This window comes from Erythrolamprus reginae, chromosome 4 (genome assembly GCF_031021105.1).
Source record: "Erythrolamprus reginae isolate rEryReg1 chromosome 4, rEryReg1.hap1, whole genome shotgun sequence".
NCBI lineage: Eukaryota > Metazoa > Chordata > Lepidosauria > Squamata > Dipsadidae > Erythrolamprus > Erythrolamprus reginae.
Genome location: NC_091953.1, coordinates 75365923 through 75510101, shown reverse-complemented (window position 1 = coordinate 75510101; position 144179 = coordinate 75365923).

Sequence of the window (144179 nt, the reverse complement as noted above, 5' to 3'; positions counted from 1 at the left end):
AATAGCAACATACTTATAACAAATATGTTAGAGATTTTTAATAATATAATTCTAGACGGTAAAATTCCTAAAACGTGGTCAGAAGCCCTAATAACTTTAATACGCAAACCTGATACTGAAAAAGAAAAAATTCAAAACTACAGACCAATTTCATTATTGAATGTAGATTACAAAATCTTCATTTCAATATATGCTTATAGATTAAAAAATATAATGATTGGAATAATACATGAAGACCAAAATGGATTCTTACCAGATAGTCAGATTAAAAATAATTTGAGGACAATTATAGACACATTAGAATACTATGAACAACATCCAAAAAAACAAATGGCATTAATATTTTTAGACGCAAAAAAAGCATTTATAATGTCGATTGGTCTTTTATGAAATTACAACTTAATAAAATGAATTTTGGAACCACATTTTTCAATATAATTGATGCAATATACTCCACCCAAATAGCTAAAATTATTCTTAATAATGATCAAACAGAAGAGTTTGCGATACAAAGAGGAGTTAGACAAGGCTGCCCTATTTCCCCCCCCCCCTATTATTTATCTTAACATTAGAAACTTTATTGATAAAGGTAAGGAAAGATAAAAACATAAAAGGTTTACAAATCAAAAAAGAAATATATAAATTACAGGCCTTTACGGGCGATGTTGTTTTTATATTAGAAGACCCAATAATTTTTATCTCAAAGTTAATAGAGTTATTAGAAGAATACGGAAGAATGGCTGGCCTAAAAGTCAATAAAAATAAGACACAAATATTAACTAAAAATATGACAGATCTTCAGACAAAGCAACTAGAAATAAAATCAAATATGAAAATAACTAAAAAGGTAAAATACTTAGATATTTGGATATCAGCAAAATCTATTACATTAAAAGAAGATAATTATACTAAACTTTTAAAGCAGATTAAAAAAGATTTAGTAATTTGGAATAATCTGAAATTATCACTGCTAGGCAGGATTTCCACAATCAAGGTGAATATTTTACCTAAAGTTTTGTTTTTATTTCAAGTAATCCTGCTAAACCCAGGAAAAGATTTCTTTAAAGAATGAAAAAAAATAACAAAAAAATTTATATGGCAAGGCCAGAAACCTAGAATAAAGCAATGTGCATTAGAGGATATAAAAGAAAGAGGAGGCCTTGCCTGCCCAAATTGGAAGTTATATTACCAAGCTGCAACCTTAACTTGGACTAAGGAATGGCTTACCTTACAAAATAGAAGACTATTGAATTTAGAAGGACATGAATAAATGCTGGGATGGCATGCCTTCATATGGTACAAAAAGTACAAAACACATTCTTATTTTAAGAGACATATAATCAGAAAGGCATTTATAGACGTTTGGAACGATATAAGGAAAGACCATTTTTTGGTCCTGCCCGAATGGATATCTCTGATCGAGGCCATAAGTTCCCCAAGCTTAGTACAAGAAGGTAGGATTTGGAAATATAAGGACTTAGTAGAAAAACCAGTGGAATTTTTTTAAAAATCAGGACCTGTTGGAGGTGGGTATTGTTATAGACTGGTGGCAATATACACAGATCAAGTCTAGCTTTTACAAAGATAAAATAACATATATACTTAGAAAGGATAATAATATTTTAGGTAAATTATTAACAACAAACCAAAGAAAATTGATTGGAAAAACATATAAATTTTTAATTAACTGCAAGAATATAGAATGTATATTAAAAGACAACATGATTAGTTGGTGTAGAAACTTAAATAAAGAGATAGATTTAAATACTTGGGAAAAGGTATGGACACATAACTGGAAAATAACAAAGTCAACTTCTTTCAAAGAAAATCAGATTAAGTTGTTTTATAGATGGCACCTACCACCAAATAGAATTTCAAAAATGTTCCAAACTAACTCACCCAATTGCTGGAAATGCAAAACAGAAATAGGTACCTATTACCATACTTGGTGGACTTGTCCAAAAGCAAAATAATATTGGAACTTAATAGAAAAATGGATGAGAGAAATAACACAGCAAGAAATTAAGAAAACGCCAGAATTCTTCTTACTAGGTATATCAAATAGCAAATATAAAAAAAGATATATATTATTTAATGGTTCATATATTAGTAGCAGCTAGGATAGCCTTTGCGCAAAAATGGAAAAATACTGAGATTCCAAAAGAAATGGATATTCTCAAGAAAGTTTTAGATTGTGCTGAGCTTGATATGATGACGAGACGGTTAAATAACCAAGAAGAATCAGAATATTATGATATTTGGCAGAAGGTATATACTTGGTGGGAAACAAAGAAAAAGAAATAAGTGTGTTGTTATACTATTTTGAATATTTGAATTTAGTAGTTAAATTGTATTAGATGGTGACTATTTACAATATAAATGTAAATTCTTCCTTCTTCTCTTAAAAATTTTCATATATATTCTCATAAACTCTTATATAGGTTTATATTTACTATTTTAAAATTGATACTTTCACATATTTCGTAGACAATGTTAAATAACAAAATGAATGTTTCTTCTTTTTTCTTTTTTCTTAAAATGATGACTTCCACCTTGAGCGGAGCGACTGTAGTTCCACTAAATGTTGTATGTCATGTTTGTCATGTTTGTTTTTGAAAATTAATTTAAAAAAAATTTTTTTTAAAGAGGGGGCAGAAGTTTATCTATGAGTGTATAACAAAAGACAATGTACACCTCTTGAAGAGCAGTGAGGACTCTGGCAGTGGCAAAAATGTCCCTGCCACAGGAGCTTAAAACATAGCCCACTTTGCGAGAGCTGGATAATTCTGTCAAGTTAGCAGCCCTAAGTAACTCATTCAAAACGGATCAGGTAATCATCATCCCAAGTCTCAGTGGCTGGTTCAAAAGAAGAAGAAGAAGAAAATGAAGGCAAAGCAGTCATTCTAAAAAAACAGGAAAATAGCAGCAACTTTGATAGCAATGTCTAATCAACCCTAAAAGCTGGAGTAGTAATTTTAGCTTGGTGTGAAAACAGCTCAGAACAAACAGTAGTCTGGCAGAGAGAAAAGAGGGAAAAAAGATACATAAAAATCTTGCAGCAGTAATGGTCAAAAAAGGCTCATTTCTCTTCCTCAGTCACCAATGTTAAAGCTGGATGTCAGATAACTCTATGAAGAAGGCAGGAGACAGCTTGCATAAAATATAGCTGTTTATTCAGGAACTAAGGTTAAAACAGTAACAACGAAACTTTCTTATTTATGAGAAAACACTGCGAGTGGAGACCAATAAATGATCCAAATCCCCCGCATGCTGGCTGATTAAGTTCAACCAATCATTTATTTATTTTATTTTTATTTATTTATTTTTTGTCCAATATACAATACATATGAAGGAGAATATACATTAAGTAATATATATAATGATAGAAAGTAAGAAAGAAGAGAGGTTGGAGGAAAGGAGAGAAAATGTATGAGATATGAGATAAGGAGAGAAGATTGGACAGGGGACGATAGGCACATCAGTGCACTTATGTACGCCCCTTACTGGCCTCTTAGGAACTTGGAGAGGTCAATCGTGGAGAGTCTTAGGGAGAAATGTTTGGGGCTGGGGGATGACACCACTGAGTCTGGCAATGAGTTCCACGCTTCGACAACTCGATTGTTAAAGTCATATTTTTTACAGTCAAGTTTGGAGCGGTTGATGTTAAGTTTGAATCTGTTGCGTGCTCTTGTGTTGTTGCTGTTGAAGCTGAAGTAGTCATTGACCGGAAGGACGTTGCAGCATATGATCTTGTGGGCAATACTTAGATCGTGTTTTAGGCGTCGCAGTTCTAAGCTTTCAAGATCCAGGATAGTTAGTCTATTTTCGTAAGGAATTCTGTTGCGAGTGGAGGAGTGAAGGGCTCTTCTGGTGAAGTACCTTTGGATGTTTTCGAGAGTGTTGATGTCTGAGATGTGGTGTGGGTTCCAGACAGATGAGCTGTATTCGAGAATGGGTCTGGCATAGGTTTTGTGGCTCTAGTAAGTAGTGAGAGATTGCCAGAGCAGAAGCTACGTAGGATCAGGTTAACAACTCTGGAAGCCTTCTTGGCAATATTGTTGCAGTGGGCTTTAGCACTTAGGTCGTTTGATATTAGTATTCCAAGGTCTTTTACTGAGTGTGGGTTTGCTGTGAGAATTTGTTTATTCAGTTCATAAGTGTGGTTTGGATTCTTTTTGCCTATGTGGAGGGTAGAGCATTTGTTGGTTGATATTTGAAGTTGCCAGGTGTTAGACCAATCTGAGACAAAGTTGAGGTCTTTTTGGAGAGTGGGTGTGTTATCGGTGGTGTTGAAAAGTTTCACATCGTCAGCAAAAAGCACACAGTTGCTTGCGATATTATCACAGAGATCATTGATGTGTAGGATGAAAAGAGTAGGATCTAGTATGCTGCCTTGGGGAACGCCGCTTTTGACAGGGACGGGGGAGGAGATGGCGCTTCCGATTTTGACAACTTGTTGCCTGTTTGACAGGAAAGCAGTAATCCAGTTGTGGAGGAGTCCTGAGATGCCATAGGATTTGAGTTTTAGGAGAAGTTTGTCGTGAACCACTGAGTCAAAGGTTTTGCAGAAGTCGATGTAGATTGCATCGATGGATTTTCCTTGATCAAGGTGGGTAGTCCAGATGTTTTTGCAGTGAAGTAGTTGAAGGTTGCAGGATAGTTTCTTTCTGAATCCAAATTGTTTTTTTGATAGTAGGTTATTAGATTCTAAATAAAGGGTGATTGATCTATTTATTATTGATTCCATGATTTTACAAGGGACGCAGCATAGTGATATTGGTCTGTAGTTGTCAACTAGTGATGGGTCTCCTTTTTTGAAAATGGGGATGACTACTGCTTTTGACCACAACTTGGGGAGAGTGCTGGTCCTGAAGGATTTTTGGAAGATAATGCTTAGGGGTTCAGCTATGGTAGAAGAAAGTTTTCTTAGGAAGTATGCACAGAGACCGTCTGGTCCAATGGATAGGGAAGGTTTGAGATCACGGATTGCTTTTTCAACGTAGTCTATAGTGAAGATGATTTCGGTTAGGTTTTTTAATGAGTTTGGAGTGCGATTTGCGAAGAGGGGGGATGAGCCATTACTGTTAACAAAAACGGAGCCAAAAAAGGAGTTGAAGAGGTTAGCTTTGGATGGGTCATCGTGGTATTCTTTGTTGTTGGGATATACGAGAGGTGGGATAGGTCTGGAGTTGTTAAGTTTGTTGTTGACGAAGTTGTAGAAGGCACGGTTAGATTTGGTGCGTAGGAGGTTTTCCTCTTGTTCACTGTGAAAGTTGAGACATTCTACTTTTATTTGTTGGCATATGCTTCTGTAGCGGCTTTTGAAGTTGGTTACTGGGCCTTTTTTGTTTCTACGCCAGAGGGATCTTTTTTTGGTTTGTAGTTTCTTTATCGATACAGGTACGTTATTTTTTCGTTTTCTTCTGGGAGAGGTGATTGGAACATGTAGATCTATAAGTTTATTAATTTGGTGTAAGAATGTGTTGTAGAGGTCATCAATTGTGATGCAGTTAGAGAACAAGGATTGCCAATTAATAAATGAGAGGTTGACGTCTATGAGTTCGTAGTTGGCATTTCTGAAATTGTACTTAGGTGCTGCGTTGCTCTGTTGAGTGTTATGATGGCATAGGTTGAGGTTGAAGTTGATCATACTATGGTCGCTGTTGGAGAAGGGTTCTATGATATGCAGTCCATAAATAGCACTTTTGCTATTACAGAATATGAGGTCGAGACAGTTGTTGAGTCTGGTATTGTTTGAGACTAATTGTTCCAGTCCTAGGCTGGTGACAGTGTTGTAAATGGTAGTATGTATAGGTTCGGTGGAGCATTCATTTAGTGTCCAGTTGATGTGTGGTAGATTGAGGTCACCTAGGAAGATAAAGGGATGGGGGCAGGAGGATGCCCATGTAAGTAGGGAGGTTAATTTTGATGCATGGGTAGTGTCGTAGTTTGGAGCTCTGTAGCACAGTAAAAAGCAGAGAGTAGTGTTGAGAGAAAGATCGCAGATTAAGGTTTCAGGAAGGAATAAATCTTGTGCAACTTGAATGTTTTTTCGATTGAGTGAGCTTTTATAGAATATGGCTATACCACCTCCTCTGCGGGGTTCGCGGTCAGACCGGAAAACCAGGTAGTTATTTTGTGTGATGATGGAGTCAGGATAGGAACAATTCAGCCATGTTTCACAAACAAAGATTATATCAAATGAGTTGGTGTCAAGAAGAAGAAGGAATTCTGATAACTTGTTTATTAAACTTCTTGCATTGATTAGTTTACATTTGAGGTTGAATTTGTGTACAGGAAGGGGACTGGGATGGGTTGAGTTGAAGTAGGATTGAGGCGAGGTAGTAAGGGGCACATATTCCTATTCATTGCTGGAGGTGCTGGGGAGGTCAGATTGTTGATGAGGGATGGTGGGTGCCCAGGCAGCAGCCAGGGCAGTTAAGCCAGGATTCAACAATACTAGTTCCAAGAAAGCTCTTTCTTCATATAACATTTGTAAAATAACTTATTTAGAAGATTCATTTATAAAGGAAGGTCAATAGCAGGAAACACTTTCTTTCTTTCAGAGAAGGAAAGAAGGAAGGAAACATAGAAACATAGAAACATAGAAACATAGAAACATAGAAACATAGAAACATAGAAGACTGACGGCAGAAAAAGACCTCATGGTCCATCTAGTCTGTCCTTATACTATTTTCTGTATTTTATCTTAGGATGGATATATGTTTATCCCAGGCATGTTTAAATTCAGTTACTGTGGATTTACCAACCACGTCTGCTGGAAGTTTGTTCCAAGGATCTACTACTCTTTCAGTGAAATAATATTTCCTTACGTTGCTTTTGATCTTTCCCCCAACTAACTCCAGATTGTGTCCCCTTGTTCTTTTGTTCACTTTCCTATTAAAAACACTTCCCTCCTGAACCTTATTTAACCCTTTAACATATTTAAATGTTTCGATCATGTCCCCCATTTTCCTTCTGTCCTCCAGACTATACAGATTGAGTTCATTAAGTCTTTCCTGATACGTTTTATGCTTAAGACCTTCCACCATTCTTGTAGCCCGTCTTTGGACCTGTTCAATTTTGTCAATATCTTTTTGTAGGTGAGGTCTCCAGAACTGAACACAGTATTCCAAATGTGGTCTCACCAGCGCTCTATATAAGGGGATCACAATCTCCCTCTTCCTGCTTGTTATACCTCTAGCTATGCAGCCAAGCATCCTACTTGCTTTTCCTACCGCCCGACCACACTGCTCACCCATTTTGAGGCTGTCAGAAATCACTACCCCTAAATCCTTCTCTTCTAAAGTTTTTGCTAACACAGAACTGCCAATGCAATACTCAGATTGAGGATTCCTTTTCCCCAAGTGCATTATTTTACATTTGGAAACATTAAACTGCAGTTTCCATTGCTTTGACCATTTATCTAGTAAAGCTAAATCATTTACCATATTACAGACCTCTCCAGGAATATCAACCCTATTGCACACTTTAGAGTCATCGGCAAATAGGCAAACCTTCCCTACCAAACCTTCCCCTATGTCACTCACAAACATATTAAAAAGAATAGGACCCAGAACAGACCCTTGTGGCACACCGCTTGTAACCTGTCTCTGCTCAGAATACTCGCCATTAACAATAACTCTCTGATGCCTATGCTTCAGCCAGCTTGAAATCCACTGAACTATCCAGGGATTAAGTCCAATCTTCACTAATTTATCTATCAGCTCTTTATGTGGAACTGTATCAAAGGCTTTGCTGAAGTCCAGATAGGCAATATCCACGGCACCACCTTGATCCAACACCTTTGTGACATAGTCAAAGAAATCAATGAGATTAGTCTGACATGATTTGCCTTCAGTAAAGCCATGCTGATTTGGGTCCAATAAGTTATTGTTTTTTAGGTGCTGATTTATCCTCTTTTTGAGTAGAGTCTCCATCATTTTAACTACAACTGATGTCAAGCTAACTGGCCTGTAGTTACCAGCTTCTTCTCTACTGCCCTTCTTGTGGATAGGCACAACACTGGCCATTCTCCAATCCTCAGGAACATCTCCTGTTAACAGGGATTGGTTAAACAAATCAGTCAGGGGGGTAGCAATGACAGATCTGAGTTCTTTAAGAACTCTGGGGTGGATGCCATCTGGACCCATTGCCTTATTTATCTTTAATCGTTCAAGTTCTTCTAAGACATCGGCTTCTAAGATCACTGGAGCTGAATCCGTACAGCTGGAAGCAATGCTATATCCCTCTATAAGGTGTCTTTTGAGAAAACTGAACAGAAGTAGCTATTGAAATGGTCAGTGATCTCCTTATTCCCATCAATGCATGTATTATTCCCGGTACCAAGCTTCGTGATGCTGCAGTTTTTCTTCTTCCTATCACTAATATATCTGAAGAAGGTTTTATCCCCCTTCTTTACAGATTTGGCAATTTCTTCCTCTTTTGAGGCTTTAGCAGCATATATTATCTGTTTCGCCTCCTTCTGTCTCATTTTATACACCTCTCTATCAGCTATACTTTCAGACTCTTTATACCTCCTATAGGCAGCCTTTTTTTCATTGACTATAGCCCTTACATCATTGCTAAACCATAGCGGTTTCTTCTTCCTTTTACCTTTAGTTATTTGCCTTACATACAATCCTGTGGCTTTTAAGATGGCCTTTTTAAATACAGTCCACTGGGTGCTCGCTCCTGCCATTTTATCCCTCCCCTTTAATTCATTATTTAAATATTCCCCCATTGCATTAAAATTTGTTTTTCTGAAATCCAATACTTTGGTTGCAGCATAGGATTGCTCACAATGAGTTTTTACATCAAACCACAAACATAGATGGTCACTGCAACCTAAATTTTCTCCCACCTTGACCTCTGAAACCCAATTCCCATTCGTAAAAACTAAATCTAGAATATTCTCCCCTCTAGTTGGTGTCTTAACCAGCTGTGCCAGAGCTGCTCCTGTAAAGGCCTCTACTATATTCTTACTTTTGCATGTAAGGGCACTGGGGATATTCCAGTCAACATCAGGCATGTTGAAATCACCCATAACCACAATATTTCCCTTTACTGCCATTTGGGTAATTTCATCCACCATCTTGTTGTCATATTCCTCAGATTGCCCTGGAGGCCTATAGATCACCCCAATTCTAATGACAGAACCGTCTTTATTTTGCATGCAAATCCTGAGAGTCTTCAGATCTTTACACGTATTTTGAATTAGTATTGTTTTTAGACTTTCTTTAACATAAATGGCTACTCCACTTCCCTTTCTCTCTATTCTATCCTTCCTATACAGTGTATATCCTGGTATGGATATTTCCCATTCATTAGAATCCTTAAACCATGTCTCAGTTATGGCAACCAGATCCAAATTATCTCTAGATATTATGGCCATTAACTCACAGAGCTTGTTGCTCAAGCTTCGAGCATTCGTGCACATTACCCGAAGAACATTATTTTCATTATTAGTTTGCCCCTTATCATCAACAACTACATCTATTCTATTTACAGCTCCCTTTTCATAAACTTCCAGAAACTGATTTATCCTCATTGGTCGGGGACAGAAATCATCCACATCAGTTACATCTCTGTCCCCTTTGCCTAGTTTAAATGCCTGTCCCAAAAAGTTCTGAATTCCTCACCGAGCACCTGGGTACCTCTGTATGATGGATGCAAACCATCCCTCTTAAACAACTCCCTATTAGACCACCTACTGACATAATGACTTACATAGCCAAAACCTTCAGCTTTACACCACTGCCTTAACCACACATTAAACTCTCTGATACAAGTTGTTTTATCCTCCTGGCCACAAACAGGAAGGAAGGAAGGAAGGAAGGAAGGAAGGAAGGAAGGAAGGAAGGAAGGAAGGAAGGAAGGAAGGAAGGAAGGAAATTTTCATATAATCAAGAAAGGTTAAAGCTTTTATTCTAAACATCTTGATAATTTCTGAACAATCCATGTTAATGTCGTAACTTTTTTCCTAACAGATACCTTGTATTTTCTTGCTTTATCTTAATATAATAAGTAAAAACTTGTCGTTAATTTTGAGAAAAGCTTTATTTTTGTAGCTGTTACATAATGGACCAACCTCATGAAGAGTTTATGAAAACCTATATGCATGAAGCAAAAGCTGCACCAGTTCAATCACTACATTTCAAGCCCTGGCATTTAGCATAGGAACCGATTGCAAAAAATAAGAATAGAAAAGGAAAGCATGCTGATCGGAAGATGGAAAATCACTGAGGAATTCTTCTAATTTAATTATAATTGTTTCCCAGAATTTCCTTTGATTTTTATTATTACACTAAATCAGTAAGCTTAAACCTGTAGTTTTCCCCTTTTTTTCCTTTATGTCTACCTCCCACTCATATTTACTCATGTAGAAAGCATCCTGGCTTTTCTATCTATATCTAGATATCGAGGGTGGAGGATAGAGAGGAGTGTGTGAATTTTCAAGTGTAAAATTTAGCAGAACAATTTAACTTTCTAAACATCTGCAAATGAGTATATTTTGGTGAAGTAATTAAAATCCTTAATTATTTACGCCTTTGCAGCTTCTGAACATCTTCATTGGCAATAGTACAGCAAGAGTTTATTACCTGCTTTTAGAATTTGTAAAAGGGGTAGGAGAAAGAAGGGGAGCTAGATTTAAAAAGAGAATAAAGAAGGAAAGAACCGTTTTTAAATTAAAAAAAAACCCCTTTGCTCCCACACTGTTCAGAGAGTTCATACAAAGATGATCCCATGGCAACAGCAAGTCCCAGTTTGCTTTATACAGAAATACACAAATCCAAGAATAGATAATGCATCATCGCTTTTTAAAACAACCCTTCACTAGAGAAATTTCTGGAGGAAGGCAGCTTGGCTCATCAACGTCGAACTTCAATATCAAGCGTTTCCTTCTGACGATTTATCTGTTCATTTCCATGTGATGGGATAGGGTGGGGCGTAGGACAAAGGACATGTTATGATGAACTGTCCCCGAAACAAGTGGGTAGTAACGATTCTTTCTTTACTGTCTCTTTTCTCAACCACCTTGCCTCTTTGAAGGCTTTGCAGAGGCAATCTGGAATGGATTGGTTAGGACTGAACTATCCATTGGGTGGCAGTAACAGTTTCTTTATGACTTGCAGCAAAGCGGAGAATGCATTCAGTCAAATGAGCCGATTTTGTAGAAACACTGGAATCATTTAGGCACTGCATTGCATACATGTTCGTCCTCTTTCGTCCTCTCCTGCTCCCTCTTTTTATTCCTCCTTTGTCATTTTCACCGAAGATTATAATCGTTCAAGGCAAACTGACAACTGTGGTGTTCCTTCCGCTTTCCTTTTTTTTTTGAGGGGGGGGGGGAGGAAGGTGCCTTAAGCTGTTCGAGTGTTTTAGGACCCAGGAGACATCCTCTGAAACAGCAGTAGATGTGTGCTTTCCACATAGCGGTACAGTACAAGGAAAACCCCGTCGGATTCGTTATTGCAGGATACTTGGAATATACCCGGGCTTCGGGCTTCTTATGGCTGTGCGATGGCTTTGAAATTTTTACATGTTCCGAGAAATTTTTGAAAAGGCTTCATGCTCATAACTCAGGACTACCTTTCATGTCCTACAGCTCATGTACTTTATAGCTCATCGCTTTTTTTTCATCCTCTTCACCTGCTTCTAGCAAGCTTTTCGGCCTTCTTTTGCCTTTCATCTTCTCGACTAATTTTAATTTGGGCTTCTCACCTGGATTATACCATCGTTGAACAACCTGGGCACTTTAAGGACAAGCAGGAAGCAAATCTTGCAAGGGATCCCTATATGGAATTATCTGCTTGGACGGTGAATTTGGCGCTTGCAAATGGACATCGCTTTTCCCCTCTTAATTGTTAGCATTAAGAAAAAAGAATCAGAGGAGTTCTTATACACCGATGGTTCCCTGATTACGTATTGTAATTATCAGTACTAATATTACTCACTGATACCGGGAGAAGAATTATTACAAGACTGTGGTGGGTAAGATAACCTCTTTTTCTTCTCTCCTTCCCCACTTTTACCCAACATGTAAAAACTAATCAGAAATATTGCTAAACTTGGCAGCTTGTGATTGAATTGCTACTTCCATGATTGCTGCATTTTACTTGCTTGCGTATGTCTCTGTGTGTTTATGTGTGTCACAGAAAGAAAGCTATATTATTCAGTAAAAACTGCAGTAGGTTTTTTGGAGAGTGCATTTTGTGATAAATCAAAGCATGAGCAAGCCATCTCACCACCTGAGATGGAAAATCATCCTGTTTGAAATCTGGATAGACATTCTTCCAAATCTTTTCCATCTTCTCTGTGTGACGTATTTTGGAATAGAACAGAATGTATATCAGTCAGAAGAGCACTCTGTGATGAACCCTTTTTAATGTAAAATTGATTATTTTATTTCCCTCCAAAGCTCTGTGCAATATTATCTTAGAGCTGCGCTAGATATTGACAGCTACCGCTTTGATCAAGTTACAGAAGTTTAAAGTGCCTAATCTGTATTCATTGGCATTATGAGAGAGTGGGAATTAATACTGCTTATGGAGCCTGACATTGCTGGGAAATTTGACCAATGAGCACTTTTTCTTGAAAAAAGGACACATGATGTTCTGATGGTTCTCTACTGCTTTGTATTCCATCTTTCTGGGAAAACACTGTCATTTTTTTGTCCAAATAGTTATGTCTTGATACCCTGACACCCAGCCCACGTGCAGGAAAGCTGAAGATCATTAAAAAGTGATATGACCTCAGCAGTTTTGCCCAAAGCTTATTGAGGCAAATGTATTCAGGTCCTTGGTAGATCAGAAAGACATCCTAACTAATATTCCCTTGGTGCAAAGCAATATTCATTGGTCAACCTTTTTCTGTATATTCATTTAATCAGAGGAAGAAAGGAAGGACTGTGGGAATCAATAGTGATGACGTGGTACAATACACTGCACTGCAATGCTAAACTTACACAGTGTGTGCTAGAATGTAGACTCCCATGTATGTTCACTCTTAATGGATATGGTGTAACATATATGCTGCTTGAAAAGCTGAGCAGAATGAACTATTATGCAACTTAAATGCATCCAATGACATCTTTATTACAGCTATTAGTTGGGTTAACTTTGGAAGATTACTGATAAAGACAAACACTGATATTGAGGGAAGTAAATAACTTGCATCCTTCTACCAGAGTTCCATCCGGAATAATGCTGTAAAAAACATTACATTTATAACTCAATTACACTTGCTTCCAGGTCAATACCAATATTGCGGCTTGATTTTAAGGCTCAAATCCTTCCCCGCAGGGAGGTGGAACTGATTAGGAGGTTCCACCCCAGACGCTTGATGGATCCAGAAGGTTTTCAAAGGACGTTTGGGGTTTTGCCAGATTCACGTGTACACAGTTTATTTTTATTGATTTTGTCCAATACACAATGAGGGTTTTAGTGGGTATACACATAGTAAAATACATGATGAAGGTTATAGAGGATATACTCATAGTAAAATATATCTAAGAAATAATAGAAGAGAAATTATAGGAATAGAACATATCAATGAAAGAATAGAAGAAGAGATATAGGAATAGAAGAAAAGTATAGGAGATATAGGAGAGCAATAAGACAGGGGACGGAAGGCACTCTAGTGCATTTGTACTCGCCCCTTACTGACCTCTTAGGAATCTGGATAGGTCAACCGTGGATAATCCAAGGGTAAAGTGTTTGGAGTTTGGGGATGACACTATGGAGTCCGGTAATGAGTTCCACGCTTCAACAACTCGGTTACTGGAGTCATATTTTTACAGTCAAGTTTGGAGCAGTTAATATTAAGTTTAAATCTGTTGTGTGCTCTTGGGCTCTTGCTGTAGCCTGGAATACGGCTGCGACGGAGGCTCTAGACCGAATTGCGCCTTTGTGACCTCTTTGTGGCAACAGACCATGGAGATTTCCTTGGTTTACTGAGGAGCTCTGGGGAAACAAACGGCAGAAGAGAAGTCTGGAGAAGCACTGGAGAAAGACCAGATCTGAATCTGACTGAACACTTGTAAAAGCTCATATTAAGATTTAAAAAGTGGTGATCAGGTCGACAAGACATGCTTACAATGTCGGCCTAATTGCATCTGCGGAATCCCGCCCGGCCGCCCTGTTTAGGGTGACTCGCTCCCTTTTCAATCAGGGAGGAGTTGGGGAGACCTTGCAGGGTAGTGCTGCGGCCTTTAACAAGTTTTTCACAGATAAAATCGCTCAGATCCGGACTGATCTTGACTTCAATTGGAGTGCAGAGTTGACTGACAATGAGTCAGTCAAGGTGACAAGGGGCTCATCTTAGTCCACCTATTTGGAGCAAGTTTGACCTGGTGACACCTGATGAAGTGGACAAGGCCAATGGAGCTGTGAGTTCCGCCACCTATTTGTTGGACCCGTGCCCCTCCTGGCCAGCAAGGAGGTGATGCGGAGCTAGGTCCAGGAGATTACCAATGCTTCTTTGGGGGAGGGGTCCTTCTCGGCTCCCTACAAGGAGGCACTTGTATATCCCTCCTCAAAAAGCCTTCCCTGGACCCGGCCGTATTTAACAACTATTGTCCTGTCTCCAACCTTCCCTTTATGGGGAAGGTTGTTGAGAAGGTGGTGTTGCTCCAGCGGTCCTTGGAAGAAGCTGATTATCTAGGCCCTTGGCAGTCAGGATTCAGACCTGGCTACAGTACGGAAACTGCTTTGGTCTCGTTGATGGATGATCTCTGGCGGGCCTTTGACAGGGGTTCATCCTCTGTCCTGGTGCTCTCAGTGGCTTTCAATACCATCGATCATGGTATCCTTCTGCGCTGACTGGAGGGGTTGGGAGTGGGAGGCACTGTTTTATGATGGTTCTCCTCGTACCTCTCTGGTCGATCGCAGTCAGTGTTAGTGGGGTATCAGAGGTCGACTCCTAGGTCCCTACCTTGTGGGGTTCCTCAGGGGTTGGTCTTCTCCCCTCTGCTGTTTAATATCTACATGAAACCATTGGGTGAGATCATCCAAGGGCATGGGGTGAGTTACCATCAGTACGCTGACGACACTCAGCTGTACATCTCCACCCCATGGAGGTTATGTGCCAGTGTCTGGAGGCTGAGACTCGGACTCAATGCAGACAAGAGGGAGTGGCTGTGGGTACTGTCTCCCAAGGATATGTCCATCTGTCCGTCCATTACCCTGGGGGGGAATTGCTGACCCCCTCAGAGGGTTCACAACTTGGGCGTCCTCCTCAATCCACAGTTAACTTTAGAGCACTATCTTTTGGCTGTGGTGAGGGGGGCGTTTGCCGGGTCCGCCTGGTGCACCAGTTGCAGCCCTATTTGGACAGGGAGTTTTTGCTCACGGTCACTCATGCCCTTATCACCTCGAGGTTTGACTACTGCAATGCTCTCTACATGAGGCTACCTTTGAAGAGTGTTTGGAAACTTCAGATCATCCAAAATGCAGCCGTGCGAGTGGTACTGGACCTTCCAAGACATGCCCATATCTCGTCATCACTCTGTGGACTGCATTGGCTGCCAATCTGTTTCCAGACACAATTCAAAGTGTTGGTTATGACCTATAAAGCCCTACATGGCATAGGACCAGACTACCTTTGAGACCGCCTTCTGCCGCACGAATCCCAGTGACCAGTGAGGTCCCACAGAATTGGTCTCCTTAGGGTCCCGTCGACCAAACAATGTCAGCTAGAGGGACCTAGGCGAAGAGCCTTCTCTGTGGGGCCCCTGGCCGTCTAGAATCAGCTCTCTGAGATTCGCACTGCCCCCATTCTTTCGAAACAGTTTAAAAACTCATCTTTGCCGCCAGGCCTGGGGTTATTAGATCTTCCCCATGACCAATGAATGTTTCTTAGTATGTTTGTTGAATGAATTGTTAATGGAATTTTTTTAAATTAGAATTTTAAAGATTGTTTTTATGTATATTAATTGGATTGTTTATTACTGTCTCTTTTATATGCTGTGTGCTGCCCCGAGTCCTCGGAGAGGGGCGGCATACAAATCCAATTAAACTCAAACTCAATACATAAAAATGTTCAATCACACACTGAGAAACATATAAACTGATCCATCAGCACTGCACATTTCAACAGACTTGACTGTTGACTGAAACTGAATAATTGGTGTAACCTTTTTTGTTGTTGTTGTTGTTGTTGTTGTTGTTAAAGGTTCCTCCCCTCCCCAAGTAAGACTCTAATTAAGAAAAGTGTCCTACAATTATTTGATGTGGTGGCATACAAATTTGATAACTAATACACACACAGAGAGAAAAAGCGAGACAGAGAGAATTAACTCTTGTTTCCATCCTTCAGGAGTCAGAATAACACTATGGCAAATATTAAAGATTAGTATGCAATTTTGCAGGAATGTTCCTAGCATCAGAATATTTTCTCCTTCTGTACAGGACTTTTTAGAAGCCAGTATATTGAAATGAAGAAGGATTCAAGAAAGCAGTTGTGTAGATGGGGCTAGAATGAATCTATATACAGTATCGTATATTTGAATCATAAGCTGATTTCATTGGACTTGATAAACTAACTAGATATAAAAGTGGATTAAACTACCTTTAAATGATAATATCCATTTTTTTCCTTACATTTATAATCAGAATCCAATATACTATAATACAATATTTGTGTTTCTACCTGCTACAAGCGGTTAGTATAAAATGTAAATTATTGTTCTGATCACCAAATGTTTATATGAGATCTTAGTTGCTCAGGCTTACAAGCACACATCTTGAACCTTCTATTCATTGAGAGAAAACTCAAGGCCAAGTAAACTGGTAATTTTTTTAAAAAAAATAAGCACATTTATTTCTGTAATGTATAATTAATTTGAACTATGATTAATAAAGTTTGATCTATAAATCACAGCCACCTGATTCATATAAAATTTCCTTGAATAAATTTTTGATTAGACTTATGGAGAAGAATCAGTTACTTTATATTGAACATAATACCAATGCAAGGGTAACATATTTGTGATATGTACAGTAATCTACTTCTATACCTGGTTAATTCATCAAGTCCAATGAAATCAGCTTATGATTCATATATATTGTATATAGATTCACCTTAGCCCCACCTACACATATGGTCTCTTGAATCCTTCATCTCAATATACTGGCTTCTAAAAGGTTCTGTACAGAACTGTGGTTTTGTTGAAATAGTGCAGGAAAAATTGACACTATTATAAAATACAGCTAATTATTGAGAATATGTCTGATTTTTAAATCTGCTTTGCAATAAAATGCTTTCTCTTTCAAACTGTTTTTTGTAACCAAAACAATCTCAGCACTTTTTTATGATAAAGGACATAACTTGGATCATTATGTCTTTTTTTTTCTTAAAAAATTGGTAGGTGAGACTCACTTTATGAAAACCATAAATAAGGGTTGTGTCAGGATTTTTATTCCTCTATAGCTCTGGATTGGACTGCTATTTCTCATGTTAAGGATCAGAGTAAAGACAAATAAAATTTTAGTAAATCAAATTAGTAGATTATGGCTACACATGTAATCTAGCAGTTCTGCCATGTATATTGGGGTGTTATGTCTCTGTGTGGGAATAAATCAATATAGTCACCAATTATGTATGCATTTGATTTTTGCAGTGCAATACATTTTGATTAGAAATAGATCACATGTGATACAATAGTATAATCAATGTCTTTATTGATTGGATTTGTTTTGATAAACAATGATTAAAGGACCATTTCCATGTTTGAATGTTCAGATGAAAAATAAATATAGCCTTTCTGAGTACAGTTTAATAATACAGTACCTTCTGATTTAGAAAAAACAGCAATTGTCCAGAATTTTAAACACCTGATGCTTTATGTTGCCTTGCTTGTCTTGGTTTTCTGCTTAATTATCTACAATATAATTGTAAAATCTGGCTAATGAGTGTTGTAATACATTCATACATTTTAATATGTGTGAATAATGTTGTATACACTGAATTGACACCCATCATCTTGTAATTTATTTCAAGTAGGAGTTTAATACTACAGTCACAGAAAGCTTTGTCATAGATAACATAATTATTATATTTTACAAGAAATATATGAATAGTTTACTGGTTACTTCAGAATTCACACACTCTCAGTGACAAAGAAATATTAATGTGAAAACATTGATTATTATTGGCTAGGACACCACCATTGAAAAATGTATGTTTTTCTTTTTGTTCTCTGGATTTTACTAATAATAAGCCTGATTACCTGAAAAATATTCACTTATCACATTATATCAATTTTCTAAACTTGATGCCTTCTTAATGCCTTAGGCTAAAATTCCAAAATTCTTTGACAGCACTAACTCAATATTGGCTAGAATTCTGGAAGCTGTAATTACAATGGTGAAGCTTCATTAAATCACACTGCCCATGCTGATAAATAGTTTTGCTTGTAACTTGCAGGAACCTATGAATTGGCTGCAGATATTCCAGTGGTAGTAAATACACATAAAAGAGAGATCAGAATTATCATAGAGCTGTGATATATCTTTTGTGAAGAGGAATTACAATGTCTAAGGTTTTTTAGCTTTGGGGAAAAGATGAGTAAGGGGAGATATGATAGATCATGTGTGGAGAGGGAAATGTGATGTTATAAAGCAAGGTAATTCATTAAAATAAAATATTTAGGACAGGGATGTCAAACTCAATTTCATTGAGGGCTGCATCAGGGTTGTGTTTGACCTTGGGGGTCTGGGGGGCATCGCCAGGGTGTGTATGTGGCTGTGGGGGCATTGCCAGGGTGGATGTGGTCAGCTCGACATCACTCATGTTGGGGGCACATGTGCTGGCCTGGGCAGGACTGGGGAGATCCATTGTATCCAGTGGAAGGTGAGACTAGAGAAAGTGCTGAACCCTTGCTATCCAGAGGGGCCTTGCGGTCCCTTTCAGGACATACAAAGGACCCCCAGACAGTAATGGGCAGCCAAAAGTTTTACTGCCACACTGTGGGTGTGGCTTATTTTGTTGGTGCAGCTTAATGGTCATATGAATTATCATCATCGTTCAAGTGAACTGTTAAGTCCTCAACTTACAACCTTACCAGTGTCACTCGCTGGGGTGACAATTTGCTTTGTCTTTCCCGCGCTCTCCTTCCTGGGTCGCCCCCCCACCTCAGGCTGAGTAGCTAAGCGAATGGGTGCTGAAAGAAGCATAAATGCTGCCACACCGCTTCCACCCACACCTTCTGCTTGCACCTCAGGCCGGAGGTGGCCATATGATGTTGGAGGAGAGCCAGGCAGGAAAGAGGGAAGCTCATCCAAGGACAGGAAGGAGGAAAGAGGAAAAAAGCAAGGAGGACAGACGCAGCAGCAGCAGAGGAAAAAAGGAGAGCCGAGCGAGACCAGTAATCCAGGAAGTGACAGCTGCCGATCAGCTGGAGCTGTGCACACATCTTCATTTCCGCCAGTGGAACTGCATTCCACCCCGTCCGGCCTGCTGCCCACCCCTACCCCCAGATGGTGGTGCAGGCTGTCCAAAGCCCTAGACAGTGGGGAGCAAGCACTTAGCCCAGCCCTCAAGCTCTCAGGGCACCAGGACCACACAGCCCAGCCCAGCCCAGCCCTGCTTCCCCAAAGGGGTGCCCAGCTGAGCTTTCTTCAAGGTTGCTGCTGCTGTTCTCATTCTCCTTGGCTAGGTTGTTCATGGTGTGTGTAGGAGGCAAAGTATGTGGGTCAGAGGGAGGCCCACTCCCTCTCCATGCAAGGAGATCTGGTAAAGCAACCTCAACTATAGGATGCAAGACCATCAGGAGAAGGAGACAGGATGGCAAAAGGGGAACAGGGCTGCTGGTGGCCAAGTGCAAGGTAGGACTTCCTTTCCTTCCTTTCTTCTTGTCTGCCTGCCTTTTCTTTTTCCTTCCCTCTTCCTTCTCTTTTCTTCTTCTTTTCCTGCTTTCCTTCTTTTTCCTTTCTTGTTCTCTCCATCTTTTCTCTTTTTTCCCCCTTTCCTCTTTCCCTTTCTCCTTTCCTGTCTCTTCTCGGATACTCAAATGAAAAAGGGGAAACATTCCTCTTTTTGTTTTGTTTTGCTAGTTCTCTGCCAGCAAAAATGGAGCCTGGGGGTGCATGTGTCCCCACCCCTGGGCACTGTTTTAGCCCTGGACGGCCTCCTGCAGCCCTCTGCCAGTGAAAACATGTTGCAGGAGGCTGTCCAGGCCCCATCAAGCTCTCTTTTCACTGGCAGGTTCAACATCTTCAGCTTACAGGTAGCAGAATGTTTTCAAATGATTCACCTATACTAACAGCTTACTCTTATGGATGATAATGAATCCATAAATAGGAAAGCACTATGTGATCATTTAGCAAATGTAAATTCTGTAGTTGTTATGAAGGTATTCATAAGCAAAAATCATAAAAGTTAAAATGTTTTGACCATTTAGTATGTGACATATATAAAAGAAGTATATCATAATAAAATTGATGAAAATGGGCCTCAAAATGATTTATGTTACTGCTGTTAAAAGTACATAGCGAACCTTGAACTGAAAGATAAGATCGTGCTTTTTACACAGTACCTTTGACAAGAGTTATCCATTAGCATAACACTAGTGACGGCCAGATCTGTTGAAGGTAACTATTAGCCTTCAGAGCTAAGAAGCAGCCGTGCTGTTTCTTCAGAGCTCACCTGTCCAACACAGAGTCAATAGCTCCCAGGAATTGATACCTGAAATTGATGCTTAAGATCTGTTCGTAGCATGGGAGCTATGAGTATAACACATTAAGTGAAATCTGCATTTTTGAGCAGTACCAAAACTGAATTATTTGATTTAAAATATATTTTATTAAGTATTTTTCAGTAATAAAAAAGAAAGATAAGAAAAAAAGAAAAAACAAAGCAAATAACCAGAAAAAATTCCAATTATCATAAAATTGCATAAAATTGTTCTTTTCTTTTAAAAAAATTGTTTATTGAGGTCCTTCTTGGCCAATGGCTTTATTTCCTCAACTCCCCTGTTTCCGCCCCAGCCAGGAAGGAGTCTCCGTGACATCAAAGCCCCGCCCCCGGAATCCCATCGTGGGTGGCAAGCAAATGGGATTCCCCACCTCCTTTTGCTTGCAGCGCCATTCCCGAGGCGGGGAAATTTTGGGCTTGGAGGTGGTGCGGCTCTCCCCCCATGTTGCGCCCATTGCCCAGGGCAGCCTTAGCTCACCCTGGCACTCTTTGGAAAGGGGAGGGGGGCGGTGGCAGGCAGAGGGGAATCCCTCTCCCACTCTGCCAGCCTCTGTGCCGCTGCCCGGCTGTCATCTTCTGAGAAGAGAAGGAGGAGCCAGGCGCCAGTGGTGGCAGAGGAAGGCGAACGCCGGGAGCTGTTAGCCGGTCGGGAGGTTGGTAGGAAGGTGGGAGACGGGAGGAGGAGGAGGAGGGACCATTGGAGCACAAAGAAGGAGGGGAGGCATGGATTTCCAGCTGGTGGCTTTCAAAGGGGTGTGTTTGTGTGTGTGAGAGTGTGTGTGTGTGAGAGAGTGTTGTGTAAATATATTCCTTATTCCCTATTGAATAACATTGAAGACACTGCGCCCCTAGTGGATGACTTTATAACACAGCAGTCTTAAAGAAGGATTTACTAAAGACATTATTATCACCCTGACCTGGATTGATTGATTGACTGATGAGTTTTGAATTACTTACTTAAGAACTGATCTTACATTAATTGATCCTAATTTATATTATTGTCTCAGTTTAATTTTATAATTGACCGATTGACCTTTTAAAACCTTTTTTAATTAATTAATTAATTTTAACCTTTAAATACTTTTTAGCTAACTTATTGGAAGGTAATTTTAGCGATGGATATTTGGGATCAGATGGAAGGTATATATTAAATGAATGGAATGAATGATTGGATTAACTTGCGGAATGGATGGGATGGGTCGGACTATGGTATGGATGAGGTAAATGGTAACTGTAATTTATATGATATGAATGAGCGGGGTGGGTGGAATGTTATGTATGGGTACAATGGGGATAGTCTGAATGCAGAATTTAGCCTACTTGGCGGCAATGTTCCCTCTAATTTTTTTTCCGGTGTGGGCGGAAAAGTATAGTGTCTGAGCAGCACATTAGCTGAGTCCTTCGGGACTGGGCGGTATAGAAGTCTAAATGAATGAATGAATGAATGAATAAATGAATGAATAAATAAATAACATACATGGGGGCAATTCTAATCTCAGGGGGGAGCTGGTTCCAGAGGGTCAGGGCCGCCACAGAGAAGGCTCTTCCACTGGGACCCACCAGATGACATTGTTTACATACATACATACATACATACATACATACATACATACATACATACATACATACATAATAAATAGATAGAAGACCTCCAAGGTCCCCTCCAAGTCTGTTATTATTATTACACAAGGCAGTTAGGAAATATTGCACATTTTAAAATATCTGAACAAGCCACAAGAGAAAACTGAAAATATGGCATCTGTACAATACATTTATTGGATTGCATTGGATTTTTTATTGGCCAAGTGTGATTGGACACACAAGGAATTTGTCTTGGTGCCTATGTTCTCAGTGTACATAAAAGGAAACATACGTTTCAATCATGAGGTACAACACAATTTAAAACAGACTTTCCCTAAATTAATACTATTTATTTATATACAGCCACATGTTCATAACATTGTGCAATAAATGAGACTCAGGAGAAGAGTGGCCTAGAAACCGAATAAATAAATAAATAAATAATACAGAAATAATTCCAGAAACTATCTTTAAAACTGTCCAATCCTTTTTAGAATATACAAAAAAAAACCCCACCCAAAACGCACCCCACACCAATGTAATAGGCATGACTGTTCTTAACTCAATGCTAGTCATTTCAAGTGTTTTTTCCAAGTGTCAGATGCGTAAATTTCTTGTGAAAGGTTGTTGAGCTGCCAAGAAGCAACAATGAACTTGCTTTCCCTAAATTAGGATCACATAATACAAGGGGAGTTTTAAATTTAAAAAAGTGATTGTTTCCCAGCAGTTGATAAGACAAAATTATTTAACTATTGGTTAGTTTATATAAGAAATTATTAAATTTCAAAGTGATGCTATCAAGACAGATACTATAGAATGCTTGCTAGGCATAGCATTGTACACATATTTTAAAATGCACACTGTTGCCAACCTTAAGGTTACTGTAAGGATAAAAAATGCTATCACTGATCTTCAGCCTGAGTTTACAGATGCAGATGGTTACTGAACCATTCATTCTTTATTCCTGACCTTTGAAGTATATTATGAAGAAGCAGAAAGTAATCTCACCATAGGCTTCTGATAAAAGCCGTCGTATCAGATGTTTCCCGGGGGAAGGGGCGGGGCGGCGGGCTGGGAGCCTGGAGAAGCCGCTGAGAGGACAAGGAGTCCGGAGAAGGAAAAGGAGGCCAGGGAGAGAACCGAGAGGGAGATGGAAGGAAGAGAGGGGAGGGGAAGACCCCCAATCCCCTCCCTCCCTGGGTGCCTTCCAAAGGTTTCTGGAACAAGGCAGGAGGGTTGACGTCTGTGCTTCCCTCTTTAGAATGGTAGCAACGAGGCGCGAGGACAAGCAGGCAGCTTGACGGAGGGGAAGCGCTGAGAGGCTCTCCTCCTTCCCCACCCCCGCACTTCTCTCCTGCCCTGGCTTTTGCTGCAGTTCAAAAGCAGTTCAAAAGGAGGCAAGAGGCGGCCTGGATGAAATTGCGGGGAAATCGTGGGGCAAATTGAAAGCCAGGACAGACTCGCAAAGGCAGGCTTGGGCTGCATGAGGAGAAAGAGGCGGAGGGAAAGAAGGCAACGGCGGCGGGACCCGCAGCTCGGTGGGCATCTCCTCGCGGGACGGAACCCTCTCTCTTTCTCATGGTGCCACCCCATTCAGTGGCTGCTCCCACCATGGCTGCGCGGTCCGGCACCCCTGGCTGAGTGTCGTCCTTTGACTGGTCTTGGGCTTCACGGTTGCTTCCTGGTTCCCTCTCCTCCCACCGACCGTGTCTACCGGCAGCGCCTCCTTCCTCAGGCCGGAGCTGCAGCTTCCCTCCGGGCTGCCCAGCCACACGGCCATAGAAAGCGCAGTTATTGCCGCCGCCTCTGCCTCCACTCAGGGAGCCAATGTGGTTGAGCTGAGCGAGAGGAAAAGGCGCGGTGACCACGGTGGCTCCCTGAGTGGAGGCAGAAGCAGTGGCAATAACCTCTGCGCTTTCTATGGCAACGTGGCTGGGCTGGCCGGAGGGAAGCGGCAGCTCCCACTCGAACCCACGGCAATGGCCGCCGGCTTGGTGGGAGGCGACGGCGGGAGACACAGGCGGTGGGAGGAGAGGGAACCAAGAAGCGACTGTGAAGCCCAAGACCAGCCACAGGACGACACTCAGGCAGGGGCGCCGGGACACAGGCGATGGGACTGCTCAGACGAGGAGCACAGCAGGACGGCGGCCGGAGGAGGAGGAGGAATAGGTGAAGTTGCAGACTCCGCCGCAGCTGCAGCCACCTCCGCGGTAGGAGCCAAGCCGGGCTCCAATGTTTGTAAAAGTTTCCGTGCTTCCTCTGTGGCCTTGATGCTTGGCAGGGAAGGAGGCCATGTTTTGCCTTCTTCTAAGGTCACAGGGGAGGTAGGCGCACGCGACTGCAGCCTACTAGAGCCGGAGAAGTCGGGGGTTTCTCCCCCGCCCACAGCTTGGGAGGGGCAGATCAGTTGTTGGGCGGGGAAGGCGGGCTCCTGTGTGCTAGCTTAAAAAAGGGTGTGCCATGCTTGGAATTTGCCCGTGCCCCAGCTCACAGCGCAGCTTACAGGGATCTATGCCTGGCAGTAGAGGGACAGGAGGGATGGGGGCATCTTTCTCCGGGGTGACAGAGGGCCAGAATATTCTGGTCCTGCTGGAGAGAGGTAGATATGGTGGGAGTCACGGGGCTAGCCGTTCTAGAGGAAAAAGAGATCGCTGCTTAATAGCAATCTCTTATTCCAGTTTCGTGAGCTCAACCCGGGGTCCTGGTGACGAGTGTAATCCAGGCCCTGGGCTGAGGCTGCTGCTGCTCAATGCCAGATCGGTAGTAAACAAAGCTCTCCTCATCCGGGATTTAATCCTGGATGGGGAGGCCGATCTGGCATGTGTGACTGAAACCTGGCTGGGCCCAGAGGGAGGTGTTCCTCTATCAGAAATATGCTCAGCCAGGTTTCAGATATAGCATCAGCCTAGACCCCAGGGAAGGGGGGGGAGGAGTGGCTATTGTAGCCAAGGAGAGCCTTCGCCTGCATAGACTCGTTGCCCCTGAGATTGCGGGTTGTGAGTCACTCCTTGTGAAGTTGGATTTAGGGGTTCAGGTGGGCTTGTTACTCAAGTCCTGTGCTGCTCGAGGAGGTGGCCAGGTTGGCCAGGTGGCCAGACTCATTTTCCTGGGGGACTTCAACCTGCCGTCACTTGGCGGTTCCTCTGGATAAGCACAGGAGTTCATGGCCACCATGACAGCCATGGACCTGACTTAAGTAGTTCAGGGTCCAACTCATCATGGTGGACACACACCCGACATCATATTCCTCTTGGAGCAATTGAATAATGGTCTGAGACTAAGGGGCTTAGAAGCATTGCCTTTGTCATGGTCAGACCATTTTCTACTGCGGCTTGATTTCCTGGCTCCAATCCTCCCTTGCAGGGAGGCAGAACCGATTAGGAGGTTCCGCCCCAGACGCCTGATGGACCCTGAGGGCTTTCAGAGGGCACTTGGGGTTTTACCAGATTCACTCGTCCACAGCTCGGCAGAGTCTCTTGCTGAGGCCTGGAACAAGGCTGCAGTGGAGGCTCTTGACCGAATTGCGCCATTGCGATCTCTCTGTGGCACTAGACCCCATCGAGCTCCATGGTTCAACGAGGAGCTCCGGGAGTTGAAACGCCAGAAGAGACGTCTAGAGAAGCGATGGAGGAAGAGTAAGTCCGAATCCGACCAAACACTTGTAAGAGCTTTTATTAAGACCTACAAAGTGGCACTCAAGGCGGCATGATGCGCGTACCATGCCGCCTTGATTGCATCAGAGGAATCCTGCCCGGCCGCTCTGTTTAGGGTGACCCACTCCCTTCTAAATCAGGGGGGAGTTGGGGAGTCCTTGCAGGGTAGTGCCGAGGAATTTAACTCGTTTTTCGCTGACAAAGTCGCTCGGATCCAGGCAGACCTTGACTCCAATTGTATAGCAGTATCGGCTGACAATGAGTCAGTTGAGGTGACCGGGACTAAACGTCTTTGTCCATCAGTCTGGGAGGAGTTTGACTTGGTGACACCTGATGAAGTGGACAAGGCCATTGGAGCTGTGAGTTCCGCCACCTTTTTACTGGATCTGTGTCCCTCTTGGTGACATGGAGCTGGGCCTAGGAGATTGTCAACGCCTCTTTGGGGAGGGGGTCCATTCCGGCTTTTTATAAAGAGGCACTTGTGCGCCCCCTCCTCAAGAAGCCTTCCCTGGACCTAGCCGTGTTTAATAACTACTGTCCAGTTTCCAACCTTCCCTTTATGGGGAAGGTTGTTGAGAAGGTGGTGGCGCTCCAACTCCAGCGGCCCTTGGAAGAAGCCGATTATCTAGGCCCTTAGCAGTCTGGATTCAGGCCCGGCTACAGCACGGAAACTGCTTTGGTCGCGCTGATGGATGATTTCTGGTGGGCCCAGGACAGGGGCCTGTCCTCTGTCCTGGTGCTTCTTGACCTCTCAGCGGCTTTCGATACCACCGACCATGGTATCCTTCTGTGCCGGCTGGAGGGGTTGGGAGTGGGAGGCACTGTTCTCCAGTGGTTCTCCTCCTACCTCTCCGGCCGGTCGCAGTCAGTGTTAGTGGGGGCTCAGAGGTTGACCTCTAGGCCTCTCCCTTGTGGGGTGCCTCAGGGGTCGGTCCTCTCCCCCCTGCTATTTAATATCTACATGAAACCGCTGGGTGAGATCATCCAAGGGCATGGGGTGAGGTATCATCAATACATCGATGATACCCAGTTATACATCTCCACCCCATGTCCAGTCAACAAAGCAGTGGAAGTGATGTGCCGGTGCCTGGAGGTGGTTGGGGCCTGGATGTGTGTCAACAAACTCAAACTCAACCCAGGCAAGATGGAGTGGCTATGGGTCTTGCCTCCCAAGGACAATTCCATCTGTCCGTCCATTACCATTACGGGGGAACTACTGACCCCCTCAGAGAGGGTTCGCAACTTGGGCGTCCTCCTCGATCCACAGCTGACATTGGAACATCATCTTTCAGCTGTGGCGAGGAGGGCGTTTGCCCAAGGTCACCTGGTGCACCAGTTGTGGCCCTATTTGGACAGGGAGTCATTGCTCACAGTCGCTCATGCCCTCATCACCTCGAGGTTCGATTACTGCAACGCTCTCTAGATGGGGCTACCTTTGAAAAGTGTTTGGAAACTTCAGATCATGCAGAATGCAGCTGCGAGAGCCATCGTGGGGCTTCCAAGATTCGCCCACATTTCCACAACACTCCGTGGCTTGCATTGGCTGCCGATCAGTTTCCGGTCACAATTCAAAGTGTTGGTTATGACCTTTAAAGCCCTACATGGCATTGGACCAGAGTACCTCCGGAACTGCCTGCTACCGCATGAATCCCAGCGACCGATAAGGTCCCAAAGAGTTGGCCTTCTCCAGGTCCCGTCGACTAAACAATGTCGTTTGTCAGGCCCCAGGGGAAGAGCCTTCTCTGTGGCAGCCCCAGCCCTCTGGAATCAACTCCCCCCGGAGATTAGAATTGCCCCCACCCTCCCTGTCTTTTGTAAACTACTCAAGACTCACTTATACTGCCAGGCATGGGGGAGTTGAGACACCTTTCCCACAGGCTCTTTTATAGTTTGTTTTATGTTTGGTATGAATGTGTTGTTTGATTTTTTAAATAATGATAGGGTTTTATATGTTTTTAATATTAGATTTGTTCTACTATAATGTTGTTTTTATTGTTGTTGTCAGCCACCCCGAGTCTTCGGAAAGGGGCTGCATACAAATCTAATAAATTATTATTATTAATTATTCTTATATGTGTGAAAGTGTGTGTGTGTGTGAGAGAGAGAGAGAGAGAGAGAGAGAAAGTTGTGTGTGAGAGAGGGTGCATGTGTGTTTGTATGTAAGTGTGTGGTGTGTTTGTGGGAAAGAGACCACGCAGCGAAGGAAGGCTGGCAGGCGATGGGCATCATCCCCCCCTCTTTTTTCACCTGCTGCGTGCCTTCCTCCATCGCTCCTCGCTGGGGAAAGGGGGAGGAGAAAGGCGGGCAGGACCTGTCGGCTTGCTTGATGATGTGGCCAATTCCATTTGGAGGAGGAGGCGCTGCTCTGCCTTTGGTTCCTGCCCGCCTTTCTCCTCCCACTTTCCACGGCACACTCCTCCTCCTCCTCCCGTTTCCTGCCTCCCTCCCAGCCTCCTAACCGGCTGACAGCTCCCCGGCGTTCACCTTCCTCCGCCGCCACTGGCGCCCAGCTCCTCCTCCTCTTCTCAGAAGATGATAACCGGGCAGCGACATGGAGGCTGGGAGAGGGGGGGATTCCCCTCTGCCTGTCCCCACCTCCTTCCCCTTTCCAAAGAGCGCCGGGGTGGACTTCAACTCCCAGAGTTCCTCAGCCAGCCAACCTCAATTTAAGACTTTGTGGACTTCAACTCCCAGAGTTCCTCAGCCAGCCAACCTCACTTTAAGACTTTGTGGACTTCAACTCCCAGAGTTCCTCAGCCATTGTAATAGAAAGTTATATAGTTTCACTATCATTTTTTCATCCATGCCAAATAAATTTTTATCTAATTCTTGTTTGTTTGTTTGTTTGTTTATTTATTTGTTTATTTTATTTATTTATTTGATTTGTATGTTACCCCTCTCCATAGACTCGGGGCGGCTAACAACAGAAGTAAACAGCATATAACAAATGTAATGTTTAAAATAATTAAAAACCTTTATTTAAAACCAAACATACATACAAATATACCATACATGAATTGTATGGGCCCGGGGGAGATGTCTCAATTCCCCCATGCCTGACGGCAAAGGTGGGTTTTAAGGAGTTTACGAAAGGCAAGGAGGGTGGGGGCAGTTCTAATCTCAGGGGGGAGCTGGTTCCAGAGGGTCGGGGCCGCCACAGAGAAGGCTCTTCCCCTGGGAACCGCCAGACGACATAGTTTAGTTGACAGGACCTGGAGAAGGCTGACTCTGTGGGACCTAACCGGTTGCTGGGATTCGTGCGGCAGAAGGTGGACCCAGATGTATTCTGGTCCGATGCCATGAAGGGCTTTATAGGTCATAACCAACACTTTGAATTGTGACCGGAAACTGATAGGCAACCAATGCAGACTGCGGAGTGTTGGTGTAACATGGGCATACCTGGGGAAGCCCATGATTGCTCTCACAGCTGCTTTCTGCACGATCTGAAGTTTCCGAACACTTTTCAAAGGTAGCCCCATGTAGAGAGCGTTACAGTAGTCGAGCCTTGAGATGGTGAGGGCATGAGTGACTGTGAGCAGTGACTCCCGGTCCAAATAGGGCCGCAACTGGTGCACCAGGTGAACCTGGGCAAACGCCCCCCTCGCCACAGCTGAAAGATGTTTCTCCAATGTGAGCTGTGGATCGAGGAGGACGGCCAAGTTGCAGACCTTCTCTGTGGGTGTCAATAATCCCCCTCCCGGGTGATGGACGGACAGATAGAATTGTCCTTGGGGGGCAAAATCCACAGCTACTCCGTCTTATCAGGGTTGAGCTTGAGTCTGTTGATACCCATCCAGACTCCAACAGCCTCCAGACACCGGCACATCATTTCCACTGCTTCGCTGACAGGACAGGGGGTGGAGATATATGCCTGAACTTTATATTCTAGATCTTTAATTCTAATACCCTTTATCTAATCGTTATTCCTTATTTTATTTAACAGTATTTCTTGCGCTGTTACAAAGAGTAGGGGTGATAACGGGCATCTTTGGCGGACCCCTTTGTTAATAGAAACTTTTTCTGTCAAATCGTTGTTTATCATCACGCTGGCTGTTTGCAATGAATATATATTTTGCATGATATTTTTAAAGTTCTTCCCAAAATCTAATTTTTGAATTAGTTCTAGAAGGTACAGTGATCCCCCGCTCGTTGCGAGGGTTCCGTTCCAGGAGCCCCCGCAACGAGCGGGTTTTCGCGAAGTAGCGATGCGGAAGTAAAAACACCTTCTGCGCATGTGCAGATGGTGTTTTTACTCCCACAGCGCTAGCGAGGAGCCGAAGATTGGGGGCGGCGCGGCTGTTTGCCGCCGGCATGGGGGGCTTCCTAGCAGCCCCCCAAACCCGGGTTGGAGGTCCGGGGGGCGCTGTCTCTCGGCGCTTTCGTGCTGAGTCCGGGAGCGAACTCGCTCCCCGACTCAGCTGGAAAGCGCCGAGAGACAGCGTGGACAGGCCCGTTCCTTGGCGCTGTCTCTCGGCGCTTTCGTGCTGAGTCCGGGAGCGAACTCGCTCCCCGACTCAGCTGGAAAGCGCCGAGAGACAGCGTGGACAGGCCCGTTCCTTGGCGCTGTCTCTCGGCGCTTTCGTGCTGAGTCCGGGAGCGAACTCGCTCCCCGACTCAGCTGGAAAGCGCCGAGAGACAGCGTGGACAGGCCCGTTCCTTGGCGCTGTCTCTCGGCGCTTTCGTGCTGAGTCCGGGAGCGAACTCGCTCCCCGACTCAGCTGGAAAGCGCCGAGAGACAGCGTGGACAGGCCCGTTCCTTGGCGCTGTCTCTCGGCGCTTTCGTGCTGAGTCCGGGAGCGAACTCGCTCCCCGACTCAGCTGGAAAGCGCCGAGAGACAGCGTGGACAGGCCCGTTCCTTGGCGCTGTCTCTCGGCGCTTTCGTGCTGAGTCCGGGAGCGAACTCGCTCCCGGACTCAGCTCGAAAGCGCCGAGAGACAGCGTGGACAGGCCCGTGCGGCGAGAATGAACGGCGTGGGCGGGCGAAGGGCGGGCGGCAGCGAGGAGTTTGCGTGGGCGGTGGGGAAACTCCTCGCTGACGCCAACAAGAGGGGGAAGACTCAGGGATGCCGCCCAGCAGCTGATCTCCCGGTTGCCATCTACGCATGCGTGCCCACGGGCACGCATGCGTAGATGGTATTTTGACTTCCGGGTTGAAAAATAGCGAAGTACCCTGTTCGCAATGGTTGGGGACGCAATAAACGGGGGATCACTGTATTGCCAATTGACATTATCGAAAGCCTTTTGTGCATCCAAAAAGGCCAGTGCTACTTGTTTCCCAGGATGTGTGTCACAATATTCAAGGATGTCTAAAACAGTTCTGGTACAATTTTTAATTTGGCAATGTGGGAGAAAGCCATTTTGATATTGATTTATAATTTTGTTCAAAACTTTCTTTCATCTATCCACAAAAATTGACATTAGACTTTTATAATCTATGTTTAATAATGATATGGGTCTATAATATTGAATTTTGAATTTTATCCCTTTCTATCTCATTCTTTGGAATAATTGTGATATAAGATTCTCTACAGGTATCAGGTATTTCATTATATAGTTCAAGGAATATAGGTTCAAATATTTGATTTAGGTTTTTGTAAAATTCCCCCGGAAAACCGTTTGGGCCCGGTAATTTGTTATTCTTCTGATTTTTAATGCTTGTTATTCCTGTATTGTTATCTCGTTGTTTATTGCCTTTCTATCTTGTTCCTCTAATGATGGGAAGTTACTCTCTGATAGGTAGTTCATTATTTTTGTTATATCAACCTGTTATTGATATAACAAAATTATTCTTTTTAATATTCGTAAATTATCTTTGCATTCTTTTGAACAAGTGTACTTTCAGAAAATGTATGCACCTTTTTGGTTTTATTAATAGCAGACAATTTTTAGATCAAAAGTACTACGAATAGAAATGCAAAGCTCCTTGTCTTATTCTAAAAAGATTGAGCCAATGATGCTGTTAACGCTTTTCCTGAAACATATTGTTGCCAAGATCTAGGACACTAAATGAAATATTAACCTTAACAAAGATATTAATATTGCAATGTTTGTTAAGTGAGCAAACACATCACGTGAAACTGACAGACTCCCCCATCAATTTCATCATTAATATTCATGTTGAGTCTCTTGACAAGCATTATGTCATTATCATTTTGTTTATGTCAGCACCTTTTAAAAAAAACTGGTTAGAATGCAATTCTATATTTGCAAACTTGGCAGCAAGTCCAAGTGAATTAAATGGGTTTTGCTTTGATGTGGATGGTATAGGAAAACACTATTTAAAATATTTCAATTAAATTGTTATCTTGGCTACCTCCAAAGCAACATTATAATGCAAAGTGATGTGAGCAACTTTTAACATTTAAAAAATCCACCTGCTTTTAATGCAAATATTCTTCTGGTTTGTAAAGAACTCTGAAAAGTAGCATGTAATGTTGCGGTTGTTTTTCTGGAATTGCATTAGTTTTCTTCACATAATTCTATTTTAACATTCTTATTGCAAGACTTCTTTTTACAGTATTTTATTGCTAGGTAATCTTGTTATAATAATTATTTTGCTTTAATATTGTAGATTAGACGTTTGAATGTCTGTTTAGATTTAATATTTTGTATTTATGGATGAAACTACTTATATTGCAATAGCAGATTTTATTACTGTCATAGACCAACTATCATAAACATCAATATACAGTACATATCACACCAGTCACACCCAAAAGTATATACATTTAAATTGGAATGAGGTGAGGAGATGGAGGGAAAGATAGGTTTTGTTATACAGATGAGGTTTTGTTATACAGATGGATGTTATGTATGAGAAAGAATAAAGTACATTTTTGGAGGGGGTGCCCTTGAGTCAGTCTTGACTCCTGGTAACTCCTGGAGAAGTAACTGTAGTTTTCTTGGCAAGATTTTAGAATTGATTTGCCAGTACAATGGTACCTCTAAGAACACCTCTACTTACAAACTTTTCTAGATAAGAACCGGGTGTTCAAGATTTTTTTTTCTCTTCTCAAGAACCATTTTCCACTTACAAACCTGAGCCTCCGAAACTGTAACCAGAAAAGGCAGAGAAAAGCCTCCATGGGGCCTCTCTAGGAATCTCCTGGGAGGAAACAGGGCCGGAAAAGGCGGGGAGAAACCTCTGTGGGGCCTCTCTAGGAATCTCCTGGGAGGAAATGGCCTGAAAAGGCAGGTAGAAGCCTCCATGAGGCCAAGGTCACCAAACTAGCTTCATGCCTAAAGCAGTATTTAAACTCACAGCCTCCCAGTTTCTAGCTTGATACCCTAACCACTTCGCCAAGTGGCTATGAGTTAAATTACAGTTGCTAATTGTTAATTGAAAAGGTACCCATAATTTCTCTCATGTAGAACATGGAACTGCATAACACTCTGTTCTCTCCTCTCTTTCCTTCCCACTCTACCTCATCTTATTTAAGCCCTACATCACTTTTGGGTATTGAATGCATTTGAAGAAGTAAATTGCAATTAACTGAGCAGGTCTGAGGTCAGTAAAATAAGAACCCAAATTATTGAAGGCAATATGCTGCCTGTAAATACTTTAGAGCACAGGTCACCAACCTGTGGTCCATGGACCACTAGTGATCCATGAGAAAATTTTGGTGGTCTGTGGAGAAATCTTGGCCCCTGGGCTAGATATGGCTGAGAGCAATTAATCCACTCCAGGAAGAAGAAAGGAAAGGAAAGGAAGAAGAGGAAAGGAAAGGAGAGGAAAGGAAAGAAGAGGAAAGGAAACATAAGGAAAGTAAAGAAGAAAAGGAAAACAAAGGAAAGAAAGGAGAGAAAGGAGAGGAAAAAAAGAAAAGGGAAGGGAGGGAAGGGACTACAGCTACAACTCTGGAATATGGGACTGATTTTCCCAACAGCATCAGCAGCCACTGTCAAATAAGCTCCAATTCTTTCCAATTCTCTCCTGCAGGGAGAGTGATGCTTGGGATGCTGCCAGGGGCCTGGCAGGGCCCGGCATGCCCCGCCAGGTGAACTGGCCTGTTCATGGGGAATGAATGTAGCGCCCCCAGCTCGATCTCTGCCTTCTTCTACGAGATGAATCGAGCTGGAGGCACCCCATTCAATCCCCGTGATCGGTTCGCTTTTGTCTTCTTTTATAGTAGCCACCACCGCTGAGGTTATCTGGGGCTGGCAGTGGTGGCTTTGAGGGCTAATCCCAAATCCAGGAGCTCCCCACAGATTTCAGACACTTACATTTTTGTCCAGCTCGATCTTCACCAGTATGGTTACATCTCTCGCCCTCCAACTGCACTGGGCAGTTATGCTGCTTACGGGAAGGCCAAAAAGTGTAAGTGTCTGAAATCTGCAGGGAGCTCCTGGATTTGGGATTAGCCCTCAAAGCCGCCTTCATGTCTTTGCAGCCGGCAGCAGAGCAAGTGAGCGAGCGGGGCCTTAATGTAGCCTCCCGCTGCCGCTTTTGTCCGGTCCTCCGCGGCGGTGGGTGGGGGTGGAAGGACCTGCTCACTCACTTGCTCTCCTGCCGGCTGCAAAGACAGGAAGGCATGGTGTCAGGACTTTCTCCCCGCCTTTCTCCTCCCCCTCGGCCGGGCCGACCATGCCTCTTCCCAACCTCCCTCCTCCTCCTCCTCCTCCTCCTGCCATCTCCTCCCTCCTTCCCTCCCAACCTCCCAACCGGCCAACAGTTCCCTGGTGCTCGCCTTCCTCCGCCACCACCGGCTCCCGGCTCCTTCTCCTCTTGTTCTCAGAAGATGACAGCCGGGTGGCGGTGCTGAGGCTGGGGGAGTGGGGGTGGAATTCCCCTCTGCCTGCAAATGCAATTCTTGCCACTACCAATATATGAATTATTAAATAGTATATTTCTTTTTTATATTTAGTATCAGTAATACCTAGTAAGAAAAATTCTGGGGTTTTCTTAATTTCCTTATTTGTAATTTCCTTTAACCATTTCTCTATATTATTCCAATAGATCTTAGATTTTGGGCAAGTCCACCGTATGTGAAAGTATGTACCAATTTCTTTTTTACATTTCAAGCAAATAGGAGAAACGTTTGGGAACATCTTTGAAATCCTGTATGGTGGAAGGTGCCATCTATAAAACATCTTAATTTTCTTTGAAGGAAATTGATTTAGTTATTTTCCAGTTGTACAGTAGAACCCCGACTTACGAGACTAATTGGTTCTGGAAGGAGGCTCGTAAGTCGGAACGCTCGTATGACGAAACATTGTTTCCCATAGGAAACAATGTAAAGTCAATTAATCCGTGCAACAACAAAAAACCCCGCTGCCGCCGAACGCGGAAGTTAGCGTTCGGCTTCAGGAGACAGCTGCGAAGCGGTGCGCGTGTTTTAAAAGGTTGCAGCCGGCCTGGGGGGCTTGCCAGCACCCCCCCGAGCCCCCCAGGCCGGCTGCAACCTTTTAAAACACGCGGGATACGAGCGCCAAGGAGCTGTCTCCTGAAGCCGAACGCGGAAGTTAGCGTTCGGCTTCAGGAGACAGCTCCTTGGCACTCGTATCCCGAATGTGAGCTCGGGAGGCGAACAAAAATGTCGCTCCCCTCCCAGCTCTTATCTCGAGTAGCTCGTAAGTAGAGCTGCTCGTATGTCGAGGTTCCACTGTATAGCCATACCTTTTCCCATGTATCTAAATTTATTTCTTTTCCAAAATTTGTACACCAACTAATCATGTTATCTTTCAATATCCAGCCTATTGTTTTATAATTTATTAAATATTTATATAACTTCCCAATTAATTTCCCTTGATTTTGAATTAGTAATTTCCCAATTATATTATTATCTTTCTTGAAGATAAATGTTCTCACATCTTTTTGGTATCTAGAGTTAATCTGGGCGTACTGCCACCAATCAATGTCCACCCCGGTCTCCTGCAATTCTTGTTTTGTTTTCAATTTTAATTGATTATCAAGTAAGTCTCTATATTTCCATATTTTACCTTCTTTCAACAAATTAGGGTGAGAAATAGCTTCTATAGGTGAGATCCATTCTGGGATTACTAAAAAATGTTTTTTTCTTACCTCATTCCAGACATCTATCAATGCCTTCCTAATTATGTTGCTTTTAAAATATGAGTGAGTGAGTTGGGACTTCCGGTTTGGTGGAGATCGCGGCGGGACATCTTTGGCAGGGCTCTGCCAGGCGATCCCTTCTACCCCCTCCGAAGGTCGCATTTGCGATCGGATCGGGCTCGGATGGCCCGATCCCAGAACAGGGGGCTCTCCTCTGCCCGAGGAGCCATCGCTGAGACTCCGGAGGCAGCGGTTCGCCCCGCAGCTTCGAAGACGGGAGAACCGATCCTCTTTGCTTAAGAGGACCGGCCAGCGCTTTCTCCCCTCACCCAGCGGGAAGCTGAGAAAAATTTTTGAAGTGAAAGTTCCACATTTAACATACTGAAAAAGAATACATTCGATAAAGGACTTAAGGTAAAAAATTTCTTCTTTGTTTCAAGATTAAAATTTGAAGATTTGATCGTTCGGAAGCCTCAAGGGAAAGCTTTCTTTAACGAGGCGAAAGTGAAAGTTTTTTTTTTCTCTTTGAGTTTCATCCGCAAATAACAGCTGAGACTAACTCTTCTCATTTTCATTGTTTCCATTTTGCATTTGGATTTTGGAATCTATAAAACATTTTTTCTACCTTATGCTTTAATAAAAGAACTTAAATTGGAAATGACTATTTAGAAGACTTTAATGCTTAAAAGAAATTAGCAATGAAGAGCAAAATTTCTTTTTTATAGTCTGTTAAAAACATTGTGTTCCGGGCTGACATTTCAACAGCGGAGGAATATAACTTTGTTGCCTTTTTTTTTTCACCCTGTTGTCTCTGCAACATAATAACATCATATAACAACTTGAAAATAAAAGGGAAATAGAAGGAACTGATACCTTTCCTTTGGAATATTCACCCTTGGATTAACCTAACTGGATTATTTGCTGATTGCCTTTGGATTACTTTGGATTACTTGCTGATTGCCTTTTTCTTGGGATTATTTTTTTTGAAAACTTTTTCACATCTGTCTGGTCATATGAACTTCTGACTTCTAACCTGACTCCATTTTGAGATCTACTTTTTTTGCCTTTGTCTTAAATTTGGAAAAGAACATAGACTCCATTTTAACCACAAGAAAATTATTAATCTGACTTTCTTCTTGAGACCTGCAACTGGGATTAAGTATAATTGTATCTTCTGACATCTGGATTCACATTCTTCATCTATTTAGTATAATTTTTTGATTTATAAGAAGACTATAACTATATATATTGTGTTTTCTTTTTGATTAATTAATCCTTTTTTGATCCCCTTCTGATTTTCCTTCCTTTTACTTCTATCTGTAAAAGAAGTTTGAATTGAAGACTATGCACTGTTAGTAAACCTTGGTTTCCGGCTCTATTCTAATTATTTGAATTGAAATATTCCCCCCTTTTTCTTTTTTTCTCTCTCCTTTTACTGCTTTATTAAGTCTCTTTTCTTTTCCTCCCTTTTCTTTACCTCCTTAGAATCTCCCTTTTCAAAATAGTTATTATTCTTTCTTTGCTGTTATTTACTCTGTTTTCATACTAGACCACTTATTTTTAATTTTTACTTATTTCTTATTTCTAAAAGTTTTACTTTTGTTCTCTGTGTTATTATATTTTTAAATTTTTTAGTCTTTAAAATAATAACAATAATAATAATAACAATATATATTGGATTTTGAATTTTGAATTTTTTATTTTTTTTGACAACTGAATAGTTATAATTTAAGGGTAATTGTTAATAAAACAGATTGAATAGATTTGGAATTTACAGAAATTTTCTCCCTTTCACTACATACAAATTTAGATTGATTTAAATTAATTCGAATTTTAAATAGTGGATTCAAAATTGATAATGTCAACTTCTTCAACGGTTGTTAAAACGGTTAAAAAACAAACCACTGCAACAATCTCTTCTCCACAAGTGTCGCCGCGTCCTTCCCCGACGCACCAGGCGTCAGCTATGTCTTCCAAGGATAAAGAAAAAGACAAAACAATGCAGTCCAACTTTGCAACACTACAAGAAACTTTAAACAATATGCAGGACTTTATGTTTAAATCTCAAGAAAATGCCACCCAACAAAGAGAGGCCATAAAAGAGGATGCAACACAACAAAGGGAAGCTATAAAAGCAGACTTGACAGAATTTAAAAAGGAGATGGCCCAACTGAAAGCTGATATGGGCGAGGTGAAAGACCAGATAAAGGTGATCCAACAAACACTACAAGAAAGTGATGATCGAGTGAAAAAGGTTGAAGAGAAATCCGACAAAAATGCAAAAAGAATAGATTATCTTGAAGGGAGAGCTGATGCAAGACACAGAAGACACGATGAATCAATCATTCAGTTGGAGATGCAACGTGCTTCGTATGGACTACGATTTCAGAACATGAAAGAGGAAAAAGATGAAGATTTAAAAATGACTATGGCGGAAACTATTGGAGGAATACTCCAGGAGGACCCTGCTGCGCTAGCGAAAGAAATCGATGAAGTTTACAGGACTTCGAATAGTTACATCCGTCGCCACAATCTCCCAAGAGAGATTCACATCAAATTTACCAGGAAAACCTTGCGAGATGACATACTTCATTGGGCAAGAAACTCCAAACTCCAACATCAAGGAGTGGAAATAAAAATATTAAAACAAGTTCCAAGAAGTGTCAGAGAGAGCAGAAGAGATTACCAGTTTCTTACCAGAATTTTGATCAAAGAAAATATAACCTATCGTTGGTTAATCCCACAAGGTCTTTCTCTGACATGGCGCTCTACAAGATACAAGCTGGAAAATGTCGAACAAGCCAGGTATTTCTTTGAAAATAGTGGCATCAGCCACATGGACTTTTCAGATAAGCAACAAGAGGCTCAACAACAACCAGCACAACAGCAACCAGGGGAGATATTAGCAATCCAACAAGAAGAACTTTTGGGGGCCACTGCCCAGGTAATAGAGCAGGACCAAGGTGCTAGAAGAGTTCAACCCCAGCGAGAAACCAAAAAACCTACTAAATGACAACAACTAAAGATCTAAAGATCTTTTCGGTAAATGTTAATGGACTTAATGAACCAAGGAAAAGGAAACAAATCTTTTCTAAAATCAGAAGTCAAAATGCTCAAATTGCAATATTACAAGAAGTACATATCAAAAAAGATAACCAAAAATTATTGTTGAATCCCAAAATTGGAAAAATGTATGCTGCATTAGCAGATCAAAAAAAAAGAGGTGTGGTGATGTATGTAGAGAATTCTATAAATTCCAAACAAATATATAAGGATAATGACGGTAGAATACTGATTGTACAAGTTGATATTGAACCTAGACCTATAGTGGTTGTTTCTATTTATGCTCCTAATGAAGACCAAATGACATTTTATAAAAATTTACATCAAATAATAATAGATTTAGCTATTGAGAATGTATTAATAATCGGTGATTTTAATGCTATTGTGAATAATCAACTAGACCATTCGGGGGGGGGAGTCATAACAAAAGGAAAAAAACAAAAAGAAATCTACTACCTAGTACTTTCCAAAAAATGAAAACAGAATTATTGTTAAATGATATATGGAGGGAAAGACACCCCCATAAAAGACAATTTACGTTTTATTCTAATCCTCACAAAATCTGGACAAGAATAGACATGGTATGGACACCAAAAATGATTGCAGAACAAATAAGGGAAGTAGAGATAGATGTTAATACATGGGCCGACCACAACCCAATAGTGGTTTATATAAGAAGGAATAATAAACAGAATATTTGGCGGATGAATAGAAATATACTAAATGATAAGAAATATAAGGATTGGATCGAAAAGGAATTAAAAATATTTCTTGAAATTAATAAAACCCCAGACACCACTCCACAGAATCTATGGGATACACTCAAAGCTTATATAAGAGGGTTAACAATATCTTATACAGCAAAATACAATAAGGAAAATAAATTAAAGTATGTACAATTAATAAATGAATTAAAACAATTGGAATTTGCATCGCAGCAACACACCAAGAACAGAGATTTTAAAACAGAAATAAATGTAATTAAACATAAAATTAGAATTATAGAACAAAATCAAATAACTGAAAAAATTAAAAGAGCAAAACAACATTATTTTGAACATGCAAATAAACCAGGCAGATGGTTAGCATATAAACTTAGAAAGCAGAGTCAATCCAAATTGATAAAAAAATTAGAAGACAAAGATGGTACAATAAAATATGATACAGAAGGAAAGGCGGACATTGTTTATAATTTTTATAAAGATCTTTATGCCAAAGACAATGTTAGTGAAGATGAAGTTTTTAATTACTTACAGGCTTCAAAATTACCACAAATAACAGAAGATCAACAGACTATGTTGGATGGACCAATAACAATGGAAGAACTCCTAACTATAATTAAAAAACAGAAAAACAATAAGGCCACTGGTCCAGATGCTATACCGGCAGAATGGTACAAGATAGACAATGAAATAGTAAGAAACTATATGTTAGAAACTTTTAATTTATGTAGACTTGAGGCTAAAATTCCGAAATCTTGGTCAGAATCGCTGACAACTTTAATACACAAATCCGGCACTGACCCAGTAAAAATCAAAAATTATAGACCCATATCTTTATTAAATGTAGATTATAAAATATTTATTGCCATTTATGCAGATAGACTTAAAAGAATTATAAATGGAATAATACATCAAGACCAAAATGGATTTCTACCAGGGCGACAAATTAAAAACAATCTTAGAACAGTAATAAACACATTAGAATACTATGAACAACACTCAGATAAGACAGCATCTTTAATGTTCCTAGATGCTCAAAAGGCCTTTGACAACGTCAACTGGACATTTATAAAAATGCAATTAAACAAAATGAGATTTGGCTCAAAATTTGTTAATTTAATAGATACTATATATTCTAAACAAACGACTAAGATAATATTAAATAATAACCAATTACAAGCACTTGATATAAATAAGGGAGTTCGTCAAGGATGTCCTATATCACCATTGTTATTTATTATGACACTTGAAACTTTATTAATTAAAATAAGAGCCGATTCTGAAATAAAAGGTTTAACTATAGGAGACGAAACTTACAAACTCCAAGCTTTTGCGGATGACTTAACGTTTATAATTGAAGAACCGATAACAACTGTTCCTTCTTTATTGCAAACTATTGAACAATACGGAAAGGTAGCAGGTTTAAAGATAAATAAAAGCAAAACTTCTTTCTTAACTAAAAATATGAATAAAATACAAGAAACTAAATTAGAAAATATTTCTGGAATAAAAACCGTAAAGAAAGTAAAATATTTAGGAATAAATTTAACAGCGAAAACAATAACATTAAAAAATGATAACTACATAAAATTATTATCAGAAATTAAAAAAGATTTAGAAACATGGAATAACCTGAAAATATCATTTTTAGGAAGAATTGCCACAATCAAGATGAATATTTTGCCCAAGGTTTTATTTCTCTTTCAGGTAATTCCAATAAATCCAGGGGGAACTTTTTTTAAAACTTTGACAAATTTAGTTAAAAAATTTATATCGCAAGGGAAAAAAGCAAGGATAAAAATAAACTGTTTGGAAGACATTAAAGAAAGAGGAGGATTTGGTCTTCCAAACTGGAAATTATATTACCAGGCCGCCGCCTTAACATGGATTAAAGATTGGATAACTTTAGAGAATAAAAGAATATTAAATTTAGAAGGACATGATCTTATGTTGGGTTGGCATGCATTTATATGGTATGACAAGGAAAAAAATCACTCATATTTTAAAAGACACACATTAAGGAAGTATTTACTAGAGGTTTGGAAGGACATAAAGAAAAATCACTTCTTAACTGTTCCAGAATGGATAGCCCCCCTAGAAGCAATAACACATCCAAAGTCTATAAATGACACGAAAATATTTTATAGATATAAAGAACTATTAAATGATCAGATGAAGCTAAAGCCTAGGAATAAACTACAAGAAGAAGGGATAATAATAGATTGGTGGCATTATGCCCAGATTCGATCCAGATACCAGAAGGATACAACTCTTTACACTTTTAATAAAAGTAAGAATTTGCTAAGTCATTTAATTATCACCAATTCAGCAAAAATGATAGGGAAAGTATATAAATTTCTTATCGCTCACAAAAATATAGAGTTGACTTTAAAAGATACTATGATAAGATGGTGCAGAAATATAGGTAAGGAAATAGATATAGATACTTGGGAAAAAGTTTGGATTAATAATTGGAAAATGACCAAGTCAGTTTCATTAAAAGAAAACCAAATTAAAATGTTTTACAGATGGCACCTCCCACCAAACAGGATAGCAAAAATGTTTCCTAAAACATCCCCACTGTGTTGGAAATGCAAGAAAGATATAGGAACTTATTACCATCAATGGTGGACATGTGGTAAAGCTAAAACTTATTGGAAGATGATTGAGAAGATATTAAAAGAAATATTAAAGCATGATATAGATAACACCCCGGAATTTTACTTATTAGGAATTACCAATCAGACTTATAAGAAGGAAACTCTTTATTTAATCATACACATATTAACTGCGGCTAGAATAATATATGCGCAAAACTGGAAGGGGGAGGAAATCCCCAAGAAAGAAGAAGTTATAGCTAAAATATTAGATTGCGCCGAAATGGATATGATGACAAGACGATTAAACGATCAAGAAGATACAAAATTTTATGAAACATGGAATAACATATATAAATGGTTAGATAAGAAAAAATAAGAGATAGATCTGTTTTTATTTAGGTAATAACAATATTAAATGTATTTGTTGATGATTTTGATATAATAGTTTACTCACAAGCAACATATTAAAAATTTTGTTTTATGTATGCTTAGTAACTGAGATTTGTTTAAATGTTTGATTAGATGAATATATTACACATAAACAATATATTAAGCATTTTTACTTATACCGTACTAATATTGCATTTAAGATTTGAAAATTTTTCACTAGACTTTTTAACATTTAACAAATGTTTGATTATGTATTCTTTTTTCTATTTGAATGTATACTTTCAAAAGAAGCGGGGAAATACATCCCCATTTTATGTTTAATGTTTGTATGTCTGTATGTCTATTTTATGAAAAATAATAAAAAAAAATTGAAAAAAAATAAAATAAAATAAAATAAAATATGAGTGAGTTTTGGACTTTTCATACCATGTGAAGGCATGCCAGCCTAACATTAAGTCATGACCCTCTAAATTTAGTAATCTTCTATTTTCCAGGGTTAGCCATTCTTTTATCCACGTTAGCGCGGTCGCTTGATAGTATAACTTCCAATTGGGGAGGGTGAGCCCTCCTCTCTCTTTCCGATCCTCTAATGAGCTTTGTTTTATTCTTGGTTTCTTACCCTGCCATATAATTTTTTTTGTAATTTTATCTAATTCTTTAAAGAAGTTTGGTCCAGGGTTAATTGGAATAACTTGAAATAAAAACAATACTTTAGGGAGGATATTTATTTTAATTGTGGAAATTCTTCCAACTAAAGATAACTGTAAGTTATTCCATATTTCCAGGTCTTTTTAAATTTGTCCTAAGAGTTTTATATAATTATCATTTTTTAGAGACATAACTTTGGAGGTAATCCAAATACCTTAGTATTTTATCTTTTTTGTTATTTTCATATTTGTTAAATTTTCAAGATGTTTTGTCTGTTGATCTGTCATATTTTTTTTAAGTATTTGTGCCTTTTCCTTATTAATTTTCAAACCTGCTACTTTCCCATAATCTTCTATTAAGTCTATTAGTTTTGAGATTAACGTCAAAGGGTCTTCTATTATGAAAACCACATCATCAGCGAAGGCTTGAACTTTATATGTTTCTTTTTTAATTTTCATGCCTTTTATTTCATTTTCTGTTCTTATTTTTATTAGTAAAGTTTCCAATGTTAAAATAAATAGTAATGGTGATATAGGGCAGCCTTGTCTAACTCCTCTTTGTATTTTTAATCTTCCTGTTTGTTCTTTGTTTATTATGATTTTTGCTGATTGATTAGCATAAATGGCATCGATTATTTTAAAAAATTTGGTTCCCACGTTCATCTTATTTAATTGCATTTTCATGACGGTCCAATCTACATTATCAAATGCTTTTTTAGCATCAAGGAATATGAGTGACATTTGTTTTTCAGGGTGTTGTTCATAATATTCTAGGGTATTTATAATTGTTCTCAAGTTATTTTTAATTTGTCTTCCTGGTAGGAATCCATTCTGGTCTTCATGTATTATTTCATTTATGATGTTTTTAAACCTAGAAGCAAATATTGATATGAAAATTTTATAATCTACGTTCAATAGTGAAATCGGTCTATAGTTTTCAATTTTTTCCTTTTCAGTTCCCGCTTTATGTATTAGTGTTATTAAAGTTTCTGTCCATGTTTTAGGTAATTTACCATCTGCTATTATCTTATTAAATATCTCTAACATATTTAAAAAGAGTATTTCACTATCTGGCTTATAAAATTCTGCTGGTATTGCATCAGGGCCGATGGCTTTGTTATTTTTCTGGTTTTTAATAGATTGCTGTAGCTCTATTTCTGTGAAGGGTTTATTTAATTTTTGTTGTTGGTCTTCGGTTAACATAGGTAAATCAATAGAGCTTAAATATTCCAAAAATGTGTCTTCTTTTATTTCTTCTTTTTCATATAGTTTCCTATAAAACTCTAACGCTATTTCCTTCTTTTAATCTATTCTTTGTCTTATTATTCCTTTACTATCTGTTAATTTTTTAATAATTCTAGTTTCTCTTTCTTTCCTAAGTTTATAAGCTAGCCATCTTCCTGGTTTGTTTGCATGTTCAAAATATTCTTGTTTTGCTCTTTTTATTTTTTCAACTATTTGTTCTTGTTCTATCAACCTTATTTTATGCTTTAATAAATCCCTCTGATTTTTGACTTTATCATCATGTTCATTTTGTTGCATTTCTAGTTCTATTTTTTTAAATTCATCTTCTAATTTTTGATATTGCATCTTTTTCTCTTTATTCTTTTTTGCCATATAAGAAATTGTTAACCCCCGTATATATGCCTTTGTTGTGTCCCAAAGGTTTTGTGGGGTTGTATCGTTTATTTTATTTTATTTTTAAAAAGGATTCTAATTCTTTCCCTATCCACTCTTTAGGGTCTCGTAATACATTTCTATTCATGGACCAATTTTTAATTTTTTCCTTTTCAGTTCCCACTTTTCAGTTCTCACAACAAAGTGGAAACGATATACTTAACCATAAACTTATTACGTGTATAAAAGAAAGAAAAGAAAAGATAGAGATAGAGAGTAAATACAATATATAATCTAAGATGTGTTATAAATTTGGGGGGTATACCAGATCAAGAGGGGGGAAAGTAATATTCTAGCACATTCTTAATACCAAAAATAAAGAGAAAGAAAATAGAAAAGCCAAGATAGAATGTAACAAAGAAAAAAAACAATTTTAAAAAACTCAGTATCAAATTATAAAGTATGTAAATATGTAAATATGCAAATATAAAAATATAAAAGGCGTAAAAATATATTTATGAAATTATAATATATAAAATAAGAAAAAATAGATAAATGCTTAAAGGAAAAAAGGATTTTCAAAAAAAATTGAGATTCAAACTTTCTTAAAACAGTCTTGGATCTTTAATTATTATGTTTTAATTTTATTTTCAAGAAAAAAATATTTTAAAAATTTATTTAAAATTTTACCAAACTCCTCTGTCCAAATTCCGCAGTCTTCTATTTTAAAAAAGGAAGCCAAAATCCACAATCCAGAAGTAAAAAGAAGGGGAAAACATAGAAACAGAAGTATTGCAAATATAAAGAATAAGAAAAAAGGGGGAAAAAGCTTTAGTCTATTTCATTCGGTTTGTTCCTTACACTGTTGCTGTTTGTAAAATAGTCCCTCTGTTATACCTCTGAATCACCAAGATCGAACAAAATCCTTTTTATACAAGAAGATCAAATTCCATCAGGTTGGAAGTTGGAAAGTTAAAATTTAGTCCATTGATATATAAATTCATTGAAAAAAGTTCAATTTTTTTTAAAATCCATACGTCGTAATTCCTTTTAAATTGGTCCACTTATCAGGATTTCAAATAAGTTCATAAAAATTCATTGTATAAAATACAGGAAATTTCAGTCCATAATTTTGAAAAATCAGAATTCAAGATCTAATATGCAGTAATTAAAATATAAAATTGTCTCTTTATTATTATTATTTTTTAAAATCTAGTTGGTTAAATAAAGAGTAGATCCGGCCGTATCTTACTTTTGCGGAAGGATTTAACTCTGAAGGATAAACTTTTCTTTGTTCACCTTTTAGGCTTAAGTTCTTCACTTTTTAAAAATTGGATTCCAAAAATTTACCTTGTTTTGTGCTGTATATTTTTTCTTTCTGTTGATCTTCTTATTGTAGACTTCTAATTCGATTCTTGCTTCCTCCGTGAACGGATCGCTATGGCCACGTCCCTGCCAATGCTGGGGTGCGGTTCTTCATGTTGTAGCCGCGGGGCTTTCCTTACCCTTCGGGGCAGTGGCGTTCTGCCCCTAGGGACCCAGGAGACCCCCTGTTCTATGCTGAGCCCTCCGGGCTCAAACAAAGCGCAAAACGCACCCTACGACAAAGAAAAGAGAAGAACGGAGACGGAGCGATGTCTCCGTCCTCCCAATGCAATTGGAGCGTCACCCGGAAGTCCCCCCTGAAAATGTTCAAGCAGGGTGGAAGCCCCAGCTCCCAGCCATTGCCAGTTTGATGGAACCTGACAACTCCCCCCCAGCCTCCGTGCTGCCGCCCGGCTGTCATCTTTTGAGAAGAGGAGGAGAAGGAGTCTTAACTTCCTTATTTATTTAGTCCAACCTTGGCAACTTTTAAGACTTGTGGACTTCAACTCCCAAAATTCCTCAGCCAGCTTCGCTGAGTCAGAGCCCTCCCTACCTCCACCTCCCGCTCACCCCAGTGTTTGAGTGAACGCCAAACCTGAACACGGACTTTAAAAAAAGTTCGGGTTCGGTATGCCGAACACTGCAATGTTTGGCATGGACCTGAACTATGCAAGTTCGGTTCACCCAACACTAATCATGAACCAAATCCTGTGCATTAGTAAGAACCAAGTCCAGGATCCCCTTTCTCCTGGTTGGTTCCATGACCATCTGCTCAAGGGAATAATCAGCTAACATGTCGAGGAACCTTGTCTCTCTTTCATGTGTAGAACAAGAATTTACCCAATCTATTCGGGGATACTTGAAATCTCCCAAACCTAGCAACCCTATTTCTTTTTGAGGCCACCTTAAATTCATTTCCCAAATAGCAATCTGCCTCGGGAGTTTGGTTGGGAGGGCGATAGCAGATCCCTAATGTCAGATTAGTTTCCTGTCCTGGGATTTTAATCCACAATGTTTCTGTGGGTGAGTTTGAATTTTCTTGAATTTCAAGTTCATGAGATTCTAACTCCTCATTTATGTACAAGGTCACACCACCACCATTTCTCCCTCTCCTGTCCATCTGATACAGTTTGTAACCTGGAATCCTTGTGTCCCATTGGTTTTCATCTGTCCACCAGGTTTCTGTTATGCCAATAATATCAGTATTATTTTCTTTCGCCAAGCATTCCAATTCCCCTATTTTTGCTCGAAGGCTTCTAGCATTCGTGTACAGACATTTATATGTAATTTTCTGGTGCACTTTCAACTTTGACTCTAGATTTTGACGATGGTCTACCATGTCCTCCTGTTTGACTATTAAAATTTAGTTTTCCTGTTGACTCACCAATGTATGCATAACTTCCACCCTCCATATTTGGCAGTGCGCCTTCTCGAACCGGAAGCTGCCCAGCTCCTGTCAACTTGCCCCTACGGATCAGTTTAAAAGCTGCTCTGAAACCTTTTTAATATTAATCACCAGCAGTCTGATTCCATTATGGTTCAAGTGTAACCCATCCCTTTTGTATAGGTGTGGCTTGTCCCAAAATGTTTCCCAGTTTCTAATGAATCTAAACCCTTCCTCTTGACACCACTGCCTCATCCATGCAGTGAAGCTCCTGAGCTCTGCCTGTCTAGCTGGCCCTGCGTGTGGAATAGGTAGCATTTCTGAGAATGCAACCTTGGGGGCCCTGGACTTTAATCTTCTACCTAGCAATCTAAATTTGGCTTCCAGGACCTTCCGTTTAGCTTTCCCAATGTCATTGGTATCAACATGTACCACAACAGTTGGCTCCACCCAAGCACTATCTATCAGCCTATCTAGATGCCTCGTGATGTCCGCAACCTTTGCACCCGACAGGCAGTTTACCATGCGGTCAACACTTCCATCGCAAACCCGTCTCTCTATATTTCTTTAAAAAAAATATATATTTTATTAATTTTCCAAAAAACAAACATGACAAACATAACATACAGCATTTAGTGGAGCTACAGTCACTCCGCTCAAAGTAGAAGTCATCATCATAATAATGGGGGGGAAAATTTGTCTACAAAATATATATAAATGTATAAGATAAAAATGTCAATTTTAATATAATAAATCTAAATCTATATCAAAATTTGTAAAAATATATATAAGAAAAGGAAGTTTTAAGAGTAGAAAGAAAAATTTATGTTTATTTTAGTAAATAATTGCCCTCTAACACAGTTCTACTACTAAATTCAAATATTCAAAATAATATAATGACACACTTATCTCTTTTTCCTTGTTTCCCACCAAGTATATACTTTCTGCCAGATATCATAAAATTCTGATTCTTGTTGGTTGTTTAACCGTCTCATCATCATATCTAACTCGGCACAGTCTAGAACCTTGTTAAGAATATCTGTTTCTTTTGGAATCCCAGTGTCTTTCCATTTTTGTGCAAAAACTATCCTGGATGCTACTAATATGTGAACCATTAAATAATATATATCTTTTTTGTATTTATTATTTGATATGCCTAATAAAAAGAATTTTGGTGTTTTCTTGATTTCTTGTTGTGTTATTTCTCTCAGCCATTTTTCTATTAAATTCCAATATTCTTTTGCTTTTGGGCATGTCCACCAACTATTTCTGTACCTATTTCTGTTTTACATTTCCAACAGTTGGGCGAATTAGTTTGAAACATTTTTGAAATTCTGCTTGGTGGTAAGTGCCCTCTATAAAACATCTTAATCTGATTTTCTATAAAAGCAGTTGACTTTGTTATTTTCCAGTTATACATCCATATCTTTCCCCAGGTATTTAAATCTATCTCTTTATTTAAATTTCTACACCAATTAATCATGTTATCCTTTAATACAGGGGTCGACAAAGTTGTTCAGAATCTAGGAGCCAGCCAAAAAATTTAGGAGCCAGAATTTTTTTTAAGCAAACTTGGTTTTTAATTTAACAAAAAAAACATTACAAACGTTATAAACAACATTTTACTTTTAAAGATAATAAATATTATATTTTGATATTTTAGATTTTAGGCAACATTCTAGTGTTTTTCACTTTGCGTTTTGTGGCCATGAACATGCCTTGTGATTTTAGAGCTGAAGTACCAGTGGTCCACAGCCTTGGCAGGATCAAACGCCTTCACAGATGGCCCATTCATGGTGATCATAAACAAGTCACTTAAACTTTCTTCTTGCATCCTTGATCTGAATTTATTTTTGACCATGTTCATCAAACTAAATCCTCTTTCACAACATGAGGTTGAGACAGGGAGCACCGCTACAATCGACAACAGGTTTCCCAGAACTGGAAATCTCTCGGTGTTGGAGAGTGCCAAATCCAGAAGCTCACACAGTTTCTTTCCTTTTCCAAGGACCTTAAACTCATACCACTCATTGAGGAGTGAGTGAATGCATTGGTCATCACTTTCAGGTGGAGATAGCTGTTTACGAAAATGATGAGCCAATGCAGTAATCTCAACCACACCGTAGTCTTGCAATGTTGTTCCTGCTGGCCAGGCAAAGGTGTCAAACACTGCGGTGGATCTTTCAATATTTATATCACTTAGAAATCGCACTGTCAAGTATTTAACTGCATGATTAATTAAATTAGCTTTTTCCTGCTGAATTGATGCAGCTACAGTGTTGCTCAGTCCATGTAGCTGTACATTTTGAAACAGTCCTTGAAGAGATGTTCCTGAGACAAATCTGGCCTCATGTTGTTTTGGTGCATCTCTAAGTGAATTGATTGTTGAAATTGTGCTTTTCACATGCAACTCAATTGTGCTTAAAAAAAGCTCTTCTCTTTGAAATATAAGTGACAAGTTTTTAAGAATTTCCAGATAGTCCAGTAGAAAATGGAGCATGTGAACAAATTTAAAATCTGTGAGCTTTCTCAGTAAACCATGGGCAGCTGCAGAGGCACTGTCTTTTTCCGCAGCCACACTTTCTAGGTGGATTGTCACGCATTTCCAGTCTTTGACAAGTGCAGACAGAGCACCGACTTTGCTTGCTACCCATCTGACATTATGCAAGTATTGGAATTTCAGAATTGTAAGCTGCAGGTTTTCTGCTACTTGCTTCAGCTGTCGCATTCTCTTAGGTGAGTATTGATAAAATTGGTAGAGTTTCTTTAAAATAGAGTCAAGGTCATCAATTAATTTAGCTTGTTTTACTGAACTTAATACACTTAAGTTCAATCGGTGTGCAACACAGTGAATGCCAATTAAATGACTGATGTTTTGGCGTATTTTCTGCACCAAGCCATTTTCGGTCCCAATCATGCTGGCAGCACCATCTGTACCAATGGCAATCAAGTGACTTGAAGAAAGCCAGCCTACAAGACCAAGTGTTCTAAGTTCTTCTGTGAGCGCTTCTAAATATCCATCTGCAGTAGCCATTTCAAGAGGAGAAACAGAAAGAAATACTTCTTTGACCCTGTTGTCCTTGATGTACCTGACATACAGAATCAGTTGTTCAACCCCTGCTTTGTCAGTTGAGCCATCTAGCATCAAGCTGACATATTTTGCCTCTTTGAGCTCACTGATTAGGTTTTTCCTGATTATTTCTGCAATATGGGAAATTAATTCTTTGCATCTTTTATCGTTTGCATATTCCTGTCGCACAGCACTCCCTAATTTCTCCGTCAACTCTAGCAACCCTTCAAAATCTGTGAAAGGTCTGTTGTTTTTGGCAATATAATAGGCCACATTAAATAGAATGGTCATATGTTTAAACATGTCTTCATCCATTTTCCTTATACAAGCAGCCAATGGAGTAGCTTCTGGAGCCAACGCTGCATGTGTAGCCTCCACACAATTTAGATGCTGGAGAGACTTTGCGTGCTTTTTGAAGGTTTCAAGTTTAAAGGGTCCTGAAAATCCTTTTACGATCCTAGATGCTTGGTCAGCAATGCCAGGGAAGGAAGCACAAATCTCGCATATAGCTATACCAGTTGTATGGTCAAATTTAAGCCATGCGAGTTCTTTACACCACTCTTGCCTAAATCTCCTGGGTCCAGCAGTTTGACAACGGCTTGTTGATGGGGACTCCTCTGCTGGTGGGTCTTCTCTTGTTTCTTCAGTTACCTGTTGCCCGGCACTTTCTACCTGTTGCACTGCGCTTTCAAGAGAGGTCTTTGTAAAGAACTGTGTCATTTTCAGTTGCTTTTCATTTTCTGGTATTCTCTCTGTTGCTCTGCGCTTCATTTTTTTCCTGAACCCAGAAAAGAAAAAAAAATGTGCACTTTGCTCTGCTATGCCAATTATAACTTACACATGAACTCTTTACCCTTCTTTGTCCGAGTGGACGAGGCAGTACTCCGGCTTCGTTCTCCTGGCGGCACCCGACTTTGTTCTTCCAGCAGCACTCCGCAGTCCGCCATATAGTACTGGTAATGGGATACACTGTGAATATACTGCCATATAGTAACCATATAATTACAGCATATACTGTGTATATACTGCTATACCCTACTTACAAAAAGATTTAGCAATGTAGGAAACTCCATTCAGTGGTGGTCCAGCAGGATAGGGTCTCTCAGCACTTCTAGAGAAGATTAAAAATCAATCTGCCTTATTATCCATGTATTTTATTTTCTAACCATAAGAAGTTTCAAATCCTTTTTTGTAGGAACAACACTTTTCTAAATCAATGAAACAACATACTCACCTACTCAGCGGTGAGCTGCGATGTCCAGCGACGTCTTGCAAGATTCCCTGCACGTCCTGGTTCAGCTCCGGGAGGTGAATGAATGAACTGCCTGCGATGCGCGCTCACAGAAGCCGCGCATGCGCAGTAGGGTGCAGAGGCTGCGGTCGCAATCTTTCCGGCGCTTATCTGCTCTGGAAAGATGACGTCAGTGCAGGGGGCAGGGAACAGCTGCGGTCATGCGCGCTAGGCGCGCATGACCGTTCCACACAGTGCTTAAAGGGAACCTGTCACCTGCAAAAATCATGTTAAAGTGGGTGCAGTAGCGTGTTAGTGATGCGCTATGCATCACTAACACGCTAGTCCTAGGAAAATCCGTGCAGTAGATCCCCCCAAAACAGTACTGCGGCCTCATTGAACGCGGCCGGGGAGGGGGGATGGTGGGGCACACACTGTATGTACATATAGACCCCCTCACACACGGCGTCTCCCCGGGGAGCACGGCCTTTGTATGTACTTACACAGGTAGCGGGAGATGAGAACGGGCCCCCGGCCACAGCGATCCTTCCCCCGTAACCCAACTCTCCCTGTCCAGTCCCGGAGCATAAGGGGGGCGGAGCAAAGTGGGGAAGGCGGCCTGAGCGATACTGTCCCTGCTTCCTCCGATTGGATGACTCCGTGCAGGAGGTGGGATTGGATTGAGAGTAATATTTTTTCTTCTCAACTCCTCAAGCACCAGGCAACATTTTCTAGGCGCCAGACAACATTTTCTAGGCGCCACTGGCGACCAGGCGCCTGGGTTTGTCGATCCCAGCTTTAATATCCATTCTATATTTTTACAATTAATTAAAAATTTATATGTTTTTCCTATCAATTTTCTTTGATCTGTTGTTAATAATTTACCTAGTATATTATTATCCTTTCTAAGTATATATATTGTTTTATCTTTGTGAAACCTTGACTTAATTTGTGTATATTGCCACCAGTCTATAGCACACCTGCTTCCAACAAGTCCTGTTTTGTTTTTAAATTCCACTGATTGTCTACTAAATCTTTATATTTCCAAATCTTACCTTCTTGTATTAAATTTGGGGGTATTATAGCTTCAATAGGAGATATCCATTCGGGAATGACTAAGAAATGATCTTTTTTTACATCGTTCCAAACTTCTATAAGTGCCTTTCTAATAATATGTCTCTTAAAGTAAGAATGCGTTTTATACTTTTCATACCAAATAAAAGCATGCCATCCCAGCATTAAATCATGTCCTTCTAAGTTCAATAGTCTTCTATTTTGTAAAGTGAGCCATTCTTTGGTCCAAGTCAAAGTTGCAGCTTGGTAATATAACTTCCAATTTGGACAGGCGAGGCCTCCTCTTTCTTTTATATCTTCTAATGCAGGGGTCGACAAAGTTGTTCAGAATCTAGGAGTCAGCCAAAAAATTTAGGAGCCAGAATTTTTTTTAAGCAAACTTGGTTTTTTGCCGAGTCTCCACCTGACATCGCTTTCACCCCCTCCCCCCCGGCGCAGGCCTGGCTCCGCCGAGCCGGCTCTGCTGTACTCCCGTCGGGATCCGAGGGGAGACCGTTAGTCAGAAACCGAAACAGAGAAGAAGGAAAGGGAGACCGGGCCGGGGACGCGGGTGAGGGGGGGAGGGGGGAGGAGGGGTTACTGGTCGGAAGTCACCGCGCACGCGGCCGGAGGAGGAATGAACAAAACCTCACGCCGGGAGGGGAGGGGCTTCCGCTTCTCTCCGAAGGCGGGTGAGCGGCCAAGATCGGAGCGTCTGTGTGCGGTGGGGGGGAGTGAAGGGGTTCGAGTAGGAGGCGGAATGGAGGCAAGGGGGGGAGGGAGAGACGCACGCAAGCGCAGGGGACGCTGGGAAAGCAGCTCGCTCCGAGGTTGATGGGCGGAGCTACGGAAGCCAAGATGTACCATTTCTGGGCGTAAACACAAGGCGGGAAAAATATACTGTATACATACAGTACAGCAGTGTTTCCCAACCTTTTTTGAGCCGCGGCACATTATTCATATTTTCAAAATCCCGGGGAACACTGAAAGGGGGGGGGGCGGGGCGGGGGGGGAGGGCTAAAGAAAAGTTTGGACAAAAAAACCCTCTCTCTTCCTCCCTTTCGCTCTATTTCTCCCTCTTTCTCTTTTCCTTCCTTCCCTTCTTTCTCTCTCCATCCCTCTTTCTTTCTCTCTTTTTTGCTCTCTTTCTCTCTCCCTCCTTCCCTTCCTCTATGTCTTTCTCTCTCCTTTGCTCTCTCTCTCTCTCTGTCTCTCTTGCTATCTCTTTCTTGCTTTTCTCTCTCTCTTGCTCTCTCTCTCTTTCACTGTCTTGCTATATGTCTCTTTCTTTCTCTTTGCCTTTCTTGCTATCTCTCTTTCTTTCTCTTTCTCTCTTTCTCTCTCTCTGTCTCTCTTGCTATGTCTCTCTTTCTTTCTCTTTCTCTCTCTCTCTGTGCCTCTCTTGCTAAGTCTCTCTTTTTCTCTTGCTATGTCTCTCTTTCTTTTTCTCTCTCTCTGCCTCTCTTGCTATGTCTCTTTCTCTGCGTCTCTTTCTTGCTCTGTCTCTCTCTCTCTGCCTCTCTTGCTATGTCTCTCTTTCTCTCTGTCTCTTTCTCTGCCTCTCTTTCTTGCTCTGTCTCTTTCTCTGCCTCTCTTGCTATGTCTCTCTTTCTCTCTCTCTCTGCCTCTCTTATATGTCTCTCTTTCTTTCTTTCTCTCTCTCTCTCTCAGCTGACTGCAAGCGGGAGCCCTGACGGCGGCAGCTGGACATGCTGCTGGACACCGTATATGCCAGGCCCGCAGCGCCAGCATGTACGACGTCTAGCAGCACGTCCAACCGCCACCGTCAGGGCTCCCGCTTGCAGTCAGCTGAGAGAGAGAGAGAGTGCTCCCTCTCGCCGCCGCCATCTCCCCACGACTGCCTGCGGCCACTGCGGCCGCCCCCGCTCCCATCGCCAGTGCCCTCCCGCCGGGCCACAAAGGAAACTTGCCGTCGACGCAGGAGAAGCTCCAGCTGGGCGGGGCGCTGCCGGTACTTCCTCTTGGGGCTCCCGCTCGCAGCTGTCAACCGGCTCCTGCTCGATGCCGCGGTTTTCGGCGCTCTCCTGCTGGGTCCCAAAGAAGGAAGGCGGGGAAAAGGCGCGAAGAATAAAGCTCTCCTTCTTCCTGCCTTCCTTCTTTGGCGCCCAGCAGGAGAGCGCCGAAAACCGCGGCATCGAGCAGGAGGCGGGGGACAGCTGCGAGCGGGAGCCCCAGGACGGAAGTACCGGCAGCGCCCCGCCCAGCTGGAGCTTAGCGGCACACCTGGCCATGTCTCGCGGCACACCGGTGTGCCGCGGCACACCGGTTGGGAAACGCTGCAGTACAGCAGGCAACATTTTCTAGGCGCCAGACAACATTTTCTAGGCGCCACTGGCGACCAGGCGCCTGGGTTTGTCGATCCTTGTTCTAATGCACATTGTTTTATTCTAGGTTTTTTGTCTTGCCATATAAATTTTTTTGTTATTTTATTTAGTTCTATAAAAAAGTATTTTCCTGGGTTTATCGGAATTACTTGGAATAAGAATAATACTTTAGGTAAAATATTCATTTTAATTGTAGAAATCCTGCCTAACAATGACAGTTGCAAGTTATTCCAGATCGTTAAATCATTTTTAATTTGCTTTAAAAGTTTGGTGTAATTATGTTCTTTTAATATCATAGACTTTGCTGATACCCAATTACTTTTTTTAGTTATTTTCATGTTTGATTTTATTTCTAGTTGTTTTGTCTGGAAATCTGTCATATTTTTAGTTAATATTTGTGTCTTTTTATTAATTTTTAAACCGGCCATTGTTCTGTAGTCTTCTAATGAGTCTATTAACTTTAAAATAGAATTTATTGGGTCTTCTAGTATAAAAACAACGTCGTCTGCAAAGGCCTGTAATTTATATATTTCTTTCTTAATTTGTAAACCGTTTATATTTTTATCTTTCCTTACCTTTATCAATAAAACTTCTAGTGTTAAAATAAATAATAGTGGAGAGATAGGACAGCCTTGTCTAACATCTTTGTGTATCTCAGATTTTTCTGTTTGATCATTATTGAGAATAATTTTAGCTGTTTGAGTAGAATATATAGCATCAATTATATTAAAAAATTTAGTTCCGAAATTCATTTTGTTAAGTTGCAGTTTCATAAAGGACCAATCCACATTATTGAATGCTTTTTGTGCATCTAAAAATATTAATGCCATTTGTTTTCCTGGATGTTGTTCATAATATTCTAATGTATCTATAATTGTTCTCATATTATTTTTAATCTGCCTGTTTGGGAGGAATCCGCTTTGACCTTCATGTATTAATCCAGTCATGATATTTTTTAGGCATATACTGAAACAAAAATTTTGTAGTCCACATTTAATAATGAAATTGGTCTATAGTTTTGAATTTTATCTTTTTCAGTGCCAGATTTATGTGTTAAAGTTATTAGTGCTTCTGACCATGTTTTAGGAATTTTATAAAATTCCACGGGGATAGCATCAGGGCCAGTGGCCTTGTTATTTTTTTTGACTTTTAAGTTTATGTTTATGTTTATTAGACTTGTATGCCACCTTTCTCCGTAGACTTGGGGCGGCTCACAACACAATAAATAAGTGCTTGCTGTAATTCTATCATAGTGAATGGTGCATTTAATTTCTGTTGTTGATCTTCTCTTAAGGTAGGTAAGTCTATTGAGTTTAAAAAATCAAAAACTTTATTTTCATTTTTATCTTCTTTTTGATATAAATTTTTATAAAATTTTAACGCTATGTCTTTCTTTTCCTCAGATCTGTGTTTAAGTATACCTTTACTATCTTCTATTTTTTAAATTATACTTGCCTCTTTTTGGTTTCTTAATTTACCGTATTTTTCGCTCCATAAGACGCAGTTTTTTTCCTCCCAAAGTAGGATGAAAAATCAGCGGCGTCTTATGGAGCGAAGCTGCAGGCAGGGAGGGGGGGGAGGCGCTGGAGCAGAGGGGGGCGGCGATATACTCACCAAAAGTGTCCCGCCTCTGTCGCCGCCTCTCCTCTTCCCAACCCTGAAGAGAGCCGCGCCTTTCGGCCTCCGGGAGTGCTGGGCCGGGGGACGCCCCCACCGCGCAGGTTTAGGAGGCGGAGCGGCACGGGAGGAGCATTGGCGGTTCCGAGCCTTTGGGAAGGCTACGGGAATCGCTTCAGGAGGCGGGGAGGTCTCGAAGCACCGTTCACTGTGTCTTCGCCTCCGCGCGCTGCCTCCGCCCGGCCGAAAACAAAACGGCTCCAAAAGTCGGCCGGGCTCCCGGGAGGCGGTGCGCGACTGTTTCCTCTTCGCTGCAGAGCCACACGGAGGCGAAGACACGGTGCCCGGCCACGCTCCGCCTCCCGGGAGCCCAGCCGATTTTTGGAGCCGTTTTGTTTTCGGCCGGGCTCCCGGGAGGTGGAGCGTGGCCGGGCACCGTGTCTTCGCCTCCGTGTGGCTCTGCAGCGAAGAGGAAACAGTCGCGCACCACCTCCCGGGAGCCCGGCCGACTTTTGGAGCCGTTTTGTTTTCGGCCGGGCGGAGGCAGCGCGCGGAGGCGAAGACACGGTATCCGGCCACGCTCCGCCTCCCGGGAGCCCAGCTGAAAACAAAACGGCTCCAAAAATCGGCTGGGCTCCCGGGAGGCGGTGCGCGACTGTTTCCTCTTCGCTGCAGAGCTGTCGGGAAGAGGCGAAGACAACGGCGCCCTCCACTCTCTCTCCCTCTCTCTCTCTCTCTTTTTCTCTCTGTTGCCGGTGTGGTGAACGAGAGAGAAAGAGAGAGAGAAAGAAAGGAGGGGAGAAAGAATGAGAAAGAAAGCGAGAAAGTAAGCAAGAGAGAAAGACAGGGAAAGAAAGCAAGAGAAAGAGAGGGGGGAAGAAGGGGGAGGGAAAGACATAGAGGGAGGGAAGGAGGGAGAGAGAAAGAACAAAAAAGAGGGAGGAAGGAAGAGAGAAAGGAAGAGGGATGGAGAGAGAGGGAATGAAAGATGAAGGAAGGGATAGAGAAAGGGGGAGGGAGAGATAGAAAGGAGGGAGAAGGGGGTAGTTAGGGAGAGGGAAAAGGAAGGGCTTGGAGAAAGGCAGGGGGAAAGAAAGATAGAAAGGAAAGAGGGAAGGAGAGATAGAAAGGAAAAAGGGAGGGAGGAAAGAGGGAGGGAGAGATAGAAAGGAAAGAGGGAGGGAGAGATAGAAAGGAAAGAGGGAGGGAAAGATAGAAAGAAAAGAGGGAAGGAGAGATAGAAAGGAAAGTGGGAGGGAGGAAAGAGGGAGGAAGACATAGAAAGGATAGAATTATGGATGCAAGAACTTGCTCATGTGTGATAGCTACTTTTTGGCTCAAAATATTTTTGTTCTATTTTCCTCCTCTAAAATCTAGGTGCGTCTTATCAGCAGGTGCGTCTTATAGAGCGAAAAATACGGTAAATGCTAACCAATGCCCCGGTTTGTTAGCATGTTTAAAATATTCCTGTTTGGCCTGTTTAATTTTTTCTGCTAACTGTTCTTGTTCTATTAAATTTATTTTGTGTTTAAATAACTCCATCTTCTTTTTATTCACATCTTCGCCTTGGCTATTTTGTGATAGTACTTTCTAAGTCTTTTAATTCTGTCTTCAATTTTTGAAGTTGGTATTTTTTTTCTTTATTATTTTTTGCTGTACAGTGGAACCTCGACATACGAGCAGCTCTACTTATGAGCTACTCGAGATAAGAGCTGGGAGGGGAGCGACATTTTTGTTCGCCTCCCGAGCTCACATTCGGGATACGAGCGCCAAGGAGCTGTCTCCTGAAGCGGAAGTTAGCGTTCGGCTTCAGGAGACAGCTCCTTGGCGCTCGTATCCCGCGTGTTTTAAAAGGTTGCAGCCGGCCTGGGGGGCTCGGGGGGAAGCCCCCGAGCCCCCCAGGCCGGCTGCGACGTTTTAAAACACCCGCGCCGCTTCGCAGCTGTCTCCTGAAGCCGAACGCTAACTTCCGCGTTCGGCGGCAGCGGGGTTTTTTTTTGTTGCACGGATTAATTGACTTTACATTGTTTCCTATGGGAAACAATGTTTCGTCATACGAGCGTTCCGACTTACGAGCCTCCTTCCGGAACCAATTAGTCTCGTAAGTCGGGGTTCTACTGTATATGATATTGTTAAACCACATATGCTTTAACTGTATCCCTCAAATTTTGTGCTGTGGTTTCTGTATTATTATTTAGGTTAAAAAAAAAATCCAATTCTTTTTCTATCCAGTCTTTATATTGAGGATCTCACAAAATGTTTCTATTCATTCTCCAATACCTTGGTTTTTTATTTCCCTTCCAGGTAATTGTCAATGGGTTGTGATCTGCAATTTCAATGTTTGAGACATGCTCAGAAATCTGGGTTGAAATCCATGCCATGTCTATTCTAGTCCAAATTTTGTGTGGATTTGAAAAAAAAGTATATTGTTTATCTGTAGGGTGGCGCTCTCGCCATAAATCTTGTAGTGTTAATTCTGAAGTGAGTTTCCAAAAGGTTGTAGGTAGGATTGTTTTCTTTTTCTTATCTTTCTTATTGCCTGAATACTCCATATCGCATTAAAATCTCCAATTATAATCATGTTATCAATAGATAACTCTAATATTTTCTCATGTAGTTCTTTATAAAATATTTTTTGATTTTTGTTTGGAGCATAAATTGATATAATGACGAGAGGTCCTGTTTCTAAATTTATTTGCATCTACCATCATTGTCACTATAAAGTTGCTTGACCTCAATCATTTCATCAATATATACTGCTATCCCTCTCCTTTTTTTTCAGCTAAACTAGTAAACAAATTACCTAATTTAGAGTTACATAATAAATTTCTACTCGTCTGTTTTCTTTTTCTTGGGTGATTCAATCCATTTACATTTACAGAAAAGATTTTTACATCTGAGTACATTTCTATTTATAATATTTTTTCGTTTCTCTAGGTTCTCGAAGTCTGGTGCTTAGTACCAATTCTTGTTGTGGTTCAGATTGTTTTTTCTTAGGGTCTTGAGTCTCTTCCTCCCCCCTGGAGGCCGCTCCCCGCTCTTCCCCTCCTGCTCCGATTTCTCTGTATGATGCGTCGTGCCTATACAGTCCGGATTTCTCATGAAAGGTTCTTGCTTCATCAACAGTTTCTAATTTTATTCTGGATCTTTGCCAATAGAAAGATACTCCTTCTGGAATCAGCCATCTGAAAATTATTTTTTCTTTAATTAAATTTTTTGTTAGAAAGTAGAACTCCCTCCTGCTTTCACGTACTCTTCTTGGTACTTGTCTTAATATTATAAGGTCTTTGTCTTTGTATTTTAAACTTTCATCTCTTGACCAATTCCGGATGTCATCTCTTATGGTTTTTCTGATAAATTTAATGTGTACTTCTCTTGATAAGTTATGTTTTCTCGCATAGCTAGTTTGGACTCCATAAATTTCATCAATCCTTAATTATGTCCTGTGGGTCCATCTGTAGAATCTCACCTACTATTTCTGCCATTTTCGAACCTAAGTTTTCATCTTTTTCTTCATGCACATTTTGGAACCTCAGCCCATGTGAGGCTCGTTGTAATTCTAAGTTGGTGACAGCTTCGTCAAATTCTCTATTTACCACTGTACTGTGGTCCTCAAATCCATCCATTCTCTTTTTGGCTTTGTCCATTTTGTCTTCAACCTTTTTCATCCATTGTTCATTTTGCTTTAAAGTTTGCTGCATTGCTTCCATTTTCCCATCCATTGCTTGTACACTTCCCTTCACATTCTCCATCGGCCTTCAAATTACTCATGTTTTGGGCTTCTTCATGTGCATCATCTCTGTTGGCTTTCATAGAGATTTGGAGCGAAGCCAATGTATCTTGGATAGTCTGCAAGGTTGGTTGTACCGGAGTTTTTTCTTTTTCCTTTTCTTTCTCCTTGCTCAACATACTTATTATTGTTCTTTGTGGTAAGGGAGATGGTGATGGTGAGGGGGAGCTTTGTGGTGTAGCAGTTGGAGTTTGTTTCTTTGAAGTTTTTATGATAGTAGAAGTAGTGGACATCTTAGGTGCTTTTCTAGATCTTCTAAGACCTATAAATTTTAATCGTTTCCAAAATGCCATCAATTTAGTAATCTTACAGTCTTAAGTATTGTTATTATAAAGGTAATATTAATAGAAGATAATATTAAAAAAATTGAAAAAGATACAGCTAAGAATCAATAAAGGCAGGGGAAAACAAGAGTTTAAAAAAGATAAAAGAGAAAATATATCAACAATACTTAGACAACTTATATATACATATATATAAAATAATGCTTCCAACACTATGCAAACTTAATTTTTGGTTGAAAAATATAAAACTATAATATCAAATAATTCCAAATCACTAGATTGCTGATTCAAATAATATAATTATTATTATTAAACACTCATTTAAAATCTGTTAAAATAAGAAGGGTAGTTGAAAGGAAGAATCAGAAAAAGAGGGGGGAAAGAAAAATGCAATTTTATATAAATCTGCTTTGAAACAAGTTCTATGTGTTCTATAAATCTGAACAATCCTAAAGCATAAGAAAGAAACACTTGGTATCAAACTATATATGAAAAAGGGATAGAGGAGTGCAGGGAGCCACCAGACAGAGGGGGGGGGGGGAGAGGAAAGATTTAGCAATTCATTTATAAAGTTAAAAAAGACCAAAACATTTTTAGGTTATTCTTCTCGTGATTAAAATGAAACAGTTCAATCTTATATTTCTTTTTCTTTTTCCCCAAAAGTCCAGGTTAAAGGTAAGTTGAAAATAAATCAGTATTCAATGTTCAAATTTCATTTAATTCACTTGATATTTGTAAATCCAGTATTTAAATCGATTAAGTATTCTTTTTGTTCTTCAAAGGAAAAAAAAAAAGAAAATCAGGTTTTAATCCAGTGAGTCCAATTTCCAAATAGTCCAAATAATCCAAATAAAGCTTTAAAGTAAAAAACTAAAAAAAAAGAAAATTATATCTTCATTAACAATGTTTTCCCAACAAAGACAGGGGGAAAAAAGAGTCAGGAAGTAATAAACTATAATCCAAGCAGAGTATAATATTCAAAAAAGAAAATAATTAAAGTGAAAAAAACCCCAATTCAACGTGTCCATATCAAATCAAGTCAGCTTCTTTGTTCTTGTAAATATTAATCCTCCATCTTGTATGTTAGATTTTTCCCCTCTAAACTGCATTCAAATACTACAAACGTCTCATGCACAATCCGCTTTCAAGGCAAGGAGAAAAAAAGGATACTGAATATTTTAAATTTGACATACAATTTAAACAGTTCTTATTCCTTCGGTTTCGATGTACTAAGTAACCTTCCAGGAATAACATTAAGAAAATTTTTTAAATTGATATTCCATTTGCCGTCTTTAATTTACATGAGCTAAAGCCATTTCCGCTTCCCAAAATCCGCTCACGTTAGCAGAATTTTTAAAAAAACATTCTTCTTTGCCTTATTTTAAGTTTATTAGTTCAACGTATGGATTTATTTGTGGGGGTAATGATCACTTTACCTTTAATCTTCGTTCTTCTCAGTTTTCTTTATTTCGGACACTCTTTTTGACTTTACCAATTTTTTCCTTTATTCTTCCTCTGTGTGGAGATGCTGCTATGGCCGAGCGCCAATGGAATCCGGCCCTGGATCTTTATGCCTGGCACTGTGGGGCAATCCTGCACCTGGGGGCGGCAGTGAACACCCCCTCTGATGCACGGAGCCCCCGTGTTCTTGATCGGGCTCTTCGGGCCCAATCGTACCACTGGATCGTGACCACCAGGGCAAAAATGGAGGTCTGAGGATGGAGCTCCGTCGCCAGCCTCCCGACGTAGCTAGCAGCCACCGGAAGTTCACTATTCTAATAATCTAATATTCTAATAATCAAATCGCCCAGTACAAGAAGCCCCCCTCCCACCACCCATGGAGAAGCATCCTCGGTGCAAGAGGATATGGGCACATCCTCCAAGGAAGGGGTCCAAAGTAAGGGAGCCTATCCCTCTTCCACAGATTGATGTCCTCCCTGCCCAAGATCCCCCATTCTCCAAAGAAGCTGGAGAGCTGCTCAGCATGGAGTGGGATGCTCCTACTTTATCCCTGAAGATCTTCTCCTGCCTCACTATCTCTCTCTACTTCTTCAGGTCTGCTACCTTGGCTTCAAGAGAAAGAACCTGTTCTTGAGATCCAGGAGCTCATTGCACTGATCACACACCCAAGACTTCTGTCCAGCAGACAGATAGTCATACAATGCAAAATGCAAAACACTGGGAAGCTCCCCTCTGTCTGCCGGCTATCTACCTCCATTTCTTATTAGAATGTGTTTACTGTTATTAGTATACAAATTACTTTAAAAAAAGATATTTAACTTCCTATTCTAGATATCAATGATTTTTGATGGTTTTGATAAGGTTAATAATTTTATTCCCTTATTCACTTCTATTGATTTTTTTAAAAAAATAAATCACAGCTTTTTAGGTTGTTCAAATTTTTGTTGTGGTCTTAGTTTACTTTTTGGATTTTTTTTCTTTCTACTTGTTTTAGGATTATATACCTAATAAATTAAAACCCTAAGCTCCACCCCCTCAAAACATGTGCTGAGGGCAAACTTAGAAAAAAAAGGGGGGGGAGAAACCCTTTTTATGGCTGCTAAAAATAGCTGAATTAGTAATTAAACAAAAAAACTCACCCCACAAACTTACCAGGGCTCAGCAGGTATTCTTCCCAAGGTTCCTCCCAAGTACCTTTCTCCCTTTTTATTTTCTGTTTCATTTCCTTTTTTGAAAATGTTCTGCTTAAATAAAAAGCAGTTGCCTCTCTGATTCCCAAGGAAGAATGAGCTCTACATGGAGCTACCCTTGAAAAGTGTTTGGAGACTGTAAATAGTCCAGAATGCAGCCACGAGAGCTGTCATGGGTATGCCTAGGTATACCCATATAATACCTATGCTCCGCGAGCTGCACTGGCTTCCTATTAGTCTCCGGGCACAATTCAAGGTGTTGGTTATTACCTATAAAGCCCTATATGGCTCAGGGCCAGACTATCTATGGGACCATCTCTTGCCACATGCCTCCCAGAGACCAATAAGAACACACAGAGTTGGCCTCCTCCAAGTCCCATCAACTAAGCAATGCAGGTTGGCGGGATCGCGGGGGAGGGCCATCTCTGTGGTTGCCCCGGCTCTATGGAACTACCCCCCCCCCGACATCCGAACTGCTCCCACTCTACTGGCCTTCCATAAGGCCATGAAGACCTGGCTCTGCTGGCAGCAATCTTTCATGGCCAAACTGTATGAATGGTGTGTATGTATGTGATTATATCTTTTTATAATAAAATGGGTTTTATCATGGGGTTAGTTTTAGATATTATATTCGACTTCTCTTATTGCTTTGTATCTTTTATAATGTATTATTATTTTGTAAGCCGCCCTTGGTCCTTATAGTGTTCAGGTATCTTTCTAGTTCAAGAGTAGGAAATTGGATTACAAATGTGTCTGAATTGCATCTACCAACAGTCAATACTGTACTGAGGAACAGAGTTGTAATACAGTCACTGTATTACTTCTTAAGTGCCAAAAATTAAAATATAAAAAATCTTGTCATAATCAATCTGCAACACATAGCCCACTTTTGCTATATTTTATACTTGTATAATATAAAATTGGCAAGGAGAATTGAATTTCTTATCAACAAATGTGAACAAAAGTTAGGAGTGACAGGCTTTATTTTTTGATTGACCTCGTAATTTGCCTGGTTACCAATGACTCTAATACCTCAAATAGAGAAATATAATAATAATAATAAATAATAATTTATTAGACTTGTATGCCGCCCTTCTCCAAAGACTCGGGGCAGCTCACAGGATAAATACAAAACAATATGTATACAAATCTAATTTGTTAAAACTATCAGCTAAAATCCCACTACATTAAAAAGCAGTCAATTAACTCAGTCACATCCACACATAACATTTAATGGTCGGAGGGGCATAATCTAGCTGCCCCATTCCTGGCGACAGATGTGGATCTTAAGGCTCTTGCGAAAGGCGAGGAGGGTGGGTGCAATACAAATCTGGAGGGAACTGGTTCCAGAGGGCCAGGGGCACCACAGAGAAGGGTCTTCCCCTAGGCCCTGCCAGATGACATTGTCTGGCTGATGGGACCCGGACAATGGCCAACACTCTGGGACCTAACCAGTCACTGGGATTCATGCGGCAGAAGGGGGTCCCATAAGTAATCTGGTCCGATTCCATATAGGGCTTTATAGGTCATGACCAAAACTATGAATTGTGTCCGGAAACCAATCGGCAACCAATGCGGTCCGTGAGTGTTGTAGAAACATGCATGTATCTGGGAAGACGCATGACCGTTCGCGTGGCTGCATTCTGCACGACTTGAAGTTTCCGAACACTTTTCAGAGGTAGCCCCAAGTAGAGAGCATTGCAGTAGTCGAACCTTGAGGTGATAAGGGCATGAGTGACTATGAGCAGTGACTCCCTGTCCAAATAGGGCCGCAACTGGTGCACCAGGTGGACCTTGGCAAACATCCCACTTGCCACAGCCAAAAGATAGTATTCTAAAGTTAGCTGTGGATCAAGGAGGACGCCCAAGTTGCAGACACTCTCTAAGGAAGTCAATAATTCCTTCCCCCAGGGTAATGGACGGACAGATGGAATTGTCCTTGGGAGGCAAAACCCACAGCCACTCCATCTTGTCAGGGTTGAGTTTGAGCCTGTTTGCTCCCATCCAGACCCTAACAGCCTCCAGGCACTGGCACATCACTTCCACTGCTTTGCCAAGTGGACACGGCGTACTGATGACAGCTCACCCCATGTCCTTGGATGATCTCACCCAACGGTTTCATGTAGATATTTAATACCAGTGGGGAGAGGACCAACCCCTGAGGACCTCCACAAGGGAGAAACCTGACCCCCCCCCCTAACACTGACTGCGACCAACCGGAGAGGTAGGAGGAGAACCGCCAGAAAACGGTGCCTCCCACTCCCAACCCCTCCAGCCAGCGCAGAAGGATACCATGCTTGATGGTATCGAAAGTTGCTGATGGGTCAAGGAGCACAAGGATAGAGGATAAACCCCTATCCCGGGCCCACCAGAGATCATCCATCAGCACGACCAAAGCAATTTACATGCTGTAGTGGGGCCTGAATCCTGACTGCTCAGGGCCCAGATAATAGGCTTCTTCCAAGGACCATTGGAGCTGGAGCGCCACCACCTTCTCAATAACCTTCCCCATAAAGGGGAGGTTGGAGATTGGATGGTAGTTATTAAATTCGGCTGGATCCAGGGAAGGCTTCTTGAGCTGGAAAAGACCCCCCTCAGAGAAGCATTGACAATCTCCTGGACCCAGCTCCGTGTCACCTCCCTGCTGGACGAAACCAGCCAGGAGGGACACGGGTCCAGCTAACAGGTGGTGAAACTCACAGCTCCAATGGCCTTGTTCATTTTATCAGGTGTCACCAGGTCAAACTCCTCCCAGACATGGACGGGCTTCTGCCACCTTGACTGACTCGTTGTCAGCCAACACTGCGTTCCAATTGGAGTCAATTTTATCAGTGAAAAACACATTAAAATCCTTGGCACTACCCTGCAAATCCCCCCTGATTTAGAAGGGAGTGGGTCACCCTAAACAGGGCGGCTAGGCAGGATTCCGCTGATGCAATCAAGGCAGCATGATACGTGCATCTTGCCACCTTGAGTGCCACATTAGAAGTCTTAATGTGAGTTCTTAAAAGTGTTAGATCAAAACTCAGATTTACTTTTCCTCCAATGCTTCTCTAGATGTTTCTTCTGGCGTTTCAACACCCGGAATTCCCCGGTAAACCAAGGAGGTCTAGTGCCACAGAGAGGTCGCAATGGCACAATCCGGTCAATAGCCTCCATCACAGCCATATTCTAGGCCACAGCGAGGGACTCTGCCGAACTGTGTATGAGTGAATCCAGTAAAACCCCAAGCACCCTCTGAAAGCCCTCTGGGTCCATCAAGCATCTGGGACAGAACAACCTAGTTGGTTCTGCCTCCCTGCGGGGAAGGATTGGAGCCTTGAAGTCAAGCCATAGCAGAAAATGGTCTGACCATGACAAGGGTAAAACATCTTAGTCCCTTTATCTCAGACCATTACTCAGCTACGCTGAGAGAAATATCATGTTGGGAGTGTGCCCCCCTTCATGAGTTGGACTCTGAACTACTCAGGTCAGGTCCATGGCTACCGTGGTGGCCATTGAATTCCTGCACTTACCCAGAGAATTCACCTAGCGATGGTAGATTAAAATCTCCCAAGACAATAAATCCAGGAAATTCCACCGTCAGCCCGGCTACCTCCTCGAGCAATGCAGGCAGGGTTGTTGACATGCAGCTGGGAGGCAGGTACATGAGCAACAAGCCCACCTGAACCCCGAGGTCCAACTTCACAAAGAGGGACTCACAAACAGCAATCTCAGGAGCAGCAAGTCTGCATAGGCTGAAGGGTCTTCTTCGCTGTAATAGCCACTCCTCTCTCCCTTCCCTGGGGTCTTGGCTGGTGTCATACCTGAAACCCAGCTGGGCACATTTCAGAGAGAGGAACTCCTCCCTCTGGGTCCAGGCAGGTCTCAGTCACACATACCTGGTCGGCCTCCTCATCCAGAATCAAATCCCGAATGAGGAGAGCTTTATTTACAACTGACCTGGCATTGAGTAGCAACAGCCTGAACCCCGGGCCCAGTACCTCGGGTTAAGCACAAATGGCCGGAACAAGGGATTGCTTTCAAACAGCGAGCTCTCATTCCCCGGGAGCGGCCTACCCCATATCTCCTGCCATATTTGCCTCTCCCCAGCAGGACCAGAATATTCCGGCCCTCTACCACTCCAGAGATAGGCTCCCCCATCCCTCCCGCCTCTACGCCGCCAGGTAGATTGACCCTTCCATTCATAACATTTCTCTCATTCATATCATACATATTCTCCATCCAATCCCAGTCATCCATCTTTAAAATAAACCCTCAATAAATTAATTAAAAATCCAACAATAATTCCTTCCCAACTAAAATATAATATTAAAAATCCCAGTAATTACTAAATTAATTAAAAATTGAGAATTAAAACAAGGTTTACAGATGCTAATATAGTATAAATACAGTACATGTTAAGATGTTAAAAATCTCCCAAGACAATAAATCCAGGAAATTCCACTGCCAGCCCGGCTACCTCCTCAAGCAGCGCAAGCAGGGCTGTTGACATGCAGCTGGGTGGCAGGTACATGAGCAACAAGCCCACCTGAACGCCTAGGTCCAACTTTACAAAGAAGGACTCACAAACAGCAATCTCAGGAGCAGCGAGTCTGCATAGGCTGAAGGTCTTCTTAGCTATAATAGCCACTCCTCTCTCCCTTCCCTGAGGTCTTGGCTGGTGTCATACCTGAAACCCAGCTGGGCACATTTCAGAGAGAGGAACTCCTCCCTCTGGGTCCAGGCAGGTCTCAGTCCCACATACCTGGTCAGCCTCCTCATCCAAAATCAAATCCCAAATGAGGACAGCTTTATTTACAACTGACTTGGCATTGAGTAGCAACAGCCTGAGCCCAGGGCCCAGATCTCGCTCGTCACCAGAACCTCAGGTTTTGCACAATGGCCGGAACAAGGGATCGCTTTCAAACAGCGAGCTCTCATTCCCTGGGAGCGGCCTATCCCATGTCTCTTGCCATATTTGCCTCTCCCCAGCAGGACCGGAATATTCCAGCCCTCTACCACTCCAGAGATAGGCTCCCCCATCCCTCCCGCCTTTACGCCGCCAGGTAGATTCATTACATTGCTCTCATTCATATCATACATACACTCCATCCAATCCCAGTCATCCATCTTTAAAATAACCCCTCAATAAATTAATTAAAAATCCAACAATAATTCCCTCCCACCTAAAATATAATATTTAAATCCCAGAAATTACTAAATTAATTAAAAATTGAGAATTAAAACAAGGTTTACAGATCCTAATATAGTATATATACAGTAGTTGCTAAGATGTTAAAATATTGCACAGTGACCATAGGATGTCAAGAGAGTTTCAGTCTCAGTTCTTCAAAAGGATGGCCACTGTTCCCTCTAAAGTGCACAGGTGAGCGCTGGTGCACTTAACAACAGCCCAAAGGCTGCTCTTTCTCAGAGGCTGGAGCGCCACGCTGCTCCAGCCTCTGGAGTCCCCGCCTACCATCCTCGCACTCCTCCTGGGGGGAAGCCGAGTCAGAGACATCGAGAGGTAAAGACTCGGCCATAGGAGGGGACAGGGAAGGCAGGGAGGAAGGTAGGCAGACATGGGTCTGAGGGGACCGGCCGGCCACCCTATCCCAGCCCAAAATCACATCCGTGAGGGTGGAAGGAAGGAAGGAAGGTCAACAGCCTTCCACCACTGCCTGCCACCTCCAGGAGACCCACCCAAGCCTGGCAGCTGATTCAGCGCTGAGCTCCTGGACTCCCATCATGATGTCTCCTGCATGCTGCCTTACTCTTGGCTCTTCTCCTTGCCTCTTTCATCGATTCTTGCAGCGGTGTTTTTCCTCCCTCCCTCCCTCTTGGCTTCTTTTCTGGGGGGGGGGGGGGTAGGTGGGAAAGAAAGAGAGAAGAGATTTCTAAATTCCTAAACACTATAGATTTACCACCACTATTAGAACAACAACAAAGGCTTAATGCATCATTTACTATGGCAGAATTACAACAAACTTAAAAATCAAAAAAACAATAAAGCTACTGGCCCATATGCTATACCTGCTGAATTTTATAAACTAGATAGCAATGTACTTACCTTCTTCTTCCTCTTGGCCAAACCCTTTTAGGGAAACTCCCAGCCTGCTTGCTTTAGACCTCCATTGGGTCTTTAGACCCCCCCCCCCACATTCCTGGTTTCTCCTTGTTTTTAAAATAAAAAAAGCAAACGAACAACCCAAACTCGATCAGATCATCATCTCCTCCAACTCATGCCAAGGGACCTTCTCTGATTCTGCTTGCTCCTGTCGATGCTGACTTGGCATTTATATTTATTTCCTGGAGGCAAGTGGATCATTTTTGTAAATGGGGATCTAAATTCTCGCCTCCTTCCTTCCTTCCTTCCTTCCTTCCTTCCTTCCTTCCTTCCTTCCTTCCTTCCTTCCTTCCTGTCCTGCTTTTTGTTTTTTCTTTTTAACAGTCAAGAATCATTGTTTTTAGGGGGGTTGAAGGCTGGGATTAAAAGACTGAAGGAAAAAAAGGAAGAGAAACATGTTTCTCTCCCTGCCCCTTTTTCCCCCTCTTATTTTTTTTTGTTCCCAGTTGTGGTTGGCTCTGGCCCAGCTCCTGCCCCAAGGAATGTGGAGGTGGATGGAGGGGAAACATCAACATGTCATAGGCCTGTTTTATTGCTGACAGAGTCAGGTAGTGAAGTTTCCTCGGAAGATGAAGAAGGTGGGGGTGTCTTGGAAGAGGGGAGTTTGGCAGACAGCCCGGGAGGAGATCAATCATCCTTATCATCACTGGATTCTGAATAAGAATTTATGACACATCCACGCATGCGTAGAGTGATGCATAGGAGACAACAACTGAAGGATTATTACAAGAGATAAATGAGGCCACTTATAGTTGGGTGGGGCTGCTGTAACTAGTGCTACAGATAAAAGAGCAATCTGCTGTTTTAGCCTCATGGCAATTTATCTGATTCACAGTTTCGTCAAGATCGTGGTTTTTGCTGTTCAAGATTGTGTGTGGACTTTCTGGACTTTAGAATTGGACTCAACTTCCCAGTTATTGGGTGAGAATTTGGATTGCATTTAACCTGTGCCTTGTGTGTACCAGAAACTCTCTTTGACATTTAAAAAGGGAGCTGTTTCTGTTTTTCTGTTGATAAAGACTTTTGGGTTTTCCTTCTATCGTGTGGTATGTGTCTTTCTGGACTAATTACCCTGTAATTACGAGCGGTTGAGACACGCTGGCAGAACACTAGTTAACTATATTTTATAAACTGCACTGCTTTTTTGGTAAGCCAGGAATTTGGGAGAAATACTACCACCCCTTCCCTCCCTATTGGCTCAGGCAGAGATGGAAGCAGAGAGACAGAAGGGAGGGGGAGTGAGAGGGGGAGGAAGTGTGTGTGTTTGAGAGAGAGAAAAATGAGAAAATTATGGAGGGAAAGAATGAGGGAGAGGAAAAAAGAAACAAATGAGAGAAGGGGAGAGAAGGAAAAAAAGAGGGAGAGGGAAGAGAAGTGGAGAGGAAGGAAGGAGGGATGGAAGGAAGGAAGGAAGGAAGGAAGGAGAATGAAATCAATGGAGGGATGGAGGAAGGAAGGACTTTTTTTGGGGGGGGGTGTAATTTTTTTAAAAAAATTTCTCTCAACATACATTCAAACTGTACCATCTAATTTTCCATGAATAAAATGCGGTATTTTGTTAGTAAGTAATATCAATCATCAAAAAGTTGCAAAAGTTGTTTTTCTAATTTTGTCATCCAGTTACATAGTTTTCTTTTAATTAAATTCCTTCCTTAATTTTCCTTCAAAAAGTACAAAAAAAATTATATTTCCAACTTATGCCAAAGTGCTTCCTTCTTTCTTTATACATTTTTCTATAAACCAATATAACCTTGTATAGCCAATCAGATGTTAACAAAAGAAAATTAAAAACAAAACATAAACATATATGAATTTCAGACTTCTCCCCCCCAAATAGTACATTTACCAAATCCAAAATTTAAAAATTATTTTAGCCCATCTAACATTTAGCCAATTAATACTTATCTACATTTCTTACTTAATTATTAATCTTAAATTTCAGTCAATTTGGGAAAAGAAAAAAGGGAAAAAATTTCTAAATATTCTCTATTTTCAATTAAAAACATTAACATCATTAATCTCCCCAAAAATTTAAATTCAATTCCATTTATGCATTAATCCAAATCAGTATCACCTACTACATATCTTATTATAATCAATACTTCTAACTTTATTAAAACAGATCAGCAATTCCTAAATTCATTTATCTAAATAGAGAAAATAATTAAAATTTAAAAAGAGCAAACAAAACAATACTCCAAGCTTAATCAACCCTTCTCAAACTCCAGTTTATTTAATCTGAGCAGAACTTTGAACCGAACCCTTTTCTTTTTTATTTTTTTGTATCCCCTTTTAATCCCCTTCTCCATTTTACTCTTTATATTCTTCATGCTAGGAAGGAAGGACTTTGTTAGAAAAATAAAGGGGTTATTGGATTAAACTTTGGACACTTGACAACTGGTCTGTACTTATGATGGAGGCAACGTCACAGGGTTATGTGAACATCTTTTGGGATCTTTTGACTAGTAACTGCAGGGATTCACTTAACGACTGTGGCAAGAAAGGTGGTAAAATGAGGAGATATAAGGAGATATAAACGTTGGCCTCCATTGGGGTCAGAACCGAAGTCGAGGATTATCTGTCTGACCAGTGCACTCTTTTAGAAGCAGATCAGGAGTCCATTTTGAAACTCCACAAAAAATATCTAGGGGGAAGACAGGTTGTCCTTAACTTACAACAGCGGTTCATTTACTGACTGCTCAAAGTCACAACGGCCCTGAAAAAAGTGACTTATGCCCCATTTTCACACCTACAACCTTCACAGCAGCTCCTTGATCGCATGATCAAAACTTGGCTACTGTTTCATATTTATGTCCGTTGCTGTGTCTTAACGTCAGATGACTCCCTTTGGCGACCGTCTCACAAGCAAAGACAATGGGGGGGGGCGGAGAAACCAGATTCGCTTAACGACCGATCCACGCCCAGGCATGAAAATGTGCTGCTCAGACACTATACTTTTCCGCACACCCTGAAAAAAAGTTAGAGGGAACATTGTTGATGGTGTGCATTAAACTTCTCTTTTCATTAGTTCTTATCTTCTCCTTTAACTTATAATTAATAAGTTAAAAATAAGATGACAAAAATGACAAACTGGATAGCAATTTCTAGTATAAAGATTCAGGATAATACATTCAGTTCTACTTAAGATATATTACTCAAGCATATAGTCTACTAACAAAAATCTAGTCTGCTAACAGTCAGCACTAAACTGGCACTAGATAAGAATGGAATTCAAGAAAGTTGAATAATGATTGTAGACTGAATTCTCTCAAGGACTTTCCAGACTCTTCTTCCCCTAAAAGGGATGACACAAGAGATTTTCCTCTCTATCTCACTAAAGGCCTGCATGAAAAATCATTGTTAAATCATATGATTTAACAATAGCATGGTGCACCATCTGGATATTGGGAGAACCACAGAGGAAGGCAAGTACTGCTGCAGATATAGGAGAAACTCAAAAAATTAGAATATTGTGTAAACGTTCATTTATTTCTTTAATGTAACTTAAAAGGTGAAACATAATCTATAATGATATTCAAAACGTGCAAAGCAAAATAGTTCAAGTTCAACCCCATCTCAGAAAATTAGAATATTACATGCGATCAATAAAAAAGGATTGTACAGAGAACAACATCAGACGTCTGAAAAGTATAAGCATGCATATGTACTCAGTACTGCTATTAGAACAGTATTTGCTGATGTTCAAGTAAATTCTCCGTACTGAAGGAGCGGGTCCAGCAGTCATGTGGGTTGCTCGCTGTCCAATCTGCATAGGACCGAGCCTGTCTTTAAAAAGATTGCTGGATCTGCCCCTTCCCCAGAATTTGCTTGGTCCTCCTACCAGCAGGACACATGGTGGCTCTGCTCCTCTCCAAACACCTTCCCTTCTACTCTTTCCATTAGAAATCAATCTGAAAAGATAAGTAATTAGCCTTTTTCGTTCTTATACAGCAAACGAAAGAATTTAGCCTTCAACCAGCCCTCCTGGGCTTGGCTCCAAGTGGAGAAGCTGTGGCGAAGCTTTCTGCTAATTGCGTAATTACCTTGCTTCGTTGCAGCTGGCTGCATTTATTTTCTTTTAAATCTGAACAGCGGGGAGGTTTTTATTATCAATTGGCTTGTTACCTCCTGCGGAGTGGGACGTTTGTACAAGGGCGCTTGTTTTGTCCCCCGGACTTAGTCGGACTCTTTATTGAGTGTTATTTTTCGTGCGAAGGCCCTCAGCACCCAGTAATTCCAGCCATAAGTCTCTCAGCTCAGAACAAGGCTGCACTGACCTGTGCAACGCCACAGGAAGAAAATCTCCCCTTCTTCATGGAGGAGCAGGAAGATACTGAGGTCATCCCCATGCCTAAACTTTTCACAGATGCTTTGTTGAAAGAGTGGGATCACCCAACCTTGGGTTCTAATCCCTCCTCCAACCTACTACCAAGAAGGCTACTAAAACAAAGTATTCCCTTCTTATGAGGACCTTCTTCTTTTTCCCAAAGCAGACAAACCGGTCAAGACCCTACAGTCTGCAGCACCCATGCCTGGCAAGGCAAAAGAAGCCTTAAAGCCAGAAGATAAATATCTGGAGCAAATGCTCAAGAAATGTTTCTTTGCTGACACCTAGGCTATTAAATGCGCAGCATCAGCATCCTTTTTTACTAGAGCCATGCTTCTGTGGTTTCAACAACTTCAACAACATATTCCTCCCGATGACTTGAGGGGCCAGCAGGACCTCAACAAGGTCTTTGTGACAGCCCAGTACGTTGTGGACGCCACCCTGCAATTCTCTAGATTTGCGGCAAAATCGATGGCTGCCTCAACAGTTGCCAGGAGGCTTCTCTGGCTTCATCCCTAGCAGGCGGGAGTGAGACAGAAGTGGCAGCTTTCCTTGGGTCCTCTAAATCGTAAGCTATTATTTGGTGATTTACTTGATTCTGTACGTACAGAAACCACTGATAAGAAGAAAATCCTCGGTTCTACTACCAAGAAGGCTACTAAAATACTTCAGCCCTTTCGGCGCTCCAATTGCCAACAAGATCAAGGGTTCGCGTTTCAAAGGAACTCAGGTCAGTATAATTCCCGCTTTCGTTCCCAATCAGATAGGAACCCCAGGGGCAGAGGGTCTTGCTACCAGAAGGTCTCCTCCTCCTCAAGGGCCTCAAAAAGATCAAGGTGATAATGACCACACTATTCCCATTGGGGGCGTTTGGCCTGGTTTTCTTCCAGCTGGCGCCATTCCTGTAAGGACTCCTGGGTTATTTCTACAGTGGAGTGAGGGCTCCAATTTGAGTTTCTCTCCATTCCCCCCAAACATTTCACATCTTGCCCTTCTCCCAGATCTCCCTTCTCCTGTCTCTGCATGGAGGAGGCAATCCAACATCTGCTTACTATTAGGGCTATCCAGCCAGTTCCAGCCTCTCAAAGAGGTCTTGGCATCCTCTTCATGGTCCCGAAGTCCTCCGGAGGATGGAGAGCCATTCTGGATCTCTCTCTTTTTTAAAATTATTTTTATTATTTTTTAACAAGTTTAATATACACACAACATAAAACAGTGTATAGTGAAATGTGCCCACCACCCAGACACACACATATACCCCATAACCAAATCAGGGGTGTTTCTTATATAATACACTTGACCCAAGAGCAATATATCTATTTACATATTATAGAGTGATTCCAATTTATTTCTTGTAGCTTGGTCTCGGATTCTGCTCATCATATATCGTCTTACCTTGTCCCACCGTCCCATCAGTTGTTCCAATTCAGTTTCATTATCCAAATTTATCCTTTTATCCATAATTTCAAATTGAATATGGTTCACCATGTACCTGTACCAATTTTGCATTGTCCATTTTGTTGCATCCTTCCAACCCAAAACTATTACTGCCTGAGCGCACTATTCCTGCACTATTGGGCATCCCAAAACATATGCATAAACACTCCTTTATCTTGACACCCATGCCAACAATTACCCCTGACATTCTGCTGAAAGTGTGTGAGTTGAATGGGAGTAAAATACCACTTATGTAATATTTTCCTTCTCATTTCTCTGATTCTTGTATGTTCTGTCTGGGTTCCCCCAGACCTCAACACCAACTGGAAAAAACAGCCAGACACTCTGGTAAAAGCAAAAGTACTTTATAGCTGGAAAAAATAAACACAGAGGAAAACCTGTTCTTCCCAACAGACAGGCTATAATACTTTACAGCAGAGTCCTGATGTCCAGACAATATAGCAAGCTTCTTGCTGGCACACCCACCCCAAGGTTTCAGTAGTCAAAGGCACAAACCAGGATTCCAAGACGCCAAAGTTCACAGCCAGGTCCCAAGACTCTCAAAGATAAAACTCCACAAGCCAGGAAGGGTGGGTCTGCCTTTTAGCCTTTCCAAAGAGCACCACACCCAAACCCAGCTGTTGCCTCTTTAATGCTGAAAGTACCTAGCCAATTGGTCCCTTTGCTGTGTAGCTCTTCTCTGTCGCAGATCAATTATGGCTTGTGCATTTTCCTCTAAGGAATCCAGGCTGCTTGCTGGGGTGAGCTCCCTCTGGGGGGACTCTGGCTGTCCTCCCTCTTCTTCAGCCTGGGATTCCTCCTCCTCGTCTGCCTGCACCTCCTGTTCCTCATCCTCTCCCTCTGAGCTGGAAACCGACAGAAGATCAGCCGTTCCCTGAGGGGCCTCAGACGGAACCACAACATTGTATTTTTAATTTTCCTTATATTTTCTACTATATTTTCCATCTCTTGTACCTCTACTTGTATCTCATTTTGCCACCATTTAGTCAATCCTTCAATCGTGTCCCCGTCTGGCTGCACTAGCAATTTATATATATTGGTTGCTTGCGCCTTTATACCCTCACTTTTTTCTATTATTATTTTCTCTAACCCTGTCTCCTCCCTCAATAGTACTTCTTTATTCTCCCTTTCATTAAGATATTTACATATTGCATTTATTTGTAGCCACCTTCCCTTACCTAACCACCATTCTATACGGTTTCTACTTGGCCTGCCATCCTTCTCATATAACAGTTCTATCTTAGTTATCCCTCTTCCCTTCAATTCTCCTATAACCCTATTTAAATTAATTTCATTATCTTTATTTATTACATAAAGCGATGACAGTTTAGATTTATATAATCCTATTTTCCCCTGCCATTTTTTCCAAATTTCCATAGTCCCTTTCATAGTCACTCCTGTTCCACTTTGTAAAGATTAATTCTCTATTCTTCATCCTGTTGATCTGTTTTTCCAATTTCACCCATTTGTTTTCACATAATTGCAACTCCATTAACCTTTCCATTTGAAAAGCTTCCCTATACAGCTCCAAACAAGGAACTCCCCATCCCCCCCTTTTTCGTTCGCAATTAACCACTTTTTCCCTATTCTTGGTCTCTTATCTTCTTCAATCCAATAATTAAGCTTTTTGTCCCACTCTTTAACCTTACATGCCAATAGCCCCCCTCCCCTGACAGCACCTGAAATAGGTATATCATTTTGGGAGCTATCATCATTTTTAAAGCTCTTATTTTAGAGAGTCTCCTTAGCTTTTTCTCTTTCCAGCTCCTCATGTGTTTCAACATTTTCCTCCATATTAATCTATAATTCATCTCCTCAATTTTCACTGGGTTTTTCAATAACCAAATTCCCAAATATTTAATTTTTTAAAGTCCTAATTTCAACCCTAATTCTTTCCTGATTTCTATCTGCTCTCTTGGACCTGTATTTAAACACATAATCTCTGATTTTTCCATATTAACCGACAGTCCCGATTCCTGTTTAAACTCTTGTAAAATATTTGTTAGACCTTTAACCATCTGCATCGGGGTCTGGGTCAATATAATTGCATCATCTGCAAATAAATTTATTTTCATTTCTAATTCCCCTATTCTATATCCTGCCCAGGTGTTATCTTGTCTTATCTTATTAGCTAAGATCTCTATTGCTATTCCAAATAATTTTGGAGATAAAGGACATCCCTGCTTGGTGCCGTTTAATATTTTAATACTCTGCGTTCTTTGTCCATTCACTCTTATATACGCTTCATTCCCTTTATAAATCTCTTTTATAATTTCACAAAATTTCCCCCCCATATTTAGTTCATTACATAATTTATATAAATAGCTATGGTTAACTTTATCGAATGCTTTATACAAATCTAATTTCAAAATTCCCAATTTCCTTTTAGTAACGGTAGCATGGTGCATCACATTTATTACATTTCTAACTGGTTCACTTATTTTCCTTCCCTTCACGAATCCGTATTGATCCTCTTCAATTATTTTTGGTAAAATATTTTCTAATCTATTTGCCAATATTTTCATAAATATTTTATAATCCTGATTTGCCAAACTGATCGGACGGTAAGACCCAGGCTCTCTTAAATCTTGACCCATCTTCGTAATAGTAACAATTTCTGAAAGCTTCCATGTCTGCGGGATATCACGATTTAACAATATTGAACAGTTTCCCCGAATGCGGCAACAATACATTCACATAAGTTTTATAAAATTCCCTTATAAACCCATCTGGGCGTGGTGCTTTGGCTTGTTTTAACCCTTTAATTACTCTAGCAATTTCATCTTGTGTAATTTCTGCATTCAAATTTGTTTGTCTTCTTCACTTACTATTTTCCCAACCTTGAGGACTCCTATCTTCACTTGCTCCTCTTTATACAAATCTTCATAATATTTCCCCATCATCTTCTGCTCTTTACCATATCTAACCACTCCACTAGAGTCTCTCAATGCTAAAATACATGATTTTTCTTTCCTCTTCTTCAGATATCTCGCCATTTGCTGCATCGATCTTGTCCCCCAGCTCTGTGTTTTTTGTCGCATCATCATTCTCATCTTGTTCCATTTGATCTCATCATACACCATCAATTGTTTCTTTTTCAATTTCAATAAACTATTCCAATCTCTACTTGTAGTTAATCTTAACTGCTCTTGTATCAAATCTATTTCCCTTATCTTCCTTTCACTCTCTCTACGCCACCTCTTCCTAATATCTGCTTCCATACATATACATTGTCCCCTCATAAAAGCCTTACATGCATCCTACACAATTGATTGTTTAATACCACCCACATCATTAATTCTAAAATATTCAGATAACTCTGTTTGCAATTTCTCTTTATCTTGTTCAATAGCAGTTACAACTGCATTATACAGTGATCCCCCGATTATCGCGAGGGTTCCGTTCCAAGACCCCTCGCAATAATCGATATCGCGCGATGTAGCGGCGCGGAAGTAAAAACACCATCTGCGCATGCGCGCCCCTTTTTCCATGGCCACACATGCGCAGATGGTGGAGTTTGCGTGTGGGCGGCGGGGAAGACCCCTTCGGTCGCCCAACAGCTGATCTGCTCTGCAGCGCGGCAGCAGCGAGGAGCCGAAGGTGGGGTTTCCCTGTTGCCCAGGCAACGGGGAAACCCCATCTTCGGCTCCTCGCTGCTGCCGCACTGCGGAGCAGATCAGCTGTTGGGCGCCACCCAGGCAAAGGGGAAACTCCAAGATCGCTTGCCGCTTGCCCGTTCGCCCGCCTGCCCGGCTGCTCGCTTGCCGCTCGCTTGCTGCTCGCTTGCAGCGCGGCAGCAGCGAGGAGCCGAAGATGGGGTTTCCCCGCCGCCCAGGCAAAGGGGAAACCCCAAGATCGCTTGCCGCTTGCCCGTTCGCCCGCCCGCCCGCCTGCTCGCTTGCCGCTCGCTTGCAGCGCGGCAGCAGCGAGGAGCCGAAGATGGGGTTTCCCCGTTGCCCAGGCAACGGGGAAACCCCATCTTCGGCTCCTCCCTGCTGCCGCGCTGCCGAGCAGATCAGCTGGTGAGCGGCCGAAGGAATCTTCCCTGGGTGCCTCCCGCCGCTCGAGAGCAAGAGGGGGAGAGATAGAGAAAGAGAGAGAAGGAAAGAAAGAGATGAGAGAGGGAGGAAGAGAGTGTGAGAGAGGAAGAGGCAAGATAGAGAAAGAGAAAGAAAGATGAGAAAGGAAGGGAGTGACGTCATCGGGTGGAAAAATCGCGATATAGCGATTCGCAATGATCGGGATCGCGAAACTCGGGGGATCACTGTATCTCCAAATTCTTTGATTGCGTTCCTGACCTATTTCCAATTCTGCCAATAGTGGGGCATGACCTGATAACCAAATACTTTTAATATCTACTTTTTTAACTTCTATATTGCCCCCCCTATTCATTAATATATAGTCTATGCAGCTAAATGTATGATATCTTGCTAAATAATATGTACTTCTGTTTGAAATATCTGCATGAAGATCCACTATATTAAGTCTGTTTAAATGTAACATCCTACTGTTTGCAATCCCATTTGTTAATTGCATATTAAAATCTCCTGCCAAAAAAGTTGAGCCCTCCATAAAGTTGTCTAACTTCCTCTTAGTATTTATTATAAATTGTTTTGTTTTCGCATTTGGGGCATAAATTGCTGCTAATGTCAGCTTCTTTTGATTTATTTTCCCTTTAACAAATATCCACCTTCCTTCTCTGTCTTTCTGAATTCCAACCTCTTCAAAATTAACCCTCTGATGAATAAGAATCGCTGTACCTCTACTATTTTGCGTTCCTCTAGATTCAAACACCCATTTCCAATTTCTATCATTAATCAATTTATCCCTTCCTCCCTGTCTTTTATGTGTTTCTGTTGAAATCATAATATCCACCTTATATTGCTTAGCCATCCTTAATATCCTAAAACGTTTCAAATCTGATCCCAAACCATTCACATTTAAAACCATTATCTTACACTCAATCATAATATACCAAATAACCCCTTTCCCCTCTTGTTTTGCCCTTGGTTTAATTTCCCCTCCCTTCCTTACCCCTGTTACCCCCCCCCCCCAACATGCCTCTTCCCATGCTCCCCCCACCAAGTGGGGGAGGACAAGAAAAACCCTTGTCCATTCATAAGGCACATTCTCTTGATTGCGTTCTCACTCAACTAGCTCCTCTTTCAACCACTTTTAATTGTAATAAAAGAGAAATATTCCCCTCCCATCCTCCTTTCTCCTTTAAATAATTCCTTCTTTAACTTTAACTTCTTTAACCCCTCCCCTTTTCCCCCCTTAGACTTCCCCACCGAGTAACAAATATCCAAGAATCCCAAGGAAAAAAAAGTACAAAAAGACAAGGAGGGCCAAACAACATCACTTTCTAGCTCTCTTCTCACGCTGAGCTCGTGTTTTTCTCTGCTCTTTTCTAATGGCCTCCACCTGCCCGGTTAACTCCTTCAGCTGCTCTTCTCTTCGTCTTTCCTCATCGTCCGGGGTACTACGACTGTCAATAAAATCCTCTCCTTCTTGTACTCCAGCTTGTGCTCCAGCTTCTTCAAACTTAATCCCCAGTTGATCCAATAAAGCCTTTCCCTCTTCCAATGTACATCTTATTTTCTTGGAACACCAAAATAATAGCTGGAAACCCCCAAGTAAACCTTTTTCCACTCTGATATAAATGGCTTGAAATTGGGCGTAAGGCAGCTCTCGCTCTCAGAATTTCCCAAGAGAGATCCCTCAGAACTCTTATCTCATTTCTATCTTGTTTAAGGCAAGTAGAAGTCTTTAAAGACTTGTAAACCATCTCTGCTTTTTTTTCAGTGAGGAAAGCCACAACAATGTCTCTCTGCCTCTCCTTATCTCTTCATGCTGCCACCCAGTGGACTCGCAATAACTCTTCCAAGCTGACTTGAACGCCTGCTTGCTTATTTATCCAAGCAAAGACTGCTTCCATTAAGTTTGAATCAGAGGCAAAGTCCAATCTGAACCCACGCAGACGCATATTTCTTCTTCTCTGACGGTCCCCCAGATTAGCAATTCTATCATTCATTTGTTTAATTAATTCATCATGATCCTTCACTTGTTTTTCAACTTTCTGTATCTTTCCAGCAGAAGATTCCTCCTCCTTTTTAATCAATTTAACTTCTGAAGCCAGATCTCCCATTGTTGTTTCCACTTTAATAAATCTCTGCTCAAATCCAGAACTAATGTCCAGCAATTTATCCAGTTTCTTTTCAATTTTCACTAAGCTGGAAGCTTCTTCTTTTTCTTTTTTCCCTCCCTCCGTCATTTTAAGATTTATTGTACACTTCCTCGTTATAGCGGAAGAACCTCCGTCTGCTTAAAACCGTAAATCTTTAAATTCTCTTTGATGCCCATAGATTCCTTTACCTCCTATTCTTTTCTAAGAAGGATTTATAATATTTTTAAGGAAGAGAAATCCCTTTACATTATATATTAGTTCGGAGCCAGAGGTGAAGCCCCTAGAAATCAAGTCAGCACATGCACAATCTGCCAGTCATTCTGGATCTCAAACGATTAAACCAGTACATTAAATGCAGAAAATTCAAGATGCATTCCTTATCCTCTATCCTAGCATCCATTCACCCGGGGGACTTCATGTCTTCCTTAGATCTTACGGAGGCTTATCTCCATATTCCCATTTTAAAAGGCCACAGTCAATTCCTCCGCTTTGCCTTTCAGGGAAAACACTGTCAGTACAGGGCCATGTCTTTCGGCCTGTCTTTGGCCCCTCGAGTCTTTACTAAGCTTTTGGGCTCCTTGGCGGCTCATATCCGGGCTACCCTCATTCATATTTTGTGTTATTTAGACGACATTTTAGTTCACGGTTCCTCCAAAGAGGGCACCTGTACAAATCTTCAGTTATCCATGTCTATCCTACAGGAGCACAGCTTCTCCATTAATATAAAAAAAAGCCAGCTCCATCCTTCAACTTCTCTTCAACACCTGTGGGCAGTCATAGATTCCAGCCTATCCCAGGTCTTCCTTTCTACTGAGAGGAAGATCAGCATCAAAGAGCTTATCTCTCAAATCAGGTCTCAAAGAAAGGCCTCCTGGAAAAGATGGTGTCCTGTATCATGCCAGGGAACTCCAATGGCTCTTATTGCCATTCCAGAGATCAGGAACCAGCAATTCGGCACTCTGTTCTCGTTTCTCCTGTCGTCCTGAGATCACTCTCGTGGTGGACCTCCTCCACCCTATTCAGGATTCCAGACCAGTTTACCATTACCATGGATGCCAGCCTGTTGGGCTGGGGAGCCCACGCTCCGGGCCTGATAGCCCAAGGCATGTGGTCAATGGAGAACTCATCCAAGCCAATCAATTGGCTAGAGCTGAAAGCAGTCTTGCTAGCCCTCAAGAGGTTCAAATCACACATCCTCAACCAACATGTCCTGGTCCTAATGGACAATATGGCTACGAAAAGTCACATCTGCAGACAAGGAGCTGCCCCAAGTCTACAGAGAGGAGCGGCATACAAATCTAATAAATAAATAAATAAATAAATAAATAAATAAATAAATAAATAAATAAATAAATAAATAAAAGGAGGCATCCGGTCCAAGGCCCTGATGGAGGAAGCTCTGAAGCTGGGTCTTTGGGCGGAGAGACATCTGCAGTCTCTATTGGCCGGCCACATATTGGGAGTTCTCAATGTACAGGCGGACTGGCTCTCCTGATCAACTCTGGACCCAAGAGAGTGGAATCTCCATCCGGACCTATTCCAACAGATCTGCCTCAAATTCAGTCACCCGTTGCTAGACCTGTTCACGACTGCGACCAACGCTCAGCTCCCTCGATTCTATTCCAGATTCCCATCCCTGGGAGCAAAAGCAACCAACTCACTCAGAACTCCTTGGCCTCCAGGTCTACTATATGCCTTTCCACCAATTCCAATCCTGTCAGACGTAATCCACAAGATTCTCCTCGAGCAGGCTCAGGTGATCCTGAAAGCATCTCCCTGGCCTCGCTGACCCTGGTTCGCAGACCTCCAACAGCTACCCATCCAGGCCCCATGGCGACTTTCCATTTCAGGGGATATGTTGCAGCAGGGGGTGTCTCACCATCCAGACCCAGAGTGGTTCCATCTCACTGCTTGGTTGTTATCCGGCGCAATCTAGACCTTCAAGCAATGTTCCCTCTAATTTTTTTTCGGGGTGGGCGAAAAAGTATGGTGTCTGAGCGGCAGTCCCCTTGGGACTGGGCGGCATAGAAGTATAAATAAATAAATAAATAAATAAATAAATAAATAAATAAATAAATAAACAAATAAACAAATCCCTTCTTTTTTATTAAAAAAATTAATAATAAAACAAAACAAAACTCTATTACTATTAAACCTAAAACAAGCAGCAAATCCAAAAACGTAACTATTAATAAAAACAGGTGATGGCTGGGTTTTTTTTCTCTGTTATTATTTAAGTGCTTTTACCATATGCTTTAAATCAAGAGTCACTTCTCTCTCTGTTTCTCTCTCTTTCCTGTCATTCTCTGCCTCAATCATTTTCTCATTTCTCTTTTTTCCTCCCCTTTATTCTATCATTTCTCTCTCTCTTCCTTCCACTCTTCTCTCTCTCTCTTGCTTTCTCTGTCTCTCTCTCTTGCTTTCTTACTCTCTCTCACTCTCTCTTCCTTCCTCTCTCCTCTTTCTCATTCTTTCTTTCTTGCTCTCTCTCACTCTCTCTCACTCTCTCTTCCTTCCTATCTTCTCTCTCTCTCTTTCTCTCTCTCTTTCTCCCTTCCTTTCTTTCCTTCTCTCTTCCTTCCACTTTTCTCTCTCTCCCTTCCTTCCCCTCCCTCTCCCTCTCTTTCTCCCTCTCTCCCTTTATATTTCTCCCTTTCTTCCCTCCCTCCCTCCTCTCCCTCCTTTCTTCCTCTCCACTTCACTTTCCCTCCCTCTCTTTCCCTTCTTTCTCTCCACGTCTCCAGCAGGTAGCCGGCTTTGCTGACCAGCACCAGGCTCAAGCCGGCTGCCCGGGAAAGCCCTGTGCCGGCCAGCAAAGCCGGCTTTCCGGGAAAGCAGCGCACTTTTCAAATGCGCTGCTTTCCTGCACCTCTTTCCTGGGCTGGGGGGAGGCAGCCACCTTCCCCCCCCCCGCCCAGGAAAGCAGCGTGTTTGAAAAGCGTGCTGTTTCCCAGAAAACCGGCTTTGCTGGCCGGCACAGGGCTTTCCCGCCGCTCCCCCCTGAAAACACAATGGAGGTCCACCACCACCTGCTTGAGCCAGGATGACGGGCAGGGCGAAGCAGCGTGGAACAATGGGAGGCTAAAGCTGGTGGCGGCAGACCTCTGTTGTGTTTTCGGCTGGGGGGGGGGGGCGGAGGACCTTCCTGACTCCCTCACCCAGTGCTTCACCCAGGATGACAGGCAGAGCGAAGCAGCATGGAGGAATGGGAGGCTCAAGCAGGCAGCCTCCGTGCTTTTCTCTCGGCAGAGGAGCTAAGCGGCCGGAGACTTTAAAACAAAGGGATTAATGCTAGCCTTCGCGCTTTTCTTTTGGCTTTGGGCTGGACCGGAAAAGCTAAGCAGCCAGAGACATTGCCAGCCAGCCCAGTGGCGCTTTTACATTGATTCCTTTGTTTTAAGGTCTCTGGCCGCTTAGCTCCTCTGCCAAAAGAAAAGCGCAGAGGCTGCCTGTCATCTTGGATGAAGCGCTGGGGGAAGGGAGTGAGGAAGGTCCTCCTGCCCCCCCACAACGGAGGTCTGCCGCCCCCCCAAAAACACAACGGAGGTCCGCCACCACCTGCTTGAGCCAGGATGACAGGCAGGGCGAAGCAGCGTGGAACAATGGGAGGCTAAAGCTGGTGGCAGCAGACCTCCGTTTTATTTTCGGCTGTGGGGGGCGGAGGACCTTCCTGACTCCCTCACCCAGTGCTTTGCCCAGGATGACAGGAAGGGCGAAGAAGCATGGAGGAATGGGAGGCTCAAGCAGGCAGCCTCTGCACTTTTCATTTGGCGGAGGAGCTAAGCGGCCAGAGACTTTAAAACAAAGGGATTAATGCCAGCCTTTGTGCTTTTCTTTTGGCTTTGGGCTGGACAGAAAAAGCTAAGCGGCCGAAGACATTGCCAGTCCTGCGGCGCTTTTACATTGATTCCTTTGTTTTAAGGTCTCTGGCCGCTTAGCTCCTCCACCGAAAGAAAAGTGCGAAGGCTGGCGGATGAAGTGGAGGCAAATAGAATGGGGACAGAGGCGAGGCGAGGAAGCGGCGGTGGGGGAGGAGGCGAAGCTGGCTGCCTGGGGAAATGGCGCATTTGAAAAGCGTGCCACTTCCCTGGGCGCAAAATTTGACGTCAGCTCAAGGCCCCGCAGAGCTGCCATCGCCTCCTCTCCCCTCAGTGCAGGCTGAGCCCCCACCTTGCCACCTTCACAACCTGCCCCCACACTTCCACCTCCCGCCATCCAAGGCCCCTTTGTCTCCCCCACCACCACTGGCTCTGCTCCCTGCGCCCGCCCAGCCCGGCCACCAACCTCCAGCCAGGAGCTGCAATCTAGAAGCGGCAGCAACAGCAGTGCCGCCGCCGGGGGTGGGTGGGGTGGGGGGTGGGGAAGGGACGGGAGCACCCGCCGTGGAGGAGGAAGTGCGAAACACCGCTTTGCCAGTCCTGGCAAAGACCTGGTGGTGGTTGTGGTGGCGGGCAGGGGGGGCCTCCGCCACCCTCCTCTCTGCGTAGTCTTTGAAAAACGTGCACCAGGCTTATTTTTTTAGTGCGCTCCAGTGCATGGCACACCTTAGAGGGAACTATGTCTTCAAGGTTATGATCCAGACACCGTCGAAGTGATCCTGAAATCCAGAAGAATGTCTACCAACAGGATCTATGACCATACCAGTGGGGTTCACAGGAAGGCCTCTCTCCCTTGTGTATTCCCATTCACAGGATCGTGTTCTTCCTCATGAAAGACTCATCTAGGTCTCTCAGCCAACACTAGCAGCCTTATCTTCAGTTCTGGAAGTACCCCACAAACAACTGCTATGTAGTTTCCCTGAAATACAAGAGCCCTGAAATACAAGAGCTGTTAAGAGGCATCTCAAACCTCAGGCCTCCCATGGTCCACAGATATCCATCCTGGGACTTGCCTCGAGTACTACACTCTCTAACTCAAGCACCATACAAACTGTTAGGCTCTGCCTCCTTCAGACACCTATCCTACAAGGTATCTTTCCTGGTGACAATCACCTCCGCCAGATGCATCTCTGAACTAGCAGCTTTCCATTTGCCAGGACTTATGCCAATTTCATTCGGACAAAGTAGTCCTCAGATTGGACCCAACCTTTCTACCAAAGGTCAGCTCCATGTTCCATAGATCACAGGATATTGTATTGCCTTCCTTCTGCTCTGACCAAACCACCATCTGTCCATCAGATGGCACACCTTGGATCTAACTTGAGCTCTGCGGATCTATATCCAACGTACCACGACTTTCCGCAGGTCAGTAGCCTTATTCGTAGCCTTCCACCCCAGATCTCTGGGGGCCAAAGTCTTGACCACCATATTAGGCCGTTGGATCCTAGGGACAATCTCTAAAGCCTATGAGTCAGCATCCCTCAATGTCCCATGAGGCATTACGGCGCACTCTACAAGAAGTGCAGCCACTACAGCAGCTTGGGCAACTCAGGCCCCTCTGGAGGAAGTTTGCAAGGCGGCCACATGGGCCTCTCCCAACTCTTTTATAAGGCACTATAAAATTGACTCTTATGCTTCAGCAGATGCTGCCTTCAGCAGAAGAGTTCTCCAAACCATTATCTCTCATGATAACCAACTAATCCCTCCCTAGGGATACATCTATTGAGTATGTCCTACGTGACTGCTGGACCCACTCCTTCAGTATGGGGAATAGGCGTTGATTGCTTACCTGAACGCCTCTTCTCGTATGCTGAGTGTGTACAGCAGTCACTTTCTTCCCTATGTCTTTCTGACTATGGTTGTACCTTTTTCCTTCTTTTCCTATATATGAGAGTAGAGCACTATTTGAGCCACCACTTTTCGAGCCTAAGTCTACCGATTTGCGAATTCTGGGGAAGGGGCGGATCCAGCAATATTTTTATTTATTTATTTATTTAATTTATTTATTGGATTTGTATGCCGCCCCTCTCCGAAGACTCGGGGCGGCTAACAGCAATAATAAGACAGCATACAATAATAATCCAATGCTAAAAACGATTTAAAAACCCATTGTTATAAAAACCAAACATACATACAGACATACCATGCATAAAATTGTAAGGGCCTAGGAGGAAAGAGTATCTCAATTTCCCCATGCCTGGCGGCAGAGGTGGGTTTTAAGTAGCTTATGAAAGGCAAGAAGGGTGGGGCAATTCTAATCTCTGGGGGGAGTTGGTTCCAGAGGGCCGGGCCGCCACAGAGAGAGCTCTTCCCCCGGGTCCCGCCAAACGGCATTGTTTAGTTGATGGGACCCGGAGAAGACCCACTCTGTGGGACCTAACTGGTCGCTGGGATTCATGCAGCAGAAGGCGGTCCCTGAGATAATCTGGTCCGGTGCCATGAAGGGCTTTATAGGTCATAACCAACACTTTGAATTGTGACCAGAAACTGATCGGCAACCAATGCAGACTGCGGAGTGTTGGTGTAACATGGGCATATTTGGGAAAGCCCATGATTGCTCTTGCAGCTGCATTCTGCACGATCTGAAGTTTCCGGACACTTTTCAAAGGTAGCCCCATGTAGAGAGCGTTACAGTAGTCGAGCCTCGAGGTGATGAGGGCATGAGTGACTGTGAGCAATGACTCCTGGTCCAAATAGGGTCGCAACTGGTGCACCAGGCGAACCTGGGCGAACGCTCTCCTCGCCACAGCTGAAAGATGTTTCTCTAATGTGAGCTGTGGATCGAGGAGGATGCCCAAGTTGCGTACCCTCTCTGAGGGGGTCAATGATTCTCCCCCCAGGGTAATGGACGGACAGATGGAATTGTCCTTGGGAGGCAAGACCCACAGTCACTCCATCTTGTCTGGGTTGAGTTTGAGTTTGTTGACTCCCATCCAGGCCCCAACAGCCTCCAGGCACCAGCACATCACTTCCACTGCCTCATTGACTGGACATGGGGTGGAGATGTATAACTGGGTATCATCGGCATATCGATGATACCTCACCCCATGCCCTTGGATGATCTCACCCAGCGGTTTCATGTAGACATTAAATAGCAGGGGGGGAGAGGACCGAACCCTGAGGCACCCCACAAGGGAGAGACCTAGAGGTCGACCTCTGACTCCCCACTAACACCGACTGCGACCTACCGGAGAGGTAGGAGGAAACCACTGAAGAACAATGCCTCCCACTCCCAACCCCTCCAGCCAGCGCAGAAGGATACCATGGTCGATGGTATCGAAAGCCGCTGAGAGGTCAAGAAGCACCAGGACAGAGGACAAGCCCCTGTCCCGGGCCCGCCAGAGATCATCAATCAATGCGACCAAAGCAGTTTCCGTGCTGTAACCGGGCCTGAATCCAGACTGTTGAGGACCTAGATAATCGGCTTCTTCCAAGGACCGTTGGAGTTGAAGCGCCACCACCTTCTCAACAACCTTCCCCATAAAGGGAAGATTGGAGACTGGATGGTAGTTATTGAGCACAGCTGGGTCCAGGGAAGGCTTCTTGAGGAGGGGGCGCACAAGTGCCTCCTTATAAAGGGCCGGAAAGGACCCCCTCCCCAAGGAGGTGTTGACAATCTCCTGGACCCAGCTCCGTGTCATCTCTCGACTGGCTGAAACCAACCAAGAGGGACAAGGATCCAGTAGACAGGTGGCATAACTCACAGCTCCAATGGCCTTGTCCACTTCATCAGGTGTCACCAAGTCAAACTCCTCCCAGACAGATGGACAAAGACGTTTAGCCCCAGTCACCTAGACTGACTCGTTGTCAGTCGACTCTGTTTTACAATTGGAGTCGAGGTCCGCTTGGATCCGAGCGATTTTATCAGCGAAAAACGTGTTAAAATCCTCGGCACTACTCTGCAAGGGCTCCCCAACTCCCCCCTGATTAAGAAGGGAGTGGGTTACCCTAAACAGAGCGGCCAGGCAGGATTCCGCTGATGCAATCAAGGTGGCATGATACACACATCTTGCCGACTTGAGCACCACTTTGTAAGTCTTAATATGAGCTCTTACAAGTGTTTGATCGGATTCGGACTTACTCTTCCTCCATCGCTTCTCTAGACATCTCTTCTGGCGTTTCAACTCCCGGAGCTCCTCGTTGAACCATGGAGCTCTACGGGGTCTAGTGCCGCGGAGAGGTCGCAGCGGCGCAATTCGGTCAAGGGCCTTCGCTGCAGCCTTGTTCCAGGCTTCAGCCAGAGACTCTGCCAAACTGTAGACGAGTGTATCTGGAAGAACCCCAAGTGCCTTCTGAAAGCCTTCTGGATCCATCAGGCGCCTGGGGCGGAACAACTTAATGGGTTCCGCTTCCCTGCGTGGGAGGATTGGAGCCAGGAAGTCAAGCCGCAGCAGAAAATGGTCTGACTATGACAAAGGCAACACTTCTAAGCCCCTTAGTCTCAGACCATTACTCAGTTGCTCAGAGAGGAATACCATGTCGGGTGTGAGCCCCCCCTCGTGAGTCGGACCCTGTACTCCTTGTGTCAGGTCCATGGCTGCCATGGTGGCCATGAACTCCTGTGCCAGTCCAGAGAATTTGCCGAGCGACGGCAGGTTGAGGTCCCCCAAGACAATAAGTCAAGGGAACCCCACCGCCAGCCCGGCTACTCCTCGAGTAGCACAGGTGGGGCTTGTGCCACACAGCTGGGAGGCAGGTACGTGAGAAACAAGCCCACCTGAACCCCTAAGTCCAACTTCACCAGGAGGGACTCGCAACCCGCAATCTCCGGAGCAACGAGTCTACGCAGGCAAAGGCTCTCCCTGGCTATAATAGCCACTCCTCCCCCCCTTCCCTGGGGTCGAGGTTGATGCCATATCTGAAACCTGGCTGGGCAAATTTCAGAGAGAGGAACTCCTCCCTCCGGGCCCAGCCAGGTTTCAGTTACACATGCCAGGTCGGCCTCGTCATCCAGAATTAAATCCCGGATGAGGACAGGCTCGGTCCTATGCGAATTGGACAGCGAGCAACACACGTGACTGCTGTACCCGCTCAGCGTAGGAGAAGAGGCGTTCAGGTAAGCAATCAACACCTAATCTATTTCTTTGTCATTTAAGCCCATTGTTCTATATCTTCTGAACAAATCTGTGCCATTGCCATATAAACTTTTAGGCATGCCGAAAAAATTCCATCTTTTATTTTCCACTTTAAATATATCAATTTATAGCTTCCTTCTTTGCCTTTTCTTCAGGGTTTTTTTTTTTAAATTCTTTTTATTGAAGTTTTTCACATTTAAAAAACAAATTGTAGTTCCACTAGTACAGTTTTACAATATTGGAATTCCTTTCTCAATTGTAGGTTTTCCATCTTTAAGGCTATTGTTTTAAACTTAAAAATACTTATGTCCATCTATTCATTTTATACTTTATTTTACAACCATTTAGATTGTACGATTATATTTGTTATATTTTATTACATCTTTCTGTATTACTTTTGTTGTGAGCGCTCCTTGTCCACCTCTGGTAATGTCAAATTCTGAGGCGGATGAGCCAGGCCCCTCTGGATGCCCTGGGCCAGTATGATGCAGCTGATGTAGAGGGTAAGAGTGAAGGAGAAATAGACCGGGATGAACCTGAGGAACCATCAGAGGGGGCAGATATGTCACTAGAGGATTGGTCCCAGTCAGATGATGATGAAGGAGATATTAGAGTGGATGAGCCACTCTTAGATGCTAGATATTGGAGGTTTCAAAGCAGACAACAATACTTGTATGGTAAAAGGAAGTAATTTATAGCTTTAACTCTATGAACATAAGAACATAAGTGTTCTGTCGGGCTCTCTGGTAGAATCTTCCCCAAAATTCACAGGTACAAATTTCAGACACACACACGTTTGAAAATTCAAAACAATGTTCTTTATAATTAAAATTCACTTAAACCAAGGCCTCTTTTGGTATAGCAAAGAGCACTTGTCTCCAAACAAATTGGTAATTTTTACAAGTCCCTTATCAGTTCTGTGATACTTAGCTTGCAGCTGTGAGGCAATTCACAGTCCTTCTTTTTTCACAAAGTGAAACACACTTTGCCCTGGTTTAGTTTCAAAGCGGGGGAAAATCAGCACACAAAAGGTCAAAGTCAGTAAAGCAGTCACGAAACACAACGATCAGATAATCCTCCACAATGGCGAAGCCCACAGGCTGCTCTTTATAGCAGCCTCACTAATTACCACAGCCCCACCCAACCACAGGTGGCCTCATTTTCTTTGATAATAATCTCTCAGTTGTTGTTGCCTATGCATCGCTCTCCGCATGCGTGGCTGAATCATTAACTCTTGTTCTGAATCCAAGGAGGAGCTAGATAATTGATCTCCTTCTGAGCTGTCTGTCACACTCTCCTCCTCCCTGTCACTCATATTTTCTTGGTCAGAGGAGCCTTCATCAGCAGATTCCACCGGGGGCAAAACAGGCCTGCAGCATGTGGATGGCTCCCCCATATCCACAGTCCTTGGGGCAGGAGCTGGGCCAGAGCTAACCACAACAATAAGAAGGGCCATGCTGAATCAGGCCAAAGCCCATCGAGTCCAGCATTCTGTGTCACACAGTGGCCCACCAATTGTCCATGGAGATCTTGAGCAGAAAGAGAAGGCAAGACCCTCCCTTCCCCTTGACCACCAACAAGTGGTACTCAAAGGAATCCTGCCTGCCTCAACCAACATAGAAGCAGCACTTGGACATCCGTTTCAATAACCATCTATATGTTTGGCATCCATGAATCTGTCTAATCCTGCCTTGAAGCTATTAAGGCTGACAGCTATCACGACCTCTTCTGGAAGTGAATTCCATAAACCAATGACCCTCTGGGTGAAGAAATATTTCCCTTGATGAGGGAAGGTTTGCTGGCCACTCCCAGCAAGTATAAAAGCAAAAAACCTTGGGAAATTCTGGGTGGAGAGTCAACGTTACTTTCATAGATGCTGTGTTAGATCTGGGGCTTCAGAAAAAGCCTCCAATAAACCTGTTTCCTGCTTTGCAAAAACTCCTTTGCAAGAAGCAAAAATGTGGTGAGCTGATTTATTATATGATATGACTTCATCTCTCTTATCTTGCTGGAATTCTGGAAGCTCTGAATCTGGCGCCTTTTTTAGCAGCTTATCTGATAACTTCACAAGAGAGAAAAATATTTCCTGAACTTTTAAAAGACTGATTCCTGCTTTTAATGTTGCTTTTGCTAATAAAGAGTGTAATTCAAACTTAAATAGTGGATTTGAGCCGTTTGTGTCAATCTAAAAGCCCGGGAACAGAACAACTTTACACATTAATTTTACTTTTCTTTTTGAGCCCATCATACTATCTATTCCTTATTTTATAATACATTGCTTCCTCTCTCTCAATTCCATCATTAATTTTTTCAGGCAAGAATTGCTTTATTTTTCACTCCAATCACATATGCAAATTAACATACCATCAATCTTGAAATACAATAATTATTTCTTGATCCATCCAATGCTGCCTCCAATACAATTGACATCTGGACAAGAATAATTACTCAAATTTCTTATGTGTATTTTTAAATACTATTAACTAATACAATTTTTAAATTGCTTCTTTTCTAGACAGATATAATCATTTAAGCCGTAGTGCTTCAATCTTCTCCATGTATTCTTAACAACAATTTCATAATATTTATTACCATTACTTTTATAATAATTGCCCTTAAAAAAGAAACAAATGTTCTCAATCATGACAACTAAATCCTAATAGTTATCTAACTATTACATGGATCAAGAGTATATTAATTCAAGGGGGGGGGGGAGAAAGATCCAAAGAAATCATCACATATGTCCCAATTAGCCCAATTAATAATAATTCCATTTTAAAAGCTAAAATAGAAAATAAAAAATTTAAAATGGAAACAATAGGGAAAAAGGAGAAAAAAGTAAAAGAAATAGGAAGAAAAACAAAAAACAAAAGAACAGGGGGAAAAACTTTTGCTCCTTTCGTCCATCTATCCCATATAGTACCCAAATCCTCAAATCCCATGTATCACTTTAACCCTGCTGTTCTCTTTGGGACTGTGAGACTTGTTTTTGAACTTTGAGACCTTGTAAAAAGTTTTCCCTGCATATCTGAAACTTGAAATTTCATGACTTTTCATCATTTTAGGGGTTCTCTCTATGAGAATTTTTTTGGGGGTGGGGGGCTTCTTTCTTGCTGAAAAAAAAGTCACACTTGTACTGTTCCCAGGTCAGCCTGACCCGGACTGAAAATTCTTCATTTGAGGTGCTTATGTTTGGTCAATTTGAAAACTTTTTTCATTTGTAAGGTAGTCTGAACATTTCTGCACAAAATGATATGAAAATTGAACTGAAAAATTGATGCCTATTGGTTTATTTTGCTGATAAAAGGTGGCCCCTTTTTTGTGAACCTTTTTTCAATTTATAATAGTTTAGCCTGCAAAATGCGTTCAATTTTACTAAGGTTGGTGTGGGATTGGTAGTTTGAAAATTACTGAACATAAGAAAAATATAAATGAACTGAAAAAAATGATGCTTATTGGGTTTTTAAAATCAGAAATAAGGCCTCACACACACACCCAGGCCATGTGCAATCATTTTCAATTTTCCTTTTTTTTTAGCCTGGCAGTTGCAACATTTTTGAAAACTTTTTGCATTGAATTAGTAGTTTTAACATTCCTGAACATAATGATATGAAAAGTGAACTGAAAAAATTGATGCTTATTTATTTATTTATTTATTTATTTATTTATTTATTTTCAACCCCCCCCCCTCCCTGGCCGTGTGCATTCATTTTCAATTTATATTTTTTTAGCCTGCCAGTTGCAAGTTTTTAAACACTTTTTGCATTAAATTTATAGTTTGGACATTTCTGAACATAATGATATGAAAATTGAACTGAAAAAATTAATGCTTATTGGTCTATTTTGATCAAAAAGGCCTGACCCCCATTTTTGCACATTTCGTGTCAGTTTATATTTTTTAGGCTACAAATCTCCAAGGGATTTCCCCCCAAAAGGTTTCATATACTAAATTGAACATTCCTGATCATAAGAAAAAAATAAATGAACTGAAAAAAATGATGCTTATTGGTTTATTTTCGAATATAAGACCATAGGGTCTTATACTCGAGTATAAGCCTATTTGAGTATAAGCATGGGGGCCCTTTTATGAGCAAATTAAACCAATAAGCATCATTTTTTTCAGTTCAATTTTCATATCATTATGTTCAGAAATGTTCAAACTACCAATCCCACACCAACTTTAGTAAAATTGAACACATTTTGCAGGCAAAACTATCTATAAATTGAAAAGAAAAATCACAAAACAGGGCGGCGGCTTTTATGTGCAAAATAAACCAATAAGCATTAATTTTTTTCAGTTCAATTTTCATTTCATTGTGGGCAGAAATGTTCAACCTAGTTTCCAAGTAAAAAAAGCTTTCAAAAAGACCAAATATAAGTACCTAAAATAAGCAATTTTCCGTCCGGGTCAAATAGATCCAGGAACAGTACAAGTGCATAGTGTTTTTGAAGAGAACAGTAGGGTTAAGCTCAGTGGAGTCATCAAATGTTACTCTTATTTATATCACTGCAAACCGAGTGGAATCTTTGTGCCCTATTCTAAGAGGAAAAAAATCACTGTAAGCCCAGTGGAATCATCATACCCTACTCTAATTATATCACTGTAAACCCAGTGGAAACCCAATAAAAACCTCAAATCCTAATCCAAAATAAGTCACTGCAGCCCTAGTTAAGACATCATGCCCACTCCATTTTATATCAGCATAATTTATAACTTTCTGCACATTTACAGAAAGCCATAAATTACATATTATAATCCAAGACCCAATATCTTATTTAAATTTTGTAGTTGTAAAATTTCTGGAATCAATATTAACTTATCATTATTAATAAACTTTCTTAAAAGAAAGGGAAAAAAGATAAAAACCATCCATAACGATTATCATTATTTCTTACTTTCACAATTCTATTATTCCATTATATTATAATTTATCCATATGTATACAATTCTCATGAAAATTGCTTATCTTATCATTAAACCTAAACCAAATTTTGTATTAATAAACTTTCTTAGAGAAAAAAATAAAAGTCATCCATTATAATCATCATTATTTCTTATTTTGATAATAGAATTTTAATAATCCTATTATTCCATTATATCATAATTCATCCAAATATATTATTCTTATAAACTTTACCTATCTTATCAGCTATCTTATCTTATCTTATAATTAAACCTTCTCACATATGAAATTTCTTCACAAAATGTTTCACCTTTCTCCTGCTAATATTAAAAATAATAAGAATATTAATCATCCAGAATAATCAAGACCATTTTCAATTTTCTCTTCCTTATTCTGCCATTCCATGTGTACATTGTTTACTTTTAAAAATATTTTTTTAAAAAACAAAACACATCTTAATTGGACATTGTTGCATACAACACATAGTTCTTACTCATTAATTTCCCCTCCAAATTTCCCAATCCTGTCACCCATTCTATATTCATTTATTTTCCCCATGTATTTAATAATCTAATAAATTCCAATTAAATTTAAAATTCATCATTTAGTTCCCATAATTTTTTCCGCTTTTGGCTCAGTCGTCGTTTCAGTTAGAACGTGTGGTCAACTCCTCTGGATATTATCTCCTCCACTCTTTTTCTCTAAGTTTCCATTCCATTCATTCCATTTATTCCATCTTTTCCTTCAAAAAAAAAAAAGTTCCTTTTAAAAAAGGCCTGACAACCCAGTCACCAGCTCAGAAAGGCAGCTCACAGGAGAAACTGGGCAAGGAGATCTCCCCCAGCCCCAGGCCATTCCTGCCTGCTCTGACTAATCAAATATGACCAGGCTATTTGGGGCGCAGCCGCCAGGGCTATCCCACCACCGTAGCTTTTCTGATCTTTTAAAAGTTACTTCCCTGCACCTTTAACGGCTTCCAACTGCATTTTCAGCCCCCGGTCTCTAATTTTCCTCCTCAGCACTCGGCTGTCAATCACCCCCTCTCAGGCATGCAATTTAAAAAGGATCATTTTTTTCCTGCTGGGCTGTGTGTGTATTTTGAGCTGATTTAAGCGCGTTTCTCCCAGGGTGCTTGCTCGCCCAGGAGAGCTCCCACCCAGAGCTTCCTGGTGAATATTTGTAGTGCATCATTGGTAGGTTTTTCCTGCCTTTTTTCCTTGCCCTTTTAGCAGCGGCCATTTTAATTGCCCCCTTTAGCTGCCAGCTCAGTGACATTTTAAAAGGGGTCCAAGAAATAAATCAATAAAAATAAAAATAAAGCACTCTTGATTATCATTCATGGCTTCACTACCAGTGCAGGATCAGGACCCAAGGGAGACCCCCCCAATCAGCAAATGTTCAGGGGGGCGGGGGAGCAATTAAATTCACCATCCAACTCCCTGGGCTTTTCTTATGCTCACTCCTGGAAGATGGCAATTAAGGCCAATGCTGCCAGATCTAAAACCACTAAGGCAGCAAAGAGTGATGAATCTAAACAGCATAAGGCCCTAACAGAATTGTGTAAAAAAGCCTCTACCTCTCAAGGGATTACCAGCGCAGGGGTGTCCCCACTTCAGTCACTAGATTCAGCTGATAACATTCTTTTAAGGGCCTCAAACGAACCTCTGCCTGACTCAGATATTTGGGGGCTTCCAATGCCAACTGCTCCTCCAGTGCTGTCCCCTCCTGCTCCCCTTGTTCATCCTTCTGCCCATGGCCTTTCCGGCACACCCTCATGGCATTTCCCACCTACAATGTATATGCAGGATCCTGACATTAAAGCTATGATAGCAGCCAGGATCAAGCAAGGGGATAAATCTTGCATGGCCAAACGGTTCCCCCGGCTACTCCAATTCCAAGCAGTGATTCTAGCCCAGAATATGCCATGGCAGTCTGCGCCTCAACCAGCCTACAGTGCAGAATTCAGGGCTACTCAACTTGAAAAGCAGGGAGGGGCAGATTTAGACTTGTCTGACAATGAGGGTATCCCCCCCCCAGAGCCATCTATAATGGCAGCGGAGGATTACACATGCAATATGAGAAATTGAAAAAAGTGGAAAATCTCCCCCAAAACATCATAAGTCTCTTTTGAAGATAAGCAGAGTTGTATAGCAATTACAGAAGTTCAAAGAGAATCTAAGATTTGCAGCTCTAAGGGAAAACAGACCTTTCGCTATCACAAAGTGAGTACAATAAATCTTAACAAAGAAAAAATGGTGGAAGGAGGAGATCCTAGCCTCGGAGAAATTGAAACAAAACTAGATAAATTACTTCAGCATGTGGGATGCTTTGAACAAAGATTTCAACGAGTAGGGTGCTTGAAAATCTTTCGCAAGATATTAAAATAGTTAAAAAAGGAGCAGATGAGTCGGCTGGAAAAATTAGAGCAATAAGTTAAAAGCCAGGCTGAAGATTATAAGCAATACAATTATAGGCTTACCAATCTGGAGGATCATCAAAGGAGAAGAAATTTACGTTTGCGTGGTTTTAGACCAAATTTTGCTCCAGGCTTGAAATTAGCTGAAGCACTCAAATTGTTTTTGATGACCTAGAACACGTTCATTGGGGCGTTCCACGTAGAAACCCGGAAAGGAAAAGAGACATTGTTATGGCCTTGGCCAGTGAGAAGAAAGCTGAAACGATTTACAAGTATTTGAAAAGTTGTGCTGGCCTTAATCAAGATGGAAACGAGATAAGAGTCCTCGGAGATCTCTCCTGGGAAACTTTGAAAGCAAGAGCTGCTTTACGCCTAATCTCAAGCCGTTTATATCAAAGTGTAGTAAACTATTTTGGTGTTCCAGGAAAATAAGATGTTCAAAGCACGATCATTGGAGGAAGGGAAGGCATTATTGACCCAACTGGGTATTGAGTTTGAAGAAAGCGGAGCAGATGGAGAGCGACAAAGCGCAAAAGTAGGAGAAAGCAGAGCAGTTGGAGAGCCACAAGGAGCAGAAGGAGGAGAAGATTATTCCAATAGTCGTGGTACCCCAGATGAGGAGGAAAGGCAAAGGGAGGAGCAGTTGAAGGAGTTGTTGGGGCAGGTGGAGGCCATTAGAAAGGAGCAGAAGAGAAAACCAAGAGCAAGAGTAAAGCGTAAAGTAGAGCAAGAGTAAAGCGAAGAAGTGAAGAGTTGAAACTGACTGTTGCCTCCTTTTGGAGATGTTTCCGGAAACTATCGTTAATTTTTATTCTCTTTGGGAGGGGGGGATGTGGGAAAAAATAAAAGAAGGTATCATTCAATGGTTAATTAAAGGAGGGTGGGAGGGTTTCCCCCCTCCAAATATATTAAAAAGTGGTTGCAAGTGGAGCTCAGCAATGTAGTAACATAATAAGCAGAGGTTCCTCATGATTGGACAAGGGTTTTTCTTGTCCTCCACCTCCTTGGCATGGGGAGCATGGGGGGAGGCACTTTGGGGCTGTGTGATTGGGGTGAGGAAGGAGAAAATAAGTAAACCAAGAACAAAACAAGAGGGGGAAAAGTTTATTTTTGTATATTATGAGTGAGTGTATTATAATGGTTTTAAATGTGAATGGTTTGGGATCGGATTTGAAACATTATAGGACATTGAGGATGGCTAAGCAAAATAAGGTGAATATTATGATTTTGACAGAAACCATAAAACACAAGGAAGGAATAAATTGATTAATGATAGAAATTGGAAATGGGTATATGAATCTTGAGGAATGCAAAATAGTAGAGGTACTGCAATTCTTATTCATCAGAGGGTTTAATTTGAGGAGGTTGAAGTTCAGAAAGATAGAGAAGGGGGGTGGTTGTTTGTTAAAGGGAAAATAAATAAAAGGAAATTGACATTGGCGACAATTTATGTCCTGAATGCAAAAACAAAACAATTTATAATAAACACAAAGAGGAAGTTGGATACCTTTATGGAGGGCACAACATTTTTGGCAGGAGATTTTAATAGGCAATTAACAAATGGGATCGGAAATAGCAGCACGTTACATTTAAATAGACTTCATATGGTGGATCTCCATGCAGATATACCAAATGGAGGTACAGTGATACCTCGTCTTACGAACTTAATTCGTTCCGTGACAAGGTTCGTAAGTAGAAAAGTTCATAAGATGAAACAATATTTCCCCTAGGAATCAATGTAAAAGCAAATAATGTGTGCAAACCCATTAGGAAAATCCAAACTTTAAGGCTTAAAAAAAAAGCAGCGGGCGGACAAAGTGAAGGTGAATGGAATGGAGAAAGACAACGAGGAGAAGAGAGGAATGGAGGTCCTAATGAAGGCTAACACCGCCCTAAATTGCTCACAAAATCACCCCTCCAGGCGCTTCCTATGCAGCCCCAAATTTCTCCTAAAATCACCCCTCCAAAAGCTTCTTAGGCCACTCCAAATTGCTCCCAAAATCACCCCTCCAGATGCTTCCTATGCCACCCCAAATTGCCTCCAAAATCACCCCTTCAAATGCTTCCTATGCCACCCCAAATCAAAGTCCTAACGAAGGCAACTGGATTGAAGAAAGGCAGCAAGGAGAAACGAGGGAAACACTTACTATGCCACTCTAATCAAGGTCCTTACGAAGGCAAATTGAGTGAAGAAAGGCAGCAAGGAGAAATGAGGCAAACACTTATTATGCCACCCAAAATTGAGGTCCTAATGTAGGCAAATGGAGTGAAGAAAGGCAGCAAGGAGGAAGGAGGCATGTTGAAAGGAGAGGTGATTTTGGAAGACTTTGGAAGAGATTTGGGGTGGTGTAGGAAGCTTTTAGAGGGATGATTTTGGGAGCTATTTGAGATGGCATAGGAAGCTTTTGGAGAGGTGATTTTGGGAGTGATTTGGGGCGGCATAGGAAGCTTTTGGAGAGATGATTTTGGGAGCAATTTAGGGTGGCTTAGGAAGCTTTTGGAGGGGTGATTTTGGGAGTGGGATGGGGTGGCTGTGGGGAGCAGAGGAAGCGGAGGGCTAGAGGGGAAAGTGGCAAGGAACTGGGACAGCTCATGTGTTCCCCCCTTCGGGAGTGCAGGTGCAAGCAAAAATGGGCAGGGAATCCTGGTGGGGGCAACAAGCAAATGGGAAATCCTGATGGTGGCAGTCACAAAGCAGGGGAATCCCTGCAGCAGTAAGAGAGCGCTCGTGCAGTGGGGGGGCATGCACCTGGGGTTGGGTTCATAAGGTGAAAATGGTTCTTAAGAAGAAGCAAACAAATCTTAAACACCGGGTTCGTATCTCGAAAAGTTCGTATGAAGAGGCGTTCGTAAGATGAGGTATCACTGTACTTATTATTCAGCAAGATATCATACATTTAATTGCATTGACTATGTATTAATGAATAGGGTGGGCAATATACAAGTTTAAAAAGTACCGTATATACTCAAGTATAAAATGAGTTTTTCAGCACCAAAAATGTGTTTAAAAATCTGACCTCAGCTTATACTCGGGTCACTGACGAGTCACCACAAGAGGGTGCCCCGCAGGAGCCCGGCAGGCATTGGTGGCTCGGGCAGGTGAGGTAGCTGTGGCAGGTGCCTCTTCCCAGCTGAGGCAGCTTTGGGGGCAGCTTTGAGAGGGCACCGCTGTCTGTGTAAATAGTGCCTAGTAGAAGTTGAGGGTTGCACCCATGGTCCTTCCACCGATACTTCATTTTTCAGTGGCCAAACAGAAAGACCAGGGCTCCCATCTCTGAGAGCCGGATGCAGGGACTGTGGAGGTCATGCTTTTCCACCTCCATGGCTCCAACTTCCAATTAGGAAAGAAGGGTGGCACGGAGGGACGATTCAAGGGTTTTTTTTAAAAAAAAATGCTTTTCACAAAAGGTAAGTCAACCCTGACAAGATGGAGTGGCTGTGGGTTTTGCCTCCCAAGGACAATTCCATCTGTCCGTCCATTACCCTGGGGGGGGGAGTTATTGACCACTAGAGAGGGTTCACAACTTGGGCGTCCTCGACCCACAGCTAACATTAGAGTACCATCTTTCAGCTGTGGTGAGGAGGGCGTTTGCCCAGGTTCGCCTGGTGCACCAGTTGTGGCCCTATTTGGACAGGGAGTCACTGCTCACAGTCACTCATGCCCTCATCAACTTGAGGTTCGACTACTGTAATGCTCTCTACATGGAGCTACCTTTGAAAAGTGTTCAGAAACTTCACATTGTGCAGAATGCGGACACGAGAGCTGTCATGGGCTTTCCTAGATATGCCCATGTCTCATGAACACTAGGCGGCCTGCACTGGCTGCCGATTAATTAATTTCACAATTCAAAGTGTTGGCTATGACCTATAAAGCCTTACATGGCATCAGACCAGAATACCTTTGGGACCACCTTCTGCTGCATGAATCCCAGCGACTGATCAGGTCCCACAGAGTGGGCCTTCTCCGAGTCTCATTGACAAAACAATATCGTCTGGCGGGCCCCAGGAGAAGAGCCTTCTCTGTGGCTGCCCCGGCCCTCTGGAATCAACCCCCTCCCCCCCGGAGATCAGGACTGCCCCCAACCTCCTTGCCTTTCGCAAATTATTGAAAACCCATCTATGCCGCCAGGCTTGGGGGACATAACTGACCCTTAGCTGTTTCATTTTATGTATGGTTTAATTGGATGAGATGACTGTTTTATAATGGGTTTTTATAATTGTTTTTAATATTAGATTTGTGCTTTGTATTTTGTTGTGAGCCGCTCCGAGTCTTCGGATAGGGGCGGCGTACAAGTCTAATAAATAATAATAATAATAATAATAATAATAATAATTATTATTATTATTAATTATTACCTGCAAAGGCCGAAGCTTTCTGGCTTCCCTCGGGGCTACCACAAGTGAAGCAAGGCTGCTCCCGGCACCACCATGCCCGCCCCCTTCTTCAGCTGCCAGCTCTGTTTTCCTGCCTCTTGGTTTGGGGGGAGCTGAACTGTCATTGTAGCAAGTAGTGGCTGCTGGAAGTGCACACGGACACACATACAAAGGCGCCCCCGAAGCAGTTGGTGAAGAGTGCTTCAAGCGAAGTGGCTGTGGCAGGCATGGGGCAGATGCCACCTCTCCCCAGCTCAAGCAAAGGTGGCTCCCAAAGGCGCCAGCCGACCACTCCGATGGAGGACAAGCAGGGAGGCAGTGCCGAGAGGGGAAAAGGCGATGGGAAGCCGGTGAGGTGGGGATGGGGTGGTGAGAAGATGGTAGCAGGAATCCATTGCCGTTTTAAAAACGGAGCTGCCTGAAGAACTGGAGCTGGGGCGAGACATTGACAGAAACGCCGGCAGGTCGGGGGTAGGGAGAGAGGGACAGAGAGAAAGGGCGTGCGCACACACTCTCTCTTCTTCCCCATGTGCCCGAAAGCCTTTGGCTGATATGGACATGAAGTAATCCGAGCTGAAGGAACTGGGTGAAAGAAACGGGGGGTGCGCGTGTGAGGGGGAGAGAGAGATAGGATGGGATGCGAAGGCCTTGGCGCCCGTTGCCTCCGAAAAAGAATGAGAGGGGGAAAAGGCGATGGGAAGCCGGTGAGGGTTATGTGTGAGAAGATGGAAGCAGGAATCCACTGCCGCTTTAAAAATGGAGCCGCCTGAATATTACTATTATGTAAATGTACTGTAGCTATTACTATACTTTTACCACATATTCAACCAGTATTGTTTCATACAAAGTCCAATCTCTGTTCAGTTTTATTTCCCCCTCTTTTCTTCTAATGTCTGTCTCCTTTATATTTACTTATGGCCAGTGTTCCCTCTAATTTTTTTTGGGGGGGGGCGGAAAAGTATAGTGTCTGAGCGGCACTCTTTCCCTCTCACTCTTTCTCTCTCGGCTTCTGGGCAGGTTTGAAAAACTCTGAGTTGATGATGATTTTTAAGTGAGCCATTGCTCACTGTTCAGCTTAGAGGGAACGATGCTTATGGCCATAGACAATCATCAGCAAGAGTTCCTCCTCAGGGTTCTGATATAAATCTGCCATCTCAGTGTTCTTCTTGGCTTCCTTCTCATTTGGGAGTACAGTTTTTTTCTTTCTTCAAGATGTTGCCACATTTTCAAATGTGCTCAGTCACTCTAAATTCTCCTCCCAAAATTTTTCCTGCCAGGCATCTCTTTTCTTTCCTCTTGTTACCAGAAAAAGCCAAAGAAACAGTCTCTTTTTCACTAGCCATTTGGATTTTTCTGGGCTCACTCCTTTCACATAACTCTCTCTCTTCCGATCTTTGACAGATTGAGTCTTCCACTCCCACTGCTGGCTCGCTGCTTTCACTTTCTTGCTGGAGACGGCTTAGCACTAATCAATCTTAAGGCATGGTTGCTCTCAGAGAGTTTTTCCTTTCTGTCTCTTATTTTCCTTTTCATTCCAATTTCTTAAGCTGCTTGCCACTTTCTCTTCTATCACTGAAAGTTTGGGAATTCACGCCTCTGGAGCAGTCATGCCAGCTGTGTTTTCTTTATGCTGTTTACAAGAGTTTCTCTACTCCAATGAGAGGCACACCTCTCCCCTCTAAACCACCTAGGGGACCGCTCTTTTTTCACATTCCCTCCAGGATCCGATTTGCCCCTATGGGCTTCCAAAACATGAAGAAATCAGCTGAAGAAAAACCATCAAGTTGATGCTTTGGCAATTAAGGCAGCCTCTTCAGCTTCCTTCTTTACCAGAGCAATGTTAGTCTGGCTACAACAAATTCAACACCGAATTCCTCCAAAGGACCGCAGGGGTCAACAGCACCTCAATAAACTTTTTGCTTCAACCCAGTACATGGTGGATACCACACTACAAGTATCACACTTCTCGGCAAAATCCACCATGGCCTCCACTGTAGCCAGAAGACTTCATTGGCTCAAGCCCTGGCAAGCAGATGCATGACCAAAGTGACAGTTAGCAATATATCCACTTCAACACAATGGTCTTTTCGGAGAACTAGACCCGCTCCTTACAGAAATCTCTGATAAGAAGATGATTCTTGGGCCCACCATCAAGAAGGCAACCACAAGATTTAATCCTTCCTTTTGGCATTCCTTTCTCCAACTGGACACCAACTATACCATACCAAGAACTACAGGTCAGTATGCTTCTCGCTCCCGATCCCAATCAGACAGGAGCTCCAGGGGCAGAAATAACAGAGGTGTCAGGCCACCTGACACAGTAACAGTGATATGGATATGGGAGGAGTGTGTGTGTGTGTGAGAGAGATTGGCACCATGGCCCATTCCTTGTGCAGAACCCTAGATTGACTGAACAAGGAAAGAAGCCAGCATTCCCTTCCCCGTATTGGTATATGTGATGCACTTGTTGGTGTGGGGTTGTGAAAATGAAATTTAACCTAAATAATTACGGAAGTGAATTCCAGTGTTGGTATTTCACGGCAAGAATCCAGACATGGCTCTGATAATAAATGGAACTTTCTGTGTTTACACAGCAGTAGATTGGGATTTATTTCTCAGATGCTAGTTGGTTCGTTGACAACAGATACCAACACTCACCTCATTTAATGGAATGGAAATGAAAGAATTAACCAAATGAAGGAATTTGCCACCCCCTCCCTTAGAGGATCCGGCCGGAATCCAGCAATTCAGAGGTACAGGGGGGGGAGCTCCTACATTAGAGAAAGAGATCGGGCTGAGATGAGGAAACCAAATGCAATTTATTCTTTGGAGTTTGGATGGGGGAGGTTCCAGTGGATTCCTGAAAGTCCCCTTCCCTATGGGGTCCCGAAGTTACCTTTTTACACTGCAGCAGCAAATGATGCAGCTTTCCACGCTCAACCATCCCATCCTCTAAGTGTATTAAGACAAAGAGAAGGCTATTCATTGCACTAAAAGTATTTCCCTGTAAAAAATTCTCAAACCCCACTCCCCCCCTGTTCAGCTACTTCTCAGATTACAATGAGCCAGCTGTGGTGCAAAGCTAAGATTGGAATGCAGAAATGGGGCCGGCCTGAACTGCTTTCTGAATTGAAATATGAGAGGGCCACTCAGTGGAAAAGGGTAGAAGCACAGCCAGAGGAAAATTTCCAGATTTTCAATGTAAAGCAATCAGGCAAACCTGTGAAGGTGTTTGTGGATGCTTTCCAGAAAACTGCATGCAACTTGAGGGGGTGGCCAGAAACACAATTGATCCATATTTTCAAAAGTGCCCTGGACCCAGAATTGAGAGAGGCTTGCTAGAGGCAGGGGGGAAGAAACTGGACCATTCAAGATTGGTATGCCAACGTGGTCACTTTGGGTGAAGTAATTCCTGCTGAGAAGGAACCTTCTCCCCTCCTTCATGCACCAGATAATTTTTTGAAACGTTGCTTTTCCCCTTGTCAGCTGGGGCCTCCTTGCTCAGTGGTCAAGAAGGGAACAAATTGCTATCAATTTGACCAGAATGGGCATAAAGGGACTGACTGCTTGACGCCCCTCTCTCCCTCTAAATCCGAGCCATGCCAAGTAGCAGAAAGGGAATCTGAAGAAGCCCCTCTGCAGGGACTCTGGGCTTTTCAAACAACAGAGTTGTGGGCTCCTGAACAACTTATTGAGAATGAAGACCCCATTCCTTCAGAGACCCGCCCCGATTGGGATGAGGAGCCTGGCGGAGAAGGCGACCCAATGGTGAGTGAGCCCATCCATCCGTTACGTGTTAAAGCAAGGATTAGGGTGATGACCATGGGGGAGGAGGAAGAAATACAGGCTCTGATAGACACAGGGTGTTTGAGGTGTCTTATCAGTAAAACCATAGTGGAGAAGTTAAAAATCCTGACTAGGCCTTTGGTGAAGCCCATCTGGTTCCAACAGGTGGACGGCTCTCTTGTGGGCAGAGTACCTGCCACGCTCCCAACTGAGTTAGTGAAGCTGCAGATAGGCCGACATCATGAACTCTTGAGATTCATAGTCGTCCCCAAGATGTCGGATGCAGATATATTGGGTTTGGCCTGGCTGGACAAATGGACCCCCACCATCTGCTGGGAGGGTGGATATCACAAACCTTTCCTCCTGTTGGGTTCCAACCCTGTTCCAGATACTGATAGGAGAAAAACCCCTCCCCGGGAGGAGCCAGATGGGTCTTGGGCAGCGGCCACAATGAAAGAAGGAACGCTTCCAGATCTCCAGAGGGTGCCTTTGGAATACAGAGACTTGGGGAAAGTGTTCAGTGAGGAAGATTGCAATGAACTGCCCCCTCACAGACCCACTGACTGCGCTATAGAATTTGAACCTGGGGCCACTCTCCCAAAACCTAGAATGTACGCAATGTCACCCAAAGAATTGGGAGAGCTATAGAAGTTACATTGACACCAACTTAAAAAGGGGATTCATCCAGCCTGCAAAATCCAGGACAGCAGCCCCAGTCCTCTTCAAAGAGAAGAAGGACAGAGGGGTTTGTCTTGTGGTCAATTACCAAAACCTGAAATGTGTGTGCGTGCAGAACATGTATCCCCTCCCACTCATGAAGGATTTGCTTAATCATCTAGCCAAGGGGAAGTATTTTACCCCACTAGACTTAAGGGAGGTGTATTATCCAATCTGAATAAAGGAATGGGACAAGTGGAAAACCACTTTCAACTGCCCATTAGGGGGTTTCCAATTTCGGGTGATGCCATTTGGCCTAAAAGGGAGCCCATGCTGTATTCATGCATTACATAAATGAAGTTCTACACAACCACCTCTACAACGGAGTTCTCGTGTACTTAGATGACATTCTTTTTTTTCTTTTCTTTTTTTTGACACACATACAAACATTAAACATAAAGTGGGGGTGCATTTCCCCCGCTTCTCTTGAAAGTATAGATTCAAATACAGAAAAAGAATACATAATTGAATATATGTTGAATATTAAAAAGTCTGGTAAATTTGAGTTAGAATTTTCAAAATCTTAAGTACTATGTATATATATAAACTAAAATTTTTAATATATTGCTTATACATAAACTAATGTACCATAATCATCAAAAAATACCTTTAATCTAGTTTTAACTACTATGCGTGTATAGACCAAATTTCTTTATATATTGCTTATACATAAACTAATATACCATAATCATCAAACAATACATTTAAACTAATTTCAACTACTATACGTATATAAACCAAAATTCTTAATATGTTGCTTATACATAAAATACTGTATCATAATCATCAAAAAATACATTTAAACTAATATTAACATTGTTATCACCTAGGTAAAAACAAATACAAAAAATTAACTAAGGATAAATTTGTAAATCTTATTTTTTCTTGTCTATCCATTTATAAACATTGTTTCATGTTTCATAAAATTTAGTATCTTCTTGATCATTTAATCGTCTTGTCATCATATCCATTTCAGCGCAATCTAATATTTTAGCTATAACTTCTTCTTCCTTGGGGATTTCTTCCCCCTTCCAATTCTGCGCATATATTATTCTAGCCGCAGTTAGTATGTGTATAATTAAGTAAAGAATTTCTTTCTTATAAGTCTGGTTGGTAATTCCTAATAAGTAGAATTCCGGGGTATTTTCTATATCTTGCTTTACTATTTCTTTTATTATTTTCTCTATCATCTTCCAGTATATTTTAGCTTTACCACATGCCCACCATTGATGGTAGTAGGTGTCAGAGAAAGCAGAAGAGACTATCATTTTCTAACTAGAATTCTGATTAAAGAAAATATAACTTTCCGCTGACTTATTCCACAAGGCCTATCTCTGACTTGGCGTTCTACAAAATACAAATTGGAAAATGTAGACCAAGCTATGTACTTCTTTGAAAACAGTGGCATCAGCCATCTGGACTATACAACTAAACAACAAGCGCCCCAACAACAACCAGTACAACAGCAACCAGGGGAAAAACCAGCAATCCAACAAGAAGAAGATTTGGGGGCTACTGCTCAGACAATAGAGCAGGACCAAGGTGCCAGAAGAGTTCAACCTCAGCGAGAAACCAAAAAACCTACTAAATGACAATAAGTAAAGACTTAAAAATCTTTTCTGTAAATGTCAATGGACTTAATGAACCAAGGAAAAGGAAACAAATATTTTCTAAAATTAAAAATCAAAATGCTCAAATTGCAATATTACAAGAAGTACATATTAAAAAAAATAACCAAAAATTACTATTGAATCCCAAAATTGGAAAAATGTATGCTGCATTAGCAGATCAAAAAAAAAGAGGAGTAGTGATGTATGTTGAGAATTCTATAAATTCCAAACAAATATTTAAGGATAACGAGGGTAGAATATTGATTGTACAAGTTGATATTGAACCTAGACCTCTAGTTATTGTTTCTATCTATGCCCCTAATGAAGATCAAATGACATTTTATAAAAATCTATACCAAACAATAATAGAACTAGCTATTGAAAATGTATTAATAATTGGTGATTTTAATGCTATTACGAACAGACAACTAGACCATTCAGGGGGGGGGGGAGGTAACAATAAAAGGAAAAAAAGTAAAAAAACAAGGAATTTGCTACCTAGTACTTTTCAAAAAATGAAAGCGGAACTATTATTAAATGATATCTGGAGGGAAAGACACCCTCACAAGAGACAATATACCTTCTACTCCAACCCCCACAAAATTTGGACAAGAATAGACATGCTATGGGCACCAAAAATAGTTGCAGAACAAATAAAAGAGGTCGAGATAAATGTTAATACATGGGCTGATCACAATCCAATAGTGGTTTCTATGAGAATGAATAATAAACAGAATAACTGGCGGATGAATAGAAACATTTTAAATGATAAGAAATATAAGGATTGGATTGAAAAATAATTAAAAATATTTTTTGAAATTAACAAAAACTCAGACACCACTTCACAAAATTTATGGGATACACTTAAAGCCTATATAAGAGGATTAACAATATCCTACACAGCAAAATATAACAAAGAAAACAAATTAAAGTATGTACAATTAATAAATGAATTAAAACAATTAGAATTTTTATCGCAGCAACACATTAAGAATAGAGATTTAAAAACAGAAATAAATGTAATTAAACATAAAATTAGAATCATAGAACAAAATCAGATAACTGAAAAAATTAAAAGAGCAAAGCAACACTATTTTGAACATGCAAACAAACCAGGCAGATGGCTAGCATATAAACTTAGAAAACAGAGACAATCAAAATTAATTAAAAAATTAGAAGATAAAGATGGTATAATAAAATATGATACAGAAGGAAAGGCAGACATTGTGTATAATTTTTATAAAGATTTATATGCAAAAGATAATATTACCGAAGATGAAGTCTTTAACTATTTACAATCTTCAAAATTACCACAAATAACAGAGGACCAACAGGCCACCATGGATGGACCAATAACAATGGAAGAACTCCTAATAATAATTAAAAAACAGAAAAATAATAAGGCCACAGGCCCAGACGCCATACCGGCAGAATGGTATAAAATAGAAAATGAAACAATAAGAAATCACATGTTAGAAACCTTCAATCTATGCAGACTCGAGGGTAAAATTCCTAAATCTTGGTCAGAATCACTAACAACTTTAATACACAAACCGGGCACAGACCCAGAAAAAATTAAAAATTACAGGCCTATATCATTATTAAATGTAGACTACAAAATATTTATTGCTATTTATGCAGACAGACTTAAAAGAGTCATAAATGGAATAATACACCAAGATCAAAATGGGTTTTTACCAGGGAGACAAATTAAAAATAACCTCAGAACAGTTATAAATACACTAGAGTACTATGAACAATATCCAGGTAAGACAGCATCCTTAATGTTTCTAGATGCCCAAAAGGCCTTTGACAACGTCAATTGGATATTTATAAAAATGCAATTAAATAAAATGAGATTTGGCCCAAAATTTGTTAATTTAATAGATACTATCTATTCAAAACAAACAACCAATATAATATTGAACAATAACCAACTACCAAAACTTGAGATAAATAAGGGAGTTCGTCAAGGTTGCCCTATATCACCATTGTTATTTATTATGATCCTTGAAACTCTATTAATTAAAATAAGAGCAGATCCTAAAATAAAAGGTTTAACTGTAGGAGATGAAACTTATAAAGTCCAAGCCTTTGCAGATGATTTAACGTTTATAATTGAAGAACCGATAACAACAGTCCCCACATTACTGCAAGCTATTGAACAATATGGAAAGGTAGCAGGTTTAAAGATAAATAAAAGTAAAACACTTTTTTTAACTAAAAATATGAGCAAAACACAAGAAACCAAATTAGAAAGCATTTCTGGAATAAAGATTGTTAAAAAAATAAAATACCTAGGAATAAATCTAACAGCGAAAACAATAACATTAAAAAATGATAAATACAAAATTACTAACAGAAATTAAAAAAGATTTAGCAATGTGGAATAACCTGAAAATATCATTTTTAGGAAGAGTGGCAACAATTAAGATGAATATTTTACCCAAGGTCTTATTTCTCTTCCAGGTAATTCCAATAAATCCAGGGGGAATCTTTTTTAAAACTTTGACAAATCTAGTTAAAAAATTTATATGGCAAGGGAAAAAAGCAAGGATAAAAATAAATTGTTTAGAAGATATCAAAGAAAGAGGAGGATTTGGCCTTCCAAATTGGAAATTATACTACCAGGCTGCCGCATTAACATGGGTTAGAGATTGGATAACTCTAGACAATAAAAGAATATTAAATTTAGAAGGACATGACCTTATACTTGGATGGCATGCATTTATATGGTACGACAAGGAAAAAAACCACTCATATTTTAAAAGACATACATTAAGGAAGTACCTATTAGAGGTTTGGAAAGACATAAGGAAAAATCATTTTCTAAATATCCCAGAATGGCTTGCCCCCCTAGAAGCAATAACACACCCGAAGTCTATAAAAGACAAGAAAATATCTTTTAGATATAAAGAATTACTAAATGACCAGATGAAGTTAAAATCTAGGATTAAATTACAAGAAGAAGGGATAACAATAGACTGGTGGCATTATGCCCAGATTCGATCTAGATACCAGAAGGACAAAACTTTATATTTTTAATAAAAGTAAAAATTTGTTAAGTAATCTAATTACTACCAATCCAACAAAAATGATAGGTAAAATATATAAATTCCTCATTGCTCATAAAAACATAGAGTTGACTTTAAAAGACACTATGATAAGATGGTGCAGAAATATTGGCAAGGAAATAGACATAGACACATGGGAGAAAGTTTGGATTAATAACTGGAAAATGACCAAATCAGTCTCATTAAAGGAAAACCAAATTAAAATGTTCTACAGGTGGCATCTCCCACCAAATAGGATAGCAAAAATGTTTCCCAAAACATCTCCACTATGTTGGAAATGCAAGGATGACATTCTTATCTACAGCCAGAATCTCCCAGACCATGTCAAATTGGTGAGGCAAGTTTTGAAGAAACTTTTGGCTGTTAAGCTCTATGTAAAACTTTCCAAATGTCAATTTCACCAGACGTCAGTAGACTACTTGGGATACCGTATATCTAGCGAAGGCATCGAAATGGACCCCGCCAAAGTGAAGGCTGTGTTAGATTGGCAAGCTCCCCGCACACACAAACAACTACAGTGTGGGGTTGTGAAAATGAACTTTAACTTAAATAATTACGGAAGTGAAATCCAGTGTTGGTATTTCACGGCAAGAATCCACACATGGCTCTGATAATAAATGGAACTTTCTGTATTTACACAGCAGTGGATTGGGATTTATTTCTCAGGTGCTAGTTGGTTCGCTGATAAGAGGTCAGAGAGGAAACCTATCTTCCAAATCCTTTAAATGCTCCAAGTGGTAATTTCCCAGACATCCCCATTGGAGTCTGCCTCCCTTGGTTCTTCCCAGCCTGGCAACAATCCTGTTTGGACTTCTGGACCCTTTCTACCATCCAAGGAGGTCTCTCCCTGGAATTTTTGGCTCCTCCCCCAATTTTTTGTTTCATGCCTGGTTTCTTAGAACCAAAAAACTCTTGCTCTCATGGGGGAGGAATCAATCACCTTATCTTCATTAGAGCAATTCAGAGAGTTCCTTTAAGCCAAAGAGGCCTGGGTTTTTATTCTATACACTAGGCCTCGGGGATGGAGAGTCATATTAGATTTAAAAAGATTGAACCAGTATATCAAATATAGGAAATTCAAGATGTGTTCTCTCACATCTATCCTGGCCTCTTTACATATAGGAGACTTTATGGTCTCCTTAGATTTAACAGAGGCATATTTACATATCCCTATCTCCAAGTACCATAGACAGTTTCTTAGATTTGCATTTTAGGGGTTCCCATTTCCAATACAGGGCTATGCCCTCTGCTCCCAGGGTATTCACCCAAAACTTAGGGACTCTAGTGGCCTACATCAGATCCCTTCCAATCCATATCCAGTACTACTTGGACAACATTCTAGTGCATGCTCCTTCCAAAGAACACACCTGGCCGATCTTCATACCAACATGGATCTCCTTCAAAGCCATGGTTTCTCCATCAACCTTTCCAAAAGTTCCCTCATTCTCTCCACAGTTATCCGCCACCTGAGAACTAATATAGATTTTGTTCAAGCAGTAATCTCCTTGTCTCAAGACAGGATAGACAGTATTAAAACTTCTAGAAGAGCACCTATTGCTCTCTTCTCCTCCCTTCTAGGCAAGATGATATCTTGCATAGGTATCACCCCTTGGGCCATACTTCACGCCAGGGACCTTCAGTGGTTGCTGTTGCCTTTTCAGAAATCCGGACAAAGCACATCACATCGATCCATCCCGATTCCTCAATCAGTGATGAGATCTCTCTCCTGGTAGGTCTCTTCAGCCATTTCCAGAGGCACCAATTTCAAGATCACCAACCAGATCACTGTCACAACAGACGCCAGCCTAGTGGGCTGGGGAGCTCACACCTCGGGGATAGTAGCCCAAGGGACTTGGTCCTCAACAGAGGGTCAATGACCAATCATCTGGCTGGAGCTCAGAGCAGTTCATTTAGCCCTGAAGCACTTTCGCTAGCTAATTCAGAGGAAACATGTACTAACATTGACAGACAACATTGCAACCAAGAGTCACATTTGCCCTCAGAGCGGAACTTGATCCAAAGCCCTGATGCTCGAAGCAATGAGCCTAAGCCTGTGAGCTTCAGTCCCTCTCAGCAGATCACACCTTAGGGAAACCCAATCTATAAGCAGATTGGCTCTCGACAAACACTAGACCCAGGCGAGTGGCATCGCCTTCTGGCATTGTTCAACCAAATCTGTCTCCGATTGAGACTCCCTGCAGTTGACCTCTTTGCGACCACAGCCAATACTCGACTACCCCAATTCTTCTCCCAGTACCCGGAGACAGGAGTGGAAGCAACAAATGCCCTGAGGAGTGCTTGGCCCCAATAACTCCTCTACGCATTCTTACCCATTCCAATCCTACCGGACCTCATTCAGAAAATCCTGTTCAAAACAGTTCAAATAATTGTAATCGCACCCCACTGGCCAAGACACACCTGGTTCGCAGATTTGCAAGCACTCTCCATTGCGCCCCATGGCAGCTCTCCACTTTGGGGGATATGTTACAACAAGGTTTCCAATGGGTTCCATTTAACCGCATGAAGGTTATCAGGAGGGACCTAGAGTTACAGGGCACTGATCCAGATGCTATAGTGGTAATGCAGGTCTCCAGAAGGCCAGCAAGTAATTGCATATATGGCCACACCTGGACCAAATTCTGTGAGAGGTCTCTCACCTGTGCATGTTCCACTTCCCAGGATTATTAGCTTCCTGATGCGAGGATTCCATCTGGGCCTCTCAGCTAATATGTTACATAGACAAGTTCCTAGGGGAATTACAGCACATTCTACCAGAAGTACAGCAACCTCAGCAGCCTGGGCATCTCAAGATCCCCTAGAAGAGGTTTGCAAGGAAGCCACCTGGTCTTTGCCAAATTCGTTCATCAAATACTATAAAATCGATTCCTATGTCTCTGCTTATGCAGCCTTTGGCAGGAGGCTCCTTCAAAGTGTTGTATCTCACGACCTGTAGGTCACCCTCTCTTTGGGACACTTTCTCTTTGGTATGTCCCACGTGACTACTGTCTCCTTCTCCAGCATGGAGAATAGGCTTTGAATACTCACTTGAATGCCTCTTCTCATGCATAGAATGGACACAGTAGTCACCTCCCTCCCTAATTGGGTTTATTTATCTATCTTCTTTCCCTAACTACTAATTTTACTCTTCACTAATTTCACTCTAGCCAAGAGCCGACTAAATCAAGAGCCAACATGAGCCAAGTCTATGGATTCATGAACAACTGGGGAAGGGGCGGATCTAGCAGTCACTTTATTTTTTTAAAAAAATAGTTTACTGTATTGAGTTTTAAATATTGAGAGAGGGAGGGAAAAGGGAAATACAAAGGAAAAATATACATAATAACAGCAAATCTCGAGATACTCAGTTGAGATATACCATAATATGGTTTGTATATATTTAGTTGTATCTTACAATATTCACAAGAAAGGAGAAAAGGAGTAAGTAGAAGAGAGGAGAGTATGAAAGAGATAGCATTTTTTAAATTTACGACTATTCATTTTGGTTGTATGATTGGTGTATATGTTAAGAGAAAGGAGGTAAGTCTGTAAAGAGCTTGAAGTAATGAGTGTTTAGTATTTACCGGTAAGTGTAGGTATACACAAGATAATATTTCAAATAATTTCTTTTTACAAGTTATGTACAAGAGATCGAGTTTAATTTTGAGTTGTTTGTAATCGATAGTTGATCTTTTTCCTTTATTGTTATCTGTTGCCAGATGGAGCGATTAGAAGACTTGAGACATTTCTTTTTTCTTTCCAAAAATTTAAACATATTTTTTATTTGTTAATCACTGGTACCATTTCTCCCAAACCTTATAGAAATCTGATTAATTTTTGTTTTGGAGTTCCAATGTCATTTTAGACATTTCAGCACAATCCATGATTTTTAGTATAACGCTTAATGTGGTAGGGGTATTTTCCTGATTCTGGCTGCTGTTAAGATGTGTGTGATTAGATATTTGTCTTCTTGTGCGATTTTTTGCCTGAAAATGCCTAGGAGGAAAAGTTCTGGTTTAGGTAGTATGTTTTTCGGTATGACTTGGTCTAAGAGATTTTTGATCTCAAGCCAGAATTTTTTGCCTTGTATACAGGTCCACCATAGATGGTAGTAGGTCCTATGATATATTTTGCATTTCCAGCAGGTGGGAGATAGGTTGGGGTACATTTTAGAAAGCCTTGCCGGGGGTAAGTGCCATCTGTAAACTATTTTGTTTTTGTTTTTTAATATATATTTTTATTATTTTATATGACTTATAAACATTTAGACATCAAACAATACAACATTAAACATTTACACTTGATATATTTACAAGATTTATTTTTTTTAACAATTCTATTTACTAAACTATTTTGAATAAGTTTTCTTTATAGGATATTGCAAGTGTCATTTTGCAATTCGATGTCCAAATTTTTGCCCATTCAGTCAAATTTATTGTATAGCCAAAATTCTGGACCCAGGCTATCATGCATCCTTTGACTTGTTGTTCAATAGCATTTTACGTTAATAAATAGTTGTATAATTTGGAAATCATTTTTGAGTTTGGGCCGAATAAAATTGAATCTAAAGGGCTTTTATTTTGGAAACCGAATTTATTTTTGTGTTCTTTATATTTAGGGTTTATCTGTATGTAAGTTAACCAATCTAGTATTATTCCTTTTTCGTGAAGTTGATGTTTTGGGAGTAGATTGTCATTTTCATCCAGTAATTGTAAGTAGGTTAAAGTTTTCAAAGGGGAGAATAGATTAGGATAGGTAAGTGATTCATTGGGTGAAATCCATTTCGGGGTAGAAAGACAATGATTTTTTTTAATGTATTGCCATATTGTTATTAGGGCCTTTCTTACATAATGGTGTTTAAAATAGTTAGGGATTTTATTTATGTCCATCATTAGGAACGAATGCCATCCAGACTGCAAGTCAAAACCCTCCAGAGTCAGTGCTCTTGTGTTTTCCAAAGTTATCCAATCTTTAATCTTTGCTAATATAGTGGCTTCATAGTACAAATAGAAGTTGGGGAGACCAAAGCCTCCTCTTGTTCTATGGTCCTGAAGGTTCTTTAATTTTATTTTTGCTTTCCTTTTGGACCAGATGAATTTACGTATTATTTTGTGTAGGTTGTCAAAAAAGGATTTGTTTAGGTTTATCGGAACTACTTGAAATAAATACAGAAAACGTGGGAGAATGTTAGATTTGATTGCGGCAATCCTCCCCATCAAGGATAGATTGAACTTAGACCATCTTATTAAGTCTTTTTGTACGTCCTGTGTTGGTTTATCGAAATTATCCTTTTTTATAGTGCTACAGTTTGAAGAGATTTATTTATTTATTTATTTATTTATTTATTTATTTATTTATTTATTTATTTATTAATTAAATTTGTATGCCACCCCTCTCCGTAGACTCGGGGCGGCTCACAGCAACAGTAGAAAACAATGTTAAATACAAATATAATATTTAAAAGACTAAAAACCCATAATTTAAAAAACATACACACAATATACCATACGTAAATTATAAAGGCCTGGGGAAGATCTCTCAGTTCCCCCATGCCTGACGGCAGAGATGGGTTTTAAAAAGTTTACTCCGGGGAGAGCTGGTTCCAGAGGGTTGGGGCCGCCACAGAAAAGGCTCTTCCACTGGGTTCCGCCAGACGACATTGTTTAATTGACGGGACCAGGACAAGGCCAACTCTGTGGGACCTGATCAGTCGCTGGGATTCATGCGGCAGAAGGTGGTCCCGAAGGTATTCTGGTCTGATGCCATGTAAGGCTTTATAGGTCATAGCCAACACTTTGAATTGTGACCGGAAATTAAACGGAAGCCAGTGCAGGCCGCGTAGTGTTCATGAGACATGGGCATATCTAGGAAAACCCATTACAGCTCTCGCGGCCACATTCTGCACAATCTGAAGTTTCTGAACAGTCTTCAAAGGTAGCCCCATGTAGAGAGCATTACAGTAATCGAACCACGAGGTGATGAGGGCATGAGTGACTGTGAGCAGTGACTCACGGTCCAGATAGGGCCGCAACTGGTGGACCAGGTGAGCCTGGGCAAACGCCCCCCTCACCACAGCTGAAAGATGGTTCTCTAAGCTGTGGATCAAGGAGGATGCCCAAGTTGCGAACCCTCTCTGAGGGGGTCAATGATTCTCCCCCTAGGGTAATGGACAGACAGATGGAATTGTCCTTGGGAGTCAAGACCCACAGCCACTCTGCCTTATCAGGGTAAAGTTTGAGTCTGTTGACACCCATCCAGACCCTAACAGCCTCCAGGCACCGGCACATCAATTTCACTGCTTCGTTGACTGGACATGGGGTGGAGATGTACAACTGGGTATCATCAGTGTACTGATGATACCTCACCCCATGTCCCTGGATGATCTCACCAAGCAGTTTTATGTAGATATTATATTGCAGGGGGGAGAGGACCGACCCCTGAGGCACCCCACAAGGGAGAAGCCTAAAGGTCGACCTCTGACTCCCCACTAACACTGACTATGACTGACCGGAGAGGTAGGAAGAGAACCACTGAAGGACAGTGCCTCCCACTCCCAACCCCTCCAGCTGGTGCAGAAGGATACCATGGTCGATGGTATCGAAAGCCGCTGAGAGGTCAAGAAGCACCAGGACAGAGGATAAACCCCTGTCCCGGGCCTGCCAGAGATCATCCATCAACGCGACCAAAACAGTTTCCGTGCTGTAGCCGGGCCTGAATCCTGACTGCTGCAGGCCTAGATAATCGGCTTTTTCCAAGGACCGCTGGAGCACCACCACCTTCTCAACAATCTTCCCCATAAATGGAAGGTTGGAGACTGGACGGTAGTTGTTGAGAATGGCTGGGTCCAGGGAAGGCTTCTTGAGGAGGGGGCACACAAGTGCTTCCTTGTAGGGAGCCAGAAAGGACCCCCTCCCCAAAGAAGCATTGACCATCTCCTTGACCCAGCTCCGTGTCACCTCCCTGCTGGCCGAAACCAGCCTGGAGGGACACGGATCCAGTAAACAGGTGGCGGAACTCACAGCTCCAATGGCCTTGTCCACTTAATCAGGTGTCACCAAGTCAAACTCCCCCCAGACAGATGGACAAGTACAGGCCCCAGTCACCTCGACTGACTCGTCGCCTGGATCTGAGCGACTTTATCAGCGAAAAATGTGTTAAGATCCTCAGCACTACTCTGCAAGGGCTTCCCAACTCCCCCCTGGTTAAGAAGGAAGTGGGTCACCCTAAACAGAACGGCCGGGCAAGATTCTGCTGATGTAATCAAGGCTGCATGATACGCACAGTTTGCCGACTTGAGCACCACTTTGTAAGTCTTAATATGAGCTCTTACAAGTGTTCAATCGGATTCGGACTTACTCTTCCTCCATCGCTTTTCTAGACATCTCTTCTGGCATTTCAACTCTCAGAGCTCCTCGTTGAACCATGGAGCTCTACGGGGTCTAGTACCGTGGAGAGGTCGCAATGGCGCAATCTGGTCAAGAGCCTCCGCTGCAGCTTTGTTCAAGGCCTCAGCAAGAGACTCTGCCAAACTGTGGACGAGTGCATCTGAAAGCCCTCTTGGTCCATCAGGCGTTTGGGGCGGAACCACCTAGTTGGTTCTGCCTCCCTGCGGGGAAGGATTGGAGCCAGGAAGTCGAGCTGCAATAGAAAATCGTCTGACCATGACAAAGTCAACACTTCTAAGCCCCTTAGTCTCAGACCATTGCTCAATTGCTCAGAGAGGAATACCATGTCAGGTGTGTGTCCCCCTCCTGACCCTGTACTACTTGAGTCAGGTCCATAGCCGCCATGGCGGCTATGAGCTCCTGCGCTAGCCCAGAGGTTTTGATGAGCAACGGTAGGGTAAAGTCCCTAAGACACCTCCTCGATCAGCACAGGCAGGGCTGTTGACATGCAGCTGGGAGGCAGGTATGTGAGCAACAAGCGCACCTGAACCCCTAAGTCCAGCTTCACCAGGCGGAACTCACAACCCGCAATCTCTGGAGCAACGAGTCTACACAGGCAAAGGCTCTCCCTGGTTATAATAGCCACTCCTCCCCCCTTCCCTGGGGTTGAGACTGTTGCCATACCTGAAACCCGGCTGGGCAAATTTCAGAGAAAGGAACTCCTCCCTCTTGGCCCAGCCAGGTTTTGGTCACACATGCCAGGTCGGCCTACTCATCCAGGATCAAATCCCAGATGAGGAGAGCTTTATTTACCACTGACCTGGCATTGAGTAGCAACAGCCTGAGCCCAGGGCCAGAGTTACACTCGTCACCAGTACCCTGGGTTGAGCTCATGGAGCCGGAAGAAGGGATCATTATTAAGCAACGATCCCTCCTTCCCCTGGAACAGCTAGATCCAAAGACCTAAATATTTTTTAAACTATTTTTAAGTTGAGAGTTTGTTCTAATAAAATATTTTGTTTCTGGGTCATGTTTTTAGTTATAATTTTAGTTTTCTCACTATTAAGTTTAAGTCCTGTTATGTATCCAAATTTGTGTATTTCTTCAAGTAAAATATGTGCTGATTCTAATGGGTCTTGAATTATAAATACAATGTCATCTGCGAAGGCTTGTATTTTAAGGTGTTCCCTTTTTATTTTGATTCCCTGTATTTGTGGATTGTTTCTTATGTTGTTTAGTAATGTTTCTAGTGCAAGTATAAAGATTAACGGGGCTAAGGGGCAACCCTTTCAGACGCCTTTTGTGATTGCTATTTTCTCGGTGCTGTCATTATTAAAAAGTATTTTAGCAACTTGATAAGAATAGTTCAATTTGATTAGGTTGACGAAATTATCTTCAAAGTTCATATAGGCTGTTTGTGTTATAAAATATTGCCAGTGTAGGCTATCGAAGGCTTTTCATAAATCAATAAATATAAGAGCCAATGGTTTGTCATAATGTTTGTCATAATATTCAAGAGTGTTAAGTATGGTCCTTAATATTTCTTGCCGGTAAGAATCTGTTTTGGTCCGAATGGATGATAGAGCTTAAGATTTTTTTTAAGGCATTCAGCTATTATTGTAATGAATATTTTATAATCAGTGTTGAGTAGTGAAGTAGGTCTGTAGTTTCCGAGATATTTTTTATCTTTGTTTTCTTTTGGAATAAGGATTATATGGGCTTCTGACCAGGAGTTAGGTAATTTACTTTGAGAAAGGGCTTCATTATAAACCTCCAACATAAAAGATTCTAATAACTCCTGGTGGTGTTTATAAAATTCGGATGGAATACCATCCAGTCCTGGGGTTTTGTTATTTTGTTGCTTTGTGATTGCGGTTTTTAATTCAGTCAGGCTAATTTTTTTGTTTAAATTATGTCTGTCCTCCTCAGATATTACTAATGTTTCATTTTGATTAAGGTATTTCACAATCGATTGCTCATTTATTGTGTCCGTTGTATATAATTCCTGATAAAATTGAGGGATTATCTGTTTTTTGTCTTCCATGTTTGATTTTAATGGTCCTGAGTCATCGTTTAAGTCTTCTATGGTTTTCTCAGCTTTTTGTTGTGCCAGTTTAAAAGCTAACCAGCGTCCTGGTTTATTAGCAGATTCAAAGTGTGTTTGTTTTGCCATTTTTAATTTGTGGGTGAGTTGTTGTTGGGTTATTAGATTTATTTTGTGTATGATGGTTTTTATTTCAGTTAAGGTCATGGTGTGGTTGGGATTTTGTTGGAGGGACGTTTCTGCGTTTTGTACCTTAACATTGAGATTATGATGTTTCTCTTGTTTCTGTTTTCTAAAGTTGGCCATGTAGGATGTATAGATTCCACGAACGTAGGCTTTTGCTGTATCCCAGACAGTCTGTAGTGATGTATTTCCATTGCAGTTAATTTGAAAGAAACTGGGTAGGTCACGTTGTATGACATTCTTAAATTGTTCGTCATTGATATTAGCCTGATTCATGGACCATCTCTGTCATTTTTTAGTATTTAAGTCTTTGAAAGTTAACACTAAGGGGTTGTGGTCTTCCCAGGAACCTGGTAAGATCTGAATGTCTGTTATTTGAGTTATGATGTGGGAATTAGACCAAGCCATATCAATACAGGACCAGGATTTGTGGGGGGAGGAAAAGAAAGTATATTGTTTAAGGTCCGGATGTTGTGATCTCCATATATCTTTTAATGCGAATTCATATGTTAGATGGTCGAACGTAGTTGGTAATTGTTTTCTTGAGTTATATTTAGTGGATCTAGCAGTCACTTTCAAGACTTATTGCTCGGTCCTGATAGGTTAGGACAGCTAGCTAAGCCCACGTGACTACCTTCTCCTTTCCACGCATGAGAAGAGGCATTCAGGTGAGTATCCAACACTTATTATCTTATACACGTTTTGACAAATAAATAAATAAAATATATTCTAAAATATTATGGATCAGCCTTGGGATTTAGCATATCACAATGGTGAAAAAGCAGTGTGAATTGAGACTGCTACTATGTTTCACACCTCAGTAATATAAGGCACAATTAAGCCAAGCGGGTGATATGTTTGTACTAAAAAAGCAACCCATCAGTACACTATGTAACATAGTAGAAGCTAATAGTTTTAAAAGAAGATTATGAGGTAACACATTGAAAATCTCCTGAGAATAGAAAGGTTCCTCAAATGAAATGCTTCTCAGGATTAATATAACAAAAGGGAATAAAGGATAGATCACTTACATTCTGTAGGCAAGATAGTCCAAAAACAAATTAATTTGACAAGTGTTGCCAGAGAAATCTGGAATGGTCACTATTTAGCTCTCTGCCCCACCTTCCTCTAATGCAGAAGAGTCCAAATTTGTCAACTGTAAGACATGTGCACTTTAACTCCCAAAATTCCCCAGCTACCCGCCTGGGAGAATTCTGGGAGTTGAAGTCCACGTCTTTATGTTGGCAAGGTTGGGCACATACTCCAAAGTACTTTTATTCATGGCCTTTTTAAATACCTACACATGGGGAAAGGCAAGGAATGGTTTAACCAAATGGTTTGGTTTCAGACTACTCTTGTAAGGTATGTCCTTCTGGATTTTAGCAGTGCAGGGTTTCTGGCACCCTGAATGAATTTTTAAAAAATCTCCATTCAGCCAAACTACATGGCAGGTATATACTGAAGATTCTTAGTCATCCAGGTAGAGCCGTCGGGAAGTTGAGTGGACTTCTTTTTTTCCTCTCTCATAGGTTCGAAATGTTTCTCTGCTTATTTTGAACATGGAAGAAAAGAAGTCTGGTTGCCCCTCTGGCTCGACTTCCATAATTTGTTGTAGATGAGGCTATATAGGGAATGCAAGCCTGTGAGAAGCATACCTCCACTTTGGAAGAGGCTGGCACCGGCAGGTTAGCGCAGCAATGATGAGTTGCTGGTCACGTCAATGAGCCTGGAGGAGGCAGAGCCCATACGGGAACTGCCAAGGCTTCTTATGTTCCCGTGGATCGTGCAGTGCACGAGGACCGGGGCTGCTTTCCTTCCGCGTTTGGGATTACCTGGGGAATAATCCAGCCAGACGTGTCCCTAAGAGCTGGAGACGCCCTCAGCTGGGTTATTCCACAGGTAGTTCCAAATGGTTCATCTGCTGGTAGTGTCTGTTTAACATGAACGCAAGCTTCCTTTTCCACTGCCAAGAGAAAAGAAGGGCTTTACTTGCTCTGGGCCACCCACCGGCACATCTGCAGTGGGTGGAGCTCCCTTTCCTTCTCCCATCGCCTATGTCTACTGCTGGCACCTCCCGCCAAGCCGGCATCTGGTGTCATGGGTTCATCGGGCAGGGCAGCTCCCGCCCGAGGAACCCGTGGCAACGGCCACCGGTGGTAGACATAGACAGGATTTTTTTTATAGTCCGGCCCTCCAACAGTTTGAGGGACAATGAACTGGCCTCCTGTGTAAAAAGTTTGGGGACCCCTGCTGTGGAGGATCTGCTCACTTAGGTCAGCCTGGACCTCCTCTTGCAGCAGGCTGCAATCAAGGACGTCTGCTGAAGTGAACTACCAGGGCATGTGCCTCCGTTTCGCCCCTGACAATGAGCAGGCGAACACCCACCCATCCTCCCTATCTTTCAGTGTGCTACTGGGGTCGCCCTTAGGGGGCCGAATAGGAATTTTTGGCGGTCTCGGTATTTTCTGCGACCATTTTTTCACCTATTCCACACTGTGGTGCGGGATGGATGGTTAGGGGGTGCTTCGCTCCCCGATTAGTTCTAATTGGCTTACCTTTGGTCATTGGGTTGGCAGGTTAGGGGCGGAAATTGGGTGATGTTTAGCAACTGCGTGTTCTCCGTTAGGCATCTTTGGGGATGATTGGCAGACTCTCACCAAGGGCTCATGATGCCTTTAAATCGATCTGAGCAATTGGGGAGAACCTGCCTTTGGGTCTCGCCCATTTCTATCCCCTTTCAGGGGTTGGACGGCGAGACCTCCCACCTGCATTGCATGGCTGGGATCCAGGTGAGGGCGCGGCCCTTTCATCTGGATCAGCATGGAGCTACGCCCATATGTTGCCCCGGAAGTTTTTCTGATGTCATTTCCGCCCCGGAAGTAATTGGTTGACCTCTGTGGGTCCATGTTAGGTTGAATTAAATTTATGATAATTTAATTAATGAAAATGACCCAGTTTTAAATCCAGCTCTGTGTCCCTGTTGTTACTCCATCTCTGCTTCAATGCATACTCTATTATGCATATTATGCTGGAAATACTCACACTGACTTTGACTAATGATTCTTTTAGTTTGGCCTTGTCTGTAATGTGTTATAAACATCAGTTTTCCAGAGTTTCAGACATGAAACTCTCCATCTAGTTATACAGAGTAAGAATTTCAGATTTCCTAATTTTTGCAAAAGAACCCTCTTCTGCTGATAATCTTAAATCAAGAAGAGTTGACTTCCTTTTTGCTTTGAGTCTTTGGCAGCAGAAAAATGCAAGCACCAACCCTACTACATCTCACTCTCAAGAATTTGTTACTAAAGGCTACCTGATTTGAGCTTCTAAAGTCTGGAAAATCACTAGATAGCAGAACTAATTTATGGATGATTTTAACTCTTTGCTACTATCTAGGTAGTGTCCTGATTTTTGCATCCCAAATCTGTTCGTTCCAGCCTGGTTAGTCTCATACAATTTACATTTTAAGCCTGCCATTTCATTTTAGTTTGCCTTTAAGAGTGAAGGTTACTTTCATTATATTATTGCAGAGAATAGTCTGAAAGACTGTTGTGATTGGTAATTTTTGGAGCACCTAATGAATAAAAATTGCTTGGCTTATAGCCCTGATCACAATTTTGTTAAACTGTTACCCTCTTTACCATCTCACATGCCAATATTTTTGGAATTCCCAGTCCTTTAATAATCCTGATACCTATTGAAGTATAAACAGTCTAAATACTTCCACTGTTAGTTTGGTCATCTTTTGGTAGACTTCTTGCAGTCAGTTAATTTGTTTTTCAACATTTCCATTGTGTAGGCAAGCAGCTTTTCCAGTTCCAGAGTCATAATAACTCATTCTTAAGCAGTCAAAAAGGCAGCCCTAGGAAGAATGTGGGCATTAATGCTCCTTGCTTGTGAATCCCATTGGTATGTCTTTAAGACTTGTCTTAAAGCTGTCAGGTTTGAAGACCCCTGAGTTAGGGGTTAGGAGTGCAAGGGTCTCTTCAAATCTGGCAAGTTTAAGGTTTGTGGACTCCAATTCCCATTTCTTAGCTAGCATGACTGGTGGAGGAATTCTGGGAGTTGAAGTCCACAAGTCTTGAAGCTGTCAAGTTTGAAGTTTGTAAAAAGTGTACATGGTTTTTAAAGGTATACATGGTTGTAAAAAGTATTCTGCTACACTGGCATTTTATTAAACAATATAATACTATACCATTTGGTTCATAATACTTTTTTCCTTGCTTTCCTCCTCTAAAATCTAGGTGTGTCTAATACACCGGTGTGTCTTATACACCGAAAAATACGGTAAATCTAGCACGCTGGGTAGATTAGGGCTTCCATTGGAGATATTCATTTGGGCATCTGAATGGAGTACTTATTTTTATTTCTAGCCAGTTATCCAATAGTGTCGTAGTGCCTCTGGAAGTATTTGTGAGTCTGATGTTTGCCTTCCCAAATAAAATTTGGCCAACCAATTTGTAAGTCATGCCCTTCTATTGTTAAATTCTCTTGTTTGTAAGTGTGACCTTCATCCATGTCATAGTTGCTGCTAGTTTCCAGTCTGGTAATCCAAAGCCACATTTCTTTCTTTTATCTTGCAATGGGTTTTTTAAAATTCTTGCTCACCCCCCCCCCCCCCTTTGACCAAATAAACTTCATAATTAATTTATCTAAATTGGTATAAAACTTTTTATTTATTTTTGTTGGGGCTGTTTGAGAAAGGTAAAGAATTTTGGTACTGTATTCATTTTGATCATGGCTATTTTACCCGTTAGAGAAATTTGTAATTTAGAACATGTTTCTAAATCTTTTTTGAATTTTATGCATTAGTTCCACATAATTATTTTATTTGTTGGATTTCTAATAATCTTCTTTTATTGTTGAACAGTTAGCTGCCATCCAAATTCCAAGATATTTTACTTTTTTAGTTGTTTGTATTCCTAAAAGTTCTTCCATTTTTAAAATTTTGTTTCTGGGGGCAGTTTTTGATATTATTTTTGTTTGGTCCTTGTTAATTTTTAAGCCAGACACAGCCAAATATTTTAATTTCTTTCATTATATCAGGTCTGGGGTCTTTGATAATGAAAACCATATCATCTGTGAAAGCCTATGTTTTGTATTCTATCTTTTTGATCTTTAATCATTTAATTCCCAGGTTTCTTCTAATTTGATTTAATAAAAGTTTCTAGTGTGAAAATGAACATTAGAGACGATAGAGGACACCCTTGTCTTATACCTCTCATCACCTCTATTTTCCCTGTCATGTTGCCATTTATGAGGATTCTCGCTGTCTAACATCTATCAGTTTAGTAAATTTATTGCAAAATTGCATAAATTTTAATTGTATCACAAAAATTTCTAATCCAAATTGTCAAAGACTTTCTGTCCCTCAATGAATAATAAAAACAAAAGTTAATTTGAGTGCTTTTCATAGTATTCTAGTTCATTCATTATTGTTCTTGGTAATTTAGCCTGATTTAGTGCTTCATCCATATACCGTATTTTTCGCTCCATAAGATGCAGTTTTTTTCCTCCCAAAGTAGGATGAAAAATCAGCCACGTCTTATGGAGCGAAGATGCAGGCAGGGAGGGGGGGGGAGGCGCTGGAGCAGAGGGGGGGGCGGCGGCGATATACTCATCTGGAGACCGCCGCCTCTGTCGCCGCCTCTCCTCTTCCCAACCCCGAAGAGAGCCGCGCCTTTCGGCCTCCGGAAGTGCTGGGCCGGGGGACGCCTCCACCCCGCAGGTTTAGGAGGCGGAGCGGCACTGGAGGAGCGTTGGCGGTTCCGAGCCTTTGGGAAGGCTACGGGAATCGCTTCAGGAGGCGGGGAGGTCTCGAAGACCCAAAACCCAGCCAGTCGCTCGCAGCCGGCCGCCGCCTGTGCAAAGTTTGGCTGCGAACTCGGCTGGCTAGCTGCTGCCTGGCCCCCTCCCTCCCGGAGGAGGGTCTCCCTTCGCACCACCAGCGGCGCTCCCCCCGCCAGCCAGCCAGCCAAGCCCCGCGCCCGCCGGAGCCGGCTCTTCGCTCTCCCCCCGCCGCCCGCCGCATTTGCAGGAGGTGGGGAGGGTCGGGTGGCCCGCCAAGGCCAGGAGGGACGCAGCTGTCCCCCCTTCCCTCTCTCCGCCCGCCGCTGCGCCTCCTGCTGAGCCCCCTCGTCCCCGCGCGGCGCCTGTCAGAGGAAGCTGCCCTGTCCCGGCCAGGATCCGGGGGCGAGGTCGTCGGGGTTTGAGGGGCCCTAAACCGCCCACAGCAGAAAAACAGAAAAAATAAGGGAGAAAGAAAGAGAGAGAAAGAAAGGAAGAGGAGAGATAGAAAGGGGGAGAGAGAAAGAGGGAGAGATAGAGAAGGAGAGAGAGAAAGAGAGAGATACAAAGAGAGTGAGTGAGAGAAGGAGAGATAAGAGAGAGAAAGAAAGAGGGACAGAGAGAAAGAAAGAGAGGGACAGAGAGAAAGAAAGAGAGGGACAGAGAGAAAGAAAGAGAGGGACAGAGAGAAAGAAAGAGGGACAGAGAGAAAGAAAGAGAGGGACAGAGAGAAAGAAAGAGAGGGACAGAGAGAAAGAAAGAGGGACAGAGAGAAAGAAAGAGAGGGACAGAGAGAAAGAAAGAGGGACAGAGAGAAAGAAAGAGAGGGACAGAGAGAAAGAAAGAGAGGGACAGAGAGAAAGAAAGAGAGGGACAGAGAGAAAGAAAGAGGGACAGAGAGAAAGAAAGAGAGGGACAGAGAGAAAGAAAGAGAGGGACAGAGAAAGGGAGAGAGAGAAAGAGAAATAAAGGTAGAGAGAAAGAGGGAGAGATAGAAAGAAAGAGAGAGGGGGGCTTGTTTGTATATTTTCCCAATTCCCCTAGGGCAGTGTTATTGTAATAAATATTTTAGCCTACTTTTTGGCTCAAAATATTTTTTTTCTATTTTCCTCCTCTAAAAACTAGGTGCGTCTTATCAGCAGGTGCGTCTTATAGAGCGAAAAATACGGTAATTCAACAATTTTTTCTTCCAGTGTCTTGAATTTTTTTTATAAATATCCACAGGAAACCCATCTGGCCCTGGTGTTTTATTGTTTTTTTTAATCACCTCTCTTAATTCTTCCAGTGTTTAGTATTGCTTATTTTTCCTTTGGCAAGATTAGCAAATCTTTAGTTTCAAAATATTCCTTAATGTCTTCTTTAATTTCAGTTTGTCCACATGAGATCACAAAAAAGTTTTGAATAATCTTCTTTTTTTGGTCTATGTCATGGTGAAGTTCTCCTTTTTTGTCTTTAAGTAGTCGTCCTATTTACTCTTTTTAAAAAAATTATGGACCACCATCTCCCAGGCTTATTGGCGTGTTCAAAGTACGTAATTTTGTCTTAATTTTTTAATGTTTTGGCTCATCACATCTTGTGTTTCCAAATTAATCTTATGTTTTGTTAAGTCTTTTGCCTCTTTATGTTTAATATTTGATGGATCCATTTGTAGTGATATTTCTTGCTCCCTAAGTTTAGTAGTCAAGTTCACCTTTTTTTTCTTTGTTTTTCTTTGCTGTGTTTTTTTCCTCCGGTAAGCTTTCATTGTGTTCCATGCATTTTGGGTTGACATTTGTTCTTTGGGGTTCTCTCTGAAAAAATAATTCTAATTCTTTTTCAATTTTTTGACAATATTCTTTTTCTTTTAAGATGTTTAGATTAAATGACCATCGTATTATTATTTTTTCTTTTACCTTTCCTTTTTGTAGCAACTGGTTTATGGTCAGCCCACTGGTTGGATAAAATGTCAATTGATTCTATGCCCATTAATAATTCTGTATTCATCCAAGCCATGTCAATATGTGACCAGGACTTGTGCAGGTAAGAGTAATATGCGTACTACATTTTATTTGGATTTAATTTCCTCCATGCATCTATTACCTCAATTTCCTTAATCATATTTAAAAAGGAGTTTGGTAATTGTTTTCTGGTTTTTTTAAATTTGTGCACCTATAATCCATTTTATTAGTCACTATAGCATTAAAATCACCTGCAATGCATATATTCTCCCATTCCATTTCTGTTACTATTTTGTGTAATTTAGAATAATGTTTTTTGTTGTTTATTGGGTGCATATATCACTACTAACAGCATTTGCTTTTTTCCTATTGTTATCTCAAGGATCAGAATCCTACCTTTCTCATCAATATGTATCAGTGGTTCCCAATGTGGGACCCACGCCCCACAGGGGGGAATTTGATTTTTAATGGGAGCAATTGGAGCCTTGTTTAAATGAAGTTAATGGCCTTTTAGGCTTCCTCTGCATGTGTTGAGTTTACTTTTTGAACAGTAAGAATTATATGTCATGGGGGGGAGCATCAGGATTTATAGATGCTTGGGTGGGGCATGGCCAAAAAAAGGTTGGGAACCACTGGTGTATATTAATTTTGAATTTAGATGCTATTTTACATAGATTGCAATTTCTCATTTTTTACTTGTGATAGTACACAGTATAACATGAGTTGTGTGGCTTACGCAGAAGGAAGGGCCCCAATTCCCTGTACAAGGCACACCTGGGGATGGAATTTAAAGGAGAGGCAGTTGGGAGAGGTGTTTGTCAGGAATAAATGCTGAATTCATCTAATGTTATGAATGGCATTCCTGGCATTACTCCTGACTGTTTGAATTATTGTCATGCTTTTATATGCTTATCTTGTCTTACTGGAATTATTGCCATGAATTCTTCTCTTCTGGGACTCATTATCCAGCCCTGATGGAGTGATTTATTTATTTATTTTATTTATTGAATTTGTATGCCGCCCCTCTCCGCAGACTCGGGGCGGCTAACAACAGCAACAAAACAGTATATAACAATAATCCAATACTAAAAACAGTTAAAAACCCATTATTATAAAAAACCAATCATACATACAGACATACCATGCATAAAATTGTAAAGGCCTAGGGGGAAAGTGTATCTCAATTCCCCCATGCCTGGCGGCAGAGGTGGGTTTTAAGCAGCTTAAGAAAGGCAAAGAGGGTGAGGGAAATTCTAATCTTTGGGGGGAGTTGGTTCCAGAGGGCGGGGGCCGCCACAGAGAAGGCTCTTCCCCTGGGCCTCGCCAAGGGACATTGTTTGGTTGATGGGACCCGGAGAAGACCCACTCTGTGGGACCTAACTGGTCGCTGGGATTCGTGCAGCAGAAGGCGGTCCCTGAGGTAATCTGGTCCGGTGCCATGAAGGGCTTTATAGGTCATAACCAACACTTTGAATTGTGACCGGAAACTGATCAGGAACCAATGCAGAGTGTTGGGCATTGGGAAAGCCCATGATTGCTCTCGCAGCTGCATTCTGCACGATCTGAAGTTTCCGAACACTTTTCAAAGGTAGCCCCATGTAGAGAGCGTTACAGTAGTCGAGCCTTGAGGTGATGAGGGCATGAGTGACTGTGAGCAGTGACTCCCGGTCCAAATAGGGTCGCAACTGGTGCACCAGGCGAACATGGGCAAACGCCCCCCTTGCCACAGCTGAAAGGTATTTCTCTAATTTGAGCTGTGGATCGAGGAGGACGCCCAAGTTGCGAACCCTCTCTGAGGGGGTCAATGATTCTCCCCCCAGGGTAATGGACGGACAGATGGAATTGTCCTTGGGAGGCAAGACCCACAGCCACTCCGTCTTGTCTGGGTTGAGTTTGAGTTTGTTGACACCCATCCAGGCCCCAACAGCCACCAGGCACCGGCACATCACTTCCACTGCTTCATTGACTGGATATGGGGTGGAGATGTATAACTGGGTATCATTATCATATTGATGATACCTCACCCCATGCCCTTGGATGATCTCACCCAGCGGTTTCATGTAGATATTAGATAGCAGGGGGGAGAGGACCGACCCCTGAGGCACCCCACAAAGGAGAGACCTAGAGGTCGACCTCTAACCCCACACTAACACCGACTGAGATCGACCGGAGAGGTAGGAGGAGAACCACTGAAGGACAGTGCCTCCCACTCCCAACCCCTCCAGCCGGCGCAGAAGGATACCATGGTCGATGGTATCGAAAGCCGCTGAGAGGTCAAGAAGCACCAGGACAGAGGACAAGCCCCTGTCCCGGGCCCGCCAGAGATCATCCATCAACGCGACCAAAGCAGTTTCCGTGCTGTAACCGAGCGTGAATCCAGACTGTTGAGGACCTAGATAATCGGCTTCTTCCAAGGACCATTGGAGTTGAAGCGCCGCCACCTTCTCAACAGCCTTCCCCATAAAGGGAAGGTTGGAGACTGGACGGTAGTTTTTTTTTTTTTAATAAATTTTTTTATTAAATTTTTATCACAACAAACAAAAAAAAAATCTTAAAGAAAAAGTGCCCAACACCAATAACCCCTCCACCAGTTATTGAGTTATTGAGCACGGCTGGGTCCAGGGAAGGCTTCTTGAGGAGGGGGCGCACAAGTGCCTCCTTATAAGGAGCCGGAAAGGACTCCCTCACCAAGGAGGCATTGATAATCTCCTGGACCCAGCTCCGTGTCACCTCTCGACTGGCCGAAACCAACCAAGAGGGACACGGATCCAGTAGACAGGTGGCGGAACTTACATCTCCAATGGCCTTGTCCACTTCATCAGGTGTCACCAAATCAAACTCCCCCCAGACAGATGGACAAAGATGTTTAGCCCCAGTCACCTTGACTGACTCGTTGTCAGTCGACTCTGTTTTACAATTGGAGTCAAGGTCCACTCGGATCCGAGCTATTTTATCAGCGAAAAACGTGTTAAAATCCTCGGCACTACTCTGCAAGGGCTCCCCAACTCCCCCCTGGTTAAGAAGGGAGTGGGTTACCCTAAACAAAGCAGCCGGGCAGGATTCCGCTGATGCAGTCAAGGTGGCATGATACGCGCATCTTGTCACCTTGAGCGCCACTTTGTAAGTTTTAATATGAGCTCTTACAAGTGTTCGATCAGATTCGGACTTACTCTTCCTCCATCGCTTCTCTAGATGTCTCTTCTGGCGTTTCAACTCCCGGAGCTCCTCGTTGAACCATGGAGCTCTACGGGGTCTAGTGCCGCGGAGAGGTCGCAGCAGCACAATTCGGTCAAGGGCCTCCGCTGCAGCCTTGTTCCAGGCCTCAGCCAGAGACTCTGCCGAACTGTGGACGAGTGTATCTGGAAGAACCCCAAGTGCCTTCTGAAAACCTTCTGGATCCATCAGGCACCTGGGGCGGAACAACTTAATCGGTTCCACCTCTCTGCGGGGGAGGATTGGAGCCAGGAAGTCAAGCCGCAGCAGAAAATTGTCTGACCATGACAAAAGCAACACTTCTAAGCCCCTTAGTCTCAGACCATTACTCAGTTGCTCAGAGAGGAATACCATGTTGGGTGCGTGCCCCCCCTCGTGAGTCGGACCCTGTACTACTTGGGTCAGGTCCATGGCCGCCATGGTGGCCGTGAACTCCTGTGCCAGTCCAGAGGATTCGCCGAGCGACGGCAGGTTGAGGTCCCCCAAGACAATAAGTCTGGGGAATCCCACCGCCAGCCTGGCTACCTTCTCGAGTAGCATAGGCAGAGCTTGTGCCACACAGCTGGGAGGCAGGTATAATTGCAATCATTCTGCTTACGGTATTTGGACTGGAGTATCTGCTGGCAGAAGCTGCTGCAGGTTTGTAGAAGAGTATCAGGCCAAAGCCAGAATGCTTGGAGGTTTTGGCCTGCCATGTTATGCTATGTTCTTTTGGAATGTTTCTTGCTGTGGAAACAGGGGAGCAGTGGTTACACAAGGAGGTAAATTACATAAATTGCTTTTAGAGTTTCAAGGTCATCTTTTGTCAGCACCATGCCAGATGAAGATGGACGTAGACGGACCTGGCGGCAGAAGATTAGTGGTCCATGTGACAAAATTGTGGGTGTGCAGGGTGTCCAGCAAACCTGGAAAACAGAAATCAGGGAATTATCAGGGAATTCATGAAAAAAACAAAATAAATCAGGGGGAAAAAATAAACTGTATTAAAATGTTTAAAAGTCGGGGGAAATCATGTAAAAAAACCTGGATCACACCGTCTGGCAGAGTCAAGCAAAAATGAGCATGACTGTGGCAACAACGTGCTTCCTCAGCTACCAATAATTATTCATGGCTTAGCCATTTGGTATGAGGTCATCTACAACCATGCTTTAACTATTTCACAAGTTACAGGGAATTGTCAGGGAAATATCAGCAAATTTCAAAATGCTTTCCCCCTGGACATCCTGCATGGGACAGGAGAATGAATTTATTTTTATTTATTTATTTATTGTTAGATTTGGAAGGGACCATACGGGTCATCAAGTCCAACCCCCTGCATAAGCAGGAACCCTATAGCATCCTAGCCAAATGGCAGTCCAATTTCCTCTTAAAAATGTCCAGAGTATTGGAGTTCACAACGTCCGCTGGTAGGTTGTTCCACTGGTTGATCGTTCTGACTGTCAGGAAGTTCTTCCTTATTTCCAGGTTGAATCTCTCCTTGGTCAGCTTCCAGCCGTTGTTCCTCGTCCGGCCCTCCGGTGCCCTGGAGAATAAAGTGATCCCCTCCTCTCTGTGACAACCCCTCATATACCTGTAGAATGCTATCATGTCCGCTCTGGCCCTCCTTTTCTCTAGGCTATCCATGCCCAGTTCCCACAATCTCTCTTCGTAAGTCTTGGTTTTAGACCTCTGATCATTTTGGTTGCTCTTTTCTGAACCTTCTCCAGAGTTTCAATGTCTTTTTTGAGTGTGGTGACCAGAACTGAACACAGTACTCCAGGTGTGGTCTGACCAGGGCGTAGTAGAGTGGTATTAAGACTTCCCTGGTCTTGGAGTGTATTCCCCTGTTGATGCAGCTTAGGATTTTATTGGCTTTTTTGGCTGCTGCTGCACATTGTTGGCTCATGTTTAGTTGATTATCCACCAAGACTCCGAGATCTCTTTCGCAATCACTACTGCTGAGAGGGGTTTCTCCCAGGCTGTATGTGTGTCCAGGTTTTTTTTTACCTAGGTGAAGGACTTTGCTCTTGTCGATGTTGAACATCACTTTGTTGGTGTGGGCCCACTGTGTTAGTCTGTCCAGGTCTTTCTGTAATTTGAGCCTGTCTTCAAGGGTGTTGGCTACCCCCGCCAGCTTGGTGTCGTCTGCGAATTTGATCAGTTGCCCTTCTATTCCCTCATCCAGGTCATTGCCCAGGACAGAACCCTGTGGTACCCCGCTGCCTACTTTCTTCCATGTGGATTTGGAACCGTTGAGGACAACTCGTTGGGTGCGGTCAACCAACTGTTAATCCATCTGCATGTGTTATAATCTACCCCGCTTTTTTCTAATTTGTTGATTAGGAGATTGTGGTCAACTTTATCGAAAACTTTGCTGAAGTCTAAGTATATGAGGTTCACTATGTTGCGCTGGTCTACTGATTTGGTTATGCTGTTGAAAAAGGATATAAGATTGGTTTGGGATGATTTGTTTCTGACAAAACTGTGTTGGCTGTTGGATATTATCCTGTTTGTTTCCAGATAGTGGCAAAGCTGTTTTTTATTATTTTCTCCAGTATTTTTCCAGGTATTGAAGTCAGACTAATAGGTCTGTAGTTGTGTGGATCCGTCTTTTTATCTTTTTTGTGGATGGGAACTACATCAGCTCGTTTCCAGTCATGTGTTAGGTCTCCAGTGGCCCAAGATTTTTGGTAGATGAGGAGAAGAGGTTCTGCTATGGTGTCTGCCAGTTCTTTTAGGACTCTGGGGTGGAGTCCGTCAGGTCCTGGTGATTTGTACTCATTGAGCTCCCTCAAGTAGTCCCTAATAGTAGCTTTATCTGCATTGAGTTTGATTCCGGGGCTGTTTATTACAGTTAGGTTGGTTGGTTGGTTGGTTGGTTCCTTTATGTGTGAAGACTGATGTAAAGTAGGCATTGAGCAGCTGTGCTTTATCTCTGTTGTCTGTGATTTCATTACCATCTTTTTTTTTTAGTATAGTGACTGTTTCGTTGATTTTCTTCTTCTTGTTTATGTGATGGAAGAAACTTTTTTTGTTGTCATTAACTTTCATTGCGAGGTATTGTTCGTGTTGAGCTTTTGGTGTTCTTATTTTTTGTTTGCAGGTTCTGGCTGTTTGCTGATATTCCACCTTGATTATGAGTCCTTCTTTCCATTTATTGTATTTGGCTTTTTTTTCTTTTACGTTGTCTACGAGGTACTTTTTTTAGCCATGCTGGTTTCATTTTCGTTTTTCTGCTTTTCTTTTTCATGGGGATTGAATTGTTTTGGGCCTCAATGATAGTGTTTTTTAGGGCTTCCCAGGCTTCCTGTGTGGATTTACTCTTTAGAAGTTCCTTCCAGGGTTTATTTTTCAGTTTCGTTCTGAGCTTGTTAAAGTCCGCTTTTCTGAAGTCTGGGACTGTACTGGAGTTGGGTGTTGTAGTTAGTGATTGCACAATGTTGAATTTTAGGATGATGTGGTCACTCTCACCTAGCGTCCCTTCTCCTTCTATTCCCTCTATCATTTCTTCCCTGTTTGTTAGAATTAGGTCTAGTATTTCAGTCCCTATGGTTCCTGGTTCCACTTTTTGAGTTAGAAAGTTGTCGGCGAGGCTGGTGAGAAATCTGTCAGACTTTCCACTTGGTGATGAGTTTGTTTTCCAGTTAATGTCGGGGTAGTTAAAGTCTCCCATTATTGTTGTGCTGTGCTTGTTGCATATTGCTGATAGTTGGGTTGTATAGAGGTTATCCATTGTATCTGTTTGGTTTGGTGGCCTGTAGTATACTCCAATTGTAACATTGCCATTTTTTTCTTTTATGTTAACCCATATGATTTCTAGGGGATTATCTTCTTTGGATTAATATAGCTCAGTGGCGGTGTAGTGATCTTTTATGTATAGTGCAACTCCACCTCCTTTCTTGTTTGACCTGTTTTTCTTGAACAGATTGTAGCCCTTTATCTGTGTGTTCCAGTCGTGTGATTCATCCCACCATGTTTCTGTAATACCAATTGGATCGTATTGCCCCTCATGTATTAGTAATTCTAGTTCGTCTTGTTTGTTCCCCAGGCTTTGTGCATTAGTATACAGACATTTTAGGTGTTTGTGTCTGATTCTGGGTGGACATTTTTTATTTTGGGGCTTAACTTGTACCCCTTTCTTGTCTTATTCATTATTCAGTCTCTTACTTTGGTCACCCACTCCTCTCAGTTCTAGTTTAAAGCCCTCCTGATAAGTTGGGCTAGTCGGTTTCCAAGGAGGTTCTTTCCAGCTCTGGTAAGGTGTAGCCCGTCTGTTGCTAGGAGCCCTTCTTGAAGGTATTGTAGACCGTGGTCAAGGAATCCAAAGTTATTTTGGCGAAACCATCTCTTTAGCCAGAGGTTTATTTGTGGGATTTTGCGTTCTCTGACTGGATGTTGTCCTCTTGTGGGTAGAATAGAGGAGAAGACAACCTGTGCCCCTATCTTTTTGACTTTATTGCCCAAGTGGTCGTAGTCTTTCGTAATTTGATTCATGTCTTTCCTTGTGTCGTTTGTTCCTGCATGGATCACCAGTAGGGGGTAGTAGGGCTTTAGGATTTTAGTGAGGTTTAGCGCTATGTCTGAGATTTTGGCTCCAGGGAGGCAGCTCACTTCTCTGGATTGATTGTCCGGTCTGCAGATGGCAGGTTCAGTTCCCCTGAGAATTGAGTCACCAATTACCACCATTCTCCTTTTCTTTTTGGTTGGGTTGGGGGGTGGGGCTAGCCTTCGTTATGGCTGTGTTTGATGGTGTATTGTTGTGCTTTGTCCTTGGTGGCTCTTTGTCAGGTGTTTGTTGATCTTCTTGTGCCAGGAGTACTGCATATTTGTTACTTGTAGGCACTGTGGTTGGAGGGAGGTGTGTTGGAGTTGGTGGCTGGTTTGTTTTTTTCTTCTTTGAATGATGTGTGTCCAGTCATTTTCAACCTTGGGGGGGTTGGTTCTTATGTGCTCTTCTGTGGTGTTGGATGTGTTGGGAGTATATTGGTCTTTCTTGTTTGGATGTTGGTACTGCAGGGTTTTGAGGTTTCTCTCTAGGTTTTCTATTTTTTCCTCAAGTAATTGGATTACTTTACATTTGTTGCAAGTGAAGTTTTGGAAGTTTGAGGGTAGGAGTGTATACATGGAGCACAATGTGCAACTCACTAGAAAGTCAGCTTCTTCATCTTCTTTGTGTGTGGTGGGTTTGCCTTCCATGTGGGTAGTAGAAGTGTCTTCTCTCTGAGTGTGTGGGTCGTTCTTCATGGTAGGAGACTGGTAGTGGAGTAGTTGGTGAGTTCTGCTGATGAGTGCTGTTTTTGTATTTAGTTGTGTTTTGGTTGGTCTTGTTTTTGCTGATTTATTAGTTGATTATGCTTTGATTAAGCGTAAGGCTCTGGGGAAGCTCCTGCATCAGCTGGGTGCCTGGTGTGATGCCGGGACTCAAGGAGGGTTTGGTGCGTCTTCCGCTGTTGTCGGGGGTTCCGTGAAAGCTCCCTTGTCAGCTGGATGCCGGGTTTGATGCTGGGGGCTCAAGGAGGGCTCCGGGCTGAGTTAGAATCCTCTGCTGTCGTCGGGGGCTCTGGGGAGGCTCCCACATCGGTAGAGTGCCAGGTGTGATGCCGGGGGGCTCAAGGAGGGCTCCAAAAATCTTGCCCCAAATCTCTCAAAAAATCGCTCCCTCCAAAGCTTCCCATCTAGCCCCAAATCTCTTCAAAAATTGCTCCCCCCAAAGCTTCCTATCTAGCCCCAAATCTCTCCAAAATTCACTGCCCCAAAAGCTTCCTATCTAGCCCCAAATCTCTCCAAAAATCACTGCCCCAAAAGCTTCCTATCTAGCCCCAAATCTCTCCAAACATTTCTGCCCCAAAAGCTTCCTATCTAGCCCCAAATCTCTCCAAAAATCGCTGCCCCAAAAGCTTCCTATCTAGCCCCAAATCTCTCCGAAAATCACTGCCCCAAAAGCTTCTCTGTGTTAGTGGGATTAATAGTTCTGTGAGGATTAAAATGGGTAAGACAGTCCCACTTACCAATGAGTCTTCATAGTCACTCCCTAAATAGTCAGGTTCTTCTGCCAGAGGGATCAGAGTTCCTGGCACTAGAGGTGACTCTGGCAGGAACTCCATCCACGACCATGCAGCTTTTCAATGTGTTGTTCTTGGGATATGGCAGTGGTTTCACAGGCTTTACTCTGGCTTGCTTCTCTCCCTTTTGGGTAAGAATTTTTGTGCAACCATCAGCAGTGTGGTTGGCTTCCTTTCCACAGTTCAAGCAGGGCAACTGCGGCCGGGCAGAGTGAGATTTGGTTGTCTCCCTCCTCCTTTCAGATGGGCATCTCTTCCAGGTGTGGTTGATGCAGTACGGGTTTCAAACTTGTAGCCAATTTCCACTTCCTCAGCCAAAGGAATATACCAGCCAACATACCAGTGCTACAGGTGGATTGGGGCTCCATGGGCGATGCTGTTCTGCAGTAAGCCCACCAAAAAATATGCACATACAAATGGATTTGAACATGAATTATTTACTAGTAATATTTTCTTGGCAGTTGAGGTTTTGTAAAAGTTAAGGAAATCATAAATAATTATTTTCGGTGAGCCAGCTGTTACTTACTTCTTAACAACTGGCCAGGATCCAAGCACAAAGCAAAACACATACTTATGAAGATTGGCAGAAAGCCCAGAAGTCATTAGCAGAAGCAGGAATGCCATTTGGAAATCACGAGCTGAACAAAAAAGTCAGAAAGAGCAGAACAAAAATCTGGAATGAAACTGTTGAAGAGTGGCATGGCTAAGCCTTAAATAGTCTATGGGCATGGCCAATTAGCCTGCAGCTCTATTCACAAAGAGACCTCCTCTTGCATAGCCACTCATACCTTCTAAAAGCCCTGCAATGTCCTAGCATCAAGAAGAGACTTCTCCTGAGTCACTTGTGTGGACTTTGGGAGGTGCAGAAGACCCTGGTTGGCTTTCAGCATCTGACACCAAATCCTCTCTGACCTCCTCATTATTGGACTAGGGTGCCAGATGCACAGGCTGATGGTACAACCACATCTCGATCCTTGGGATCCGTGACCAGCTGTGTTGGATGTGGACAGGCTGCAACAGATGCAGGCATTGTACAGGTCATTGTTGAGTCCATCCTTGAACCAGCTCAAGAGTATTTCCTCTGGCCAATCTACATGGTGGATGAGGTCCCAGAATTCTTTGATGCTTTCGGCAACTGGTCGGCCTGATGTGCCTGATGTAGTCTCTAGCCTGTGGTCTCAGGGCTGTCATTTATTTATTTATTTATTTATTTATTTATTTATTTATTTATTTATCTATCTATCTATCTATCTATCTATTTATTTATTTATTTATTTATTTATTTATTTATTTATTTATTTATAGAGTTGAAAGGGACCGTTAGGTCATCGAGTCCAACCCCCTGCCTGAGCAGGAAACCCTACAGCACCCCAGCCAAATGGAAGTCCAATCTCCTCTTGAAGGTGTCCAGAGTTGGGGAGTTCACCACTTCCCCTGGCAGGCAGTTCCATTGGTTGATCGCTCTGACCGTCAGGAAGTTCTTCCTTATTTCCAGGTTGAATCTCTCCTTGGTCAGCTTCCAACCATTGTTCCTCGTCCGGCCCTCTGGTGCCCTGGGGAATAAAGAGACCCCCTCCTCACCGTGGCAACCCCTCAAGTATCTGTAAACTGCTATCATGTCCCCTCTAGACCTTCTTTTTTCTAGGCTGTCCATGCCCAGTTCTCTCAATCTCTCTTTGTAAGTCTTGGTTTCGAGTCCCCTAATCATTTTGGTTGCTCTTTTTTGCACCTTCTCCAGAGTTTCGATGTCTTTTTTGTAGTGAGGTGACCAAAATTGGATGCAGTACTCCAGGTGGGGTCTGACCAGGGCATAGTAGAGTGGTATTAGTACTTCCCTGGTCTTGGAGCGTATTCCTCTGTTGATGCAGCTTAGGATTGAGTTGGCTTTTTTGGCTGCTGCTGCACATTGCTGACTCATGTTTAGTTGATTGTCCACCAAGACTCCAAGATCTCTTTCGCAGTCACTACTGCTGAGTGGGGTATCTCCCAGGCTGTATGTATGTCTAGGGTTCTTTTTGCCGAGGTGGAGGACTCTGCATTTGTTGGTGTTGAACCTCATTTTGTTGGTATGGGCCCACTGTGATAGTCTGTCTAGGTCTTCTTGTACTCTGAGCCTGTCCTCAAGGGTGTTGGCTACCCCCGCCAGCTTGGTGTCATCTGCAAATTTTATTAGTTCTCCTTTTATTCCCTCGTCCAGGTTGTTGATGAAGATGTTAAAGAGTACAGGACCCAGGACAGAGCCCTGTGGTACTCCACTGTCTACTTTTGCCATGTGGATTTGGTGCCGTTGAGGACAACTCGTTGGGTGCGGTTGGTCAGCCAACTGTTTATCCATCTACATGTGTAGTAGTCTACTCCATTTTTTTCTAGTTTGTGGATTAGGAGATTGTGGTCGACTTTATCGAAAGCCTTACTGAAGTCCAAGTATATGAGGTCCACTGAGTTGCGTTGGTCAACTGACTTGGTTATGGTGTTGAAAAATGATATGAGATTGGTTTGGCATGATTTGTTTCTGATGAATCCGTGCTGGCTATTGGATATGATCTTGTTTGTTTCTAGGAAGTGGGTAAGTTGTTTTTTGATTATTTTCTCCAGTATTTTTCCAGGTATAGAGGTCAGACTGATTGGTCTGTAGTTACCTGGGTCGGTCTTTTTGCCTTTTTTGTGGATGGGGACTACGTCAGCTCGCTTCCAGTCTTCCGGTAGGTCTCCAGTGATCCAGGATATTTGGTAGATGAGGAGGAGTGGTTCCGCTATGGTGTCTGCCAATTCTTTTAGGACTTTGGGGTGAAGTCCGTCTGGCCCTGGTGATTTGTATTCGTTGAGTTCCCTCAGGTAGTCCCTCACTGTGCTTTTGTCTATGTTGAGTTCGGATCTGGGGCAGTTTGTTGCAGTTAAATTGCAGATTGGTTGGAGGGAGGTTCCCTTTTGTGTGAAGACTGATGCAAAGTAGGCGTTGAGTAGCTGTGCTTGGTCATTGCTGTCTGTGATTTCTCTACCCTCTTCGTTTTTTAGCGTGACGATTGTTTCTTTGATTTTCTTCTTATTGTTGATGTGTTGGAAGAATCTTTTTTTGTTGTCTTTGACTTCCGCTGCAAGGTGTTGTTCATATTGTGCCTTTGCTGTTTTTATTTTTTGTTTGCAGGAACTGGCTGTTTGCTGATATTCCGCTTTGGTTATGAGTCCTTCTTTCCATTGTTTGTACTTAGCTTTTTTTCCTTTTATGTCATCTGCGAGGGCTTTGTTTAGCCATGCAGGTTTAGTTTTGGTTTTCCTGTTTTTCCTTTTCATGGGGATTGCGTTGTTTTGGGCGTCTATGATGCTGTTTTTTAGGATCGCCCAGGCTTCCTGAGTGGTTTTTCCTTCTAAGAGTTCGTTCCAGGGGCATTGTTCAAGGTTCGCTCTGAGCTTGTTAAAGTCCGCTTTTTTGAAGTCTGGGACTGTGGTGGTGTTGGGTATAGTAGCTAGTGATTGCACTATGTTGAATTTGAGGATGACGTGGTCGCTCTCTCCCAGTTTCCCTTCTTCTTCTGTTCCCTCTATTGTTTCTTCCCTGTTTGTTAGTATTAGGTCTAATATAGCATTCCCTCTGGTTCCTGTTTCAACTTTTTGGGTTAGAAAGTTGTCAGCTAGACTGGAAAGAAATTTGGCAGACTTTCCGCTTGGTGCTGAGTTAGTTTTCCAGTTGATGTCTGGGTAGTTTAAGTCCCCCATTATTGTCGTGCTGTGTTTGTTGCATATGTCTGTTAGTTGGCATGTGAAGAGGTCGTCCATTGTGTCTGTTTGATTGGGTGGTCTGTAGTATACTCCAATTGTGGTGTTGCTCTTTTTTTCTTTTATGTTGACCCATATGATTTCTAGGGGGTTATCATCTTTGGTTGGATGTAGTTCTGTGGCAGTGTAGTGGTCTTTGATGTATAGTGCAACACCTCCTCCTTTGTTTGACCTGTTCTTCTTGAAGAGGTTGTAACCCATTATCTGTGTGTTCCAGGCGTGCGTTTCGTCCCACCAGGTTTCTGTGATTCCAATTAGATCGTATTGGCCCTCGTGTATTGATAATTCCAGTTCATCCTGTTTGTTTCCCAAGCTTTGTGCGTTTGTGTACAGGCATTTTAGATGTTTGTGTTTGTTTGTAGGTAGAAATTTTTTATTCTCAGGTTTGTTTGTAGGCTTGTCCCGTTCCCCTTCCTTGTTTTGTTCAGTGTTTTGTCGTATAGTTTGGTCACCCTCCCCTCTCAGAGCTAGTTTAAAGCCCTCCTGATGAGTTGGGCTAGTCGGTTGCCTAGGAGGTTCTTCCCCGCTCTAGTGAGGTGTAGCCCGTCACTTGCTAGAAGCCCTTCTTGGAGATAGTGCAGGCCATGGTCGAGGAAGCCAAAGTTCTTATGGCGACACCATCCTTTAAGCCAGTGATTTATCTGCGGGATTTTGCGTTCTCTGGCAGGGTGTCGTCCTCTAGTGGGGAGGATGGAAGAAAAAACAACCTGAGCACCTGTTTTTCTGATTGTGTTGCCCAAGTGGTCATAGTCTTTCATAATTTGGTTCATGTCTTTCCCTGTGTCGTTGATTCCCGCATGAATCACCAATAGTGGGTAGTAGTCCGTGGGTTTGAGTATTTTGGTGAGGTTTTCAGTTATGTCAGAGATTTTAGCTCCAGGGAGGCAGCACACCTCTCTAGATTGGTTGTCTGGTCTGCAGATGGGAGACTCAGTTCCCCTGAGGATTGAGTCTCCAATTACCAGTACTCTCCTTTTCTTTTTGGCTGGCTTGGGGTGAGGGAGGTTAGCTTCTGTTGTTGAGGCTTTTGGTGGAGTTGTGTTGTGCTTGGTTCTTGGTGGTTCTTTGTCAGATATTTGCAGGTTTTCTTGTTCCGAGAGTACTGAATATTTGTTGCTTGTAGGCAGTGGGGTTGGGAGGAGGAGGGTTGGAGTTGGTGGAGGCTTGTTTTTTCGTCTTAGGGTGATGTGTGTCCAGCTATTTACTGCTTCTGGGGCATGGATTCAGCTTAGCTCCTCTGGGGTGTTGGTTTTGTTGGGAGTCTGATGGATTTTCTCATTGTGATGTTGGTGCTTCAGGGTTGTTAGGTTTTTCTCTAGGTTTTCGATTTTTTCCTCAAGTAGCTGGATGAGTTTGCATTTGTTGCAGGTAAATTTTTGGAGGTTTGAGGGGAGGAGTGAGTACATGGAGCACAAACTGCAGCACACCATGGATTCAGTTCCGTCTTCATCTATGCTTGTTCGGGGAGTGACTTCTGTGTGCATGGTTGGTGTATCTTCTCTCTCTCTCTCTCTTGTTCTTTATGTGTGTGGTAGGTTGCAGGGTGGGTGCGGGAGAATGCAGAGGTGACATGTCTGCTCTTGTTGCTGGGTTGGTGATTTCCTCTGCTTTCCTGGTCAGCAAACCCGGTGTTCTTTTGCCTCGCGGTGAGCTTTTAGCTTCTTCCCAGCATGCACCAGGAGTATGCAAATTACCCCCTGAAGCTCAGATTCCTGGGTGGTGAGTTCCTCTGCTTCCTTGGTCAGCAAACCCGGTGTTCTTTTGCCTCGCGGTGAGCTTTTAGCTTCTTCCCAGCATGCACCAGCAGTATGCAAATTACCCCCTGAAGCTCAGTTGAAGATGTGGAGCTCAGGGGCATCTGCATTGTGGAGTGTCACCATCCACTCCTTCTAGGGCCAGGATGATGACCGTGACTTTGGCTCTTTCTGTGGGCTCCTCATCATCCACCCAGGGAGTTGCCTTTTGCCCTAGAGAAGGAAGTCTCCTCCTGCTGAGTTGTGGGCCATGCCCTATGCCAGTGTGGATTTTCCAGTGACAATGACTTGCTAGTGGTTCCTGTGGCATCAGCAGACATCCTCGGGGTTGGGGACTCACCTTGCCCAATGGTAGCCGCTTCTCATGCTTCGTCCTTGC